This window comes from Syngnathoides biaculeatus, chromosome 15 (assembly GCF_019802595.1).
Source record: "Syngnathoides biaculeatus isolate LvHL_M chromosome 15, ASM1980259v1, whole genome shotgun sequence".
Classification (NCBI taxonomy): domain Eukaryota; kingdom Metazoa; phylum Chordata; class Actinopteri; order Syngnathiformes; family Syngnathidae; genus Syngnathoides; species Syngnathoides biaculeatus.
The window spans coordinates 4,337,919-4,448,331 of NC_084654.1; the positions used below are offsets into that span (position 1 = coordinate 4,337,919).

Here is a 110,413-nt window from a genome sequence, read left to right on the forward strand (position 1 = left end):
TGTTGTCGGAGATACCGAAATTCACATAAAAATCTAACTCAGATTAGAAAATACGAAACAAGAATGTACAATATTTCAAATGGAATCGCACTGAAGACATTCAAGATCGCCAGACCTAATGTACAAGAGTTTTTTTTTAACTGTACTTTTTAACTTGACTAATTCATGATAGAAACCAAAAATATTTGGAAAAAATTTCCCAAATCTTTTTGTTGAATGGATCGGCCAGAGCCGTGCCACTGACCAGTGTGGCAAATTCCGTGGCGTCCTCGAACGCCTCACCGCAGCAGTTGATTCGAAGGGATGCAACTGCGACGCTGGTGTTGTTTTTCTTCCTTGCCACATATTCGCAAGAGCCGAGACAGCAGCAGCACCCAAGCCGGACCTTGTTCTCGGGAAAGTTCTTTGGACGAAATCACTCATGACTGACATCGATTTTGTCACTGCCCTCACCTTTGCCTTTTATTGCTGCGTTAAGGATTTCGCCTGCGAATAAAAAGCAAGTGTGGAGCTAAATACCAAAGGAATTCAACTCCGGTAAGACGCGTACTTAATAGTGGTTTGATCATTTGAAACTACGAAGTCCCCATTGCAGGGTAATAGGTCTTAGCATTAAAAGTTTTACTGAAGTTTATCTTGAGACTCACAAACGAACACAATTCGCCTGGTCTAGCAACAAATAATGTATAATTCAAAAACAGTAATCCCCCATCCATCGAAGGTGTTACGTTCCAGACCACTCCGCAATAAGTGAAATCCGCGATATCGAAATAACCCGACTATAGGCACATTTGAATTCCCTTTTTTTAAAGGTCTTTGAAAAACACAAGATAGTACGATCACATTTTAACATAATATATATTGGGAAATGGCAATAGTAACACAAATATTGTATAAACTATGACAAAATAAATCCCGATATAGGGATTACTGTGGTACAGTTCATCTGATGTGTCTCACTAGATTTTCTCTCAAGAGTTACAAACAAACTATAAATCTAAAAATTGCTGTCAAATTGACAGGAGAATGCAATTGAGTGCACTAAAATGTGTCCCCTTCTGAATGAACCTGTTATAGCTTTGCTGATGAATAGCCTCTCGTGTAAATCAGGTCAATCAATGACTCCCGTGACATGATACACTGAGTGGTTTAGCGTATTAAGAAGGGTGACAAAAGCCACTCCACTCATGACATCTCTCCATCATCAATTCATTATTGTGCAAAGGAATCTTGGCTTTTTACATTGTAATTGGAAAGCTGACTTTATTATTTCTTGTAAGGATTAGTTTAATAGTTATTTCTTCTGGTTTGGTAAACCAGGGGTTGTGGGTTCGTATCCCACTGGGGCCTCCACTCCCTGAGAAGGGTTGCATCAGGAAGGGCATCTGGCGTAAAAATTGTGCCAAACATATATGTGCGTTCATCTGAGATGACACGCTCTGGCGACCCCTAAAGGGACAAGCCGAAAGAAACTTTACTGTCTATTATTGTAATTACTGTAGTGTTGGTGAACCCCATTTGCTAATTTTGATCCCAAAGTAGTGGCATTCCTTAAAATATGACATGTTGCACTTCAACCAATAGAACGCATTTCCTCAATCCACACAAAGATGTTTCCTCTTGTTTTTTTTTAGTCACATCTTTCAGCACAAGGCACTGTCTCCAGAAACCTTCCACAGCATAAGGTGGGTCTCATTCATAAAAAAAAAAAAAAAAAAAAATGGAAAAGACAGATGAAAACTGGTCAAGGAGGACTCCATAATTAATTAAAGATGCAGAAATGCCTGACAAGGAGAGGCATGACAAACAATCTCCCATCTTCTTTAAATGTCTGGTCTATAGGGACGAGGGTGGTAGATCAAAGTCTTCGTTTACAAAAATCAGATCCTGAAACTGAAGTCATCATTAGCAAAAATACTGCTGCTTCACAATATCAAAGTTTTCTAATCATCCATCCATCCATTGTCTTAGCTGCTTATCCTCACAAGGGTCATGGGAGTGCTGGAGCCTCTCCCAGCTGTTAACAGCCGCACTCACACTCACACCTAGTGGCAATTTAGTGTCCAATTAATGTTGCATGTTTTTGGGATGTGGGAGGGAGTTGGCTTCCTGTACCCGTACTGGTAACATCAAATCGAGGAGGCTCTGACCTGCACAACCGTACAATAAATAAAGCCTGGTGAATACTCGGCGTGGGACGCCCCTGGTGACAACTTCAATGGACTAAAATCATCATCTGTGTAATCTTGGTACCCAAATTGGAGCCGTATTTGTTCGTGTTGAAACTTCCCAGCCTAGCCTAGCCAAGACAAACCCCTTAAGATCAAGTCGCATACTTAATCAAATATTTGCCGAGGAGGTATACATCAAACGCTAGAACTCACACGACCTACAAAATCTACGTATCATAGACAACGAGGACCGTGAGTACTTATTAGGAAGTTGGGCGAGTGAAAATGTAAACTTAAACTCGCTCATAAGCCAAAACTACAATAGGTTAGCAGGCTATCTACGAGACAAATTTGTGATCAATCCGTGCTGTGGAAGAAACATTGAACATGAATGAGTAACTTCATATCTTGTACAATGAGGGCCGTGAGGACTTATAGGAAATTTAACAAGTCTTATCTTAGTACATCTTAATAACCAAATCGCCATATCGTTCGCGTTGAAACTGCTTGACCCAAGTTAGCCTAGCTTAGCGCGCCAAAAACATTACCTTCGTTACGTATACAACGAGGACCAAACATCGAACTTGGACTCAACCCAACCTTCAACTACTAGAGTGAGGGCCATTGTGGTATGAATCCCTTCCATCCACATAGCCTTTAAATTGACATATCTTTTATATCTTCACAGAGGTAGTATGTGATTTGTGTACCTTATGTGCTGACTGTGTTTATGTGATTGCTTTAATTTGACCTTAACTTTAACATAGATTAGGCAGTATGTGATTTGTGTATTTTATGTGCTGACTTTGGTTATTTGATTGCTTCTTCTTTTTTCTTTTCTTTTTTTTTTGACTATCTGCAGTCCGTTGGGCAGCACAATATTGTGCAAGCTGTCAGCCGGTCCCAAGCCCGAATAAATTCAGAGGATTGCATTAGGAAGGGCATCCGGCGTAAAACTGTGCCAAAGATATATGAGCGTTCAGATTCCATAATGGTTAGGTTGTGGCCCAGGCTTCCTACTGGCCTGAATTGTTAATCCGCAAGGCGTAGGTAGAAATTCAGACAATGTCAGTCAAAGACAAAAAAGAGGAGGAGTGTGGCTTAGTCAGAAGAAGAAGAGGAATGCACAAACCCTACAGCTGTGTGTAGGGACTTTGAATGTTGGGACTATGACAAGAAAAACTCAGGAGTTAGTTGACATGATGATTAGGAGAAAGGTTGATGTATTGTGCATCCAAGAGAGCAAGTGGAAAGGGAGTAAGGCTAGAAGCTTAGTAGAGTTTAAATTATTGTAACATGGAGCAGAATGGAAGAGAAATGGAGTAGGGGTTATTTTAAAGGAAAAGCTGGCGAAGAATGTCTTGGAGGTGAAAAGAGTATAAGATCGAGTGATGAAGATGAAATCTGAAATTGAGGGGATTATGTATAATATGATTAGCGGTTATGCCCCAAGGTAGGATGTAACATCAAGTTGACAGAGAAATTCTGGAAGGAACTAGATGACATAGTTCTGAGCATCCCAGACAGTGAGAGAGTTGTGATTGGTATTGGTGAAGGAAACGGGCGATGAAGAAGTGAGGGTTAAGTACGGCATCCAGGAAAGGAACTTTGAGGGACAGATGGTGGTGGACTTTGCAAAAAGGATGGAATTGGCAGTGGTGAACACTTATTTCCAGAAGAGACAGGAATATTGAGTGACCTACAAGAGCAGAGGTAGAAACACGCAGGTGGAGTATATCTTGTGCAGATGGTGATCTGAAGGAGGTTACCAACTGTAAGGTAGTGGTGGGGGAGAGTGTATCTTGACAGCATAGGATGGTGGTGTGTAGGATGACTCTGGTAGACTCAGAAGACAAAGGTAGATGAGAGAATCAGGTGGTGGAAGTTGAGAAAGGAAGAATGTTGTGTGGCCTTTCGGAAAGAGGTAAAACAGGCTCTAGATGGACAGGAAGAGCTCCCAGAAGACTGGAATACCACTGCCAAGGTATTCAGAGAGGCAGGCAGGAGAGTACTTGGGGTGTCTTCTGGTAGGAAAGAAGAGAAGGAGACTTGGTGGTGGAACCCCAAAATACAGGAAGTCATCCAAGGAAAGAGATTAGCGAAGTGAGACACGGAGAGGACTGAGGAGAGGCGAAAGGAATACATTGAGATGCGTCGTAGGGCAAAGGTAGAGGTGGCGAAGGCTAAACGGGAGGCATATGACGACATGTACACAAGGTTAGATACGAAAGAAGGAGAAAAGGACCTCTACAGGTTGGCCAGATAGAGGGACAGAGATGGGAAGGATATGCAGAAAGTAAAGGTGATTAAGGATAGCCATGGAAATATGTTGACTGGTGCCAGTAATGTGCTAAGTAGATGGAAAAAGTACTTTGAGAAGTTAAATGAAGAAAATGGGAGAGAAGGTAGAGTAGAAGAGGCAAGTGTGAATGACTGGGAAGTGGTAATGATTAGTAAGGGGGAAGTTAGAAAGGCACTGAACAGAATGAAAAATGGAAAGACAGTTGGTCCCGATGACATACCAGTGAAGGTATGGAAGCAATTTGGAGAGGTGGCTGTGTAGTTTTTGACTAATTTATTTAATAGAATACTAGTGGGAGAGAAGATGCCAGAAGAATGGAGGAAAAGTGTGCTCGTCCCCATTTTTAAGAACAAAGGCGATGTTCAGAAATGTGGAAACTGCAGAGGAATAAAGATAATGAGCCACACAATGAAGTTATCGGAAAGAGTAATGGAGGCTAGATTCAGGACAGAAGTAACCATCTGCGAGCACCAGTATAGTTTAACGCCGAGAAAGAGTACCACAGATGCATTATTTGCCTTGAGGATGCTCGTGGAAAAGTACAGAGAAGGACAGAAGGAGCTACATTGTGTTTTTGTAGACCTCAAGAAAGCCTGTGACAGAGTACCAAGAGAGGAACTGTGGTTCTGCATGCGCAAGTCTGGTGTGGCGGAAAAATATGTTAGAATAGTACAGGACATGTATGAGGGCAGCAGAACAGCGATGAGATGTGCCGTTGGTGTTGTGTGAGAATTTAATCTGGAGGTCGGACTGCATTAGGGATCTGCGCTTAGCCCCTTCCTGTTTTCGGCAATAATGGATAGGCTGACGGACGAGGTTAGACTGGAATCCCCTTGGACCATGATGTTCTGAGATGATATTGTGATCTGCAGTGAAAGCAGGGAGCAGGCGGTGGAACAATTAGAAAGATGGAGGTACGCACTGGGAAGGAAAGGAATGAAGATTAGCCGAAGTAAAACAAAATATATGTGCGTGAATGAGAGGGGCTGAGGGGGAATAGTGAGGCTACAGGGAGAAGAGATAGCGAGGGTGGACGACTTCAAATACTTGGGGTCAACAATACTGAGCAATGGAGAGTGTGGTAAGGAAGTGAAGAAACGGGTCCAAGTGGGATGGAAAAGTTGGCGGAAGGTGTCTGGTGTGTTATGTGACAGAAGAGTCTCTGCTAGGATGAAGGGCAAAGTTTACAAAACCATGATGTAGCGATTAGAGACGGTGGCACTGAAGAAACAACAGGAACCAGAACTGGAGGTAGCAGAAATGGAGATGTTGAGGTTCTCACTCAGAGTGAGCTTGTTGGATAGGATTAGAAATGAGCTCTTTAGAGGGAGAGCCAAAGTTGAATGTTTTGGAGACAAGGTTAGAGAGAGCAGACTTTGATGGTTTGGACATGTTCAGAGGTGAGAGAGTGAGTATATTGGTTGAAGGCTGCTAAGGATGGAGCTGCCAGGCAAAAGAGCAAGAGGAAGACCAAAGAAAAGGTTGTTGGATGTTGTGAGGGAGGACATCAGGACAGTGGATGTTAGAGAGGAGGATGCACGAGATAGGCTTGGATGGAAAAAGATGACACACTGTGGCGACCCCTCAAGGGACAAGCCGAAAAGAAAAAAAAAGAAGTTTTTGGGATGTGGGAGAACATGCAAACTCCACACAAGTGGGTCTGGGATTGATTGAGAACTCTGAGGCCAACACTTTCCAGCTGAGCCACCGCGCCGCGATTTTCATATTCCAGCTCAAAAACATATTTAGGGAATAAATAAGTGGTCATGTAGGCATGACCCAGTTCACTGTTCTAAATAGTCATGTTAGTGGTGTGTTTTTCGGGGAGTCATCTGTACAGCCATCCCGTTGTTGGTGCGAGCAGTCAGTGAGCCCAATGAATTTTCCCTTTGGAGAAAAGATCTTTTGAGAATTTTTCAGTTTGGAACATGAAGGATTTGGAAAATGTGATAATACAATACACGCGATACTTGCTATTTTTTTAACATGAAATTGAATCTTAAAGGTCCGCTTCCATCCAAATTTCATTTTTTATATTCTTTGATGGGAATCACAGTGGATGATTGGTTAGAATCTGCATCACAGTTCTGAGGACCCAGGTTCAAATACGGCCTCACCTCTGTGGAGTTTGCATATTGTGCCCCATGCCTTTGTGGGTTTTCTCTGGGTACTCCGGCCTCCTCCCATATCCCAAAAAACATGCATGGCAGGTTAATTGGAGACTGAATGGCTCGGAAATGGGAATTTGTGTGTAAATCGTTGTTTGTCTATAGTTCGGCAGAAATATTTAACACCACTATTTTTCTCCCTAAAAATACCGTCTTCTAAAGATATTATCAACGTGAAGATTTCACTAGATGTTGGGAACAACCAATGTAATTTATACATACAAAGAAAGAAGAAAAAAGATCAGATATTAAGTTGTGTAATAATGTGAAATGGGCGGCACGGTGGTGCAGCTGTAGAGCATTGGGCTCACAGTTTTGAGTTAAAATGCCTGTGTGAAGTTTGCATGTTGTGCCCGTGCCTGCGTGGCTTCTCTCCTGTCACTTTGGTTTTCTCCCACATTCCAAAATGATTCATTCATTAGAGACTCTAAATTGCCTCCAGGTGTGATTGTAAGTGTGACTGTTGACTGTCTCTATGTGCCCCGTGTTTAGCTGGCAAACAGTTCAGGGTGTACCCTGCCTCTTGCCTGATGGCACCTTGGAATAGGCCCCAGCACTCCCGCGACCCTTGTGAGGATAAGCGTCTCAGAAAATGGATGCCGAATGTGAAATGACGGAGAAAGCAGTGAACACATGAAGAAAGTGAGGTGCAAAGAGACATTGAAAGCCAAGGCAACACCTAAAGTCTATCAACTATCAAACAGCAATCCAGATCCATGTTAGTGCAAATGCATATCACCTGCTTCAGTCCTAACAGCCACGAAAAAGGTCTCATTGCCAAGGTGTGAATCAAGACACATCTCATGATGGGTAAGAACAGAGAGCTGTCTCAAGAGCATTATACTTAGCCAATTAAGCTGATTCTGATTACAAACGAATTGTGGCAGCTGACCCACCATGCAGGGTGATAGATGAGCAAAAAAAAAAAAAAGGTGAACGAATACATTTTCACGGCACTGTATTGTTTGGGGCGGCACGGTGGATCAGCTGGAAAAGTGTTGGCCTTACAGTTCTGAGGTCCCTGTGTGGGGTTTGCATGTTTTCCCCATGCCTGTGTCGGTTTTCTCCAGGCACTCTTGTTTCCTCCCACATCCCAAAAACATGCAACATTAATTGGACACTCTAAATTGACCCCTCCGTACAGGGCACATAACCACGCCTCCTGAAGTCACGTCACCCCACTGTTGCTAACCTCAGACAAACATTAGACAAAATGGCGTCGCAGGAAGAAAAGTCAAGAGCGAAATTGTCCGATTTACCAGCTGATTTTTCACTCGCATTCTTACCGAATAGTGAAATATCGTTGAAGAGCAGACAGTAGGGCTTCAAGTATTTCAGCGAGGGGTATTTCAATGGTATTTCCATGCATATCGACGGAGAAACTACATTGATATTAGCGCGAGATCTTTCCAGAGTCAGAGAAAGACCGAGAAGCCACATAATATAATATATTATAACCCAATAGATAATATAATATAACCCAAAGACAAATTCGTCATTGACAGTTTCCTATTTTCGTGTTACATATCACACTTGTGTGCAGAATCTGTATGTTAGCATACAGGTATGTGCTCCTCCTTCGTGATTTCTGTCTAACATAGAGTAAAAGATTAAGGGCACAATACTGTGCCTTTGTGACGCAGTCCTGAGTCCCATGATGTGTGTATGCCAGGTAGCATAGTAGTCAGTCTGGCCTTGATGTGCTGTCAGTCGCGTCTTCAATAAATGCAGTCAGAAACATAATGTCGTCCACCTTGCGTATGTATGAGTAACGGAGGTCAGGGATCGAAAATGGCCATCGTTTGAGGCAGCACAATGGGTGAAGTCACGTGAAAACAACCTATTGGACACTCTAAATTGCCCCTAGGTGTGATTGTGAGTGCTGCTATTTGTCTCGATGTGCCCTGCGGTTGGCTGGCAACCAGTTCAGGGTGTACCCCGCTTCCTGTCTGTTGACAGCTGAGCTCCAGCACGCCCCGCAACCCTTGTGCGGATAAGCGGCAAAGAAAATGGATGGATGGATGGATGGTGATGAACCCCCTCCCTGAGGTGAGGACCTTATCATTGTGGATGGGTTTGTGTGTCCTAATGATCCTAGGACCTAAGTTGTCTGGGGTGTTACGTCCATGGTAGGGTCACACATGGCAAACAGATCCATGGTGAGGGATCAGAAAAAGCACAGCTCAAATGACCCTCTACGATGAATTACTTAAACTTCATTTTCAATTGCCCCGAAGCGGGTCACTGGGGTTCCCCACTGGAGACACTCCTGGAGATGGGACTCAAAGGTGGCCGGGGCTCCACCCACGGGGGCCGACTCGACACACCCTGAAGAGATGATGTGGATCCTCCTTTTCATGGGCTCACAACATGGGGCAGGGGGGTTGCAGGGGAGCAATGGACCAGGCGCATAGAGAGCTGGGTAGCGGCCAAATGCGGGGACCATGGTGGTTTGATCTGAAACTTCAGAAACTGGCTCTAGGGACATGAATTGTCACCTCCCTGGCAGGTAAGGCACCCGAGCTGGCATGCAGGTTGAGAAGTTGCAGCTATAGTCAAGCGCACCTCCTCAACACATTTTTAGCTCCGGTACCAGTCCCATTCAGAGGTCTTGAACCCTTTTGAACTCTGGAGTTGCTCACGGTCAAAGGCACCAAACAGGTGTGGCCATACTTTTTGTTCCCCAACTCAAGTGCCTATTAATTGGGTTTTACACCGGTGGATGAGTCAGTCGCCTCCCTCTGCCTCTGGCTGGGGGGATAGGTCCTGATTGTAGCTTATGCCCAACTCAAACTATCACTGCCTGTTAGTGGGTTGGTTCCGATGGTGGTGGAAAATGCAGGTCCAAACTGGCAGAACCAACGTACTGTGAGGGTTTGGTGGGAATGTCTGGCAGAATCCCCTGTCAGAAGGAGTTGCAACTCTCACCTGTGGCAAAACCGGGCGCATTGAGTCCGACTGGATCATGTTATGCACTACTATCGTTCAGGAGCCTGACTGAAAATGTTGTCGTAAGGTGGTCAGTGCCTGTCATGGCAGCAAGCCCTGAACCTGTTTCTGAACAGCAGCAGTAAGGAATGCCCTCGAGCTGAAGAAGGAGTCCTATCAGGCATGTTTTGGTAGTGCGACACAAGAAGCAGATGATAGATACTGGCAGGCCAAGTGGAACGTGGTTTTGGTGTTTACTGAAGTAACAATATTGGCATGGGAGGAGTTTGACTAGGAAGATGAATGACTTCCGGATGGCTTCTGTGAATTGTTAGTGATAATTTCATTATGAATTGAAATCTTAATACTGTTGAAATAAAAAGAAGAAAATAATGGCTCTACATGAAAGTTGTGTTGCTATTTATTTTGCTGATTAGTTTGGTTTGGTGGAATCTATCATTGCTCTGATAATCATCAACTATTCACCCACTTGTAAAGATGCATAACTCCTGAAAATGTTAATCGGAGTTGCCACACTATTTTGACAGTAAGTTTGTTTTGCTTGCTTGTAATATTATTTTGTTTAATATCGAGGCAAACTCCATTTATTCCATTTTTTTTTTTCAAAAAGTAAAACCTGTATATTAGTTTACCACAAGCAAAGCGGAATGTTTATTATTTGTTTAAAATTTTATAACAATGGCAGAAAGACAAAAGAATAAACAAATTCAGTATTTCACAAAATTCTCGAATCATGCAAGTGACGAACAAAAAACCATCTTAGCTGTAATGTTGACCTTCTGAAAAGAGTATTGATTAAGCTTGTTAGCTCAGCGACACATGAGCATGATGGAGGTTGACACCAGGCAGAGTGATAGCAGCGTCGGGCAATCGTCCACAAAGCCAAGTCTCCGTGAAACACAGAGCCGGAGAATGTCCAAAGCCTTTTGTTGGACGCGTTTGACAATGTCCCCACTTACGCAGCTGGACTTGTGTACCGGATCGCGAGGCTTTCAAGAGCTAGCGACTAGCAACTCTGGAAAAGCTTCAGCGAATTGGCAGGTGTTGTCGAAAAAAAGTCAGAAGAAAATTCATAAGAAGACTCTCTGACGGTTGGCAAGTCCTCTCTTGTCTACTTGAGAGTCCCGAGACGCCGGTGGAACGCAAAAACACAAACAGTAACGAAGAGCATTCCGGAGTCAACAACACTGGTACGCAGTCACTCACATTTGAAAAATGTACGGGTGTGGTCAGTCATGCTCGCAGATAAAGTTGCAGGTGTGATTAGGGATGGAATCTCAAGACCTTAAAATAATTTACAGGATTAATATAATATAACTGTAAATTAAAAATAAAATAAACAAATACATAACTAAAATAGAAAAGTAAAACTTCAAACTCAGAAAGGATAATTTCCAATTTCAACTGACATCAGTAGTACATGATATAAAACAGTATTTAAAATTTTTCATCTGTAAAAATTCTTGATCTGACAAACTTCATCTGAAGAAAAGTTAAATGCACTGGCCTGTCAAGGAATTACGGTCTATACCGGCAATGTTTTGAAGATAATGAAAGTTTAGTTCAACATAATCGTTGTTAGTGGCAGCAAGGTAGCGACACATTAGAACAAACATTCCTGTCGGCAACCGTGATGTATTGTTGTGAGGTGGGGGGCACGCAACGCGGGACTGCCGTAGATCGGAGGCTGGCTTGGTAGACCGCACTTTTATGTGCATCCGCTCTGAGTATAGACCACACCTGAATCAAGCGACAAGGTGGATGGTTTTTTGGGAGGGGGTAATTCAGCAAAACATGTGACGTCAGTGAAAACAACCCATTAATATTGCATGTTTTTGAGATCTGGGAGGAAACCAAGGCAGACACGGAGAGAACATGCAAACTTCACACAAGCGGGTCCGGGATCAAACCCGGGACCTCAGAACTGTGAGGCCAACGCTTTCCAGCTGACCCACCATGCAGCCCAGGGTCATCATCTCATACAAATTAAACATTTGATGAATAATGGTTTACTGTGGATGAATGTCACTTTCTTAATGTAATAAAAGCAAAGCTGTACTGCAGTGCAGTATATGATCTTATTCCATGCAGTCTGTAGTCTGCATGGAATAAGCACAGAAATAATTGTGGATATGTCGAAAAGGTATGGGCTATGTCCTTATCTGTCATGGGCATGACTTGGCCACTGCTGTGGGCAGTGCTTCCTGTGAGGGGTGTGGCCAGGCCACTGCCCTGGGCAGTGCCACCTCTGACACCTGTCTAAGTTGTGTTGCATTCGGGACTCTAATTGACCAAGCACTCAACTGGTGACTGTGTCACTGGCATTTGCTAGTTCGTTGCAGATGCTTCACTGCATCCTGGGCTACTCTACTACTGTGCGTAAGTTGCAAGTTTAGTGTAGAGCAACCCTTTGTCACAGCGAGCCTGTGCCACCATAGTCAAGTCACGTTTTTGTTCATGTTTCCAAGTTTTGCCTCATAGCCATTGGACCTTGTTTCATGTTTTTGGACCTTGCCTCTAGCCGAGGGTTTTTGTGTCTCTGCCTTCTTGGACTCCTTAAACTGTGTATGACCTTAGTTGGGAATAAAACCACTCCGAACATTATGCCTTTGCCAGGGAGTCCTGCATTTGGGTCCGCCTCCTTGCCGCTGGCCCATGACACTTATCTGATGGAAAAAAAAAAACGTTGGGACTTCCTGATTATAATCAAATACATAACATGGAAGGATAACCATTTTAAATTAAGTTCACAAAGCGGAGAAGGTTCTAACGAAAGGAAGTGCCCTGCCTTGACAGCATGGTGTCTTATAGGCAATAAGCTGTCAAAGGGCAGTGCCAGGATTCTTGATTTTGCTGCTTGGTAGAGCCCACCGCCTCTCCATCTTTATCACAAGCTCTTGCTGTGTTTCCCTCCCTCTCGTTCACTTGTGACGCTATCAATCATATCTTGCTCTCAGCAGATTCTTCTCCCCATTAAGGAAGTTAACCTGTAGGTAGCTAGCAGAACCCCGAGCCATTCATCTCTCTCAGCAGGACATTGAGACTCACATCTGCAGCAGAATTTCAAAACATGCCCCTTAGCAGACATGCATTGCATGCTGAAAGTCGATGTATATTTAAACGACGGCCTTTCATCAGACATTGGGCCAAGAATGACATTAACACTACTTGGGCTGTACCAATCTAAACCCTTGGTTGATTTAGACTTGCCTCAAAAACAGTAAAAGTAAGTGGAATGCTGTACTGTATTCTACAGTACAAATCATCAATTGTCAAACATGAACGAGAAGCCCATGTACTCAATGTTTCCTACTGTACTATATCTTTTCATATGAACGTACTGGAGGGAATCAACCATCCCCATCATGAATATGTATTTGTGGTCCACAATGGCACAAATAGGTTTGGCTGGTAGTGAAACTTTTGCTTTGTGAAATTCTCCACAGATCCTTCTATTAAAGATGATATGTGTATATGTATGCGTGTGCGTGCGTGTGTGTGTGTGTGTGCGTGCGTGTGCGTGCTTTCCCATACCCATACTATTTAAAACGGTTCACGTGTCTTTATAAAAACTGATTGAAATTCTTCTCAATCAAAATATACAAATGATAAAGAATTCCACACTTAGCATCCACCTTTACCATGTTAGTTGAAAGCACTTCTTTTTGGGAAGATGGTTCGAATCACCAATAGTGAGTAGTTACCACATTCACACCTCAGACTTCTGGGGTGTTTTTTCCCCTTTGAACAGGAATGCATCTTTCGTGCTACGGTTGGCGGGAGGTTTACTGCCTTACTGCACCTTGACAGCAGTTAGGCAGTAGACTAGCATCTCTCCAACAGTTAGTATCCATTGTCTTTGTTTGGTGCAGTTTGCAGCAGTTTTCCAGTTTGGAATGTGACACTCCTATTCAAAAGCCATGTCCTTATTTAAAAGCTACTGTCCCCGATTTCATTATTTAATAATTGTTAATTATGAAGCAGTTATTTCTGAGGTCACTGCCCAACAGGTCATATACCGACATAGTGTTTGTCATTCAATGTGGGTCGTCGTGGTAGATGCCATCAAAATAAGACTCCTCGTTGGAGATTTTAGAGTGTCTGGTGTGAGATCACAGAGCTCTGATGCTTTCTATCAGGTCCCTGTCTGTGAAACCGCAGGTACCTCTAACAGGTTATGCCCACTTATTTTTTCACAGCAGAGATGTGTCACTTAGATTCACGTAGGTCCAACATGCACACAGATCCACACACACATGCAGAGATACATACACATTCTGGTTTACACGTGAGGAAGAGCATTGGAGATACTCTTTGACACATTTATGTGTGTATAATGCTGCACTTGTTTATCCCCTTCTCTCTCCTTGCAGTGATCCACTGCTAGATATGGTCGTTCTGTTCACCTGAAACACACGGTGATAAAATATGAGTATTAGTCAATAAGGTTACATTGAGAACATGTATTGACAGTTTCACACTATAAAGATGGGATTTTCCTCTTCCTGTCCATAATGCAGTTGTAAACATAGAATGTCACACATTTTCTGTCCTGGACTTTGTTTTTGCGAGTTGACACTTCTCACAGTCATGCTTTGCGAGAACAATGAAAGAGGTGATGAAATGACACCTACTTTTCCACTGTCTGCAATTCTCTGTGACTCCACTGTTTTTTTTTTTATTCCTGTATGTGGTGGTGGAGATGGCAATGCCTTGCCAGCTGGGCCAGCTGGATGACTTCATCAACAAATTTCACTCTGACAGTAAGGGCTCTGAACTCAGACTCCGTATCTATTGCTTATTATCACAGCCAATATTTTTTTTGTGTGAAAGCAATTCAATGAACAGTTTATGTAAGTCTAATGGGGAAAACAACAAATATGTTGTAAATATGTATGTAATATTACATATTTATGTAATGAACCACGATCTGAATATGTTTCACTTTGATCCAAGTTCTAGCGTTGGAAACTTGCCTCCTCACCTTTGTTCAAGTTCCATCGACACACCATCCCATGAGGAAGCAGAGTCTGGGATCTCTGAGGTGGTTAAAAAGCTCCTTGGTGGCAAGGCCCCGGGAGTGATTGAGATTTGCCCCAAGGTTCCTAAAGGCTCACCTCTGCAACATCGCATGGGCATCGGGGGACAGTGCCTCTGGATTGGCAGATTGGGGTGGTGGCCCCACATTTTAAGAAGGGGGCCCAGAGGGTGTGTTCCAACTACAAGGGGATCACACTCCTCAGCTTCCCTGGTAAGGTCTCTTCAGGGGTGCTGGAGAGGAGGGTCTGTTGAATCTCAGACTCTGGAGAAGCAATGTGGTTTTTGTCCTGGCCACTGAACAATGGACCAGCTCATCACACTCGCTAGGGTTATCAAGGGTGCATTGGTGTTCGCCCAACGGTCTACATGAACTGTCTTGTGTCAACCCTCAAGATCGTTAAGTTCTTGGGACTTATGGTCTTACAGGATCTGAAGTGGGAGACCATCAACTCTGTCCTCAAAAGAGCTTCTGAGGAAGCATGGCCTGTCACAAGAGCTCCTGAGACAGTTCTACACAGCGTCATTGAATCGGTACGATGCACCTTCATGAGAGTCTGGTTTGGGGCAGCCACAAAAAGGACAAACTCCGACTGCAACGGACAATCAAAAACCGCTGAACGGTTAGCGACATCACCCTACCCACCCTTGAAGACTTGCAAGTCACTCGAACTAGGACCAAGGCGGACAGGATCCTTTTGGACCCTCCACCTCCTGGCCACCAGCTCTTCCAGCTCTTTCCATTGGGTAGGCGCGACCGATTAATGCAAGCAAATCTAGCAGGCATTTAAACAGTTTTTTCCCTCTTGCAATTAAATCATTAAATTCTTGATCAGCGAACCTACTATTTTCTGCCTTGCGTCGTTGTTGGGACACACACTCGCACACTGCTAGTCCAATCAGTATTAGTAATATATACTGTAGACTCCTTCTTTTCTTTTCGGCTTGTCCCGTTAGGGGTCGCCACAGCGTGTCATCTCAGATGAATGCACATTTGTTTGGCCCAGTTTTACGCCAGATGCCCTTCCTGACGCAACCCCTCTGCATTTTAGCCAGGGGGAGAATCTTAAAGCACCTGGTATTCCCAGACGGTCTCCCATCCAAGTACTAACCAGGGCCAAACCGGCTGAGCTTCCGAGATCTGACGAGATCGGGCGTTGTCAGGGAAGCATGGCCGTAAGCAGTAATATATACTGTAGACTATTACAGGATTTGAAGCTTTAAACTGCACCCAGCACAAGGCGTTCAAAGGACTTGATGACCACAGATGTCAAGGCAACAGGCGTGTAGTTATTACAACCGGAGACTGCTGCTTTTCTTGGGACCGGTATGATTGTGGCGCATTTGAAGCAGGTTGGTACTTCATACAGTTCTAGATACCTGTTGAAGACCTTTGTGAAGACAGGAGCCAGTTGGTCTGCGCAGACTTTGAGGTAGGATGGGGACACAAAGTCTGGGTCCGGCGCTTTGTTGATCTTTTGTTGTTTGAAGATCTGCCTCATGTCCCTTTTATAGATGTTCTACTGTTGAGTTTGAGATGTTGAAGTGGGTGGTGCTGCGACTTGGTGGGTGTGTGTGTGAAGTGAATGTGTCCTTTTTAAAACTGTGTTAAAAGCTGTAAAGGTCATTGGCTAGCCCACTATTGTTGTCTGTCATGATCCTGCCGGTCCTAGCCCTGGGTGTGCAGTTCCCCCGACACACCACCAGTCATCTGGAGGCGCACACCTGCGCCTCATCCCCAGTAATTACCTGCAGTACTTATAGTACCGAGCGGATGGTACGGCTTTGCCAGATCGTTGCCATTGATGCCTCGTTCCCGCACTTCCTGGACTCTGATCTCGACTCCCGGCGTACTCCCTGCCTGTCTCCCGACTGCGCCATTGAGTTATTACCCGGCACCTCACCCCCATGCGGGAGGCTTTTTTCTTTAACAGGCTCGGAGCACCAAGCCATGAGGACATATGTGGAGAAGTCGCTGGTGGCGGATCTCATTCGACCGTCCTCTTTGCCTGCAGTGGCTGGCTTCTTCTTTGTCAATAAAAAAGATGCCACCTCACATCCCTGTATCGACTACCGAGGAATGAACGACATTACCGTCAACCGGTGCCAGTAAGCTAGCTCCCAGGCTTTTGGGGCCATTCCCCATCACCAAAGTAATTAAACCAGTCACTGTCTCAAGAAAGCTCCCCAGGTCTATGAGAGTCCATCCCACGTTCCACGTGAGCCTGCTCAGGCCAGCTCACCCTTCCCTCCGGCCAAATCTGGCTGTAAACTGCAGGTTGTTGTTATAGAATGTCCGAAAAACTGTTTTGCTGGTACACACACGTCCTCACAGAAACTGATATATGCATTAACACTATCCCTTAAGTCATCTAGGCTGCTCGCTGAATATTCAAAGACACTCCCGAATGTGCAGTCAAAGCAGCTTTAAAGTACTAATTTTGCCTCATTAGTCCATTTTTTTAACTGATTTTTCTGAAGGCTTTGCGCACTTAAGTACTTGCATGTATGTAGTTATTAAGAAGATTAAGAAATGATCAGAGGAGACTCGGGGAGCACGGGGAATTGCACGATATGCGTGTTGAATTGTGGTATAACAGTGGTCTAAAGTGTTATTTTCCCTTGTCAGGCATTTTAGGTGCTGCTTATATTTCGTGAGTACGTGGTGAAGTTTAACTGTGTTAAAATCTCCTAGGATACTGAGGGTTGACTCTGGGTGTTTTTTTTTCTCAATCTTGTTTCCCTACCTTGCGAGTGTTAGCAGTGCTGTGTTCATGCTAACTTGGGGCAGAATGTAAACTCCGAAGAGAATGAAAGAGGTGAACTCAGAGAGCAAGTAAAATGGCTTACAGTTCAAGAACTACTCTAAAAGCGCACTGCAGTGTGTGCTGAGTTGTGTAACATCCATGCACTATTTCTCATTAAGAGAGATTCATATCCCACCACATTTCCGTGCTAGCTCCACGATACGGTCTGCCCGATTAAGATGAAAGCCTGGTAGTGTAATGGCCGTCTTCACCGCGACACTCCGAAGAGAGCACCGACACGTTACTCCGGGAAAAGATTCAACGAATCGACAAGAGTTGTCCAAATAACGTCTGGAGAAGACACTCTGATGGTTAGCAAGTCATTTCTTACGTACTTGGGTCCCGAGTCGACCGAAAAACACACGAACCTAAACAATACCAGGGAGCACGTATTGAAGGCAGCCATACTGGTAGGCAATATCTTGAATGATGAATTAATCTAGCACAACTTTCTTCCATTGACTCTGCCGCGATCGCAGTCTTGAATTCTCAGGCAGCTCTTGGGCATGACCATGGGACACCTTCCTCTACAGAAATTATCATCTCAAGGACGATAGCTATGTGCATTTGTAATACATGATAAATGAATTGATTTGGAAGCTACTTTAAAACTGCGCATGGACGCATGCCCATTCAGTCAAGATGTTGACCGTAAAACAAAGTAAATACAGTACAGCGGGGCACCATATTGTTGCAGCATGTTACTTTATTATTAGTGTTCATTCAAATGTGAAAATCCAGATTTTTTTTCCACATGATCCTGAAATTAGCACTGATTTTTTTTCATTATTCATAGTTTCCATGAGATGTTCTTGGACATCACCATTTCACAGATATATGATACTGATACTTGCAAGCCAATCGCAGGGTACAAATAGTGGCTGGAATAAGTATTTAACATGTCAGTATTTTTATCACAAAATATATTTCCCAAAATTACTGTTGACATTGTTGGGTACAACCCAATTAATCCATGCATACAAAGAAAGCAGAACAGATGGGATCAGAAATTAAGTTGTGTGTAATAATGTCAAATGACACAGGGAAAAAAGTATTGTGAAGGTCCAAAAAGTCGTGAAAATACAACGCCTGAAATACATCAATAGTCAAATCAAATCCAGCACCTTGTGAGTGCAAATGAATATAAGCTGGTTCAGTCCTAACTGATTGACTACAAAAAGTTCTCATTGCCAAGAGACATTGTTAAGACAAATCTCATGATGGGTAAAAGCAAAGAGCTGTCTCAATACCATCGCAAAGTAATTGTTGCAAAACCTAACAATGGGATTGGTTACAGGCGCACATCTAAATTTATAAATGTTCCAGTTAGCACAGCTGGGACCATAATGCATAAGTTGAAAGTCAACCATCTTGCCATAGATTTGCCTCAATCAGATACTCCTTGCAAGATTTCTGACAGAGGAGTGCAAATAAAAATCAAAAGAGTTGTCCAAGAGCCAAAGACCACCTTTGGAAAGTGTCAAAAAAACCTGGAATTAGCAAATGCTATTGTCACAAAGAAACAGTGAGTAATGTACTCCGTTGCCATATAGTGTACGCAATCGCACCACGCAAGACCTCATTGCTGAAAAATAAAGTATGTCAAAGCTCATTTAACATTTGCTGAACATTTGTACAAGCCAGTAAAATATTGGCAGAATATAGTCTAGTCTAATGAGGGCAAATTTTCTGGATGCCATAAAGCAAACCCATGATTGGAGGAGAAATATCACTGCACGGCACCCTAAAAACACCATTTGAACCAAAAACACAATTATTTGAAGCAAAGAAAAGCAAAGCAAATTTATTTGTATAGTGCATTTTATACATGAGGTAACTCAATGTGCTTTGCATGATTAAAGGCATCTAAAAACAAAGAGATAAAACTTATAAAATGGAAAAAAAACAAAATTACAAACACAATATTAAAAAAAAAGACAATTAAAACTGCATACAGTGCAAGTAATATGATCAAAAAGTGATTATATTCTCAACAGCATGAGAAAAAAGACTTTTAACCTGGATTCAAAAACATTCACACTTGGTGCTGACCTCACCTCTCTTGGCAACTTATTCCATTTGTGTGCAGCATAATAGTGATTTATAGACCAGTAGCAGAACTTTAAAATCTATTCTAAAGCTGACTAGAAGCCTGTCCAAGGACTTTAGGATTCCAGTTATATGCTCTGACCGCTTTGTTTTTGTCAGAACACGAGCTGCAGCATTCTGAATGAGCTGCAGCTGTTTAATACTCTTTTTGGGGAGTCCAGTCAGAAGACCAACAGTAGTCAAGTCTACTTGAGATTAAAGCGTGGATGAGCTGTTCCTTGTCAGAGATATGTTAGGTTCTCGATATCTTTTTTCAGATGGCAGAAGGAAGTTTTTATGATTGATTTGATATGATTATTGAAAGTCCGGTCAGAATCAATCAGAACACCAAGGTTTTCGGACTTGGTCTTTGGTTTTTAAAGGTAGAGAGTCCAGGTGTTTACTAACAGCAATTTTCTTTTCTTTATTGTCAATAACAATTGTCTCAGTTTTGTTGTGATTTAGTTGAAGAAAATATTTGGCTCATCCAGTTATCTGATTTCCACAGTGGCACAATATCTAACGGCCATGCTACCCTGTGATCGTTCGGTCTCGTCAGATCTCGGAAGCTAAGCGGGTTTGGCCTTGGTTAATACTTGGATGGAAGACCGCCTGCGAATACCTTCTCTACCAAGCTAGATGCAGAGGGGTTGTGTCAGGAAGGGCATCTGGCGTAAAACTGTGGCAAACAAATATGCGTTCATCTAAGACGACACGCTGTGGCGACCCCTGATCGGACAAGCTCAAAGGAAAAGAAGAAGAAGAAGACCGTGGCACAATACCTCAATTGAACTAGAGACAGTAAATATAACTGTGCATCATCTGCATAGCTATGGTAGTCAAAATTGAAGTTTTGAAGAATTTGACCCAAGGGTAGCATATACAGGCTGAACAGCAGAGGTCCAAGAACTGACCCTTGAGGGATCCCATAGATCATTGCCATTCACTGAGACCGAGCACCTCCAATGGTCACAAAGTAGCTCCCTTTCCTCTTTAATTTAAAAACACCAGTGACATTCAGAGATGAGAACATGATGATCTGGGGCTGCATTTCAGTAAATGGTACTGGAAAACTTCATAATGTTGAAGGAAGGATGAATGCACAAATGTACTGAGACATTCTTGAAAAAAATCTGCTGTCATCTATTGGGATGATGAAAACAAAACAATGAAAATGGACAGCAAGATAATGATCCAAAATCACAATTAGTTTAAAAAAAAAAAAAAGAAACATTGCCAGAATGGCACAGCCAATCATCTGACTTGAATCCAATCTAAAATTTATGGAAAGAACAGAAACTCAAGGTCCATAAAAGAAGCCCACGGAACCTTTAAGATTTGAATACTGCTTGTGTGGAGGAATGGGTCAAAATCACAGCAGAGCAATCAATGCATGTGAGTTTCTCCATACAGGAGTCTTGAAGCTTTGTTTGCAAACAAAGGCTTTTGTACAATCCCAGTTGCCATGTTCAATTTATTTTTCTCTTTGTCTTGAAACATTCTTACACAAATTAATTTTTCCTCTTGTATTTTCTTTATATTTTTTGGCTACTTGGATTGTTTCTAACGTCCAGTGAAATTTTCACGTCAATAGGACCTTTGCACACCCAAGGATTAAAAAAAATGCTGATGTGTTAAATCATTATTTATTATGACTGAATACCAAGTCATTACAAAAAGTTAAACAGTGACAACATAATCCATGCAGGTATTTTTGTTTCATGTATAAAGCTGATTGTGGTTGGACATGCATTTGTTTTTATGTTTTTTATTTCTGATAGTGCTTGTGTAGTTTAGCACTCAATAATGCCAAATTACATACAAATACATACATATTACAAATTTCAATATCATACTTATGTCCTCTGCAGTCCCTCTTCACAACTATGTTTATGCAACCGACTAATAAGTCGTGACACATTGCATGCATGCGTGAATGCAGGCATTTGTTTGTGCCTGTGTTTCTGCGCTACGACCCTCTTCGGCACACTTGGAACTATTTTGATGTAAAAAACACCTAAAAACTGTTCTTACTGCTATCTGTTCCTCCAAGGCCTGGAAATAGAAAAAAAGAACAGAACAACAAGTAAACACTGAGCACATACACTGGTTCTTCACACACACGCCCACACATGCTGAACCCTTTAGCATCTGTGAAACTGCTGAGAAAATACTTGACAGCTCTCAAAGTTTATAAGAGGAATTTTTAAAACTCCCTCAAATCTTCTAACAAACGACATGGTGACCAGTGTTTGACTAATACAGTACAGTACATCAGTTTTTCTCTGGATGTTTTCAATTAAATATGAGGCAAGGGCCAATTTTTAGAAGAGAAAAATATCCAATAAACCAATAACTGAGAAAATGAACATAATGAGCTGCTAGACTGCACAAAAAAAAAATCTCCCAAAAATGTAGGATGGTCATCATAAATCAGTAAACAAGACAGAATTCCAAGAGTAAAACAGTTGTGTTAAACCGACCCCCTTAAAAAAAACTAACCATAAAAACATTTTCTAATTCCTTAGTCATTTACAGAATGAAAGAATATGTAAAAAAATTACCAGTCAGCATTTTTCTTTACAAACATTTACTGTCCATCCATCCAACCATCCATCCGTCCATCCATCCATTTATCCATTTTCTGAACTACTCAAACTCACTATTAACTGGACATTTGCTGTTCTGTGAATCACTAAACTATCTTTACGGACTTACTTACACACCATTTTTCATCCATACTGCTTCACATTTATGTTGCATAGCTTCAACCAACTTTTGGGACCTGTAAAATGGTATTCAAGCCCAGGATGATTGCACTTCATTCCACAATTCCCCTACATTTCCTAAAGATGAGTTTGTCAGCGCCTAGCTTTTGGAAAGAAAATGGCTTTTTGGAAAGAAAATAGCTTTTTGGAAAATTTTGTTCCTGAACAGGTTATAATTTGCCAAACAAAACACTCGCTGGCTTAAAGACAAAAAAAAATAACATTGTGTGGCCAGATGAAAACAAGATGAGTGTCCAGGGTCAAGACACTTTGCCAAGTAGCCCCAGACATTTCTTGGCCAGTATATGATAGAGCAGGGACCAGATTAGGGCACTTGAAGAGGTGATGTTGGCGTATGATATACAGTAAAGAGTTCCCTCCAAATGCATTGGAACGACAAGATCAATTCCTTTGTTTTTATTGTATACTGCCGACATTTGTGTTTCAAGTCAAAAGATGAATATGAAACATAAATTCAGAATTCCAGATATCATTTCATGGTATTTTCAGCTAAATGTCTTAAACAAGGCGGCACATTGGATCAGCTGGTAAAGTGTTGGCCTCACAGTTCTGAGGTCCCAGGTTCAATCCTGGACCTGCGTGTGTGGAGTTTGCATGTTCTCTCCATGCCTGCGTGGGTTTTCTATGGGCACTCCGGTTTCCTCCCACATCCCAAAGACATGCAACATTAATTGGACACTCTAAATTGCCCCTAGGTGAGATTGTGAGTGTGGCTGTTTGTCTCAATGTGCCCTGCGATTGGCTGGCAACCAGTTCAGGGTGTACTCCGCCTCCTGCACGTTGACAGCTGGGATATGCTCCAGCACCCCCACAACCCTTGTGAGGATTAGCAGCAAAGAAAATGGATGGATGTCTTAAACAGCTCCGGATAGAGCACATTTGTTTAATGCCACTCATTTTTAGTTAAGATTAAATGAAAATATTTGATGGCATAACTCTTACTTTCAATAACTGCATCAAGTTTTGGACCCAGAATGTTACAATATTCATGTGAAAAGGTTTTCCAGGCCTTTACTGCAGCCTCTTTTAGTTCTTGTTTGTTTCTGGGGTTTCTTCCCTTTAGTCTCCTCTTCAGGGTGTAAATGGATGGTTTATTAGGTTTAGGTCTGATGGTTTACTTGGCAGTATAAGATCTTCCAATTTTCCCCCCGATAAAGTCCTTTGTTGTGTTGGCAATTTTGTTTTGAGTCATTGTCTTGTTACATAATGAAACTTCTCCTAATTAGTTTTTATGCAATTTTCTTTTAATTGCCAGACAAAATCGTTTGCCAACCTCTGCCAAATTGTTGGAAAGTCCAAAGTGTGGAGAAAGAAAGAACACACTAGCTCATCTGTGAAGCATGCTGGAGGTAATGTCAGGGCTTGGGCTTACATGTGTACTTCTGGAACGTGCTCACTGCTCACTAATATTTATTGATGATGTAACTCACAAGGGTAGCAGCAGGATGAATTTTGAACTTTATAAAACCATTTTGTCTGTCAATTTCCAGAAAAATCCATCAAGCCAATCAGAAGAAGCATCATCATGCAACAAGACAATGGCCCAAAACACACTGCTAACACAAGAAAGGACTTTATCGGACAAAAACTGGAAAGTCTTAGACTAGGCAAGTCCGTCACTGGACCTTAACCAAATAGAGAATGAATTTTAAATCCTGAGGAGAAGACTGAAGGGAGAAACCCTCAAAAACAAAGAAGAACTGAAAAGGGTGCAGGAAAGGCCTGGAGAAGCATTTCAAATGAAGAATGCAACAGTCCAATGAAGTCAATGGTTCACAGGCTTGATGCCATAATTGCAAATAAGGGTTATGCAAATATTCTATTAACTTCAATTATTCACTTTGTTAATTTAATAATGTGTATTCCAATACTTTTGCTCACTTGAAAAATAGGTAGCTTCAGACAAAAGGCGCTCTGTCCTGAGTTGTTTAACATCTAGATGTTAATAACTTGAAATGAAAGCTGGAATTCTTGTGTTTCTTATTTATCTTTTGCTCTTAAACCCAAATGTTTTCATTACAACAAAAACAAAAATTGACCTTCCCGTTTCAAAACCTTTGGAGGGCACGGTATCCTTGTTGTTTGTGTCAACCCATCAGCTTCCTCCCACTACTTGTGTGTTATCCAGGTGTGCCTCGCTGTCTCATCAATTTGCTTGTATTTAGTTCCTTTTTTTTCTTTCAGGCCAAGTCCACACGAAAATTATGCTGATGTAAACATGGAAGCGCTTCAAAAAATGCTAGTCCACACAAAAATGCTAAAACACTCTGGTATACACTCATGGTCAAACTTCTTGGTACACCTCTTTTGATGAAAGAAAATGGTGATTACAAAATTAACTTCAATCTGACACTAATAAATAAAAAAGTAATGCCTGGGTGGCCGAGGAACGTCTTGGGATCCCCCTGAAAAAGCTGGTTGTAGTGGCTGAGGAGAGGGAAGTCTGGGCGTCCATGCTAAGCTTACTGCCCCGCGACTCAACCTCAGATCGGCGGAAGAAAATTTATATTTCGATGGAAAATGTAATTAAAATGAGCCAATCAAAATCAAACATTTCTTCTGAATTGTGGTTCAACAGAATTATGAAAAAAAAAAACTCATGAAAGATTGAAAATAATATGACAATAGGGACATATTCAATCATTTTGTTTCCTCTCATTGGTATCACCGGTTTCAATCTTGCAATCATTCAGTCGGCCTATTTATAGGGTGACAAGTAATCGCTGTGCTGTTTAGTGATGTGTGTACCACACTAAACATGGACCAGAGGAAGTGAAGGAGAAAGCTGTCTCAGGCGATTCGAAAGACAATTACAGAAAAGCACTTTAAAAATAAATGCTATAAGACCATTGCTAATCAGCTTGATCTTCCTGCGACTATAATTACACATATTATTAAAAAATGCAAGATCCACAGCACTGTGGCCAACCTCCAAGAGAAAAATTGATGACAAATTGAAGCACCGGGTACGAGCCCAGAATAACCTCCCCAAAAATATAAGGTGAACTCCAAGGTCAAGGTCAGTGTTAGATTGCACAATCCATCGGCGTGGAGTCCGCTGTTTAAAATAAATAATAAAAAGGTGAGAGTGGAATTTGAAAAAGTCTATTTTGACAAGCCACAAAGCTTCTGGGAAAACGTCATCCTGACAGCCGAACTACGACTGGAACATTTTGGGTAGGCATGTCAGCTATATGTTCATGGATGCGTGAATTGAATCATACGAAGAAAAGAACACTGTCCCTGCTGTGAAAGATGGAGGACCCTCTGTTATGCTCTCGGGGTGCTTTGCTACATCCAGTAGAGGGTGTACTGAATCTGTGTAGGTTATAACGAAATCTTGAGGTTTACAAGGTATTCTAGAGCAAAATATCCTGCCCACTGTCAGAAAGAATGGTATCAGTCACAGATATGAGTCTTGGAACAGGATAATGACCAAAAAAACACAGCTAGAAACACACAAGAATGGCTAAGAACAAATCATTCGAACACTCTGAAGTGTGTTTCTATGAGCCCTGATCTAAATCCTGTTGAACATCTGTTTGAGACAACTGGAGCGTTTTCCTCATGAAAATTGGGACATAATACCTACTGAGAGGTGCAGACGTCGCATTGAAAGTTACAAAAATAATTTGATTGCCACGATTGCCTGAAAAGGTTGTGCAACAAAATATCAAGAACCATCATTTTTGTCCAGGCCTGTTTCATGAGTATATTTTAATAATCCTGTTCAACGATAGTTCAAAATTTCTATCAAAATCATACAATTTTCATTGTTTGATTTCAATTTAATTTTAATTTCATTAATAATTTTGTAGCTGAAATAGTGTATGCCTGGTTAGCACGTCTCCCTTACAGTTCTAGGGTTCAAATCCCTGCCCCGACTTTGTGAAGTTTGCATGTTCTCCCCAAGTCTATGTGGGTTTTCTCTAGGCACTCCGGTTTCCTTCCATATTACAAAAACATGCATAGTAGGTTAATTGAAGACTCTGAATTGCTTGTAGGTTTAAATGGGAGTGTCAGTGGTTATTTCTTTTCTGTTTTCAGCTGGCTGGCAACTAGTTCAGGGTGCACCCCGCCTCCTGCTCAAAGTTAGCTGGGATAGGCTCGAAGCACCCCCCAGACGCTTTTGTAGATAAGATGCTCAAAAGATGACTGGGTATTACTTTTATCATATTCAATTTATTTCAGTCACCATTTGTTGCTTTGCTTTCATCAACAAGGTGGTACCAACAATTTTGTCTACGTGCTTATGGCAAAGCTTTGTGGAGGAATAATGTGGCCACAAGAAGTCACTAAAAACAGAGCTAATATAATATTGACACATGAAGCTGTGCAATGAAAACAAACTCACAGCAATGGTGGTGAATGCCAAGTAATTTTCGTGGAGATTTTGCTGGAAAAGTCATATCGTGCTCAGGAGTTTCTGCTGCTTAAATGCAACACATGTAATCCTCCACTGTTGTTTTTAATGTTGGCAGTGTTCAGACATGTTCACGTGATAACTGGCAAAACCGTGTCATCATTGCAGGAAAGACGTGTATCTGTTGTAAACATGGAAACCCTAGGGCAGTGTTTTGAGATTTATCCATTCTGGGACCTGGTTTGAAAAAAAAAAAAAAAAAGATCAGATTCAGGCTTCTAAAATACTGGCTCCGTGTGGGTGGAATGCAGAAACTATAAATAACCTTTGCAGATACACTGAAAAATGTGTCTATGATCGGGGTCTCAGTCTTTGTCAGATCACAGATCATTCATCACGTTTCCTTAGTCCCCTCATGTTTCCCGCTGCAAATATGACTGCACAACTGCAAAAACACCAGTCAAAAAGGAGCATTTTAGTTCTTGATACAAGATTCATGAGGTGTGGTAACCCATTCACCCGACTTCAATCAGAAAGAGAACCCGTGGAGCAATTAAGAAAGAATGTAGTCGTGATGTCTTGTGCTGGAATACCAGATGCCAGAAGTAGTCTCCTTTACACAGATGTAATGCAGTTCTCAGTAAAAGTGGTTATACAACCACAAATTGGTTCAGTGGTATTTTTTACCTTTTACAGTAATGACGTACTGCATTATTTCTACATTTCCTGATAAAATTTCTTCACTTTCTATAAATGATAATGATGATTGATTACTTTTCCTTTGTTTTGATTTGGATTTTACTCTTAAGTGTTCTGGGTGGCACGGTGGGGCAGCTGGAGAGCATTGGCCCAACAGTTCTGAGGACCAAGGTTCAAATCCCGGCCCCGCCTGTGTGGGGTTTGCATGTTCTCCCCATGCCTGTGTGGGTTTTCTCCACTTCAGTCCTCTTCACTCAAAAATATGCATTAATTGGACACTCTAAATTGCCCCTGGGTGTGATTGTGACTGCGGCTCCTTGTCTGTCTTCATGTGCCCTGCGATTGGGTGGAAACCACTTCAGGGTGTACCCCACCTACTGCCCATTGATAGCTGGGCCAGGGTCCAAAAGTCCCGTGACCCTTGTGAGGATAAGCGACTCATAAAATTGATGCCACAATAAAGTTCAATTTATTTATAACACACAGTCACCTTTATTCCCATAAATGTTCAAAAGGATTTGATCAAAAAATATTTGATCAAAGGGGGCGAATTTCTGTTTTTGTTGCAGCCTTACATGTACATTGAATGCCAAAAAATGAATACAAGACAGAAGATCACAATTTTACCTTTCATGTCCAGGTATTTACATCTGAACTGCATACACAACTAGGAAGACCATTTGTAACAAAACAACATATATATATAGGTGTCAAATTTTTGTTGCAAAACCTTTGTTTGCAATGACTCCATAACATCACTAGATTTTGTGTTCTTTCCATGCTTTTTCACTTAGTTTCAATTGTTTGTTTTGAGAGTCTATTCTATTCTGACTTTCTCATTTCTTTTTAGAGGATGGAATATGTAGTTTAAATCTACAAATTGTTTTTTCCAGTTACCTCTCGACATTGATTATTTTGTTGTTTTGGCACCATGTTTCTGTTGTAAACTGCTGTTACTTTACTTGATCTAGATATGGTAACAGTGGTGTAGTAAATCAGATTTTTTTTCAGTACATTACTGGTGTCTTTCTTTTTTTACAAATGTTTTGCCAACGGCTCTGGTTGATTTTCTCTCAGCTGCACAACTGCTTGTTTTCTTAGCCATAGACAGCTCCCTGAGAATTCCAAACCGATAGTTGACCTTAGACAAAGAAACAAAATGGATGGGTTCAAACAAAAGGGGCTATCTTCTTAGTTGGGTGTACAATCCAGATGTGAATACCAGGAAATAAAAGCAGAACCGTTGATCTCTTGTCGTATATTCATATGTAAAACCCAAATATTTTGAGTCAACAGCAAAAAATGTAATATAAAAGTAATTGGCCTCACTCTTCCAATAGGATTTAGAGTGAACTGTATATGTATTCCAAGGTATTAGGTACTTGTGAAGGCTGGTGATACTAGCCACTGATACTTGAGGGGAAAAAAATTGGATTTTGAGTCAGCCCTATTAGTTGGTGCTACATTGTGGTGGTTTTACACATCCATGAATCATTGTGTGCGTCGGGGAGAAAGAAAGAGCTTTGTTCACCATTATCTACACTCTAGAATGGAATGGAATGGCATAACTCTAGATTCTAGAGTATCATTGTGTTCACTGAAATTGTATGTATGAAAAGTACTAGTGGTATAAGGATTGGTGACAACTCAAGAGTGAATACAGTATTCCTACTGATATCACTGAAAAAAATAACGTGGTAATGAACATTGGTTATTTTATCCTGACCATATCTAACATGTTGTATTGTGTTCTATGTTGGTTTTTGCTTGGCTGCCCTGATGAATTTAAAACAGCTGAAATACAGCTCTAATTTTTGAAGTGCTAATTGAAAGAAATACTAGTTATAGATAAATTAACCATACCCAGATACGGATAATTAAAAAAAAAAGAATCGGACTTTCTGTGTGACTGGGCATCTCAGATGACCTTGGTTGACTCCCTATCAAAATATTTCCCTACACTACAATCTGTGCATGAGTGTGTCTTCTTTGTCTCAGTGCTGGAGGGAGGGAGTCAATCACAACGGCAGAAATCATCACTGCGGGTGACTTGTCTCCACTCATGACAAGGCTCCCTAAGGCCCTTATCTTTCCCTTCCTGACTCATTCTATCCATCCATCCCCACCCAAGCCCTCAATTCATTTTCTTCCTTTCTGTCTTAATCTCTGTCATTCTCAATCAGACTTTGTCCCACAGTTTGTGTAGTGCCCTGGCACTGCAATTAACTTCTCATCATCAAAGAGTGTCATGAAAGAATGCAATGTAAAGTCTGACAGAGGTAGAGGAGCTATGAGAGGAGTGATAGGAGGGATGAAGCCAGCAGGGGCGCTGGATGAACATAGGTGAAGCAATGTCTCTTACACTCAGACATAACATATGCTTTCACTCTTCTTTTCCCCTTCAGATACACACTGTGAAACACAAGCTCACACATCTACACATATGCAGCCTGGACTTTCAGTCATATCACATTCCTGTGAGATGCAGACAGAAACCGAGACAGAGAGTCATGCTCCTGGCCTCTACTACTGGCCTTCTGTTCGTTCCGCAATTTTCCCAGTCAACCTTCCATTTCTTTTTTTCTCTGGCACACAACTATGAACAATTATTCACACCGTCTCTGTCGCAACCCTCCGCGTGTTCCTTGACTAACACATACTGCTGTACATGCAAGGGAGCTGTTCAATCTGTATTCTTTTTGTTTTTTTTATTCCAACATTGTACAGTAAGATGTCTGTTGTGACCACTTTTGAAGGGATATAAAGACAGATGGAGTAAAAAGGAAAAAAAGAGGCGAGGGGGATAAAAGTGATGATAATGGAGGGAGGGGGTGTCAAGATGGAGGTCCCAATGGAGGGCAGCGGGAGTGATGGCATGTTTGTTTCTTTGTGCCCAACCAAATGCAGCAACAGCAGCAGTGAGGGGAGGTGATGGAGAACAAAATAGCTGCGGGGAAAGAAGCAGCTCTGGAGGGAAACACACAGGGCAAAGGATGCTAATTCACCGTGGCTGCAGCAGTCAATGGCATTGACATAATTGGCCCTTATGGAAGACCTCTGTAATTTATCCTCTTCCTTACTGATGTTTTTCCTTTTTCCTTTCTTTTTTAACTGTCCTATTAAGCTGTGCTTTGTCATGCATTATGGTGTCTCTGTAAGTCTTGTATATCAGAACAATTTTGGTGTATAACATGAGAGTCTAAACCAGAGATAGGCAACCTAAATGATGGAAGGTACCACAGTTTTTCATCAGCATGACCAGGAGGCCACAGGATCACATACTTTCTATTGAGACAAAGGGCTTGAAACAATCCAAAAATACCCATATACTGGGATTCCCCACTCTCCCCCAGTGCAAGAGACTTTTTAACAAAAAAATTCTGTCATGGCCCTGCCGGTCCAGCCCTGATTAGGAGGCGCACACCTGTGCCTCATCGGCAGTGATTAACCCCTGTATATTTACGACCTAGTGGACGGTCTGGTTTTGCCAGATCGTCGCCACCCATGCCTCAATCCCGCACTCCCTCATTCCTGATCGTGAACCCTGGTGTACCGACCTCTGCCTGTCCTCCAACCGACCCCGTAAGCTTGATGTCTTTGATACTCCTGCTATCTTTGATTTATCTCCTGTGTACCGACCCCGGCTTGCCCGCGGACCTGCTCTCTATGCCTGACGTCTTAGTTACTGCTGCTCTACTTGACTGTCTGCCTGATTCCCAACCTTGGAACGAATAAACACTTTTCCCTAACTGCCTCTGCGTCTCCGGAGTCCTGTATTTGGGTCCCTCTCTGTACTGATGGGTCGTGACAATTTCGTTCAAGGATGGCACAAAACTGCTGAGCAGCAAAATATATTGCTGGATGTATCTTTTTTGGAACTTATTGTTTTTGTTAGAAAAAGATGTCCTGGTTACAGTGTTTATTTATTTATTTTTTATATTTAGTGAATGCACGATTCATTTCCTGCACAGGCTTACTTAGTGGCGCACTGAAAATGACCTAGTGAAAATTATGACACAGAAATAAAGATTTTTTTTTCCTAGCAATGGGCTTTTGTAAAAAGCAAAGTCATTATTATTTTTTAAAATTTTCTGTAGCAGAAAATATGTCCATGTCCAATTTCCAAACCACTTATCCTCACTAGGGTCACCACAGTGCCAGAGCCTATCCCAGCTAACATTGGTCTAAAAACAGACTAATCCCCTGAACTGGTTGCCAGTTAGTCACAGGGCACACAGCAACACTGTCACTGAGCAGGAATCGATCCCACACTTCCCGTACCAAAAGTCAAGTGTGTGTACCACTACACCAGGAGTGACCTAGAAATTATTCATACAATAATCACTATGTTAACAAAAACAGTAATACTAATTGGTGGAAATGAACAAAGCCTCTTTTTCGAAAATTGATCGGTAGCACCTACCCGACGGAAGGAGCTGGAAGAGCTGGTGGCCAGGAAGTGGAGCGTCCGAAAGGATCCTGCCTGCTCTCGACCTTGCTTGAGTGGCCTGCAATTCTTCAAGGGTGGGTAGGGTGGTGCCGACAATCCATTCAGGGTTTTTGATTGTCTGTTGCAGTCAGAGTTTGACTTTTTTGTGGCAGCCCCAAACCAGATGATGGTGGTACACAGTACTGATCTGATGACAGCTGTGTAGAACTGTCTCAACAGCTCTTGTAACAGGCTGTGCTTCCACAGAAGCCACAAGAAGTACATACTTTGCTGGACTTTTTTCTGTTTCACCGCTTCCTGTCAATACACAGACTCGTTCCCCTCTTTGATGAGGCCGATGACTGTGATGTCATATGCAAACTTCAGGATTTAGACAGCCAGGTGCCTCGAGGTGCAGTCATTTGTGTAGAGTGAGAAGACCAGAGGAGAGAGGACAAAAGCTTGGGATGCCCCAGTGCCGATAGTGTGTATGGATTAGGTGGTGTCCCCCAGCCTCACCTGCTGTGTCCTGGCCGTCAGGAAGTTGTAGCTCCAGTGGGAGATGGGAGGTGAGATGCTGAGCTGGAGGAGCTTGGAGGAGAGGAGTTCACGGATGGGGGTGTTAACCACAGAGTTGAAGTCCATGAACAGGATCCTCGCATAGATCTTCTCGCGGTCGAGATGTTCAAGGATGAAGTGCAGTCCCATGTTAATGGCGTCATCCGCAGACCTGTTTGCTCGATAGGCAAACTGCACTGGGTCCAAACGGTGACCTGTGATGATCTTGAAGTGGTCCAGCACAAGGTATTCAAAGGACTTCACGACCACAAATGTCAAAGCAACATCCCTGTCATTAAGACCTAAGAATGATGCTTGTTTTTTGGGACCGGTATGATTTGGAGCCTTTGATGCACGTTGCTAATTCACACAGATCGAGAGACCTGTTGAAGATCTTTGTGAAGACAGGAGCAAGTTGGTCTGCGGAGACTTTGAGGCAGGAAGGGTAAACAAGGTCGGTTATTAAAATCTTGATCAGCGAACCTACTATTTTCTGCCTTGCACCGTTGTTGGGACACACCCTCACTATTAGTATTAGTAATATATATTGTAGACTATGGCATGATTCATCACTTTTAACTGCTGCCTTTGCACATTTGTCATTGGACTGGTCTATAACGGTGAACTGCGAATGGGTAAGGTATAAGCTTAAAGAGCTACCGACATGTAAAGCATGATTTTTAGTTTTGTTTTTAAGGGAAAAAATGGACATCTGTTTTTTCACCACACATCATGATGTTGTTGAATATGAATTTTTGCATCTCCTGCCATGAAAATCCTCTTGCGACATTTGTGTTGGAGAAGAGCCAGGAAGTGAGGTTTTTTTTTTTTACAGTCGTGGGGTGAAGTGTTTGTATCGGTTTATACCTATTGTACCGGAGAAAAATTACTTGTTCTTTTCATCGTGTTAGCTAAAATGCTGGCTCGTTGTATTGCTGGGTTTTACTCGAACACTCGGGAGTATGGATTCACTCTTCACACTTTTCCAAAACACCTGGTTCATTGTGAAAAATGGATTGCACAGGTGCTAAGGACAAGAGCGTTGTGGGTTCTAAATGACAGGTAGGTGTGTATAGACCTATTAAAAAATTAATAGTTGTGGGAGACTAATTTGTCTCACAGTTTATAGTATATGTTACATAATTTAATTGAATTGAATTTAGAATAAATCCCCATGGTCAAACCGGCAACGTATAACAAAGCACTTGTATTGGCTTCAAGACAATTTAATCACACACACAATACAATAAAACATTAAAATAATAAAACAGAAGTACAAAGACAGTTTAGTAGCGTATAATATGAGTTAACTAGCTAACTAGACGTATAGTCATCAAACTCAATCAACTTCTCCGAAAGCAGCAATTATAAAAAGTTCTGTTCATGTTCAACGATGTAATCCTTCATCTCCGAACATAACAAAAGAACCGTATCATAATAATTTCAAAAAGTACGTACATCAGGGGTAATAAATGTGTCAATGTGTGCGGCCGCGCCATTGTTGTCGCTCTCCGGCATTGTTGTTGTCTCCAATGTGGAAGTGGATCGGATGGGGAGGAGAAAGGAGCTCTGGCCACCGATGTCTGGGCACCCCTGACGTACTTACTTCGCCCGGCATGATTCCTGAGTACGCTACATACACACGACTTGTAAAAGAGTTAAGAAATCGAACAATTATAGGCCTGTCATTTGGAGTAATTTCATCAGGTTACTCGTCCGTCTGTCGGGGAGTCGGTTGTTAGTTATAAGTGATTCGCATATCATCTAAATGTGGCTCGAAACAATAGGTTAATATGGCCCCGGTCAATTCATTCGATTGTGAGATGCTGTCTTCTTCGAAAAGAGCTTCCGTGTCAGAAGGGGCGTTGAAAAAATCCGGAAATCCCTTTTGTTCATCTCCCATAGCAGGTGGCACAGCGTCTTTTCAATAGCGACTGTCCCAGTGTGACATCTGAAAATGTCGTTGAAGGCAATATGGCTGCCACTGGGATGTCGAGTGAGACTTCCGCAAGTTTTCGCATGAATAAAGCTGTCCGCTCATTTTTTTGTTGTATAGACATTGAGGTGAATAATATTTTTTTTTGTAGTTTTCATAACAATATCTATTTTAAAATGTACCAGATACAAAATTGTACAACTCTACACGGCTGGAAAGGGCTACGGAGAAATTGCCAAGTAGCTTGGTGAAAAAAGTCCACTGTTGGAGCAATCATTAGAAAATGGAAGAAGCTAAACATGATGGTCAATCTCAATCGGAGTGGAGCCCCATGCAAGATATCACCTCGTGGGGTCTCAATGATCCTTAGAAAGGTGAGGAATCACCCCAGGACTACACGACAGGACTTGGTCAATGACCAGAAAAGAGCTGGGACCACAGTTTCCAAGGTGACTTTGGGTAATACACTAAGACGTCATGGTTTGAAATCAGAGAAGGGACTTCTCCTGAGTCTTGATACTGGGAATGGTCACATGAAACAGAATATAGTTGATGAAGACGCATGCCGACTCAACCAAAGTAAAAGATTATAATTAAAAGCAAACTTGTCGAACCCAGTAATTTATTGTTCAGAAAAAAGCGAGAGGTATTGAAAGTAAATAAATTGTACCAGCATTGCCCGATTACTAGCAACTTTTTATTGCACAGTGTTTTTCTCAATGTGTTTATATCTCAAATCTGTCATTTGACTGTCATCGTAATAGAGAGGCTCAAACTACTGTTAGTTGTGTGTTGTTGACATACTTAGCAAAAAAAGGTGATACAGATTTTGATTTTTGAGGACAACACAGTTTTGCAAGACCTCTGGGAACATTTGAGAATATTTGGGAAACAGTTGCGCATAGATAGATGTGTTTCTTTGACTTTAGTTTTGTACGAGAATTTGTGATCGCACACATCTTTATGTTTTGTGTTGATATTATGGGAGCACACCACACGCAAGATGAGCAAAAGTGTTATAGTGGGGAAAATGAGTATTTGAACACCCTGCGACTTTGCAAATTCTCTCATTCTGAAATCACGGAAATTTTCATTTTAGGTATATCTCCACTGTAAGAAAAATGATCTTGAAAAAAACCTGGAAATGAGAATGTATGATTTTTAAAAATATATATTTATTTGTAGCTTACTGGTGCAAACAAATATTTGAACACCTGCCAATCAGCAAAAATTATGGCCCTCAAACTCCCGTTATTCCACCTCTAGAAAAGTCAACCTGCACTCCACTAATTATTCTAAATCTGAAGAACCCGTTTGAGATTGTTAGTTTTATAAATACACGGGTACACTCCATACAATCACTAAAACTCCACCTACTACCATGGCCAAGACCAAAAACCGGTCCAAAGACACCAGAGACCAAAATTGTAGACCTCCACAAAGCTGGAATTGGCTGCTGGGAAATTGCCAAGCTTTTTGGTGAAAAACTATCAATTGTTGGAGCAATGATGAGAAAATGGAAGAAGCTAAACATGTCAATTTCCCTCAGACAGGGACTCCAAGCAAGATCTCACCTTGTGGTGTATCAATAATCCTAAAAAAGGTTTGGAATCATCCCAGAACTACACACGATGAGCTGGTCAATGACCTGAAGAGAGCTGACACCACTGTTTCCAAGGTTAGTGTGGGTAATACACTAAGATGTCATCGTTTAAAATTATGCATGGCTCGGAAGGATCCCCTGCTTTAATCAGCACATATCCAGGCCCGCCTTAAATTTGCCCATTACCTTTTTGATTATTCAGAGGAGTCATTGGAGACAGTTATGTGTGTCAGATGATACCAAAACAGAACCTATTGGTCTTAATTCCAATTTCCCTGTTTGGAGGAGGAAGAATGAGGAATACCATCCCAAAAACACCATCCCAACTGTTAAGCATGGGGGTGGAAGCAACATGCTTTGGGATGTTTTTATCCACATGAGACAGGACGACTGAAATGTATTAGGAAGAGGGTGTCTGAGGCCATGGATTGCAAGATTTTGAGGAACTATCTCTTTCCCTCAGTTAGCCGATTGAAGATGGGTCAGGGCTAGGTCTTCCAAAATGACAATGTCTTAAAGCAGACAGCCAAGATAACTAACGAGTGGCTCAGTTAGAAGCATATCAAGATTCTGGATTGGCTTAGTCAGTCTCCTGACCTAAACCCTAAAGAAAAATTTGGGAGGGAGCTCAAACTCCGTATTTCTCAGTGACAACTCAGAAACCTGGCTGATCTAGAGAAGATTTATGCGGAGGAAAGGGCCAAAATTCCTACTGCAGTGTGTGAAAACCTGGTGAAAAACTACAGGAAAAAGTTTACGTCAGTAATTACCAACATAGGCTACTGTACCAAATATTAGCATTGATTCTCACAGGTGTTCAAATACTTATTTGCAGCAGTAACATACAAATAAATTATTGAAAAAATCATACATTGTGATTTATGTCATCATACGACTGTAACAATGAAATTGGAGAGTCTCTTCTGCGTCAGTGCATACATAAAAGCAATGTAAAAATAAGAATGAATATAAACACGAATAAATAAAAATACATGTGTAAAGCAGAGTGTGTTAAAAGTATTATTCAAGGTATTGAAATCAGTGTGCCTTTTGACTATATGGGGTCAGGACGGGCAATACGGTGGAACAGCTGTAAAGCGTTGGCCTCGGAGTTCTGAGGATCCAGGTTCAATCCCGTCCAGCCTGTGTGAGGTTTGCATGTTCTCCCCCGTGCCTCCATGGTTTTCTCCAAGCACTCCGGTTTCCTCCCACATCCCCAAAACATGCAATCTTAATTGGACACTCTAAATTGCCTCTAGGTGCCATTGTGATTACAACTGTTGTCTGTCTTCACGTGCCTTTGACTGGGACAACATACCTTGGCTCGGGCAACAACTCAAAAGGACCCTGCACATACTTTAAACACATTTAAACTTCTTCAACAGACACTTTTTAAACAGAATGAACACATTTTTTGCAAGCATGTTGGCTTGCTCCACCAGGCGAGTGTGAGCATTTAAAACAGTTGACTGCCGTCACCACCCTCGCCCTGCTTGCTTGTGGTGTGGCTGGTTGTAACGCGCATGGATGCCACTGGGCCCTAACCCTCCATTAAGTTTGCTTTGAAAAGTGAAATGTAAAACAAAAGTGAAAGTACCTCGCCTTTCGCCTGAAGATAGCTAGCATAGGCTCCAGCATGCCTGTGATCCTTGTGAGGATAAGCGGAACTGAAGATGAATGTTATACAGTACGTATATTTAAACACCAAAAATGCTCATTTATATGCATAGGATATCTAAACTAAAGTTGTGGCCTCCCATTTTGTTGTCTGAAATACAGCATGTCATTCGAGCCTGGTGACTGACTATCTAGCATGTGAATATTTCTGCTCCAAAATGAGAGAATGAAAGATTTAAATCCACTTCATTGTCAATTTCTTTATTCAGGAAACACTTGTGCAATCCAGCATCCAAAATGTGCTTCAAAACTTACTGAATAGCCTTTTTGCAATTAAAATTAACCGTTATCTTAAACATTCCCTCCATAATGCCTGTTTCTGTTGTGCATATCAATTTGCTCATAAAATGTCACATTAAATGCAGCATGCAAATAGTTTACATAGATGTTTTATCTGCTCTTGGTACACCTCACAAGGGTATTTAAGAACAAACACTTGTGAGCCATGTACACACTTCACGCTGTTCAGTCATGCCAATTGAGGAATTTATTGAAGCGGACACTTAAATCTGCTGCCCCAGCAGGACTGCGGATGGTGTCAGCTCATCTTGGTTGAGTCATGGAGGATTGTAGTTGAGAGTATCTGGAGAGGGAATCAAAGTAAAGGAGCTGTGAGGAGGAAAGGTAGTGACAAGAAAGTCCAGCTGCAAATGTTTGGAACCGATGCCTCTGCATTGTACATGAAGGGGAGGACTCGGCGTAAATCAAATGATTTTTTGACAGACATCACAGAGATCAAAAGGACATACTGTCACCAACTTCACATTCTTTTCTTTCTTCAACTTCCCAAAATAAAAGGAATTAATACAAGTGTCTCTTTTTCAAACAGTGTAATAACTCTTTCTCGCAGTAGGATTTTGTTGTAATATTCAAAATTTTGTCACTTCATATGACTTTTAGAAGCAACAAAAACTGTTTCTCAGAAAACTTTAGCAAGTTTGGGTTAACACACCATCATGTTAACGACTTGTAGTTATGCTTTTTATCGAAGCATGAATAGGGAGTCCTGTTTTTTGGGTTTGGTCATGTGACATTTGCAACACAACTGCAAGACGTGACTTTAATTTCTGTTGACAGTAGAAGGCTGTCATTCTAAAAATGGCAGCACCTTAAAGTGGATGAAAATAAATAAAATAATTACTTGAATTATTATTCTACCACCACAATATTTATCAAAATACCATGTTTACACTGGTATGGGCACATAGAGGACATTCTTACATAAAATAAAAGATAAGGGTGTCCACATTTGCACTTGGTACCAGGACACCCTAGACCGGGGCTTGCCAACCTTTTTTAGGCTGAGGGCTACTTCATGAGCACTGATTGTATGAAGGGCAAAATGACCTCTTTGCGGCAAACGTCAGATTAAGAGTTCATTATATTGAAAATATTTTCGTTATAATTTTTTACATTATACAACATTCTTTTAGAAAAAAATCATTAATGTAAGCAACTATGATTTAAAATTTCCAGCACAAATAATAATAATTTGTGACCTGTGCTATTTTTAGAACATGCTTCATGGGCGCCTTAAGTGGTCCTCTTTTCAACCATACACCTGCGGGCACCGCATTGGTGACCCCTGCCCTAGACACTAGTTCAATGATTGTGTTTGTGTTTGTGTCATCGGACTTACAGCCACATCTTGGACACATGGGTGAAAAGAGGCGTGGAGCGGTCAACTGAACACCATCTGATGGTGAGTTGGCTGTGATGGTGGGGAAAGATGCTGGTCTGACCTGGCAGACCCAAACGTACTGTCAGGGTCTGTTGGGAACCTCTGGCAGAGTTCCCTATCAAAAGGTGCTTCAACTCACACCTCCAACAGAACTTCACCCAAATTCCAGGGGAGATGGGGGACAATGAGTTCAAGTGAACCATCTTCCATGCCTCCAATTCTTGAGGCGAGCAACCAGAGCCGTGGCTGTTGGTGCATGTTGTGGTGGAAATCTACGAACCCATTGGAGGACACCAGGTGTAATGAATTACAAATTCAAGTTGAAGATATAGTCCTATCGGGCCTTTTTGGTCTCTGGAGACAGCTGATGGGTACTGGTTGACAAAGCACAATGCAGCTTTGGTGGTCACTGTGGGAAAACCCGGGCATGGGATGAGTTGGGTGATCCATGGAGAATGACTTATGGACAGCTTCCAAGAAATTGTGATCCTTCATCCGGTGTCTCAAGAGGTAAAGCAGTACACTATCAACACCATGTATGATAGGGCTGGAGAACCTCAAACCTCAACTTGGGGCGATGTGAATCTGTGGGCTGAATACTTTGAAAACCTCCCCATTTCAACAACCACACCTTCCCATGAGGTCTTTTCTAGCTTTAGTTTTGAGGTCACCAAGGTGGTTACAAAGCTCCTCAGTGGTAGACCCCCTGGGGTGGATGAGAGCAGCCCTGAGATCCTAAAAGCTCTGGATGTTGTGGGGCTGTCCTGGTTGACATGTTTCAAGGAATATGTCTCCGGCAGTCGGTGCCGCTCTAGTACGACATTCATGTTGAGTACGGAGAAGGAAGAACCAACAAACTAACAAGAACGAAGAACAATAAACATTCAATTAATAGGGAACTATTCCTTAAAAGAGTCACACTTGTGCAAAGATCCAATCTTCTAGGATTTAGAGCAATTGAAGTGCGTCAATCCCCACATGATGTTAAACTTATACAGAGTGCCCTACCCGTTCGCGGTTCACCATTATAGACCAGTGGAATGACAATTGTGGAAAGGGTGCAGTTTAAAGTTACGAATCGTGTGATAGTATACAGTATATATTACTGATACTAATACTGTGTCCCAACAACGCCAAAAGGCAGAAAATAATGGGTTCACTGATCAATAATTTAATGATTTAATTGCAAAAGGGAAAAAATTGTTTGAATGCATGTTGGTTTTGATTTTCATTGATCACTAATGCCTACTTGATGGAAGGAGCTGGAAGAGCTGATGGCCAGGATGTCCGTTGCAGTCGTAGTTTGTCTTTATTTTGTGGAAGCCTCAAACCAGATTGTGATGGAGGTACACAGTACTGATTTGATGACTGCTGTGTAGAACTGTCTCAGCAGCTCCTGTGACATGCCATGCTTCCGAAGAAGCTGCAAGAAGTACATCCTTTGTTGGGCTTTGTTGAAAATAAAGTTGATCTTCGCCTGCTACTTCAGGTCCTCTGAAACTGTAATTCCCAAGAACTTGAAGGTCTCAACAGTTGACACAAGACAGTTGGACAGCGTGAGGCCAGCTGTGGTGAATGATGCCTCCTAAAGTGCACAATAATTTCTACAGGCTTTAAAGTGTTCAACGCCAGGTTGTGTTGGCGACACCAAAGCTCTAGTCTCGCTACTTCCTGTTGATAAACAGACTCATCGCCGTCTTTGATGAGGTGAGTGTGTGTGAGAGTTAGACTTCACCAATTCTTCTCTTTGTCAGTGAATATTTTCATTACATTTATGAATAGAATGTTTAGCCACAGCCGGGCTGTTGAGGGGGTCTAGTTTGATGATGACAGAATCATTTCGCTGCTCTTTGCAGATATCAGATTCAGATTCAGATTTGTTTGTCATTGCAACAAGTACATGAAAAATAAGGTGGAGACTATTCAGCGTAAAGACAAAGATAAAAGACAATAAAACTTTAAAACTATAGTTTAAAAAATACATTAAAAACAAAAATAATAAATAAAAAACAACAAAGATAAAAAATTAAAAGTAAAATAAATGTGTGGGTGTGGGGTAGAATGACCAATGGTGAAATAGAATGACTAAGTCACAAAGATCTACCCACTACAAAGATGCAAAACATATTTATTTTAAAGTACATTGAGGATTCTTTATGTGTAAATGTATATTTGTGTGCCTTGCATTACCGCATGAGCCAATATTACACAACTAACTTAAAACATTTTTTGTAACTATCTTGAGTTCACGTTGATGATCACTAAACGCCATACGGATGAAAATACACACCGGGGCTTTGTCACACGTCACTGGATTCATACAACTGGAGTAAGAAACACTCACAATCTCCGATGTCCTTCCGCACATCAGCCATGGCTTCACAGTGCCTTTACAGCTGCAGGGATTTCATTGAAGATAATATTCCTGCCTTATTTTTAAAAGATCGCCTTGGAAGGACTTCTTGTTATTAAGGATGATGTGACGAACCCGGAAATGATGTTTCAGTGGTGGCTTTTGCTGTTGAACTATATTGTGTGAAAACTGACAGTTGGAATTTTAGTTCATTCACTTTTCTCATTCTCAGCTTGCTTTTCGACAGAATGTTGGTGTTGTATTTTCCATAAACAGTTCGAAAATGACGCCCCACATTTCACTACACTGGCAGATGAGGCAAACGCACTTTGAAAATGACATTGTGAAAATAATGTCCGCCTCCCATTCCGTATGAAAGTTATCTTCTTTACTGCCGCATCCATACTCATGTTTGTTAATATTTCCCAAGCGAGAGCTTAAAATAGGGGGGAACTCACTGGCAGCGTGATTTCCTGGATTGTCGTTGCGTGCACATGTGCGGTGAGCTAAAGTAAAAAAAAAAAAATATGGCTGATGTCTTTTTTTTCTCTCAGTATGCCGTTGCGATCAACCGAAATTGCCTCCAGTAAGTGATCAACACATTGAGCACCCCTGTCCTATACGCTCTGCCCGATGGCAGTAGCACAAACACAGAGTAGCCCAGCTGGTAGGAGTCCTTCAGGATTTCACTGATTCTCTTGAGCCAGTAACAGCTGTGAAGGTTCTCCAATATGGGCATAGGACACCCAATGATCTTCTCAGTCATTTCAGTGACCCTCTGGAGTTCCTTCCTGTTTTGACACCGTGCAGCTGTCAAACCACTTATACAGGCAGTAGGTGAGGATTCTTTCCATGGTGGAGCAGTAAAAAGACACAAGCAGTCTTTGGCTGATGTTGTTCTTCCTGAGGACTCTCGGAAAGTGGATCTCTTCGATGTGGACTACCGGGAAGCAGGAGTCACTGACACTTTCCACACAGCTGTGAAACGGGTTTTGTTTTTTCTGAATTCTATGATGAGCTCCTTTGTTTCAGTTGTGTTCACAAGCAGGTTATTTCTACACTACACAGTCAGATGCTGCAACTCATTGCCTGTGATGCGACCTACCATTAACGTGTCATACATAATGAAGGTGTTGCTGGTGTGGATGGGGGAGCAGTCTGAAATGTAGGGGGTGAAAAGCAGGCGGCTCAATACACAGCCTTGAGAGGAGCCAGTGCTGAGAGTGAGGGGCGGGGGTCTAATCCTCACCATTTGTGAGCTTTCTGTTAAAAGGTCCTTAATCAAGAGGCATGTAGAGTGAGGTATATCGAGGTTTATGATCTTCGTTCCTAGACCGTGTGGTAGGATTGTGTTAAATGCTGAATTGTAATCCACAAAGAGAAGGTGGCCGTAATTACCTTGTTTCTGCAGGTGGGACAGGTCTGTGTGCAGTGCTGTGATCACGGTGTCCTCTGTTGATCTGTTTGCCTTGTGGGCAACCTGCAGTGGATCTGAGCTGAGGGTTATGAAGGTCATGCTACGACTCCTGAGAAGTTTTTCAAACCACTTAATCACTACAAGCGTGACTGCTACTGGCCAGCAGTCATCAAGGCTGGTTGTGGTCTGTTTCTTGGCTACGAGGATGACGTGGAGGTCATCAGGCAGGATGGGAATGCAGACCTTGTCACTGACAGGTTTAAAATCCTGGTAAAGATTCCAGCAACCCGGAATCAAGCTGGAATACCCAGCCTTGGATGATGTTGTGGCTTGTTGCCTTCTGTGGATTGACCCTCGTGAGTGTGTGCCTCACCGCATGCACCCTCACTATGATGGCAGGTCTCCTTGGGGTCGCTGGTGGCAATGTAGTGTGGCTCCTGGTGTTTCAGTCTAGAAGCGAACAAAGCAGAAGTCAAGTTTCCCTTCCAGCTCAGGGTTGCTCTCATCAGCTCTTGTGACTGATTTGTTGTTGTTGAGGTGTTGGACTGCCATCCATGCTTGCCTGCTGTTGTTCTTCTTTAAGTCACTAGAGGCATCTGAGGATGATCCTCAGAAGCGCAAGACTTGCATGTGGGAGGCTTCGTAGTTCTCCGAAGGAGAATCCCAGTTGGTGGTGGCCTTGGGCAGACTGGAGTGCAGGGCACGAAAACCATAGGTGCTCGGACGATTCTTCTTCCTCACCGCAGAACCGGCATTGGTCATCATCACACTTCCCCGTCAAATGTTGCCATCTTCACAGGGAGGATTTGCGCCCAGACCGGAACCAGATAAGATCGATGAGGTCTTTCTTGGACAACTAGGACTCTTCCTCCAGATTGGGTCAGGGGGAGGTGAGGGAAAGGATATGGGGCGTGGGTAGATGGAGAGGGTTTGCAACTCCTGCGGATGATCGCTAAGCATGTTGGGGCGTCAAGTGGAGTGATTGTTTGGGGAAGGGAGGAACCGAGTTTGGCCTGCTCGTCTGCAAGGTCATTGCCTGGGAGTTTGCAATGGGCTGGGCCCATATTTTTTGGGTCTAGTCTAGATCCACAAGGTTGGAGTTGCTGGAGAGGGTGGAGGGGTCTAAGGCAGTGAGGTTGTCGGGGGATGGAAGGAGGGACTTGCAGTCTGTGATGATGGAGGCTGAGGACCAGGTGTCATTCTGTCTGACCCAAATGATGACTGCATTCACTGCAGCCTTTTCGGCCTGAAAACATCTCCAGTTCCCACATTTAAGGTGTTTTGGTAGGTGCGTCTGGTATACCCTTCTGTCATTGTCGTGTGGAAGGTGAGACCAATCATCCACCTTTTTAAGACAGGGTTATGGTTAGTTAATTGGGTGGAGATTGGTGGCAATCAAGGCTTCATGCAGGACAACGTTGATAAGAGTTGCTTGAAGTTGGCCCTTTATGGTGCAAGCCACGTCTGACTGTGCCCTCTCCAGTTTCTGGATGTTGGAGGAGGAAGCCCAGGGTGCACAGGCAGGAACTGCGTAATCTGGAAGCGATCTGATGGTTGCAATGTAGATCGTCCGCATATCCTGGTGGCCACCACCCCCAAGCCGTACCAGTCAGTTGTCGCAGGAGGTTGGAACACTGCCTCATGACTTGGCTCAAGTACCAGAAACATTCATTGAACGTGAGCTGGCGATCGTGTCGAAACCCCAGAAAGATGGGAGTGGGATTCGTCATGGGTCTGTAACCCCCAACGGTGATGTTTGGGCACCATGAGGATTTGGAAACGTTCATCGTGAAGAAGGCAACTTCCGGCTGTTAAAATGGTTATCAATCCTCCACTTAAATTCGGCCTTAGCTTTCCTGATGCCTCTTTTCAGGTTAGCGCTGACTATGCTGTAGCTGTCACCCTGTCACCAGTTCTGAAGGCGATTTTTCTGTCCTTCAGAAGCTGCTTCACCTCTTTTGTCATCCAGGGTTTCTGATTGGGCTAGACCCAGATGTGTTTTTTTTCACTCTGACCATTTCCATACAGTTCTTTATGTAATACATTACAGTGTCTGTAAACACGTCCAGGTAATCCTCCTCAAAGATGTCCCAATCAGTGCTGTTGAAACAGTCCTGCAACTGCTGGGAAGCACCATCCGGCCATGTCCTGATGGTCTTAGTGATGGTGGGGAGGATTTTTAGAGAGGTCTAAACGCAGGATTTAATTGTACGGGTATATGGTCCGAAGTGTCTAAGAGTGGTGCCGGTCTGGCCCTGCAGTTACTGTAAACCTTGTCCATTGTGTTGGCTCCTTTATTTGCATACTGTACATGCTGGTGGAGTTTAGGAAGCACTGATTTTAACTCTACTTGATTGGAAGCACCAGCAATGATGTGCACAGTGTCTTGATATTGTGTTTGCTGCAGGCTAACATTGTTCTTTAACAGTCCAAGGGCTGAGCTAGGGTTAGCATCCGGTGAAATGTAAACAATGTTTAGCATGACACATGTAAACTCCCAAGGAAGATCAAACGGTCAGCATTTCACATTCAGATATTCCAGCTCTGGGGAACAGTGGCAGGCTACAGTCTCTGTGTTTCTACACCAATCTTTGTTGATGTACTAAATACACAACTCTCCTCATTTGGTTTTACAAGTGTCTCTGGTCCTGTCAAAGTGTCGTGTTTTAAAGCATGCTAACTCAATAGCTCAGTCCGGGATGGATGAATGTAACCAGGTTTCAGTGATGAATAGGATGAAGCAGTCTCTGATGAAGAAGTCTGAGGCCACCTGGAGTCTCAGCTCATCTATCTTGTTGGTGAGGGAAAGCAAAGCAAATGTACTTATGTAGCATATTTCATATACAGTACAACATAATTTAATGAGCTTTACATAATTTAAAGTATTTGAATAAAAAGTAATAAAACATTTAAAATGGGGGAAAATTAGAAAAAATAAAGATAACAATATCTCTCTCTCTCTCCTCTCTCTCTCTCTCTCTCTCTCTCTATATATATATATATATAAGTACAACTAAAAACTGAACACTGCAACAAATGTAAAAAAGTGGAACTCTAAAAAGCATAAGAAAAAATAAACATTTTCAACCTGGATTTAACAGCATTCACACTTGGGGCTGATGTCACCTCTTTTAGCAACTTATTTAATTTGTGTGCAGCATAATAGCAAAATGTTTCACCATGTTTGTCTTGGCCTCTGTGCGTCACTATTTGACCTGAGTCAATCAATCTCAGAGGCCTACTGGGTTTGTATTCCATAAGCGTTTCTTTCATGTATTCAGAACCTATGCAATTTAGTGATTTAAAGATAAGTAGCAAAAACTTTAAAATCTTTTCTAAAGCTGACTGGAATCCAGTGTAATAAGTTTAAAGTTATATGTTCTGACCTCTATGTTATGTAAGATTATTTCTCTCACAGTGGGCATGCACCTACGATGAAAATTTCAGACCCCTTCATGATTTCGAAGTGGGAGAACTTGCAATATAGCAGGGTGTTCAAGTAATTATTTTCTTCACTGTACATTTCAAGATGTTGGATTTTGGTTCTGGTTTCAAATCTGCATTTCATCGTTTATTGCACCCAAGTATTCAATTTCCGCAGACTTCCTGGAGCCAGACGGGGGAAAGGGGTGTGACATAGGTGAAGTTGAGAAGGGAGGGACCTTGTAGGAATGATGAGAGTTGGACCTCCTGTCCACACCTATGGGGGTAGGAGGATTTTTTTAATGAGAGCACAAATGTAGATGGGGACTTGATTTTCCTGGGCGGGCTTGGGAACGCAACAGACGATCAGACTTGTAGCTTGCAGCTGTGACAACTCTTAATAAACAATTCACCCAAACCTCTGTCTCTGAGAGAACTTCTTCCATATGCTTCCCGGATTCAAGGGGAAAAATGCATTTCACGGTTCAGCTGCTTCTTCACCATGACAGACCAATAGAGTCCAGATCACTGCAGACTCGGCACCGATCTGCCTGTCCCTTTTCCTCCACTATTTACATTTTCACCTTTTAATTTTAACTGTGTTTTTCTTTTTGACTATTTTGAATTATTGAGAGGGGAGTACTTTTGTTTTTGGGGGTCCCTGAACACACCTCGTGTTTTCATGCGCGGCAACAAGCCTGCCTACGCTGAATCGATTGCTAAATATAGTGTTTATCTTCTGACATATGAACAATGCAGCCCTATGGGGGCACAAACCAGTGCAATCTGTAGGCCGGTCCCAAGCCCGGATAAATGCAGAGGGTTGCGTCAGGAAGGGCATCCGGCGTAAAAACTGTGCCAAACAAATATGAGCGTTCATCTAAAGAATCCCATACCGGATCGGTCGTGGCCCGGGTTAACAACGCCCGCCCCCGGCACTGCTAACCTGCAGGGCGTCGGTGGAAATTCAGCTACTGTGGGTCGAAGACAAAGAAGAGGAGGAAACCGGATCCAGCGTCAGAAGAAAAAGAGGAATGCACAGAGCCTACAACTGAGTGTAGGGACTTTGAATGTTGGGACTATGACAGGAAAAGCACAGGAGTTGGTTGACATGATGATTAGGAGAAAGGTTGATATTCTGTGCATCCAAGAGAGCAGGTGGAAAGGTAGTAAGGCTAGAAGTTTGGAAGCAGGGTTTAAATTATTCTACCACGGAGTAGATGGGAAGAGAAATGGAGTAGGGGTTATTTTAAAGGAAGAGCTGGCTAAGAATGTCTTGGAGGTGAAAAGAGTATAAGATCGAGTGATGAGACTAAAATTTGAAATTGAGGGTGTTATGTATAATGTGGTTAGCGGCTATGCACCACAGGTAGGATGTGACCTAGAGTTGAAAGAGAAATTCTGGAAGGAACTAGATGAAGTAGTTCTGAGCATCCCAGACAGCGAGAGAGTTGTGATTGGTGCAGATTGTAATGGACATATTGGTAAAGGAAACAGGGGCGATGAAGAAGTGATGGGTAAGTACGGCATCCAGGAAAGGAACTTTGAAGGGCAGATGGTGGTGGACTTTGCAAAAAGGATGGAGATGGCTGTAGTGAACACTTATTTCCAGAAGAGGGAGGAACATATAGTGACCTACAAGAGCGGAGGTAGAACCACGCAGGTAGATTATATTTTGTGCAGACGATGTAATCTGAAGGAGGTTACTGATTGTAAAGTAGTGGTAGGGGAGAGTGTAGCTCGACAGCATAGGATGGTAGTATGTAGGATGATTCTGGTGGTGGGTAGGAAGATTAAGAAGACAAAGGTAGAGCAGAGAACCATGTGGTGGAAGCTGAAAAAGGAAGAATGTTGTGCAGCCTTCCGGAAAGAGGTGAGACAGGCTCTCGATGGACAGCAGAAGCTCCCGGAAGACTGGACGACGACAGCCAAGGTGATCAGAGAGACAGGCAGGAGAGTACTTGGTGTGTCATCTGGTAGGAAAGGGGAGAAGGAGACTTGGTGGTGGAACCCCAAAATACAGGGAGTCATACAAGGAAAGAGATTAGCGAAGAAGAAGTGGGATACTGAGAGGACTGAGGAGAGGCGAAAGGAGTACATCGAGATGCGACGTAGGGCAAAGGTAGAGGTGGCAAAGGCTAAACAAGAGGCATATGAAGACATGTACACCAGGTTGGACACGAAAGAAGGAGAAAAGGATCTCTACAGGTTGGCCAGACAGAGTGATAGAGATGGGAAGGATGTGCAGCAGGTCAGGGTGATTAAGGATAGAGATGGAAATGTGTTGACTGGTGCCGGTAGTGTACTAAATAGATGGAAAGAATACTTTGAGAAGTTGATGAATGAAGAAAATGAGAGAGAAGGAAGAGTTGAAGAGGCAAGAGTGAAGGACCAGGAGTGGAAATGATTACTAAGGGGGAAGTCAGAAAGGCACTACAAAGGATGAAAACTGGAAAGGCAGTTGGTCCTGATGACATACCGGTAGAGGTATGGAAGCAATTTGGAGAGATGGCTGTGGAGTTTTTGACCAACTTATTCAACAGAATACTAGCGGGCGAAAAGATGCCTGAAGAATGGAGGAAAAGTGTTCTAGTTCCCATTTTTAAGAACAAAGGGGATGTTCAGAGCTGTGGGAACTATAGAGGAATAAAGTTGATGAGCCACACAATGAAGTTATGGGAAAGAGTAGTGGAGGCTAGACTCAGGACAGAAGTAAGTATCTGCGAGCAACAGTATGGTTTCATGCCTAGAAGGAGTACCACAGATGCATTATTTGCCTTGAGGATGCTCGTGGAAAAGTACAGAGAAGGTCAGAAGGAGCTACATTGCGTCTTTGTGGATCTAGAGAAAGCCTATGACAGAGTACCAAGAGAGGAACTGTGGTACTGCATGCGTAAGTCTGGTGTGGCAGAGAAGTATGTTAAAATAGTACAGGACATGTATGATGGCAGCAGAACAATGGTGAGGTGGGCCTTAGGTGTGACAGAGGAATTTAAGGTGGAGGTGGGACTGCATCAGGGATCAGCTCTGAGCCCCTTCCTGTTTGCAGTGGTAATGGATAGGCTGACAGATGAGGTTAGACTGGAATCCCCTTGGACCATGATGTTCGCAGATGATATTGTCATATGCAGTGAAAGCAGGGAGCATGCAGAGGAACAATTGGAAAGATGGAGACATGCACTGGAAAGGAGAGGAATGAAGATTAGCCGAAGTAAAACAGAATATATGTGCGTGAATGAGAAAAGTGGAGGGGGAAGAGTGAGGCTACAGGGAGAAGAGATAGCGAGGGTCGACGACTTCAAATACTTGGGGTCAACAATACAGAGCAATGGAGAGTGTGGTCAGGAAGTGAAGAAACGGGTCCAAGCAGGTTGGAACAGCTGGCGAAAGGTGTCTGGTGTGTTATGTGACAGAAGAGTGTCTGCTAGGATGAAGGGCAAAGTTTACAAAACAGTGGTGAGGCCGGCCATGATGTACGGATTAGAGACAGTGGCACTGAAGAAACAACAGGAATCTGAACTGGAGGTGGCAGAAATGAAGATGTTGAGGTTCTCGCTCGGAGTGACCAGGTTGGATAGGATTAGAAATGAGCTCATTAGAGGGACAGCCAAAGTTGGATGTTTTGGAGACAAGATTCGAGAGAGCAGACTTCGATGGTTTGGACATGTTCAGAGGCGAGAGAGTGAGTATATTGGTAGAAGGATGCTGAGGATGGCGCTCCCAGGCAAAAGAGCGAGAGGAAGACCAAAGAGAAGGTTTATGGATGTGGTGAGGGAAGACATGAGGGCAGTTGGGGTTAGAGAGGAAGATGCAGGAGATAGGCTAAGATGGCAAAAGATGACACGCTGTGGCGACCCCTAACGGGATAAGCCGAAAGGAAAAGAAGAAGAAGAAGATCTTCTGACACATGAACGTGTATATTTTAACACTTTTTGGACTGTTTCTTATGCTAGTTCAACTTCACATCGCTCTTTCGGAATGTACGACGGGCGGCAGGATCTGGCAGGTTTCGATGAGCTCACTGGACCATATCCCAGTTTCGTCAAGCTAGTGCTAAATTGATCAGTAAATATGGCGCTTATCCACCGACATAGGAATGTTTGTGAATCTTCAAGCCCTTTTTGGACTGTTTCTTGTGCTTGTTCAATTGAACAATGATTATTGGGATTGTGCAACGAGACTCTAGACACACTCGCATCCGAGTAAACTAACTAACGAGAGTTGTTGACATATTCCAATATATTCTGATACCCTCTCACCATTATGTGAGAGCAGCATGCTAATTATCACAACTCTAGTGTTGGCAACAAGATGAGCCATCCAGATTCTTACCTTTACCATTGAGAGGTATTGGATTACTGTAGAGGGTGTCAATTCTACAAACAAAAATCCACCATCTTGAAGTGTATGTGAATGTAAATGGACTGTCAGGAAATGAAACCACTTTACCAATGTCTCAAAATGGTGATCTGAAACATGTTAACAAACAGCCACTTAGCTCAACAACGAGGACACATGAACTGTGCAATGAATAACGGATCATCCAAAAGTTCTCCTTGAAATTTATTGGGAGCAAAGCCCAAAGATATGGGACATCTGAAAGGGAGGAGACAACACCAACAGATTACCAAGGAATCCGGATGGCCCGTGCTGCAGCTTGTTTCATCCCCGAGTGAGCGGCCATAGACGTCGATACAGTAAACAGTGAGAAAAAAAGAAGGTGAGTCAATGTGAAACATTGACATGAAATTTGCAAATAGATTTAAACCACTTTCACAAGACCCTAGGCAGGAATGCTCATCTCGCACCACCACTGAAAGGTATGAAATTAAACCACGCAAGAAAAATTTGGGACCCCAAACGTGAATAGTTGGTGATGGTGATGTCCAGGATTTGAAACGTTTTTGCAGTGAGAAGTACACCAAAGTACTGTGTTTTCCCAATGGCACTGTTTTTGATATCTCAAGACACCATTAAATGGGAGAGGATTAACATCACATTGTCAAGGTACAGTACATATGACATGACCTATTGGATACATTGTTAATCAAAACCACCGGAATTTCCCTTTAATTCTCCTCACTCAGGTTTTATCTAATATAATCCCAAAATACGCTACAACTGAAAGGCGAAGCCTCGATTTACCAGTCGATCTACACTCCTACCCTCACCTATGGTCAGTTGTGGGTCATTACGGAAACAACAAAGCTGTGGATGCAAGCATTCTAAATGAGTTTCCTCTTCCGGGTGTCCTGGTTCTTCCCGAGAAATACAGTGAGAAGGACTGTCATCTGGAAAGGCCTCAGAGTCGAACCACTGATCCTCTGCACAGAGGGGATCCAGAATAGGTTGGTCAGGCATCAAATTCGGATGCCTCCCTCTTAAGGTCATATTTCACCGTGAGGATGCCCCATGGACGACCCAGGACTCGCTGGAGAGACTGTCTCTCGCTGGCCTGGGAATGCCTGAGGATCCCTCCAGAGGAGTTGGACAAATTGGCTGGGAAGAGGGAAGTCTGGGCTTTTCTGCTTCACCTGCTCCCCCCACGACCCGTCCCTTAAATAAGCTGAGGAAAATGGATTGATGGGTGTACATGTCAGAGTTCATTGATATTGATAGCACCTATTGATATACAGTATGACGACAACACTCAAATATTTCAAAAACATATTTTTGGGTTTTATTTACACATCTTACAACTTTCCTTTACAGTTCCAAAGTGACATCTTTTTTACTATTGCTCTCAAATTGTTAAACATTTTGATGATTCTCCAACCAATTAATGACAGTTGTATTGGCGGTGTGAGTGTGGTGATATATTCATTGGTGCTTCACCAGCGCTCCACTAGTTACACTCTACCTTGGGTGCTTTGGAGTTGATTGTTAACTTTTTATCCTCATGAATCTCAGATGCAGTAGAAACAGATACATTCAACATCTCTGTGTTGTGTATCATTGGTCATCTTTCAACAACGTGTAAAACATCTAATAATCCAAACTTGTTCTAAAATATTATCACACTGAAGAATGCACTAATCGTTTTTATGCAATAACTGAGTCGGTATCAGCTTGATAATTGACTAAATGTTGCTGTTTTTCTAGACCCAAATCAGTAAAAGAGATGACCCTCGTCTTGTCCATGAATGCTTTCTTGGAATCAGAGGGAGAAACTCCCATCCCAACATACCAACCAATATGGAAAACTGAGCGCTACAGTAAGACGTGCCTGTCAAACACCACCTCGCCAGGCCACACAGAACACCGTTTGAAACAGGGTAAATGTGTCAACTGATGTTTGTTCAGATTGTCCTTTCTTTTCTTACCAGTTGCCATGCCTAACTGTACCTATGAAAAGGGTTTGCGTTACAGTGCTTTTTGTCAATGAAATTATCTGAATTTGAGTTGTCTTTTTTAAATCACTCATTGTTTTACTCACTTCTGTCCTGAGTCTAGCCTACACTACTCTTTTGCATAGCTTCATTGTGTGGCTCATCGACTTTTCCTCTTTAGTTCCCTCAGCTCTGCATATCGCTTTTGTTCAAAAAATAAAAATAACATAAGCTGGTATTGTTTTGAACAAAATGCAGCCCTATGGGGGGCACAAACCAGTGCAATCTGTAGGCCGGTCCCAAGCCCGGATAAATGCAGAGGGTTGCGTCAGGAAGGGCATCCGGCGTAAAAACTGTGCCAAACAAATATGAGCGTTCATCTAAAGAATCCCATACCGGATCGGTCGTGGCCCGGGTTAACAACGCCCGCCCCCGGCACTGCTCACCTGCAGGGCGTCGGTGGAAATTCAGCTACTGTGGGTCGAAGACAAAGAAGAGGAGGAAACCGGATCAAGCGTCAGAAGAAAAAGAGGAATGCACAGAGCCTACAACTGAGTGTAGGGACTTTGAATGTTGGGACTATGACAGGAAAAGCACAGGAGTTGGTTGACATGATGATTAGGAGAAAGGTTGATATTCTGTGCATCCAAGAGAGCAGGCGGAAAGGTAGTAAGGCTAGAAGTTTGGGAGCAGGTTTTAAATTATTCTACCACGGAGTAGATGGGAAGAGAAATGGAGTAGGGGTTATTTTAAAGGAAGAGCTGGCTAAGAATGTCTTGGAGGTGAAAAGAGTATCAGATCGAGTGATGAGACTAAAATTTGAAATTGAGGGTGTTATATATAATGTGGTTAGCGGCTATGCACCACAGGTAGGATGTGACCTAGACTTGAAAGAGAAATTCTGGAAGGAACTAGATGAAGTAGTTCTGAGCATCCCAGACAGCGAGAGAGTTGTGATTGGTGCAGATTGTAATGGACATATTGGTAAAGGAAACAGGGGAGATGAAGAAGTGATGGGTAAGTACGGCATCCAGGAAAGGAACTTTGAAGGGCAGATGGTGGTGGACTTTGCAAAAAGGATGGAGATGGCTGTAGTGAACACTTATTTCCAGAAGAGGGAGGAACATATAGTGACCTACAAGAGCGGAGGTAGAACCACGCAGGTAGATTATATTTTGTGCAGACAATGTAATCTGAAGGAGGTTACTGACTGTAAAGTAGTGGTAGGGGAGAGTGTAGCTCGACAGCATAGGATGGTAGTATGTAGGATGATTCTGGTGGTGGGTAGGAAGATTAAGAAGACAAAGGTAGAGCAGAGAACCATGTGGTGGAAGCTGAGAAAGGAAGAATGTTGTGCGGCCTTCCGGAAAGAGGTGAGACAGGCTCTCGATGGACAACCGAAGCTCCCGGAAGACTGGACGACGACAGCCAAGGTGATCAGAGAGACAGGCAGGAGAGTACTTGGTGTGTCATCTGGTAGGAAAGGGGAGAAGGAGACTTGGTGGTGGAACCCCAAAATACAGGGAGTCATACAAGGAAAGAGATTAGCGAAGAAGAAGTGGGATACTGAGAGGACTGAGGAGAGGCGAAAGGAGTACATCGAGATGCGACGTAGGGCAAAGGTAGAGGTGGCAAAGGCTAAACAAGAGGCATATGAAGACATGTACACACAGGTTGGACACGAAAAAAGGAGAAAAGGATCTCTACAGGTTGGCCAGACAGAGGGATAGAGATGGGAAGGATGTGCAGAAGGTTAGGGTGATTAAGGATAGAGATGGAAATGTGTTGACTGGTGCCGGTAGTGTGCTAAATAGATGGAAAGAATACTTTGAGAAGTTGATGAATGAAGAAAATGAGAGAGAAGGAAGAGTTGAAGAGGCAAGAGTGAAGGACCAGGAAGTGGAAATGATTACTAAGGGGGAAGTCAGAAAGGCACTACAAAGGATGAAAAATGGAAAGGCAGTTGGTCCTGATGACATACCGGTAGAGGTATGGAAGGAATTTGGAGAGATGGCTGTGGAGTTTTTGACCAACTTATTCAACAGAATACTAGCGGGCGAAAAGATGCCTGAAGAATGGAGGAAAAGTGTTCTAGTTCCCATTTTTAAGAACAAAGGGGATGTTCAGAGCTGTGGGAACTATAGAGGAATAAAGTTGATGAGCCACACAATGAAGTTATGGGAAAGAGTAGTGGAGGCTAGACTCAGGACAGAAGTAAGTATCTGCGAGCAACAATATGGTTTCATGCCTAGAAAGAGTACCACAGATGCATTATTTGCCTTGAGGATGCTCGTGGAAAAGTACAGAGAAGGTCAGAAGGAGCTACATTGTGTCTTTGTGGATCTAGAGAAAGCCTATGACAGAGTACCAAGAGAGGAACTGTGGTACTGCATGCGTAAGTCTGGTGTGGCAGAGAAGTATGTTAAAATAGTACAGGACATGTATGATGGCAGCAGAACAATGGTGAGGTGTGCCTTAGGTGTGACAGAGGAATTTAAGGTGGAGGTGGGACTGCATCAGGGATCAGCTCTGAGCCCCTTCCTGTTTGCAGTGGTAATGGATAGGCTGACAGATGAGGTTAGACTGGAATCCCCTTGGACCATGATGTTCGCAGATGATATTGTGATATGCAGTGAAAGCAGGGAGCATGCAGAGGAACAATTGGAAAGATGGAGACATGCACTGGAAAGGAGAGGAATGAAGATTAGCCGAAGTAAAACAGAATATATGTGCGTGAATGAGAAAAGTAGAAGGGGAAGAGTGAGGCTACAGGGAGAAGAGATAGCGAGGGTGGACGACTTCAAATACTTGGAGTCAACAATACAGAGCAATGGAGAGTGTGGTCAGGAAGTGAAGAAACGGGTCCAAGCAGGTTGGAACAGCTGGCGAAAGGTGTCTGGTGTGTTATGTGACAGAAGAGTGTCTGCTAGGATGAAGGGCAAAGTTTACAAAACAGTGGTGAGGCCGGCCATGATGTACGGATTAGAGACGGTGGCACTGAAGAAACAACAGGAAGCTGAACTGGAGGTGGCAGAAATGAAGATGTTGAGGTTCTCGCTCGGAGTGACCAGGTTGGATAGGATTAGAAATGAGCTCATTAGAGGGACAGCCAAAGCTGGATGTTTTGGAGACAAGATTCGAGAGAGCAGACTTCGATGGTTTGGACATGTTCAGAGGCGAGAGAGTGAGTATATTGGTAGAAGGATGCTGAGGATGGAGGTCCCAGGCAAAAGAGCGAGAGGAAGACCAAAGAGAAGGTTTATGGATGTGGTGAGGGAAGACATGAGGGCAGTTGGGGTTAGAGAGGAAGATGCAGGAGATAGGCTAAGATGGCAAAAGATGACACGCTGTGGCGACCCCTAACGGGACAAGCCGAAAGGAAAAGAAGAAGAAGAAGTATTGTTTTGAACAAGTTGGTCAAAACCTCCACAGATACATTTCCAAATTCACTTCCAGACCTCCACTGGTACAGTGAAGAAAATAAGTATTTGAACACCCTGCTATATTGCAAGTTCTCTCACTTAGAAATCATGGAGGGTCTGAAATTTTCCTCGTAGATGCATGTCCACTGTGAGAGAGATAATCTAAAAAGGAAAATCAGAAATCACAATGTATGATTTTTTTATTGATTTGTGTGACTGCAAATAAGTATTTGAACACCTGTCTGTCATCTAGAATTCTGACCCTCCAATACCTGTTAGTCTGCCTTTAAAGGTCCACCTCCACTCTATGTATTATCCTGAATCAGATGCACCTGTCTGAGGTCGTTACCTGCATGAAGACACCTGTCCACCCCATACAATCAGTAAAACTCAAACTTGAAGTATGGCCAAGACCAAATAGCTGTCCAAAGACACCAGAGACAAAATTGGACAACGCCACATGACCTGAAAGGGCTACTGAGAAATTGCCAAGCATCTTGGTGAAACAAAGGTCCACTGTTGGAGCAATCATTACAAAATGGAAGAAGCTAAACATGACAGTCAATCTCAATCGGAGTGGAGCTCCATGCAAGATATCACCTCGTGGGATCTCAATGATCCTTAGAAAGGTGAGGAATCAACCCAGGACTACACGACAGGACAAGTCAATGACCTGAAAAGAGCTGGGACCACCGTTTCCAAGGTGACTGTTGGTAAAACTCCAAGACGTCATGGTTTGAAATCTTGCATGGCACGGAAGGCTCTCTTGCTAAAACCAGCATGTCAAGGCCGGTCTTAAATTTGCCAATGACCATTTGGATGATACAGAGGAGTCATGGGAAAAAGGTTTGTGGTCAGATGAGATCAAAATGGAACTTTTTGGTCATAATTCCATGAACCGTGTTTGGAGGAAGACGAATGATGAGTTCCATCCCAAGAACACCATCCCTACTCTGAACCATGGGGGTGGGAGCATCTTGCTTTAGAGGTGTTTTTCTGCACATGGGTCAGGACGACTGCACTGCATTATGGAGAGGATGACCCATGTATTGTGAGATTTTGGGGACAACCTCTTTCCCTCAGTCAGAGTATTGAAGATGGGTCGTGGCTGGGTCTTTCAACATGACAACGACCCAAAGCACATAGCCAGGAAAATGAAGGAGTGGCTCCGTAAGAAGTATATCAAAGTTCTGGCATGGCCTAGCCAGTCTCCAGCCCTAAACACAATAGAAAATCTTTGGAGGGAGCCGAAACTCCGTGTTTCTCAGTGACAGCCCAGAAACCTGTCTGATCTAGAGAAGATCTGTGTGGAGGACTGCGCCAAAATCCTTCCTGAAGTGTGTGCAAACCTGGTGAACAACTACAGGAAACGTTTGACCTCTGTAATTGCAAACAAAGGCTACTCTACAAAATATTAACATTGGTTTTCTCAGGTTTTTTTAAATACTTATTTGCAGCTGTATCACACAAATAAATCGTTAAAAAAATCATACATTGAGATTTCTGGATTTTTTTTTTTAGATTATCCCTCTCACAGTGGACATGCAGCTACAACGAAAATTTCAGACCCCTCCATGATTTCTAAGTAAGAGAACTTGCAATATAGCAGGGTGTTCAAATACTCATTTTGTTATTTTGTTGTTATCCTCTTTACTGCCTTTCTAACTTCCTCGTTACTAATCATTGCCACTTCCTGGTTCCTCATACTTGCCTCTTCTACTCTTCCTTCTCTCTCATTTTTATTCCATTCAACAACTCCTCAAAGTATTCTTTTCATCTATTTAGAACACTACTGATCAGTCAACACATCTCTATCCCTAATCACTCTAACCCTCTGAACATCATTTCAATTTTGGTCACTCTGTCTGGTCTGTCATCAAGGATCTCTTCCTGTCCACCGAGAGCCTGCCACACCGCTTTCCAAAAGGCCGCACAACATTCAAACTCTTTCAGCTTCCACCAGATTGTTCTCTGCTCTACCTTTGTATTTTTAATCTTCCTCCCCACCACCAGAATCATCTTACACACCACTATCCTATGCTGTTGAGCTACACTCTCCCCTACCACAAACTTACATTCCTCTACCACAACCTTACATTCAGTAACTTCCTTTAGATTACATCATCTACACAAAATATAATCCACCCGAGTGCTTCTTTAGCTCTTGTAAGTTTTCCTGCCTCTTCTGGAAAAAAAGTTTTCACTAGTGCTATTTAAATCCTTTTTACAAAGTTCATCCCCATCTGTCTCTCAAAGTTCCTTTTCTGGATGCTGTCCTTACCCATCACTTCTTCATCGCCCCTGTTTCCTTCACCAACATGTCCATTACAGTCTGCACCCATCACAGCTCTTTCTGTGTGTGGGATACTCAGAACTACTCGAGATCTTCTCTTTCAACTCTAGGTCACATCCTACCTGTAGAGCATAGCCGCAAATAACATTGGGCATGAATAGAATCAGAATCAGATTTAATGGCCAAGTTTGTAACACAGTGAATTTGTCTCTGGCAGTCGGTGCCGCCCTGGTACGACATTCATTTTGAATCCGGACAAAAAGAAAACAAACTAACTAACAAGAACGAAGAACAATAAACATGCAATTAATAGGAAACTATTCCTTGTAAGAGTCACAATTTTTCAACAATGGAGAGTCTTTTATCATCTTAACTGCTTCTATCAGCGCAGTTAGAATGCGTCAATGTCCCACATTATGTTAAACTCATACAGAGTGCCCTAACCTGTTCACGGTTTACCATTATAGACCAGTGCAATGTAACGAATCATGCAAAAGTCTACAGTATATATTACTCATACTTATATTGATTGGACCAGAAGGATGTGAAGGTGTGTCCCAACAATGGCGCAAGGCAGAACATAGTAGGTTCACTGATCAAGAATTTCAGTGAGTTTTAATTTTGATATTCAAGATCTGATTAGTTCGATTTAATAGACTTGTGTTTTGCTTACCAGGGTTGACAACACACTGGTGAATTAATCCATAGACTATTTTTGATGATGGTACATTGAAATCTCTTATACTGGTTCTTGGATTCCGGCTGCAACTAGATCCACCATTACAAGATTGATGCAATAAAAACATTAAAATGACAAATGTTAATGATATAATTTATTCACAGTTATGATTATACAGTAAGTGTCCCACGGTAACATTCTACACAAAATTTGAAAATATGAAAATTCAAACAAATTGTTCTGGAAGTGAATTTACCAGTTGTATCATTGGAGCCTACACACCACCATTTGGTGATCGATTCATAGGTCCACCCCTCTCTTTACTTGAGTGTCAAGACATGCGACCGCACGCATAATATGACCACAAAGCTGATCATCAATGGCAAAAAATTGAACACCGCTCAGATTTTTGTCAGGGGGGTGGGATTCTTTCCAATAACACCCTTCCAGGTCATGAGCATTAAAGTTCCCCAGCAGAATGAGGGAGCCTCTAGCAGGAGAGCTTTTCAGCACCCCCTTCGACAACTCCTAATAGTGTGGGTAATATGAACTGTTGTTTAGTGCATAGGGACAGACAACAAGCAGGACCCATCCAATCACTATCTGGTCTAACACCGAGCCCACACCTGTTTCGTACCCACCTATATCTAGTTGAAACTTTCTCAACCTTGCGCACCAACTCATGTTCTTTCCCTGCCAGAGATGTAACATTCCACATCCCTTGCCAGTTTCAGTAGGCAGGGATCGGACTGCCAATATACACACCTTCAGGTACCACTTAACTCAATACACACACTACCCCTTTGGACCCTCCCACATGTGCTGTGCCCAGCCAAATCCCATGGGGCCACCAGGAGCTCGTTCTCACAGCCCGCATCCAGGCCTGGATCCAGAAGGGGTGACCCCTTTCCAGGCAAGGTAAATTTAGGTCCATTAATGTTTATCATTATAAGGGCTCTTATGAGCCATACTTCCACTGGTCCCTCACCTAGGATTTGTTTTCTTTAAGTGACACTACCAGGCTCATAAAAACCCAGATAACTTAGCTCCTGGGATCATCGGGACACAAAAACCCCTCCACCATCATAAGGTGACAGCTCAGAGAGAGGCTTCTAAAGTAAAAAGAAAAATAATCACTTTGTGTTATAGGCTTTTCATTGGACAGCAGCATTATTGCACTGAAGCTATACATGTCTTAACAATAATTTCTTAAGATTGTTTTATTTCAGTACAATTGTACCTTAACTCCCAAGACATAACCAGTGTAATGCAAGCTTACTGATGAACTGTTGATGAAACATTTAATCTTAATGAAAGATGGATACTAACCATCGAAGTGTGGATTGCCTACATTATTATGAAATGTCTCTTTAAACAATTGTGTTTTTCTATAGAACCTTTTCGACGACTTCCTGACCATGTGTCAATGTCCAGAACTGCATACTTCAAGAGGAAATTTGTTGATGATGATGAAGCTTCATTCAATCTCAGGACATACTGCCAGACTGTAAGTATTTAATTAGACATTTCATTCTTTAATTTGTGGTCCAGTAATCAAAACAACAAACTATATAATCATGGTAATATGGAGGAGGATGCATATTGGGAGTATATCAGTGTTATTCCAGTAAATGTCACAGGGAGGTTAAGTAGAGGGAAATTATTAAAGGTCAGATGACAAAGATGACTCCCAAGGGCGGGACATTCGCCGAGCTTATTGCTTACTTGCGACATTAGATGAGAGATCGGGACACAGTCAAGATCAGTACGTCCAGTGCCTCTCCGCCTTCACTCGCTCGCGCGCTCAGTACATCCAATACCTCACTGCCTTAAGTTGGTCATGTGCTCAGTATGTCCAAGGCCTCACCACATTCGCTCGCTTGCTCAGTACGTGAAATGCCTCACCGCCTCCACACGCTCGTTCACTTGTTCATTCCTCCAATCAACTGGGCGGAGGGGGAACCGTGAAGCCGCTGACTCTTATAATAACGATCTCGACTATCCGTGTGGACGCTTGCGAATATTGAAACTGAAATTTGAACGCAACACTGACTCCAAATTGAATTTTTACACAGCCCAAACATATCTTTTTCAAAGCCCGCAGTAAAGAGAAAGATACGTGATGAGCCAAGACAATGTCAGGAAAAGTGTGGAGTGCAATATTTCTGTTGAGCACAGGGGAAAGTTGAAAAAGTTGCGGTGCACAAGGAATACAATTTGAAATGTCATTACACAACTAGGCATGCTGAGTAGTATGAAAAGTACCAGGGAGATGAGAGAGCCAACCGGGTTGCCAATCTTAAAACAGGTCAACTGAGGCAACAAGATTTCTTTAAGAAAGCAACCAAAGAGAATAATGCAGCAGTTGAAGCTCGCTACGTGGTCAGTGAGATGATTGCTAAAGAAGGAAAGCCATCCACAGAAGGTGAATTCATCAAAAAGTGCATTTTAAAGGCTGCACATACTGTCTGTCCAGAAAAGAGAGCAACATCAGCCTTTCTGCCAACATTGTGGCATAGCGCATTTCTGACATGTCAAGTGACATTTATGATCAATTGTGTGGGAAAGCAAAATGTTTCAGTGTATATTCAGTCGCTCTTGATGAAACCACAGACATCACACACACTGCCCGTGATATATGTCCATGGTGTTGGTGACAATTTTAAAGCAATGGAGGAGTTGCTCACAGTAATTCCAATGCATGGTCAGACCACCGCACAGGAAATAATTCACCAGCTGTGTGATGCCATTGAGAATGCCGGTTTGCCATGGAAGAGGTTTGATAGAACAACCACTGATAGAGCTCCATTAATGACAGGGAGGAAAAATAGACTGGTGGCACTTGTTCAAAAGAAACTGGAAGAGGAGGGTGTGGAAGCTCTGCATTGCATTATCTATCAACAGGCACTTTGCAGCAGGTACCTGAAGTTTGACAATGTGATGTCTGTCGTTGTGAAATGCATCAACCAAATCAGATCTAAGGGTTTAAAGCACAGAAGCTTCCGTGCTTTTTTTTTTTTTTTTTTTTTTTTTTTTTTAGAGGAAATTCAATCAGAATATGGGGATGTGCTCTACTTCACCGAGATGCATAGGCTCAGCAGGGGAAACATACTGAAGAGATTTTTTTTAGTTGAGAGTGAAAGCCTTCATGTAGAAGGATGGGGTGGCTGTTCCTGTGCTAAGTGATCCCAAATGGCACATGGACTTAGCTTTCTTAGTTGATATAACACATGATCCTAATGTACTGAAGAAGAAGTTACAAAGCCAGGGGAAACTTGTCAGTGCTGCCTATGACAATGTGACGGCATTTTGCACAAAACCTGTGTTATGGAAAGCCCAGCTTGCTCAGACAAGCTTTTGCCATTTCACAGCATGCAAGGCACTCGTGGATGGAGGCACACCGTTCGTTGCTGAGAAGTATGTTGAGGCTATTTTGAAGCCGCAGGAAGAATTTGATTACAGATGTGCAGATTTCAAGATGCATAGAGCCACATTAAAATTTTTTGTAGACCCCTTCTCCTTGGATGTGCAAGATGCCCCACCTCTGTGCTTCAAATGGAGCTCATTAACCTGCAGTGCAACTTTGAACTCAAAGCCAAGTTCAGGGATGTGAGTGGAGAACTAAACAAGCTTGGGCAATTTTTGAGAGAATTGACCCCTTGCTACCCTGAACTTTCCAGAATGTTCAACCCTTTTTGGAGCACATACTTGTGCAAAAATCTCTTCTCCACTTTGAACTTCAATAAGTCCAAGTACAGATCCAGACTTACTGATGAGCATCTTCAAGCCCTACTGAGGGTCTCAACTGCTTCCTTCCTCAAGCCAAATGTGGCTCGGCTATGTGAGAAGCGCTGACAGGTTTCTAGCAGTAAGAAGTAGGCAAGAGAAGCCATGTTCAGAACAGTTCACGTTCAATGTTCCATTCATGTTCAGAAAGTTAAAGGTTTAAGAACAGTTTATTTGAACTTATATATTTATTTTAATCTTATTTTATGTTAAAAAATAAAGATATTTGAGAACATTCGAATTTTTTTATCAGAGCTTTTCTTGTAGAAATCCTGATGCGGCCCAGCCTCACCTAGACTCTGCCTCCAGTTTGAGGCCCCTGACGTAAAACCTGCCCTCTGAGCACTCTTTGTGGCAATGAGTATTTTTTAATGAATCCTTGACCAAAATTTCAATTTCCCAAACAAACATGGAAACAGAACTTTAGCAGTATGGTTTTGGCCTTGGGTGCAGTCTTCTCCCCGCTTTGGATACGTGCGAGAGCATCTGATTTACCGTTTTTGGGACAGATATGAGCACATGAAGTTGAACCAGGAAATGAATCGCGCCCACCTAGCCTGCCTAGCAATAAGTCTTTTAGCTCTCTTGAGGTACTCCAGAATGTATGACCAGTCTAAACAAGAAACCGGACCTGGGTGCCCTCCAGCCAGAGCCTCCATTCCACCAATGCCACCTTGACAGCGAGTAGCTCCCAGTCCTCGATATCATTATTCTTTTCCACAGGGGTAAGCTTCTTGGAGAGATAGTTCCATGGGTATAACTTGATATTCTTCGGGCTCTTCTGGGATAGACCCGCTCCTATACATGTATCAGATGCATATACCTCCACGAAAAACTATAGTTTAGGGTCTGGCAAGGTGAGACTGGGGGCAGAGGTAAAGGCCATCTGGAGTTTTCTAAACACTGCCTGACATAACAGTTCCCATGCAAAAGGTCGGTGTGGCGAGGTGAGATCAGGAAACGCCACGCCTATAGTACTTAAGTTTAGCGAACCCTAGGAATCCTTGCGGGATTTAGGAGTAGGCCAATTGGCAATGGCCTCTATTTTACTGGAGTCGAAACGAATCTTGCCCTCGGCTAGAACAAAACCCAGAATGGACACGGACAATTGGTGGAATTCACAATTCTCAGCCTCAACATACAGGGCCTTCTGCAGCAGCCACTGCAGCACGGAATGGACGTGGACTACATACGTCTTTTCATCAGGCGAGAAAATCAAAATGTCATCCAAATACACAAAACATAAACATTGAGCATTTCATGCAGGACATCATTAACGAAGTTCTGAAAAACTGCAGGGGCATTGCTTAAGCCAAAAGACACAAGTTCTGTGGGTGTGTTGAATGCAATTTTCCATTCGCAAAGGGTTAAAGACGCTCTGTACAAGCTTAACACAATGTGGGACGTTAAAGCCCAAATGTCATCCCTATAAACATTCTAAAATAGATATTGTAATAAAAAATACATATAACATTATTCACTTCAATGTCTATACGAAAAAATAAATCATAGCGGAGAGCGCGTCATCCATGCGCAAAGTTGCAGAAGTGTCATCGCACCAGGTCTGAGTCTGCTGGTTCCCAAATGCACTTGAGAACAAGATGCAGTTTGAATAGAGGGTTTGATGGCTAGCAAAGGTTGGTACACGGGCAAGTCGTCCAGAAGGCAAGGTCAGCCTACAATTGATCAAAAATGTGGAAAAAAGGAATGAGAACCTGACAATGAGGTACAACAAACTAGCAAAGAACAACATGAGGCACGAGGTATATATGCCTAGCATATATGAACGAGAGGGTATATATTCATCTAGGAGTCACTAATTGTGTAGTGGTACACACACCTGCCTTTGGTGCAGGTAGCGTGGGATCGATTCCCGCTCAGTGATGGTGTCAATATCTGCCCTGCGACTGACGACCACTTAAGGGTGTAATCTGCCTTTTGCCCGAAGCTAGCTAGCCAGCTTTTCCACAATCCTTGTGAGGATAACTGGCTTGGATAATGAGATAACATAGATTCATCTATTTAACCACTGTATAGAGCTTGTCCACCTACGTCATAAAATCACGTGACTTTTGTTTACCTCGCCACATTGCCGGTCAAGCTAAACATTGCTCAATGCTTTGTCTGTTGGAGACGAGACGGAAATACGTCGAGTAGTACGATGCCCAGAGTCTTGTCCGATACCGTCAGACATTTAGAAGGTGAAAATAAACGACGGTACATGGAAAAATTAGAAAAAACTCGGGATAGAGGACCCATATTTAATGCCGAAGTCAATGTTTTCGCCCATAAGAAATTGGACTGTTTATTCGCTTCCGCTTGTCTTGGACAACTGGGTATGTACATGGATCTGGTGAGTAAGTCGTCGAGATTTCCATGGAAAAGTTTGAAAGCGTACAAAAGTCCGGACGCATATGAATAGTTTGTTGCTGGATCTGTTCTCATCAGGAATACATCCCACATAGTGACGGTTTTGACGGCTTGTGAGCGTGGAAGTGTGTTCGGCGACACGTTAACCTTTGCCGGAATCCATCGATCTTTTCAGCTAGTTTTTAATACAAATGCCAATATTTAAATAAATGACCCCTGGTTTTACACGAACTCATTCATTAACTATGAGTGAGAAAGAAAAAAGAGGACAGAGTCGTCTCCAAGGAACGTACATGGAAGCATTTGCGGCCACACTTATCTCCATAAACCTCTGTGACGGAGTTTTTTTTTTTTTTTTTAACACGCATAGTTCTCAAATGAGCCAACTTGGCATTATAAATACTTTTTGATAATTTGAGATAGAGAAGAATAATTCCTACCTGAAATGAAGTGATTTTGGTTGGGCACCATCCATCGTGTTTAATTGCCGAAATCCTTTGATATTTTCTGGTCTTTTCAGCTAGTATTCCATAGAATGATCTCTTTGAATATCTGTCTTGTCTGTTGTGACAACCAACAGCACAACAGGTCTTGGGTATTATAAATAATCTCCTCCAGTTCAATGTCTCCCACAATATCGAGCAGCTCTGTTTGACCGGCAATATCTTTTCTTTTCCTTTCGGCTTGTCCCTATCTATTGTCAATCCATTGATGAAAGCTAGCATTAGATTATCTATATCTTCCTAAAGCATGTAGAGGGGAAAAGTTTTCAACTTCAAGATAACGCGGTACCACGAGAGAAAAAGACCGTTCGCATTTAGGTATATGGACAGACAAGACTAACATTAGAACTTAGATCAAGTCAAAGTAAATTACAATCTCATACTTATAATAGTTAGATACTGAAACATTACCTTTGTTATATCCCAGAAATGTTTTCAATGTAACTCAGGGGTCCACAGATTTTTTTTTTCCCCAAGATCCAGCGTAAAACAATTATGAATGCTTCATCTGAGATGTCATGGTGTGGCGACCCCTAACGGGACAAGCTGAAAGAGACTTACTCACTTACTATCTACTTTTCAAGGAGCCAGCGGCTCGCGATTGACTGGCGGGGCTTGCTGGCGGTGGGCGGGTGAACACGCCCATCGCTGTGACTGCTAAAATAAGAGGCCGGCTTGCTAGAATGCGCCTTTACGTGTGTGCGCTCAATGTATTGGCCACACCTGAATCAAGCGACGAGGTTGATGATAGTCCAATGTCTTTTTTTGGGGGGGGGCACACCGTCACACGATCAACCAAAACTGCCTCACGATCAACGCATTGAGCTCCCCTGGTGTAACTGAATTTCCTTTGACATGGCTCATTATATTGATAAATTTTGACGTAAATGCGCTTGAAGTACGTGAAGCAATTCGGAACATGGGCTTTTGGCTTCACTTCCGAACATGCTCAGTACGCTTAACTTGCATTTCATGTTTCCGGGTGAATACTGATTGATGAGGATCAGGCTTGTTTTGTTACCAAGGTTTGTGAAATAAACACACAATTTAATGTCATGACTACACAAAATAAGTGACATCTTTCAACATGTATTTTTTTCTACTCGTAACAAATTTTATGCGCATGATTTTACGTGCTCGACTGCGCAGATTTGCAAGTGCAATGGTGCACGAGCGTGATTGCCCCCGTCAAATGTGACTGATTTTTCTTCAGGAGCATATGATAAACATATATCCTTATAGATAATAGATAACTGTAAATTGAGCAACTGAAATCTTTAATTTTTGTTTGACTAAATCCAAATCTTTATATTTTTTTTTACTAATTACCTTCCACTGGTTCCTCTGATCTAATTGCCAATTTTCCAGCAGGTGGCACCCATTTTGGAGGAACAGGCCCATGTGCTGCGTCTCTCTCTGGAGAAGATGCGATTCATAGATGACCCAGAGGCGTTCCTGCGACGCTCTGTTCTTGTGAACAATCTCCTCCGTCGTATACGAGCTGACATCCTGCTTCAGAGCACTGAATGGTGCTTGTCCCCCAACCCAGTTTTTACCACTGTCTTACCTCCAAGCTCAAACCCCAGACAGCAGACACACAACAGATCCGTCCCCACAAGAATCTGCTCAGAACCCCAAGCCAGACCTCCCTATCGAAAGCGGTTCCGAATGGTCCGTCCAGGACAAGGGGACCTCCATAATGACTGTGCTCAGACATGTTGCTGTATTTATGCTGCAGCAGCAGCCACAGGACGCTACCTTCACCTACCATTGTCCATGTACGATCCAGAATTCTCTGCACCACACTCTTCCTCCTTCTTTCAAATGGGCAGCCATCATAAATTAGGACTGACCATCATAGATGGGCATGATGATGAGGATCCCGAAGAGGAGGATGAAATTGAGGAAGAGAATGAGGAGGAAGAAATTGGTGAGACAAGACTACCAGGACCTTCTACTGATTTGGTTAAAGATACATCAAGGCAGAAAAGTAGCATGAAGACCACGCGGTGTCATGCAGACACAAGGACAGAGACAGAGATTACTGGTAGCTTTGAAGTGCAGGAGGAGGATAACCTAGAAGAGGAGGCACACAGCATCCGACCTTGTCACTGGGACTCTGATGCAGAAGGTCTTGTCAAGGTTCACTGTTGGCAGCGTAAAGGTCAAAGACAATGAGAATTTGCTCACATAATGATTATGGATAATATAAGGGTCATTTTGTTATAATTTAATCAATAACAGTAAAGACACTAATTGAGAATCCCCCCACCCCCATTCTCTTTAGCTTTTCTTTTCTTATATTTAGCTTTAGCTTTTGGGTCATCGGGGCAGCAGTATAAGCAGGGAAGCCTAGACTACTCTCTCCAAAGCCACTCGGTTCAGCTATTCAGGGGAGATCACAAGGTATTCTCATTCCTGGTTGAAGACATCTGGATTTTCTCCAGCATGTTCTAAGGCCCCCTGGTGGGCCATACAAAAACCACCTCACCGTAAAGGTATATACTGTAGGAGGCATCCTAACCAGATGCCTGATTCACCTCATCTGGCTCATACAGAGGAGCAGTGGCTCGACACTGAGACCCCCCAAGATGAACCTATCTCTAAGCGAGAGCCCAGGTATCCTGAGGAGGAAACTCATTGTGATCGCTTGTATCTGCCATCTTGTTCTTTCCGTCTTGACCCACAGCTTGTGGCCATGGGTGAAAGTCGGAGTGTAGATTGACCAGTATATCGAGAGCTTAGCTCAGGGGTGGTGAATGAGTCGATCGCAGTTTCGGTCCATCGCGATGGCTTGCCGAGGAAAAAAAAGAAAAGAGAAGACATCAGCCGTATTTTTTTTTTAACTTTAGCTCACCATGCATGTGCAAACAACGACAGTACAGGAAAACACGCTGTCAGTGAGCCGCCCCATCCCCCCCCCCCTCCATTTTAAGCTCTCACTTGAGAAATCTTAACAAACATGATGAGTATGGATGCTGCAGACATTACGCCAAAAAGCAAGCTGAGAATGAGAAAAGTGAACAAACTAAAATCCCGATTGGTCGCACAGCAGACACCGAAGCATCGTTTCCAGGTTCGTCACATCACACATAAAGAGGCATAGCTAACTCGTTGCTCTGATCTTTTAAAAATAAGCCGGAAATATTATCTTCAATAAAATCTCCACAGCTGTAAATGTGTACAGTTACACGGCGCTGTGAAGCCATGGCTGATGTGTGGAAGGACATTGGAGATTGTGAGTGTTTCTCACTGCAGTTGGACGAATCCACTGACGTGACAGCCCAGGCGTGCATTTTCATTCGTATGGTGTCTAGTGATCATCAACGTGAACTCAGGTAGTTACAAAAAATGTTCAAAGTTAATTATGTTGTGTAATATTGGATCATGTGGTTATGCAAGGCACACAAACATACATTTACACATAAAGAATCCTCAATATACTTTAAAATAAATATGTTTTGCATTTTTGTAGTGGGTAGATCTTTGCGACTTGGTCATTCTATTTCATCATTAGTCAGAGTTCTAAAAAATAAATAAATAAATAAACCTCAATGGATACTTGAGAAGTAGATCTTGGGGTAAAAACGTCTGGGCACCTTTCAGCTTCCGACAGGAAGTCCACCCGCATCACTGCAGTTGCTACACTGGTCCACTTGTTAATCTCCTGCTCAATTCTTTCCTCACTCATGAACAAATTTTCGAGATAGGATTCTCATCCCAACAATTTCACACTCCAGAGAGAGTTGAAGATCGCAGCATGATGAAGCAATCAGAACCACATCATCTGCAAAAAGGTAACACAAAATAAAGAGCAGCAACCTGACACTGATATCATAAAACCAGACCCTCTCAACACTCCTGCTGTGCATACCAATTCTGTCCAGAAAAGTTAGGAAAAGAATTGGTTAAGAAATACAGCCTTGACAGAGTCCAACACTCAATGAAAATAAATCTGCTGCAGACCAAATTCTGACACCGGTCATACAGGGCCCGAACAGCCTGTAAAATGAGCTCTGATACCCCACCATCCTGGAGCACCCTCTGCGTGACTCTCAAAGCGAATGGTCAAATGTCTTTATCAAGTCTACAAAGCATATGTATTGTCGATTGGTTGACAAAACCCAGCCACGAGGATCCTGCCAAGGGTGTAAAGCTGGTCCTCTGTTCCTCCCCTAGGACAAAATCCACACTGTTCTCTCTGAATCAGTGAAGCGACTTCCAGACAGACTCTCCTCTGCAGCATCCCCAAATAGACCTTACTAGGGAGGCTGAGACACGTGATCCTCCTATCGTTGGTGGTAGTCTGTTCCTGGTATGTCCTTCCAGAAGCACTGTCCCCTGTGTACACATGCTGTTGCAGAAGATTGTCAAGCAAGACAGACCCACAACATCCAGAGCCTTTAGGAACTCCGAGTGGATCTCATCTTCCCCCGGGGCCTTCCCAACTAAGAGATTTTTAACTACCCAGACTTACTCATGTGAAGGTATGTCTGTGGAATTGAGGTTTTTGATGTATTTGACCCACCGAATCACAGCGTCCAGAGTTGAGCTCACCAGTACTACAATCCAACTATGAACAGTGTTGAAGGTGCACTGCTTCCCCTGCCTGAGACACAGGACGGTGGACCAGAATTTCCTTGAAGCCATCTTTAGCCATTCTCCAGTGCCTCATCAAACTCCACTCACACCCAACTTTTAGCCTCAGTGATCATACTCCGCTTTCTCTGTCTGTACCCATGAGCTGGTTCCGGATCCCACAGGGTAAAAAGCTCCACTAGAACTCTTGCATCTCTTACTACTGGTGTCCACTAACAGATTTGGGGATGTCTGCCATGACAGGCACTGACCACATTATGGCCACACCTCCCGTCGGCCACTTCAACAATGGAGGCCCAGATCACGGTCCATTCTGAACCAACGTCCCCTGCCTCCCCTGGGCAAAGTTGCTGCCGGAGGTTGGAGTCGAAACTTATTGTAGCAGAACACTCTGCTAGACGTTCCTAGCCAATCCTCACAATGTGTCTGGGCCTGCCTGTTCGGACCAAGGTAGTGATCGGTTGACAGTTCTGCCACGCTCTTCACCCGAGTGATATATGCAGATATGCAGCCACAAGTCCAATGACACAACAACAAAGTCAATCTTTAAACTGCAGCCTTGGGTGATTCTTCCCAATCACAACTTTGCAAGTCTCACTGTCATTCCCCAATTAAGCGCTGAAGTCCCCCAGAAGAATGAGTGTGTCCCGAGTGAGCGCGCATTATCAGCCCCCCCATTAGGGACTCCAAAAAGGGTGCATACTCTAGGCACCCAAGTAACCCGTAGCGACCTGTACCCACCTTGAAGGCAGAACAGACTACCCTCTAGTCATTCGGGGTGAACCCCAACATACAGACAACGACCTGTGGCCGGTAAGAATGCCCATGTCTCTGTGCCCAACTCTTTGCGCACCCAATTCCCTGAACCTCCTCCCACGGGTGGTGAGCACATGGGAAGGGGACCCATGTTGTTTCTTTGGGCTGTAACCAGTCAGGCACCGTGGATGCTTAGGGTGCTTGCCAATGAGCCCAACCTCCAGGCCTGGCTCCTAATGGGGCCCTGGTGACCTGCATCCAGGCAAGGGAAAACATTTTCCAATCTTTGTGAACATCATAGGGGATCTTTTAGTATTGCTTTGTACCTCACCTTGGACCTGTTTGCCATGGGTGAACCTACAAAGTGCATAAAACCCTAGAAAACATAGCTCCAAAGATCATCAGTACAGAGAAACCCCTCCATCATGATACCATGATGGCTCAGGCAGGGAGGTCTTAGTTTTATGTGCTAATGTGTCTCATGGTGAAACAGCTACACTTAAAGTTCCATTTTCAAAGTTATTGATGATTTAAATTTGTAGATGACCATTAACCCTTTTCGGGCAGGGGTTGCAAATTTGAAACAGGTTTAATATAATCAAAAATTTTAAGTCCAGACTATCATTTTCTGAAAGTATAAGATTTTTTTCTCTGCCAAATTTTATTTGGTCCAGTGAGGGTTAAGGCAAATAGTGGTCAACATTGAAATACGATAAAGAAAAAGTGAATAATGGCAATGAAAAACAGTTTCATAAAAATGTTGTGATTTTCACAACTATCATGTATTGCCTATCAAACTCTGCTGGTGCAAGTGCATAAATTATCATAACTACTCATTAAACCTATTACAGTCTTCATACAATCGTAATAACAATGAAGGTGTAATAGTTTACACACTCACAAATTCATCCATATTCATTCATATCTCAGTAACACCATTTATTTTGCTGTGTGCTATTGCGTGAATGGCTGCCTTGTCAAGCCACTTCTGCTGACAGATGCATCTAATTCATTGTCACAACATAATGATGCTGTTCCCAGTTGCATTAATATTCAGTCAGATTTAATGACAAGTAGGAATGGTTTGTGAAAGAACCGAAAGAAGGAAGATACCAAAATATGTGTGTGAGTGTGTGTTAGAAATTATGGAGAAGGAATATGAAGCAATCCGAAAAAAATTCTATATATTTGAAAATATAATTAGCATCTTCAGGAAACATGTTCTAAACCGTGAAACTTCATTTTGGACACCTAATGGAAAATAAATTTTGGCAATAAATGTCTGAAAAACAATACTTTGGCTTTTTTTTTAATGATAACTGCCCAATAAAATCAAATACAGTACTCACAAAACTAATTGATATCAGAAGACAATTGAGTGGGCTGTCCTTACTGTTTTTGATCAAATTATATGGAAGTGACCCTAAACTGCAGAAATAATAAACAGTTTTTATTTGAAATGTAGCTGTAATTCCTAGTCAATTTTATTTTACCAATAAAAGAAAGATCAAAGAAAAGGAAGAACAATAAAACATCTGGCCTCACCATTTCTCCATAAATTATATTTGTAGTTAAATATTGTAAGCGATCTTGCATTGAACTGTCTCCAAGCCCAGGACCCTAAACAAGAGTCTGTTTATGATTATTGTCAGAATAAAATGTAGCATTCCAAAGCTTGACTTCAAACATTTCTTAAATTAATTTTGATAAAATGATGTATTGTTCCTTTGACCTGCAAGGGAGACACCGTGTTGTGTCTGATGCCTGTTATAGAGAAAACAATCATCAACTTTGGCAACATTAAAACACAAATGTTAAGTGCCTTCGAGTTTTTAACGGTTCATGTATTTTGTGTGTTCATGTTATTGTTCCTAAAAGACTTGACACTGGCATTTTATTGAATGCTGTGACTTTATTTCAAATGTGGATAAAATGATTACTTAACTATACACTCAAACTGTATATTGTTTAAAAAATTTATATATATATATATATATATATATATAGAATTGAATGCATGTTGTGAATAACTCAGCACTGACCATGCACAAACATCAGCCAACTTTGAAGTAAACATTTGTTTTTAAAGATTGAAGACTGTATTTTTTCCTGGTCTTTTGGCCCCCAAAAATCAACCTAAAATACATAATTTCAATCTCATAATGAACAGAATCTGTTTGTATTAGTTTTGTGTTCCATTGTATTGCACATATGGTAAATAAAACATTATCAACATAATGAACTATTGTAATAACACATTTAAATCAATTGGCAAGGGTTTGTTCGGCATTAGAAAAAGTTAGTATACTTAGTGTATATTTACATCCACATATCATGATGTCCACTTTGATGTATGCCTCGATTAATCTTTTGTTTTTCTTTTTTTTTCCTCAGAAAAAAATATCTAGTAGCTCCATGAAGGAGGTGCAATAGTTTTACTACAGTGGCTCCACAAATAGAGTACCACTATAGAGTACTTAAATTTGACCTCGTCCTTATGCTGATTTGCTGAGTGCTTTGACCATGATTTTGAAGCCAGAATGCAAATGGCTGTATGAGCTCTATAAATAGTGGGAAATTATCGCAGCAGGACAATGTGTAACCTGCCAGTGGTGAGAGCATTTTTTTTAACAATGATGAGAATAATGAATTGATACAACATACAATAAATGACGGCATTATCTAACCGGTGTGGAGAAAGTAGAAACTTGAAGTTGAATATAAATTAAAACTGGTTTGACCACACTGTTTAAACAAGTGTGTGACATCATCATACATGATAATAAACTTAAGCAGGGAGGAATTAGCAATTAATAGGAAACGAAAAATATAAAGGATGCACAAACAGAAGCTGCACGTTGCATATTGCATTTCTATTGTACCACAGAAGTAACAATCCTCCCCTTGCCAATCAATGGCCAGAAGCAGGCACATGCACAGATAGACCCCTCACTCATGGAGCGCCTGCATAAGCACCTCTCCACCGGAATTAAAAAAAAAAACTATGCCCTATCTTCTGTTGGCTCCCCTTTCTCCCATTAGTAATCATTAAAAAAAATACGCTGTCATCAATTCTCCCTCAATTTTTGATACATGATGGGCATTTATTTGAGGCTCTCTGAGAATTGTGCCATTAACTGAACTAGAAACCACATATGGTGCCCTTCAACTCTTGTTAATAGTTTCACTATTGACTGTATTGCTTGTGGAAGTGGAAACAAATAAATATACTAAATATATATGCTTTCTTCTTAGTTCATGAATAGATTTGGCGACGGGAGAGTTTTGTTTTATTGCTTGTGCACCTGCCCGCTAAAATGTCTATGCACATGCCTGGACAAAACACACCGGGCCACTATTTTAGAAAATACAGTAGTTACAAATTCAAGGACATTCTCTCTGAATTACTCCCATGTGGCATTGAAATTTTACATACAAACGAATAGTGCGCACTACTGGCTCAGTATTCCAAAAATGTACTGGAACTGTAGCCCTTGGAAGTCAAAAACCATAAGGAAAGGAAGTTTAGTGGGAGTTGCCCCAACTGTGTTATGCTGCCTATGGCAAACAACACTGTCTAACAAAGCTGAATGAAATCAGGCTTGGAAACTATTTTGCATTGTGATATGAGCAGGCCGGAATGGCTTACCAAGCAGGCTATGTAATTTCCACGACTGAAAATCATGTAAAAATATAAGAAAAATTTGGGATTTTACATTGAAATAATAACTAGAAAGCAAACCCAGAGACCGATACCTGGAAAATAAATACGAGTATAAAAGTGTAAAGTTTGGATCCATACACAGTCCCGAATACAGTGTTGAGAAGTGATTGGCCGGACCTAGTACTACTGTCTTTGTGTGCAGCAGATTTACGTAGCTTGTGTGTGGTGTTCCCACACTTCACAGCAGTATAAATAAAAAATAAATAAATAGTATAAATTTTTTGCATCTCATTTGCAGTTTAGCAACAGGTAAATTCAGGACCTTAACATGATAAAGCCAACCAGCGAACAAAGACGACATGTCATTCAGACAAAGATACATGGAACTAATCAAGTTGCATGTGTTTCTCACATATTACTCAGTAGTCTAGCTAGAATGAATGATTCTGATATAATGATGTCAATAAAGAGAGCTATCGATTCTGATCCGAAAAAAAATATATAGCCACGGGCATAGTGAGAAGATACTAAATCCATATAGGCAGCGGTAGGATTTGAGCCCAAATCTTCAGAACTGTGAAAGAGATGAACTAAACGGTCGTCCACTGTAACTCAAACAAATCACAATTATTATTTTTTCCATAATCGCACAACCCTAGTGTAGCATCTCCTTTCACTGCGAAGGGGAGCAAGAGCTCTGAAGCAAATTCAAACAAAACCGTGGCGGCTCAGTGCAACACAGATTACATTTTGAATCACGTCAAAACCAGTGGTCGACCCATCGGCCAAGACACCTGATTGACAAGACAAGAATGTATGCAAGGTAGAGTCCTCGCTCGGTTTATTAAAAAAAATTGAATGGAGCAGCAGCTTCCTTCTTTTTCTTCCTCCTCTTCTTCATCATCTTTTTATGGTTTAAGAAATGTGATCAAGTACAGCATCAAATGCCTCAGTGGCACAGTGGGGCAGCTCTAGAGTGTTGGCCTCACACTTCTGAGGACTGGGGTTAAAATCCCAGCCTCACCTGTGTGAAGTTTGTATGTTCTCCCCGTGCCTGCATGGGTTTTCTCCCACTTCCCAAAAAGATGCATTAATTGGACACTCTGAATTGGCCCGAGGTGTGATTGTGAGTGTGACTGTTGTTCGTCTCTATGTGTCCTGCGATTGGCTGGCAACCAGATCAGGGTGTATCCTGCCTCCTGCTGGAAGATAGCTGGAATAGGCTCCAGCACTCCCGCGACACTCGTGAGGATGAGCGGCTCTGAAAATGGATGGATGGATGGATGGATGGATGGATGGATGGATGGATGGATCAAACCCCTTTACAGGCTTGCTGTTCAGATCGCCTGAAAATATTAATTCCAATTTCGGCCGGACGTTACGTTCCATCTGCTGAACCTACCCTTCCCATGATGCATGTAGATGGGCGAGTGGGTCTTGCCGAAAAAGGCCGTGGAGTTTCCAAGAATACCTGTAAAATGGGCTCCTCCCCTTTCCGGGTTCCTGCTATTGTAATTTTTTTTTTCGTCTTTTGTTTTTATATTTCCTGAAGTATTAAAATGTTTCACAATCTGTTATATTGTTTTGCACTTCCAGCCAAGGTGACAGGCAAACACCCGAACACTGGCGAGAGCCGGCCGGCGGGGGCCCCCCAAGGCGGGTCACGAGTGCCAATCGGTCAGTGAGAATGTGCGTGTGGTGCGGGTGTGGGTGCAGGTCCGGGCGTCTCGGTCGTGCCATGGGTGGGTTAGGGTCCTTTCTCTCAACCCCTCCCCGTGTCCGACATTGGGCGTTCATCGTCGGACACACCGTTGCGCGTCACCCGGCCTACCCCTCCAGAGGCCGGCGTAACCAGTCCCATGAAAAATTTAAAGTTCGACAACCATCATGTAATGTAATGTAATGTAATGTAACAAATGTACTAAGAAAGAACTCGTGGTCGAAGGCAGAAGACTGAACAAACAACCACAGAACCAAGCAAACATGACATGGCAAACGTAGAAGTTGGAGGTGATTCATTGCGAACTGTTGTGGAGTCTTTCATGAATGAATGTAAAAAAAACTGATGAGTCATCAATGAAGTGTTAAATACGTAGGTGGTTTTGGCTGACTGATGGGGGTGGGTGCGGCCGACCATGGGTAACAGACTGACAAATTCTTCAAAATTTATCTTCATAGTGAAGATGGCCTTAAGCACAACATCCATCCATTTTCCAAGCTGTTTATCCTACTAAGGGTCAAGGGAATGCTGGAGCCTATCCCAGCCAACTTTGGGCAAAGGTGGGCTACACCCTGAACTGGTCACCAGTCAATCACAGGACACATATCAACACCATCACTTAGTGGGAACTGAACTCACGTTGCCTGGACCAAAGTCAGGCAAGTGTACCATTACACCACCTGTGGCTTTTGCAAAATACAAATATTTTCAAAAGCCAAGAAATGTAATCATCAATGTCCAAGTCAGTTATCTGATCTCTACCCAACAAAGCATTATTACACTAACACAGCGAATGAGTGGACAGCAAATCTACCTCAAAGTTCTGAGGACCGAGGCTTGAATCTAGCCTCACCTATGTGGGGTTTGCATGTCCTCCTATGCCTACGTAGGTTTTTCTCCGGGTTTTCCAGTAACCCCCCCCCCCCCCACATTCGGAAAAACATGAATAGTAGGTTGATTGAAAACTGTCCACATGTGCACATATGAGTGTGAATGATTTGTTTATTTACACTATATGTGCCCTGTGATTGGCTGGCAACCAGTTCAGGATGTACACCGCCTCTGGCCCAAAGATAGCTGGTATAGGCTCCAGCACACCAGCGACCCGAGTGAGGATAAGAGGTATGGAAAATGGAAAGATGAATATTAAGCAAACACCCCTTATAACGACACTTTGCATGCTGGGAATTACATGACAGGACCCAAAGAACTGTAGAAGAGTAAACTTGCTCCTCCAAATGTGTGTTGTGTGCAAAAGAGCCACACAGCCACTCGGCAGTGTGGCAGGAATACTGGAAGCGCCTGAGGAAGAGTGGAAAATCATCAAGTCATATGTCCTCATTCTTAATTCGTTGATGACCGCAGACAACACTAAAATCATTGCTCATGCTGTCAAAGTGGCTGGATGCGAGATGTTTCGCATACACTGATAAACTCGCTGTACCGAGTGCTCAGCATGCAGGTATGCTGACTCCTTGCCAGAGTGACACAATGAGAGAAAAGTTTTTTATCCATCAATTTTCTTAGCTACTTATCCTCACAAGGGTCGCCAGAGTGCTGGAGCCTATCCCAGCTGTCAATGGGCAGGAGGCAGGGTACACCCTGAACTGGTTGCCAGCCAATCGCAGGGCACATTGAGACAGACAACAATTGCACTCACAAACACGTCGGGCCAATTTATACTGTAGTCTCCAATTTATACATATTTTCTGGTATGTGGGAGCAAACCAGAGTGCCCGGAGAAAACCAACGCAGGTATGGGGATAACATGGAAACTCCACACAGGGGGGACTGGAATATGAACGCCAGTCCTCAGAACTGAACTTTACAGCTGCTACACCGTGCTGCCAAAGGTTTTTTTTAGTTAATTTCTTTACCTCAATGTATACTTCGGTACAATATTGTGTCAAGGACAGCAAGTTTATTTCCTAAACTTACATCTACAGTGTATTTTAAGTACTTTTGTTTTTGGTAGCTCTTTTGTTGGAGAAGAGTTTGTTTGTTTTTACAAGTTTCTGGTTTACAGAACCAACCGGTGGTCTGGAACCAAATTTTTAAACCAAAATTTATGTAATTAAGTGTACTAAATAAATACTATAGTTTTTGCTATCATAATCTCTTTTTTTTAACCCTCCCCCCAAAAAAATCGTGTATAGAACAGTGGGTCATAAATCCTGATACATATTGAAATGTCACCTTGGTGTATTACTACAGCCCGAAAGGTTGAGTTAGTATTGATAATATGGTCTTAATTCATATTTTAGATAGTAAAGACTATATTTTTGTGAAACTAGTAAACTAAGAATTAGTAAGAGTAGCTTTGATGCTAGCAAAGTAGTAGTTTTATCAGAATACAACATTCGTTCAGTAGAAAAAGGCCAAAATATTTAACTGTCTATACAGCCGCACCAGGAGATAGTGGGATTGAACATGGGTCCTGAGCACTGTGAGGCCAAAACTTTCCAGTAGCTCGACCGTGCTCCATTTGTGTACAATTTTTATCATGTTATTCTAGTTGCGAATGGTCAAAGATGTGCGATAGTAAAATATTTTTCGTTAAAAACAACATGTTTATTTCATTCATCCATGTCAACAGTGTTCAAAGTTTTCAGGAAATTAAAGATTCTCAACATACCTCCGCAACTTGTCTTTTAACAAAAGCTCTTTGCAGTTTTGGTACTTTCTGGATGGGGTGGGGTGGGACTGAGCTTGTCGAACCGTGTACAGGTTCAGCGGTTTATCCAAGTTCACGTTTGTTCCTTTTACCAACACCGATAATTCGAATTGGTACAAATGTGAAACACACACGTGTTCACCATTTTTACGGATTGGTTTTAGCTTTCAATCACTGAGGAATTCTCAAAACGAATGGGTTTTTCTCCGGCGTAAACCAGTGAGGCTCCATGCTAATCCTGGCCCCACATCAGAATATTTACCTGAAGCGGCGTCAGAGGTCAACCACATTAAAGGAGGTGTTTTTCAGACACGGGAAACTAGGACAAAGTGTGTGGACTTTGATTCACAAACACTTATATTTTTCGGTAAAAAACATCGAACAAGATATGCATTTTATGGTACAGTTGAACATATATTTTCATCTATATAAGATAATTTCCGTTAGAAAATATATATTCCATACAGTTTAATTGATTTCCGAGAAGTTTTACTTCACCTGGCAGGGACGACTTATTGATTTGATTGTCCCATATTATTGTGCCACTTTGCATTTGCTGTTTTCCAGTTGTACTGACAAGGTTAACAAATTATTTCAAAATGGCTGCAAGACATGCAATCTTCCCACAGGTGTCAAACTCAAGGCCCTGGAGCCTTATCTGGCCCTCCATATAATTTCATGAAATCAAATCACGTGTCTCTACTTCATATTCTTTTGAACCTAAATTTAAATTTCACATGTAAGGTGAGAAATGTCACGCATTAAAGCAATAAACTTGGGAGTGACATAGGAAGGGGTATAATTTTGGACCATTTTGAACCGTATGAAAACTGGGAAAAAAATTCAGGAAAAAAATGTCCAAAAACAAAATATGAAACAAGGGCATACCGAAATCTGGGTTGCACTTACTATGCAGTGATTATGATGATGCAATTATACATTTATGTGGGTCCACATTTATAACGACCTGAGGGAAACCATAGCTACAGTGCTTAAAACACTGAAGAAGAAATCCTCGTCCTAGTCTGTGATAAACATACAACACATACATATCACAAAACATTCAATATGTAGTCATCATGAGTATACAAGTCACAGAACGACTATCTGCTTTCACTTACCTCTTTCAAACTGTTGTGTTTGACACTGACATCATAACAAGGATAGACATCTACAACAAGCGCACTATCTTTAGCATTCATGGCATGGTATTGGGGTAAGTGGTTTTTTTTCCCCGTTTTGTTTTTGTTAGTATGTTTGACAAACTCATTTATTATTCTTTTTAAAGAAGATGAATAATAGACACTAGGAACTGAGTTTGCTTTCCAAAAGAATTCAAGCGCCCAATTAATTTGACAGGGGTGGAATGTTTTTGGTATTGTGAGCTTTTCTTCCTTGCAAACTGCCTCTCATCTGCTGTTCAAACAATACCAGTCCAATGGTTATTTTGGCATTTGTGACTCCTACAGATTGATGAATGAAGTAGCATTCAATTTTACTTCTCTTTTCTACACCTTGAAAACAAATCCTGACTATATGTGGTATTTTTTTTATAAAAGACAGAATCTGACAAATTTGATTTTGAAGCAAAAAAAAGTGTTACACAGTTATCAAATATGAAAATCGTGAGTTCTCAATATTGTTGAGCTATTTGACGTTCATTATTATCATTCTTTGCCTTTACTCAAAAACGTCCAACAACAGCAGGGAATGTAGGCACCTTTACTTCGTCTTTACAATTTGCTTGAATTGATGTGTCAAAATCACATTGAAAATGTTGAAAGAAATCCTTGCCATTGATACATGAAACAAAGTTGCAATCACAAATAACTAAGAAACAGCACAGGCCTGGAGTGACTGACCTATCACTTGGTTTGAACAAAAGTTGAGAAGAATTACCCGGATGAACAGCGAAATGCGCAATTGTAATTTTATTCTAGGAGAGGTTGTTTCGTTCTTTCAAGAATCCTAGAAACTAGAATTCCTCAAATAAAATAAGATTTTAAGAGTACTTTTGAGAAAAAAAAATCAAGCGCTTTTGCTAAATTAAGGTTTGAGTACTTTTGTTTGTGTGGTATCGAGTACTTTTGAGAAAATAAAGAGGATCGAGCACTTTTGATAAAATATGGTCTAAACCAAAATGCAGGGAGAGTTTGATAGGGAAAGTGAATGGTTTGATTTGCGACAAATACCAAACCATTTTGAACAAGTGGTGCTAAGTGAACATGTGAGGAATGAGTATTTGTTTTCTTTTGTATGTAGTTGTGATGGCATACCTGGCATATTGTGGCATCAAGGCATCAAAGCATGCCTGAAAAAGAACGAGAGAATGACAAACAACAATTGAAAGAATGGATGAGGAAAAACTGTGAGAATGGATGGTTTCCTCCAATGTCTTCTACTGCGTGTTTTGTGGCATTAATGAAGAGAGTGTTGGTCTGGTATTGTCAACACCCAAAGTGCCCTCCGCGCCGCCTCCTTACTTGGAGAAGAAACATCTTTCGGCATTGTCTCCAAATAACCCATATGTACCGTCACCTTACCATGGAGTCAGGAAAGCTTTAGGTGAATTTCAGGTCCAGTGTTGAATGTAACTGCCGGTCGACTTGAAGTAGATGTAGATGACGTCTCTGACTTCTCCTCATCGGCCTGTGTCTCGTTTCCAAATCTTACAGGCTCTGGTAACTCTGCAATGTTTTATCATTCACTCCCACTGATGTGAGTGTGCTGATGCAGAAACTTCCACCAATGCAATCTGGTGGTATCAATTGGCTTCAAGCAGTGCAGAGAGCGGTTACAGGACAAATGTTAACAGCAGGTGATATCCGTGTCCTTCTTACACAATCATGTGCGCACAATTGAATATTCTGATACGAAATTCAGGTTTTTCTTCTTTCTCTCTGATCAGCCGCCTCTTACGCGGGAAAATTATTTGACCTTGTCTACAGTGTTAGATGCTTTGTTTCCCCTCCCTGAGTGTGTCATTTCAGATGTTTGCTTCCAAAGTAGTTGAGGAGGCCACGGCTTTTGTTGACCGAGCCCTCACTGATTATACTCTGAAAACAGGACACGCCTAAACGGCCTCCGCCTTGCATTCACAAGTGTTCCGAGCAGCCATTTTGAAGGGCGTTCCCAAATCTGTGGCCCAGGCCATGGAGGCCAATCCAGACCTTCCCGGTGCTGAGGTTGACCGGTGGTTGTCACATCTTAAACCTCATTTGAGGAGATATGCCAAAGAGAAACAATCTAAGGTAGACAAACACAAAAGTACAGAGACACAACTTGCTATGTTACAGTTGCAATATCTGAAAAATCAGGAAGAAGCCACTCATGCTGTGATCTCATCTCGCTCTGTGGTTCCAAGTGCATGATGTATCAAGCAGGTTCATTCATAGGTCGAGGTGCGCCCCCTGGTGGCCGTGACATGTCCTTCAATTTTGGACGGCCGGGTCATTGGGCCCGCGCTTGCAGACAGCAACCTCAAGTGTCCAGATGGAGAGGCAGAGGCCATGAACCTACACGTGGCTACAATCGAAAAGGTTACAACCAATCGAGAGAGAGAGGAGATCTTACACAGCACTGGCAGCTACCGCAGCAGCAACAAGGATATCCCTCAGTGCCAAACCAACAGTATCTACCGCCCTCTGGTGGACAGTTTCCACAATGATGGTGCCCTGAATTCACATGTTTAGGCCTGCAGGAGCCTTTGATGATCCTGACGGTAGGAGGATTCACTTTATCATTTATGATCAACACAGGAGCTCGGCATTCTACTATCACAGCCCTGCCACCTGATACCTCTCTTACCAGGAAAACCATTTCACTTGTTGGATTCAAGAGTGAAGAAACTGCCCTGCAATTGACAACTCCAGTGACCGTTCAATGTTTTTCCAGACTTTTTTGCGTTCTTTTGTGTTTCCACCCAACTGTCCAGTTAACCTTTTGGGCAGACATCTCCTCATCAATACGTGCCCTATCATCAGCTGCAGCCCTGATGGACTTATCCTGGAATTTCCGGATGGTAACACCTACTGCTGCTCTGCCTCCGGGGCCACCTCCCAGTTTCCATTTGTTGAACAACGCCCTGTGGCATGCGCCATTTCCGACATCTATTGGGCAAGAGTGGATATTGACTCCAGTGGTTGGCTCGAGGCTGAGCACTTTTGGACTCTCTAGTCACCCTGGGTCCGTAATCTCAGATCTTATGATATGGGAACTGATTGTATGCATTGCACTCTGTACTATGACAGATCAGGAGAAGAGATTGATAGCGAGGCATTTCAGGACATTGATAATAACATATGGGAATTGAACATGGGTGATGTGTTTCAGGGTAAACCAGGTGTTGCCTTTTCCGTTTTCTGGACTCCTGAACAACTCGAATGGTATAAGATGGCGGATCCTCCAGATCCTTCTATGCCTCCTTGTCACCCACAAGTCTCCTTGATGGTTTCGCATCAGCACATAGCGAAGGATCTTGGTCCTTTTGTCCTGACAAGCGCACAGGCCACAGATTGACAAAATTCATTTCACTCTCAATTGCTCTCTTCCTTATCACTTGATTCTTATTGGATTCAGTCTAACACATTTTTGCCAACTTCAGTTTTGGAGCACCAGCGTCTGGATAGGCACCATGGACGTGAAACACCCGACAGCGACTTTGCTTCCTGTGTCGCTGTGGTCCAGGAAACCCGCTGATGTTGGTGTCTGCAATGTCTCACCTGTTGCGTTTCTGATGAAACCAGGACGAATATATGTTCCCCAATACTCTGTAAAAGAGGCTGGGATTGTTGGCATTTCCGACACAATTGACGGCCTGCTCAAAGCAGGGGTGTTATGTGAAATTCCTGAATCTGATTATAACACACCAATTTTACCCGTTGAAAAGAAAGACACTGGAAAGTTTTGCATGGTCCATGACCTGCGAGCAATTAATGCGGCTGTTTTAACTCGCACTTTGCCAGTCCCGAACCCTCACTCGACACTGTCCCAAATTACATCAGCCCACACTCATTTCACTTGCATTGACTTGGCTAATGCTTTCTTTTGCATTCCTCTCCATCCCTCAATGAGGCACTTTTTTGCTTTCACTTGGAGTGGTGTTTGTTACCCCTACAATCGCCTGCCTCAAGGTTTTGTCCTTTCCCCCGGACTCTTCAACAACTGTCTTCGTCAGTTGCTGTCTCCACTTGAATTGCTTAATGGAGTTCTCCTGGTGCAGTATGTGGATGACCTCTTGCTGGCAGCTCCATCTGAAACTTCTTGTCTTGAAGCCACTAGGTCATTGCTCTCTCATTTGCCCTCTGTTGGCCTGTTAGTATTCCAAGTCCAAACTTCAGATTGCCCGACCACAGGTTTTCTCTCTCGGACGACTGATCTCACGCCACGGCACAGGAATGTCTCCATCTCACAAAGACGACATCCTTCATCACCCAAAACCAATGAATTTCAAAACCATGCTGGCCTTTCTTGGTCTTTGCAACTACTCCAGACATCATGTTCCAAACTTTGCTGAACTCACTCACCCGCTCCGACAGATGGTAAATGACCAGGGTACACGGAACCTTTCTAATATTCTTTGTTGGACCCGGGAAGCATATACTTCCTTCATTTCCTTGAAACAGCATCTTTCCACTGCTGCGGCTCTTGCGATTCCTGTTTACAACCGCATGTTTTATCTAGACGCATCTGAAAAGGTCAGCAGTTTGTCTTCTGCCCTTTATCAGAAGGGGGAAGGAGGAAATCGACAAGTCTGTCTGTATGCATCCACTCCATTGGAAAAATACGAGCAAAGACATCCAATCTGTGCTGCTTTCGCATCTGCTCTACCCAGAGTGATTCAGAAAACATCTCACATTGTTCTCCATCACCCACTGACTGTGCGAACATCACACAGTACAGTCCAGTACGTCACAAGTCAAGCTTTTACCATGACTGGAGGAAGACAGAGGAAAATTGAGTAAATTTTCATAACATATTCTCTTTACTCATTTTTTACTCATCTTTTGAAGAAGTCCAAACTATACGAATTTTAGGCTCACAGTCAGCACAAAGAGCAGAAATTTTGGCATTGACAGCAGTTCTCAGGTTAGCAGAACACCACTTAGTAAATATTTACACAGATTCAGCGTATGCACACATGACAGTTCATGTTGCATTAAAAGAATGGCAGCGAAACAATTTCCAAACTGCAACCGGTACACCCATTAAACATCATGACGAAATTCTCAAATTGCGAGATGCTTTACTGCTCCCAACAGCGGTAGCAGTAATAAAATGCAAAGGTCACTCTCGAACTAATGATTTTGTATCAGCAGGCAACGAATCGGCAGATCAAGCAGCAAAAAAGGCTGCAGGGTACCGACCAACACTCCAACTAAATGTGAGTCTGAATGTGAAAATCAACAGGAGGTGACAGTAGAAACAGTTAAGTTGTGGCAGGAAAAGGCAAATCTAGAAGAAAAGAGTGTGTGGAAGACAAAGGGGGGTGTCAAAGATGAGGATGGCATATGGCGAAAAGTAGGTAAATGCACTTCATCTCAGACACAATTGAAAAATCTCATTTCTGAAGCCCATGGAACATGCCATGTAGGTGTGGATGAAACATTGAGACGACTCCACTCCTGGTGGCATCCTTTTATGAGACAAATTGTTAAAGGTGAACTGCAGGACTGCAGCGTTTGCAGTAGGTATAACAGTATGCCTACAACGAAACCACCGCAGGGAGTACACGATCCGGACGTGGGCGCTCCTGGTCAGGTGATTTCAATGGATTTTACTGACATGATTAAAACAGTGTCAGGTTACTGGTATTTGCTAGTTATAGTAGATTCCTTTTCAGGATGCCCAGAAGCATATCCCTGCAAATCTGAAACAGCGAGCGTAGTGGTAAAACATTTGGTTAATCATTACATTCCAACGGGCGGGTTGCCTAGGAATATTAGCTCAGACAATGGAACAACATCTCCAGGCTGTTGAAAAAACGTTGGGTTTGAAACTCCATTTTGGTTCTGTGTGTCGTCCACGGTCACGGGGTCGGGTTGAGCACATGAACAGGAACATTGAGGAAAAGATAGCTGGGGCTTTGGCTTCATCCACATCCATAGCTCCACTGGTTGTGGGTGAAGCTGCAGGCCCAAGACAACTAACAATTCAATTTCTCCCATTTGACAAAGACTACCAGACGGTCCCCTCGATAGGAACATTTGCAAATCTGTGTGGTTAAAAGTGATTAAACGACAATGGTCTGAACCTAGGTGGACAGGTCCCTTCCAAGTTACTGAGCAGACAACCACAGCAGTACATCTTGAAAGAAAGGGGGACACGTGGTTCCACATCGTCTACATGACCCGCCAGGTCTGCCTCAGGCTCAGCGATCCCTCCACCTGACAACAACTGGAAAACGGCGTCTCCAGCACCAGCTGCCACCCTTTGATGACATGATTCCACAAGGGTTGATTTCACGGTACACGGGCACAATAATCCCGGTGAATCAACCTGGGACCAGGTAGTCTAACCCCATGGTCCTGAAGAAGCCGAATGCGCCCCAGGTCGACTCATACCAGAGGAAAAGGTCCCCTCTCTGTTATGTTCAACATGAGTCCCTCTTCGACACAGAGATTGGCAGGGATGGCCGCTGTGTAGAACTGTCTCAGCAGCTCTTGTGACAGGTGTGCTTCCTCAGAACCCGTTCTTTGCTGGGCTTTTTTGAGGATGGAGTTGGTGTTTGGCTTCCACTTCAGGTCCTCTGAGACTGTAATTCCTAAGAACTTGAAGGTCTCGACGGCTGACACAAAACATTTGGACAGCGTCAGGGTGAACGATGCCTCCGGAAGTCCACAATCATCTCTACAGTTTTTAAGAGTGTTCAATGCCAGGTCGTGTTGACTACACCAAAGCTCCAGTCTCAACACTTGTTGTTGATATGCAGACTTTGCCGCCTTTGATGCGACCGATGACCGTGATGTCACCTGTGAACTTCAGTAGTTTGACTGTCGGATGTCACAAGGTGCAGTTGTTTATGTAGAGTGAGAAGAGCAGAGCGGAGAGGACACAACCTTGAGTTGCCCCGGTGTTGGTAGTGCGCTTGGATGAGGTGATGTCCCTCAGCCTCACCTACTGTGTCCTGCCTGTCAGGAAGTTGTAAATCCACCGGGAGATGGCAGGCGAGACGCTGAGCTGGAGAAGTTTGGAGGAGAGGAGTTCAGGGATGATGTTGTTAAACGCAGAGCTGACTTCCACGAACAGGATCCTTGCATAGGTACCCTCACTGTCAAGATGTTCAAGGATGAAGTGCAGACCCATGTTGATGGCATCATCCGCAGACCTGTAAGCTTGATAGGCAAACTGCAGTGGGTCCAGCTGAGGATCTGTGACTCTCTTGAGGTGGTCCAGCAAAAGGTGTTCAAAGGACTTCATGACCACAGATGTCAAGGCAAAAAGCCTGTAGTCATTGAAACCTGAGACTGCTGCTTTTTGGGGGGGTCGGTATAATGGTGGAGCGTTTGAAGCAGGTTGGTACTTCACACAGTTGTAGAGACCTGTTGAAGATCTTTGATCACCAATTCTGTTGGCAAAGAAAGTTTGGTAGCTTTAGCTGTCTCACAAGATGACTCCTAGTATCATTGGGATCTCAAACAGGGAACCAATACTTGATTGTCATTCCTCCATGTGTATCGCAAATTTAGCGTGGTTGCAAAGACTGCAACACATATTTACGATTTTTTTTGCATCTAATTTCAATTCTGATGTCAATTTGGCCTTAGACGCTACTAATCTGACAGTCATACCTTTTTCCATTTCCATCCTGAGGTACATAACTCCTCGATAAAAGTTTTCACTTCCATCTGAAAACGTGATGTCCCAAGTTGTCCCTTTCCAGCGTGGTGGTGAAAGGCTTCTGTGAAACTTAATTTCTCTGAGGTGTACACGGTCTTCAAACTGTTAGATGGACTCCTTTCTGAGGCTTTAAGGGAGTAGCTTGCCCGAAGTGTGTTTAGTTAGTCATTTCAGGAATCTTGGAATAGAAATCATTCTGATAAGGATCCTACCTCTTTTTTTTTTGTGTAGGTGAGAGAGTCCTTTTATTGGTTTAGAAATGCTCTTCTGGTCAGACGGTTTTGGCACCTTGGATGTCACTTCTTCAAAAGGTTTTAGCCAGTTCGCATCTTCCCTCTACTTTTCAAAAAGTTTATAGAAATCATTATCAAGAGTTTGTCTTCCTCTGACATCTGTGGGCATGAAGTCCTTTGAACGCCTTATCCTGGACCACTTGAAGAGCCTTACATGTACCCAGCTGGACCCACTGCTGTTTGCCTACTGAGCAAACAGGTCTGCGGATGATGGAGTCAACATGGATCTATACTTCATCCTTGAACACCTCAACAGTGTGGGAACCTATACGAGGATCCTGTTCACAGAGCACAGCTCTGCATTCAACACCTTCATCCCTGAACTCCATACCTCTAAGCTTCTCCAGCTCAGCATCTTGCCAGCCATCTTCCAGTGGATCTCCAACTTCCTGAAGGGCAGGACACAGGAGGTGAGGATGGGGGACACAACCTCATCCACACGCAACACTAGCACCAGGGCACCCCAATGTTGTGTCCTCTCCCTGCTGCTCTTCTCGCTCTGCACAATCGACTGCACCTCAGCGCAGGTGGCTGTCAAACTTCTAACGTTCGCAGAAGACACCACAGTCATTGGGCTCCTCTAAAATGATGACAGGTTTGTGTATTAACAGGAAGTGGAGAGGCTGGATTTTTGGTGTGGGTAACACAACTTGGAGCTGAATGCACTAAAGACTCTCGAGATGATTGCTGACTTTCGGAGGCACCCTTCACCACAACTCCCCCTCATGCTTTCCAACTGTCTTGTGTCAAATGCGGAGACCTTCAAGTTCCTCGAAATTATTGTCTCACGGAACCTTAAGTGGGAGAAAAACATTAACTCCATCCCCCCAAAAAGCTAGGAAAAGATGTACCTCTTGCGGCTTCTGAGGAAGCACAGCCTGCCAGGAGACCTGCTGAGACAGTTCAACACAGCGGTCTTCGAATCAGTACTGTATACCACAATAACTTTCTGACTTGGAGCTGCCACAAATAAGGGCAAACTCAGATTGCAATTAACACTGTCAAACGGATTGTCGGCAACACCCTTCCCAGCCTTGAGGACTTGCACGTCATCAGAACCAGGGAAAGACTGGGCAAGATCAGATTGGACAGTCCATATCCTGGCCCCCAGCTTTCAAGAATTCAATCCAACACTAGTAGGCATTGCAACACCTTCTCCCCTCTTGCAATGACATCTTTGAACAGGTAACGTACAATTCAGATTGTCAGATTCTGCTGGGTCATTTCACATTATATTTTATAGATTATTAACGCACCCACTGTTGTAGTCTGGCCATTCTGCACCATCTGCACATCTGTTGACAAATGCTAGCCTCTCGTACCTGAGTAACATCTGCACTACTTGCACAGTCGACTGAGGAGTATCTGTAGCATTTGACCAATCGGCATTGTCCCAGACTATCACACGACTAGTTACTTTAAACTGCATAAACTCCTTGACGTCCAAGTTTTGACACCCTTTGCACAATGGTCGTCGCATTGGACTATTGCTCTAATAGGCGTTCTAATTGCTCTTAATCCAAGAAGACTGCTGTTTTGCTTTTGCTATACATGAGACTTTCTATAGCTCATTCTAAGAATAACAAGACAATACTTGCTCTTGACTTTCATGCATGGCTTTGTTTTTATTTCTTACTCCAGCAAAGTTGCATCAATCTCTTCCGATTACGGTGTTCATTTTTCAAGGAACTAAAGAGGACCTTCAAAATAAAAGTTCAACCAGTAACCAGAATAATACATTACGTCTCCCTTTACCAAAAAAAATAAGATGTACCTATGGAAACAATCAAATGGCTTGCGGAAGAACTGAAGGTCTTGAATCACTATTCAATGCCATTGAAAGTCATATGATAAATTCTTGTCAGTGCAATTAACTTTAGAGCATGATATGACATCCATACATTCAAAGTGGTATTATATTTAAGTGTGCAACTACCAAACAATTACACTCAATACATCGAGTCTCCTGTAGATGTAAATAACCTTGTGAGGAAGAGCTCACATTTTTGAATGTGTATGAACAGTGCAATGTTACAATTGTTACAATTCCATTTTTTTTTCAAGGGCAGTGATCTGCCTACAATTTGTACAATCAATTATAAGTTGGTGACTTGCCTTGGCTTAATGTTATGTCCAAACCTTGTGAGTTGGCATGGCTCAGCATCATCAGTTTCTCACTCAGACCCGGTGTCATGACGTTGTGCTTCTGGGTCCTCTTGCATAGGACTGGAATTGTCATTGTTGGTTTCTGGTTGCTGTGTGGTTCCTGTGTCTGAATGACTGGGCAATCACTAGTCGAGATGTGGTAGCTTCGCAATGTCTCAGCTGGTCGTGTGACTGTTACTGGTTTCCAGGTGCCATCTTCCTGCTGGAAATGGATGGGTGCACCAGCATGTAGTGTCGACATCGGCTTAGTGGATCTGTCGTAGTGTTGCTTCTGGCACTGCTGACAGCTCTCCCTCCTTGCATGGACAGAAGCTTCAGGAGCCACCTGAGGTCAGGGATGTTGCGTTCTTGCAGGCAGGATGGAACACAGTCTGCGGCTCATCAGGATCTGAGCTGGTAATCTGAAGCCGTCGACATGTGTGTTTCTATACTGTAGATAGCAGAGATATAGGTCTTTCTATCCTCTTTGGCCTTGGTGATAATTCGCTTTGCAGTTTGGACAGTTTTCTATGCCAACCTGTTGCTCTGTGGGTAGTGTGGGCTGGAAGTGATGAACTGGAAGCCCCATGACTCTGCAAACTGCTGGAATTCTCTGGAGTTGTAACATGGGCCATTGTCACTGAGAACCCACTGGGTGATTCCATTCCTCGAAAACACCGCTTTTATCTTTTGGATAATCCCAGCTGTGGTGATGTTTTGCAGAGGCTCTATTTCAAAGTACCTGTTGAAGTAATTACGGATGATTATTTAGTTTTCAGAGTTCCATGTGAATAGATCAGTTGCTAGTCTGATCTGAGTCTCCCATGAGGTGTTTGGGAGGCCATGTGGGAGCATAGGTTCCTGAGTATTGGAGCTGCAGTGTGATTGACATGTGTCACTTTTTCACAGTTTCTTCAATCTGTTGTCCCATGCCTGGCCAAAACATGTCTCTTGCCCTGTGTTTGCTTTTCTTGACACCAAGATGTCCTATGTGAATCCATTTTAGCATGTGTGGTCTGAGCTTGTGTGTAATTTTATTTTCTCACCCTTTGGCAGGATCCCATCAGCTTCTGTTATCTCATCACAGTAGTTTCAGTACTCACTGATGAGTGGGTGACATTGTTTTCGGGTCTCTAGCCAGCCTGACCAAATGACTTGCCTCTGAGTGGAGAGCTGCTCACCCTGAGGTGTCTGTGTCCTGATGTCATCCAGCCCAGGGGCGCTCAATGTGTCGACTGCGAGGCAGTCTTGGTCGAACGCGGGAGGTGTGCCAAAAAAAAAAAAAAAAACCTCAGCCAATGTTCCCTCTAAACTGCGTGCGTGTGCAATGGTGGACCGCTGATGCAGTCTCTCCGCAGATATTCTGAGTTGTGCTGATGACAGTGTGGACTTGTGTCTCCATAGCCTCGGATAATGACTCATCCTCTTCATCCATGGATTTTCTCAACAGTTTGTTGGCTACCAGAATCACTTTGCCTGATCTGTGGGTGAGAGTTATGCTGTTTTTTGCAATGCAAGCATCATGCACTGTAAGCGCAGTAGACCAAAAGCTAGGTGCTTTCGGAGAAAGGTCTCCAGTGGTTTGTGGTCAGATTCCACAATGATATTTCGCTCATAAGGATATTCGTGGAACCTCTTACACTCATACAGGACTGCATACACTTTCTTTTCAATTTGGGCGTAATTTTGTTCTGTGCTGTTGAGCAACTTAGAAGCATAAACTATTGGGATGCCTTCCTGGATGATGGTTTCACCTAGGCCATAGTTTGATGCATCCACTTGTACTGTTACTTCTTTTTCGGGATCAAAATAGGCTAACACTGACCCTGGCTCCGCTGTGATAATCTCTTTCATCTTCTGTAATGTATTTTCATGTGTCGTGTTCCACTTGAACATTATTTCCTGCCTAAGCAGTTGTCTGAGTGGTGCACACACGTCAGCTAAATTGGGTGTAAACCTTGCCAAGTAGTTAACCATTCCAAGCACAGTTTCGACCTCTGCCTCACTAGTTGGTGGTGGCATGTCTCTGATGGCTTTCACCTTGAGTGGGTCTGGTTTCAGACTGCCAGCTGTGAACTTGTGGCCAAACTAACTCACCTCAGAAACACTGATCCAGCACTTGTCTGGGTTCAGGCGTAAGGCTGTCTCTCTGGTGCAGTTGAGCAGAGCTCGGACGTTGGTGTCGTGCTCCTGCTTTGTTTTTCCAAACATCACGAGGTCGTCCATGATGCACGGAACTCCTCTCAGGTCTTCATACATCTCATCCTGCCTCCTCAGGAATTCGTCCTGGGCAGACACATGTCTAAATGGCAGACTGAATAAATGATACCTTCCATATAATGTCTTAAACGTTATGAGCATTGAGGACTCCTTAACTTGACACTTAACACTTAACTTGATGGCCCAATACCCAAATCTTGCATCCAGGGTGTTGAAATACTTTACCCCTGCTAACTTGGATGTCACACCCTCCATTGTGTTTAGGGGGTTGTGTGACCTCATAATTGCTTTATTTAAAGGTCTTGGGTCTAGGACCACCCAAAGTTTGTGTCTTTGTCTTTTCACACATTACCAGGGCATAAACTCACTTGGTTGGTTCCGTCACCAGCCATATTATTCCGTCCCTTTCCATGTTGTCTAACTCTGTCTTCAGACACTCTTTAAGGGCAAATGGTACCCTGTTGGTGGGCAAACAATCGGTGCTACATTAGGGTCAATTCTAAATCTGGACTCAGCTGGGAATGTGTCAGTGCCTTTGAAAATATCTGAATATTCATTGAGGATGTGGTCTTTTTCACTGTCAACTGCATACACCACTTTGATGAGACCTAGGGTTTTGCAAGCTTTGAAGCCAAGGATTGGTGGACCTTTGCAGTTCACTATGTGTTGTTGACTTGGTTTTGTAAGTGCATGTTTTTCATAGTAACCATTCACTACCAGCGCATTTCTGCCATAATACGTTAACTTGCGGCCAGCTGTCATTAATTGTGTTAGGCATCAACCAATTAAAGTCTTTTACTGGTATAATGCTTGCTTGTGCACCAGTATCTAACTTAAAAGTTTATTTTCTCTTCTTTTACTCCAACCAATGCTGCATATGCCATTCCCCATCATCCTTCTCTTAAGTGACAGCACCCACAAAGAGCTCCAGGTCATCTTCCTCATCATGTTTTTGAAGTATGTGAATTTACTTGGGGTGTGGGACTTGGTTTTGCATACTTTTACATAGTAAAGGAAATGTATAAAAGTTAATCAACAAGGCGATGTATTTGCAATACTGCCTAATGTGTGAAAGTCTGTGGATGAAAAGTTGCAGTGTGAGAATGTGGCAAGAAAGTGATTACAGCAGATAGCGTGCTAGAACGGAATGTTCTCGACGGTTGGTGGTGACCACAATCAGGTGTGGGACGACGCTTGACCCAGGGGGAGCCAGAAGCAACAAACGTCAACAACCGCAGGCGGGAGGAGTCGGCCCACTATCCTGCGGACAAAGAAAGACCAATGAGAGAGCGCTGAGGATAACTGCAGGGGACACATAACCAATACTGAATTAGTAGATCGTACTTTTAAATTGTCCTGGGCAACTCGGATGTGGTGTACGTCGGGTGGAGGGAACGGAGACGTACAGGGTTGTATTGAGAGGGACCCGAGACCCAGGTGTTTGTACTAGTTTTGAAGGAATAAATCCACTCGCGTGTGAAAAACCCCGGCTTCCTGGTCCTTTCTTTGCAGAACGAGCGCGCAAATTGTTGGATGAGTGGTGGTCGGGTAAGGTCACAATTTGGAGTCAGATGATTAACAGACTTTTGTATTGATCTAAAATAATATCCAACAATAGTGATTGAATTTTCGGACACTTCAGGCATTTATCTCTTACTGGGCATTCTGCTGATTTACTGTTGTGTCCTCCACACTTATTACATATCTTTTCGTGGGTCTTTGGGCTGTGGATATACCTATTAGCACCTGTAGTGAAACTTGGCTTTAAGAGGTTTGCGGTGGATAGCGTGAACCTCGTGACTGTCACTAGTCATAGTCTCTAGCTGCACTTTTGATAACTTGTGGGAGATAGCTATGTCGATTGCTTTTTCTAGAGTAACCTTGGGCCCCTGGTTGAGTAACTTTTCGTGCACTCTCGTTGAGTTAGTAGCAAAAACTATGTCGTCTCTGACCATCTCATTGCTGTTTGTGTAGTTACAGTCTTTGATCAACAGCTTCAGTTCTGTCACCAAGTACTCAAATGACTCAGTGTGACCTTGGATTTTGCATCTAACATTTAAAAAGTAAGCATTGCACATGTTAGCATAAAACCACTTGCATATAACAATGAGTCAAACTGAATCCGATCAGTGGTATCACTGGAGTTTGCTTTTTCCCACTTTGGTAACAAGTTAGTTCTTTGGGTTTTCTTGAATAAGGAACTATCACGGAATCTTGTCTCTCATTTCTTGTCCTAGTTTGCCACTACCTCTTCCTTTCATCTCCTCCTGGGCATGGGGTCAGGAACGTTTTAGGGTGAGAGAGCCATAAATGCCAAATATTTTAAAATGTAATTCCAAAAGAGCCATACAATATTTTAAAACCTAAATACAGGTGTATTTCCACATTTTTATATCAGACCAAGACTTTTGGAATACAATAAATCAGAATTCTTTGAAAAACCATTGTTATGCTGTTGCCCTGCGACTGACTGTAGACCACTTCAGGGTGTAGTCTATCTGTCACCTGAAGCTAGCTGGGATAGGCTCAAGATCTCCCATGACCCTTGTGAGGATAAGAAGCATGGATAATTGATGGATGTTATGGTGTTGCTAACCAATGATGACAAAAGTACTTTTTACCATTTACGTTGGTTTTGCTGATAGCTTTGTAGTCTATTTCATACATCATTAGATTAAGCTTTATGCGGGCGTTAAGGCTTCCATCCGTTAATCATGAACGTACTTCAGTTTGATTTGCCATCATGATGGTACGATCGTGAACAGTTTTTGCCGACAGAGGCATCTCTCTTATTAATTTGATTAGTTATCTTTATGCAAAAAGTTGTCAAAGAGTTCACTGGCAACATCAAGCATAGATGCTTGAACATACTCCCTATCTGTGAATGGCTTTCTGTTTCTAATGATTGTTAAAGTGCGGCTGTCATGAAAGGGATGATTTTTGGTACATTATTAATGAAAAACCCACAGCCAATATGGTCCCATGTGTTTTTTCACCACAAAACATGATTTTGACGTATACAACTCCCACCATGAAAATCCTCTCAGGGATTTGTTTTTGAGAAGAAGCAGGAAGAGATGTACAGGACAGAGGCGTCCCCTAGTAGACTTGTTTGTTTGCATTAGTTTTACTTCCGGGAAGGTAGCTCGTTGTTCCTTCGTGTTAGCCAAAATGCCGGCTCATTGCATTGCTGGACATTGTTTGAATACTCGGGAGAATGGATTTAGCCTTCATTAATTTGCAAGAGACCCGGTTCATTGTGAAAAATGGATTGCACGAGTGCAGAGGACGAGAGCTTCGTGGGTTCCAAATAACAGGTAGGCAGTAATGCGCCCCGCCTCGACAGTGTTCAACAAGTACTGCGGCGGCTTTGAACATACCCCTAAAAGCAGCACGGCTCGGCTCCATTATATTCCACCACGGCGCAGAAAATCTGCTTCTGCGACGGCTGCGCGTCGGGTTTGGGGACGGGGCGGCTCTGAAGAACCCAGCCGAGAATGCGTCACTCAGCCGTGTGCGCGCATAAAGCGCCCCGGCTCGACTGTGTTGCTCTATACTCCGGCATCTGTGAACACCTCCCAAAGTGGCTCGTCATAAGCCACACCGGCTGGCTGTGATGAGCCGCAATGGCTCATCTCCCCCACGGAAGTGGATCGGACGGGAATGCGGTTTGACCTTGATCGCATATCATCTGAATATGGCTGGAAACAATAGTGTAATATTGCCCAGAGGGCTGGAAACAATAGTGTAATATTGCCCCGGTAACTTGACTCGGTTGTGTGGTGTTCTCCTTTTCAAAAAGAGCTTCCGTGTCAGACGGGGCACGTTTGTCTCCCATAGTTAGGGTGCACCGCGTGTTTTCATTTGCGAATGTCCGGGTGACGTCACGGCCGGAGGGTGCAGCATATGGTGACCACTTGGATATCGTAGAATGATACTTCTGCAATTTGCGTATGGACGACGCGCTCTCCGCTCACATTTATTTTTTCGTTTAGACATTGAAGTGAATAATGTTATATGTATTATTCATTACAATATCTATTTTAGAATGTTTATTGGGATGACACCTGGGCTTTAAAGAGCCAGCAAAGCTATCTGAATTCCAATCTCATTGTTGGGTCACACAGAATGGCTGCTGACTACCTTGAACTCTGAACTCTCACTTGACATGCTTTCTTCCTGTTGTCCCCCGCAGAATATTATATTTGCAGTACAGCATGTGTCGAAGTGATGCTTTATATTTGAGCATTTCATTATTGCAATTTTATCATGACAAATTAAACACACAGCAGAACCTTCTCTCTCCACAAAGGCAAATTCCTTGTTCATTTTTCCTGAAAATTGCAGTACTCATCTTTTTTTTCTTTGAAAGATCTTTGTAGAAATCCTTTCCACAATTAGTTGTTCCATTCCGATCTGCGTTTGACCCTTCTGTGCCTGCGCACATCGACAACCATATTGGATAGCAAACAACGTCAACCCCACTTGAATAAACGGTCCCTGCCTCATTTGCGCTGGTTACATGACAGAAATGAAATGTAAAGTATGTCGTTATGAGTGCTCTGTGAGTTATTTGCACCATCAAAAGAGCCAGATATGGCTTGCGAGCCAGACGTTCCTGACCCTTCTCCTATGCGATCCATTTCCTGTCTTTTTAAAATAGCTCATACTGGTGTAGCAGGTCAGAGCTGCTAGGATTCAGGAGTACACATATCTTTAGGTGCTGATCTGTGTTATTTGAAAAATAACGTAAAAACTTTAGAAAAACAAATACACCTTTTTTTCTATTTCCTATCATAGCTTGTTAATCCTTGGGAAGTTTCCGGATACAGCACAATGAGTGCTGACACAGTCATGTCATTTCTCTGCAATATTTATATAAGCATGAGCCAAATATTCCTACGTGTCATGCAAATTAGAATCCAAAAAGGGTGCAATTCTGAAAGCTGCTCTCACTTGTTATTGTGACTTAAAAATACTCTTATCTATTGGTGCAATGAGGGCTCAGTGACATTGGACAGTGAAATGTTCCTTTGATCCAGTAATAGTGCTCAGCATGTGTGCCCTAATTACTGGATTATTGCTGAAACTGTGCAGGTCCTGGATGACATTAATGCAGATTGCTTGAAAGCCGGTAAGCCATTGTGAGACATTTTATACTGAGTAAGCACGTACGTGTGTGTGTGGAGGGAAAATCACGCCTCTTGTGTGAACATGTTGACGGCTGTGATGTAAGGTGAGGATGGTAGATCATCTATTCATCACACTTGTGCCGCAGAGGTTTTTGTATCCTGCCTCCCAGCCTCACTCCATCTTTTTTCTACCTCAGACCTCATATCAGCATTTGTCTCCCATGTTACTGCGATGATAAACTATTATTAGATTTGCAAAAAACACAGTGCACCAACCTCCAACAACCTCATAACTACCTCAGTGATCCATCCATCCATACATCCATCCATTTTCTCAGCCGCTTATCCTCACAAGGGTTACAGGAGTGCTGGAGCCTATCCCAGCTGTCAATGGGAAGGAGGTAGGGTATACCCTGAACTGTTTGCCAGCCACTCCCAGGGCACATAGCGACAGACAACAGTCGCACTCACAGTCACACCTAAGGGCGATTTAGAGTTCCCAATTAATGGATGTTTTTCGGATGGGGGAGGAAACTAGAGTGACCAGAGAAAACCCACGCAGACATGGGGAGAACAAGCAAACTCCACATTGGCGATACCGGGATTGAACCCTGGACCCCAGAACTGTGAGGCCAACACTTTAAAGCTGCTCCACCATACTGGCCTAAAGTGATCCAGTACAAGAAATTGTATTTAAAAAAAAAAAAAGTAGCCTTCAGTTATGATTGACACTGTTAGGTATTAATTTATCAGTGTTCACTGTTGTGGTAGTTCCAGTTGTGTGTATTGTATTAAACTGACAGATATTTCTATTCTTTTGATAGCCTCATTAATGCTGGAGCTTATCCCAGCTAACTGCAGCCCTGAATTGGTTGTCAGTCAATTGCAGGGCACCTATAGACAAGAAACCATTCACGGTCACATTTACACCTATGGACAATTTAAAGTCTTAACCTACCATACAGAAGTTCTCGGAACAGTAAACTAAGTTCAAAATTTTGAATTATGAACTGAATTGTAGTCAATTTTGGAAATGTGAACTGATTTTGACCCATTTTTTAATAAAAATGAACTTTCCCAACCCTGCAGGTTGGTCAACACAATCAAGAGACACTCAAGGGAAAGTTAACTGTTTGATAAATTCACTAACCCTATAAGCTAACAAGCTACCAAGTTAACAAGCGCGCTCACCAGCGGTGAGTCGTTCCATAGCTCAGTGCCTCAGTTTGTGTTGTTCTGTGTTGTCCCCAAGTAACAGAGACACTAATGGGAAAATTGACTGTTTCTTAAACACCGTGGGACACAGATTTTTAGCCTTAAGTTGACTAAACACACTTGCCGAAGTTGGGACGTTGTGTAAAATGGAAACAGAATGCAACGATTTCCACATCCCTTTAAACCTGTTATTGAACACAATACACATGATTTCTAATCTTCAAAATGGTAAACGTTACATATTTTTTTGTGTTGAACATATATTCTCTCTTGCCTGGAACATGGGCCAAAAAAACTGGACTGAGCCAAAATGAAAACCATTTAGAATATTCCACAGGCGAACAGGTTAATTAGAAACAAGGGCGGGTCATAATTGTGCAAGCAAGGCTGAGTAAGGTTCACCACATTGTCAAAAACTGGACAAGGAAATAGTCCAACAATTTAAAAACAATGTATCACAACTATTGTTTTCATCATCTACAGTCACATCTCATTATCAAAAGATTCAGAGAACCTGGAGAAATTTTGGGTGTTGGGCAGGTAGTCCAAAAACCAACATTGAATTCTTGTGACCTTTGATGCCTCAGGTAGCACTGCATAAAAAAACTGACATTGTTGGGTGAAGAAAACTGTTCAAAAAACCATTGTCGGTCAATAAACTTTGTTTCTCCATCTAAAATTTTAATTAAAACCCAACCATGTAAAGGGAATGTATACTGTATATCAACAACACCCACTAATACCCCCGATATGGGTAACTTGGACATATGTGAATACACCGTTAATGCTGAAAGGTGCATACAAGTTTTGGAACAACATGCTGCCAACCAAGTCTTTTTATTCCATCGACGCCCCTGATATTTCTGAAAGATAATGCCAAACAACATTATGCATGTTACAACAACGTGACTTTGTAGTAAAAGAGTTCAGGTATTAGAATGGCCTGTATGCAGTCCAGACTTGTCTCTCTTTGAAAATGTGTGATTGTTCAATTAAAATAGTAAACAAAATAAAAATGCCAAATATCTGATGAAACATTTTTCATATCAGTTTTCAATAATACTCTCAAAATATCCTTGGAAAATGAAATCAATAAAAATAATATGCCAGAGGACAAATTTCTTGTTTTTTTAATATGCATTATAACTTGTTGACAAAACAACAACAATGCCTACATTATCACAAGATGAGTCAATTATTGTTGTTTCCTTTTTCCAAAAAATGTTGCAATATTTAGCATTGTTGGGTGCACTTTAGTTACTTCTTCGAATATTTAGATGAGTTTTGATTGAGAGTTTCTAGGGCTGTGGACGAATCGATGGTGAATTGAAATGGGATTCTAGTGGCCCTGAGAAAGCAATCATCGAAACAGAATTTTCAGACTTGAATCAGAACAAATTTTAGCTGGTTAGGTAGAAAGGAGGCGGTTGGCAGGCGAAAAAACAACCCGGGTTCTACTTTTAACCCTAGATCCTCTTTAAAATAAGTCATTTTAAATTAAAATTAACTTTTTTTTCTGTGAGATAAATAAGAGTCAATGCTGTATTTGCAGTTCAATATAAATAAATAATCAAATTTGATTTTTGTTCTTTAATCAGAATCAGTTACAATGGCCAAGTATGTAACAACACATAAGAAATTGGTCTCCAGCAGTTGATGCCGCCCTAGAGCTTACCCTGAGAACGCCCGATCTCGTCAGATCTCGGAAGCAAAGCGGGTTTGGCCCTGGTTAGTACTTGGATGAGAGACCACCTGGGAATACCAGGTGCTGTTAGCTTCTCTCCCGGCTAAAATGCAGAGGGGTTGCGTCAGGAAGGGCATCTGGCGTAAAACAGTGCCAAACAAAGACACACTGTGGCGACCCCTAACGGGATGAGCTGAACGGAAAAGAAGAAGTTGATGCCACCCTAGTACGACACTCGTGTTCTTTGTGGGAGTAGAATGTCTTTATTTCGGAATAGTACAATGAGTAACAATTTGATTCTGATTTGGAAGTATATTTTGTCACAGGAAAAAAATTAATTGAAACTTGGAGGGCAAGTCTGAGCCCTAGTTAATTAGCACTTAATACAATATATTCTTTCAATAGTCAATATAGTAACGGGGCATGAGATGTTAAGATCACACCAATGCATGTGCAAATTGTACCGAGGCCGTTAGGGAAAAGTAGGACAAACCACGGCTGCGTGTGCGACAGCATGTGTGTGAGCATGATAAAACCACATGTGAATACCATATGGGGTCTTGCCAAATAAAACAGCCATACAGACATCGCCAAGTAACTGCTAAAGAAAGCAGAGCTGTCATTTATCAACAAAGAACTTTGGCAGATCTCTGTTGCCATGGGAACTGTCTGTTGCCGAGGACTGGTTTTGCATCACAAGGTCCTCAAATGGGCTCAAAAGGCTCAAAGATCCCCCCTCCTCCGTCTCACCTGTGGCTCGTACATGTTTTAACATACAGTGTTGACAGGACTCATATTTTTCAGCCCTTTTCTTTCGTCTTCATCTGGTTCCTACCAAAAATCATTCATACATTGTCCTTTTATTTGTAATGACCTAGACAAATTGTGCTGCTAATGATATGTCGAAGTTCAAATACAAACACATTTTCAAAAACAACAGGTTGATCCGAACGCGATCATTTGGATTTATCTTACATAACAAGGTAAATTCATCTTTAAGAAAGCACTCCTTTCCAATGAAATTCTCTCAAACACTTTTTAGAAAATCCCAGGGACAAACAGCCAAAGTGTTGAGGGACTATATTTGAACACTCAGGAGCCTGTTCCTTTACCCAACAAAAGATAGTGGAGGTGGCTGAAACAATTTAAATTTCACCACGTTTTCCTGTCTGACAAAGAACCCTGTTGTATAAATGTTTTGATGGATTTCTTTTAACAACTTCAGAGTAAAACTCTTGAGCCACTATTTGAGTAGCCGTTTTAGCAATTCTGTCACTGTCCAATTAAAAATAAATTATTTATACAGTATTTTGTTCTTCCTACATTTATTGTTAAAACTGTACAGCATTGATCACAAATTTAATGATTTAATTGCAAAAGGGAAAAAATTGTTTGAATGCCTGTTAGTTTTGATTTTCATTGATCACTAATGCCTACCAGATGGAAGGAGCTGTAAGAGCTGATGGCCAGGATGTCCGTTGCAGTCGTAGTTTGTCTTTATTTTGTGGAAGCCTCAAACCAGATTGTGATGGAGGTACACAGTACTGATTTGATGACTGCTGTATAGAACTGTCTCAGCAGCTCCTGAGACATGCCATGCTTCCGAAGAAGCTGCAAGAAGTACATCCTTTGCTGGGCTTTGGTGAAAATAAAGTTGATCTTCGCCTGCCACTTCAGGTCCTCTGAAACTGTAATTCCCAAGAACTTGAAGGTCTCGACAGTTGACACAAGACAGCTGGACAGCGTGAGGGCCAGCTGCAGTGAAGGATGCCTCCTAAAGTCCACAATAATTTCTACAGTCTTTAAAGTGTTCAACGCCAGGTTGTGTTGGCGACACCAAAGCTCTAGTCTCGCCACTTCCTGTCGATAAACAGACTCATCGCCGTCTTTGATGAGGTGAGTGTGTGAGAGTTAGACTACACCAATTCTTCTCTTTGTCAGTGAATATTTTCATTACATTTATGAATAGAATGTTTAGCCACAGCCGGGCTGTTGAGGGGGTCTAGTTTGATGATGACAGAATCATGTCGCTGCTCTTTGCAGATATCAGATTCAGATTGAGATTTATTTGTCATTGCGACAAGTACATGAAAAATAAGGTGGAGACCATTCAGCACAAAGACAAAGATAAAAGACAATAAAACTTTAAAACTAAACTTTAAAAAATACATTAAAAAATAAATAAAAGACAAAACTAAAATAAATAGGTGGTGGTGGGGGGGGGGTAGAATGACCATAAGTGAACTAGAATGACCAAGTCACAAAGATCTACCCACTACAAAAATACAGAACATATGTATTTTAAAGTATATTGAAGATTCTTTATGTGTAAATGTATGTTTGTGTGCTTTGCATAACCACATGTGTAAATAGTACACAACATAAATTTTTTGGAACTATCTGAGTTCACGTTGATGATCACTAAACACCATACGAATGAAAATGCACGCCTGGGCTGTGTCACTCACGTCAGTGGATTCGTCCAACTGCAGTGAGAAAGACTCACAATCTCTGATGTCCTTCCACACATCAGCCATGGCTTCACAGCGCCGTGTAACTGTATTCCTTTATAGCTGCAGAGATTTTATTGAAGATAATATTTCCGCCTTATTTTTAAAAGATCGGAACAATGAGTCAGCTATGCCTCTTTTCTGTGTGATGTGACAAGCCCTGAAACGATGTTTCGGTGACTGCTGTACATGTTATGCTCCTGGATTCCAGCCAGGGCTGGGCGTGGCCAGCTAATCTGAAGGTGCACACCTGCGCCTCATGACCTTTGATTAAGACCCAGTACATATAGGACCCGGAGGACGACAGAGACTCTGCTAGATCGTTGCCTCTCATGCCTCGTTCCCGCACTACCGTACTCCTGACGTCTACCTCCCGTGTACCGACCAACGCCTGTCTCCCGACCTACCCCGTAAGCCTGCCGTTACTGATCTTGCTGCTTGTTTGGACTGACTCCCTGGTAACCGACATTGGAACGAATAAAGGCTTATTCCGCACTGCTTACCTCTCACCTGAGTCGTGCATTTGGGTCCACCCCCGAGTTTCATCCGTGACAGAACGATCTAGCCAAGAACATGGACCCAGCCAACTCTGAAGCCATTCGCCGTGCGCTGCAAGTGCAGGGCAAACGCCTGGGTGAGCAAGAGGCTGCTCTCCAGGGTATGACTCACCAGATCCAGGAGCTCTGCACCCAGCTGCAACCGTGGCTAGCCTCCCAAGCTAGCGTGGCCGCTCTTGTGCCTCCCCGTGCCACCATCGCTCCGCTCTCTCGACCAGAGCGGTTCTCAGGCGACTCCGGTAACGTCAAGCCCTTCCTGGCGCAGTGCGATCTCCACTTTGAGCTGCAAGCTCCCGCTTTTCCCACGGACCGCTCCCGGATCGCCTTCGTCATTTCCCACATGACAGGGAGGGCGGAGGCATGGGCCACCGCCGAGTGGAGCCGTAACTCGGAGAGCTGCCGCTCATGGGCGAGCTTCGTCTGCGCGCTCACCCAGGTGTTCCAATATGCGGCTCCGGAACGCCAGGCGGCGTCGTCACTCATGACAATTCGCCAGGGGCGTCGCCACGTGTCCGACTACGCCATCGAGTTCCGGATTCGGGCTGCCGAGAGCCACTGGAATGAGGAAGCCCTCCATGACGCGTTTTACGAGGGACTGTCCCCACAGATCCGTGGTCACCTCGTGGCCATGGATCTTCCGCCTTCGCTTAACTCCCTCATCGCATTGGCCCTCAAGGTGGACCAGCCCCTCACCGTGCAGAGACAGATGGAGGGCCTGAGGGAGGAGGAGAGGGAGAGTCACAGTCCGGTTGTTTCCGCTTCCCGGCCACCCGTGTTGTCAGCTTCACCGGAAGCCATGCAAGTGGAGGGGCTCGGCAGCTCAGCGGAGGAGCGCTTACGTCGGCGACGAGAGGGACGCTGTTTTTACTGCGGGCGTTTGGGACACTTGATCGCCCGTTGCCCGACTCGACCAGGGCATTCTGACATCAGGATCGCTACTCCGGTGAGTGTGCGGTACACCGCGACGGGGTCAGGGAGGTCCCTTCTTTACCTCACCTTGGGAACGGACTCCCGTTCATGCTCTGTGACGGCTTTCATTGATTCTGGGTCGGAAGCAAATCTGATAAATCCCCGCGTGGTCGAGGAGCTGGGGGCAGCAACCTTTCCCACGCAACGTTTTCGTCACGCCTATGCCGCCAACGGCAAATTCCTTTGTCGGGTTACACATCGCACTCAGACGTTACGTATGAGCTTTCCGGATGCTCACTCGGAGCGTATTAGCTTTCATGTCTTCGACGCACGTAGTAGCGACATCATCTTGCGCAGCCCGTGGCTCAAAGAACATAATCCGCACATAGATTGGGCCACGGGTCAGATCAAGACTTGGGGAGAGGACTGTCTCAGTCGCTGTGTCGCTGTCCGGAGAGACAGGGTTTTTCAAGTTGCGCCGGTTTGGCTAACAGAACTTAGTACCGCCCTGGACCTGACCGCAGTGCCCTCCTGCTACCATGACCTACGGGAGGTCTTCTCTGAATCTAAAGCAAAGTCTCTGCCGCCACATCGGTCATACGACTGCGCGATTGAACTCCTGCCAGGCACCTCTCCTCCCAGAGGGAAACTGTTCTCTTTAACCGGACCAGAGCATCAAGCCATGAGGGACTACATCGAGGACTCGCTGGCAGCCGGACTCATTCGCCCCTCATCCTCACCAGCCGGTGCGGGGTTTTTTTTTGTCAAGAAGAAGGACTCCACGCTGCGACCCTGCATCGACTACCGAGGCCTGAACGACATCACAGTCAAGAACAGGTACCCTTTGCCGCTTATCTCTACAGCATTCGAACTCCTCCAGGGAGCCCGGATCTTCACCAACCTCGATCTGCGCAGCGCTTACCACCTGGTGCGGATTCGGGAAGGGGATGAGTGGAAGACGGCATTCAACACCCCCACAGGGCACTATGAGTATCTGGTGATGCCCTTCGGACTGACTAACGCTCCGGCCGTCTTTCAGAACTTCATCAACGATGTGCTTCGGGAGTTCCTGAACAGATCTGTCTTTGTTTATCTGGATGATATTCTCATCTTTTCAGCAGACCTAACCTCTCACATTCAACAAGTCAGAGAGGTGCTCCGGCGTCTGCAGCAGCACCAATTATACGTGAATATGGAGAAGTGTGAGTTCCATTGGGCATCCGTGTCCTTCCTGGGCTTCGTCCTGGCTGAGGGAGAGATACGGATGGATCCCGGGAAGGTCGACGCGGTGCTGCGGTGGCCTACCCCCACCAACAGGAGGGACGTACAGAGGTTTCTGGGATTTGCCAATTTCTATAGGAAATTCATAAGGAACTTCAGCTCCGTGGCCGCTCCTCTGCATTCGCTCACCTCGCCACATACCCTCTTCGACTGGTCCGGGACCTGCCAGGAGGCCTTCAGCAGGCTGAAGGCAAGTTTCACTACTGCGCCCGTTCTCATTATTCCGGACCCAGATAACCAGTTTGTGGTGGAGGTGGATGCGTCGAATTCAGGAATCGGAGCAGTCTTGTCGCAGAGGAGTCCCAGGGATGGAAGGATCCACCCGTGCGCGTTCCTGTCTAGAAAGTTGACCCCGGCAGAGAGGAACTACGACGTGGGAGATAGGGAACTGCTGGCGGTCAAGAGCGCGTTGGAGGAGTGGCGGCACTGGCTGGAGGGCTCGCAAGTACCGTTTGTTGTCTTCACGGACCATAAGAACCTTGAATACCTGAAGTCGGCAAAGAGGTTGAACGCCCGTCAGGCCAGGTGGGCCCTATTTTTCACCCGCTTCCACTTTAAGGTGTGTTTCCGCCCAGGCTCCAAAAACGGCAAGCCGGATGCACTCTCGCGGATCCACGAGGGAGGGCACACGGATTCAGACGCCGCTACTATCCTGCCAGCGGGGTGCTTCGTGGCCGGTTTCACCTGGGCGATCGAGTCGCGGGTGAAGGAGGCTCTGGGAGAGACACCGTCACCCGCGGATTGTCCGTCAGGCCGCCTGTTCGTCATCCCATCTCTGCGGGGAGACGTCATCAACTGGGCCCATACCAACAAGACGGTCTGCCACCCGGGTATGGCGAAGACGCGTTCAGTGGTCGAACAAAGGTTCTGGTGGCCTAACATCATCAAGGACGTAAGGGAGTTCGTCAACGCCTGCCCGGTGTGTGCTGCCAATAAGACTTCCCGCCTACGGCCTGTTGGTGAGTTGCAACCCCTGTCCATCCCCTTTCGTCCGTGGTCACACATCGCGCTGGACTTCGTCACCGGCCTGCCGCCTTCTCAAGGGAACACAGTGGTGCTGTCCATAGTGGACCGTTTTTCCAAAATGGTCCACTTCGTGCCGCTTCCGAAGATCCCGTCGGCCAAGCAGACAGCTCAGTTGGTATTAGACGAGGTCGTCCGTTACCACGGCCTACCCCAGGACATCGTTTCGGACAGGGGTCCGCAATTCAGCGCCCGTTTCTGGAAGGAGTTCTGCAACCTCATCGGCGCTTCAGCAAGTCGGACATCGGGTCATCACCCAGAGTCTAACGGCCAGACTGAGAGGATTAACCAGGAATTAGAGACCGGTCTTCGATGTCTGGCATCCAGGGACCACAGCACGTGGAGCCAGCACATCAATTGGGTGGAGTATGCCCACAATTCTCTACCCTCCGCTTCAACAGGTATGGCTCCACTCCATGTCGTGCATGGGTATCCTCCGTCCCTGTTTCCTCCACTGGTCACAGAATCCACAGTTCCGTCGGCCCTGGCCGTGGTGCGACGCTGCAAACGGACCTGGGAAGCAGCTCGGAGGACACTGCTGCGCATGAGCAGTGCCTACAAGCCCGCAGCAGACCGCAAGAGGAGGGCCACACCTGAGCTCAGAGTGGGACAGCGAGTGTGGCTCTCCACCAAAGATCTCCCACTGCGGACGGAATCCCGCAAACTTGCTCCCAGGTTCGTTGGCCCGTTCCCGGTTTCCAAAGTTATTAACCCGGTCGCCGTCTCATTGAAACTGCCCAGGTCGATGAGGGTGGACCCTACGTTCCACGTCAGCAGACTTCGCCCGAATCGCACATCGTCGCTGGCTCCTCCGCTCAAATCCCCCCCGCCCCCCCCCGCATGGTCGACGGTGGGTTGGTGTACACTGTGCGCCGGTTGCTGTCTTCCCGTCGCAGAGGAAGGGGGGTCCAGTACCTGGTGGACTGGGAGGGATATGGGCCGGAGGAGCGCTCTTGGATCCCCTCCCGCTTCGTCGTGGACCGCTCCCTCATCAGGGACTTTCACACGGCTCACCCTGATGCTCCTGGGCCGTCCAGAGCCGGCCGTTGGGGGGGGGTTCTGTCATGCTCCTGGATTCCAGCCAGGGCTGGGCGTGGCCAGCTAATCTGAAGGTGCACACCTGCGCCTCATGACCTTTGATTAAGACCCAGTACATATAGGACCCGGGGGACGACAGAGACTCTGCTAGATCGTTGCCTCTCATGCCTCGTTCCCGCACTACCGTACTCCTGACGTCTACCTCCCGTGTACCGACCAACGCCTGTCTCCCGACCTACCCCGTAAGCCTGCCGTTACTGATCTTGCTGCTTGTTTGGACTGACTCCCTGGTAACCGACATTGGAACGAATAAAGGCTTATTCCGCACTGCTTACCTCTCACCTGAGTCGTGCATTTGGGTCCACCCCCGAGTCTCGTCCGTGACAGTACAGCCAATTGGAATTTTAGTTCCTTGACTTTTCTCATTCTCAGCTTGCTTTTCAGGGGAATGTCGGTGTCGGATTTTCCATAAACAGTTTGAAAATGCTATTCCACATTTCACTACACTGGCAGATGAGGCAAACGCACTTCGAAAATGACATCGGGAAAAAAAGTGCAGTTGATGACTTTTCTTTTTTTTCTCGGCATGCCATTGCGATTGATGCATTGAGCACCCCTGCTGTACAATATGGCTAAAGCAACAATGAAAACATGTTGTATAAAAACTTTTGTTTCTACAAGATCTATTTACCACGCGCGCACTGCCCTGCCAAAACTCTGGGTGTCATGGTTTGGATATATTTTCGTTTTGTCTCAACGGAATCAACTTTCAACAATGCTTTGTTTGACCGGCAATATGGGGACGTAAACAAAATTCAAGTGATTTTATGACGTAGGTGCACGTTCTCTATACAGTGTGCCCTTACCCTAATTAAAAGATGTTTTAGTTCATAAATGTCAAATCAGTCACAGGCTCTGAACTGGAAAGGAATACATCACTGGAGACGTCATCTGACTACAGGGCCAGGTTTAATGTATATTATTACCAATAATAAGTACTTGTAATCTAAGATAAGATAACCTTTATTAGCTACGTAATGGGTAAAATTCCATAATTTCGGTACAACAGTGGACATCCATCTATCCATCTTCTCTACTGCTTATCCTTACGAGGGTCGCAAGTGCACTGGAGCCTATGCAAGCAATCTTTGGGAAAGAGGCAGGGTCGCCTGTTAATCGTAGGGTACATATAAACAAGCAACCATTCCAACTAACATTCACACCTACAGGCCATTTAGAGTCTTCAATCAACCTTCCATGCATGTTTTTAGGATGTGGGACGAAACCAGAGTCTTCTTCTTTTCCTTTTGACTTGTCCCGTTAGGGGTCACCACAGCATGTCATCTTTTACCATCTTACCCTATCTCCTGTGTCTTCCTCTCTAATCCCAATTGCCCTCATATCTCCCCTCGCAACATCCATCAAACCTCTCTTTGGTCTTCCTCTCGCTCTTTTGCCCGGGAGCTCCATCCTCACCATCCTTCAACCGATATATTCACTCTCTCATCTCTGGACATGTCCAAACCATCGAAGTCTGCTCTCTCGAACCTTGTCTCCAAAACATCCAATTTTAGCTGTTTTACTAATGATCTTATTTCTAATCCTATCCATCCTACTCACTCCAAGAGAAAACCTCAACATCTTCATTTCTGCTACCTCCAGTTCTGCTTCCTGTTGTCTCTTCAGTGCCACCGTCTCTAATCCGTACATCATGGCTGGCCTCACCACTGTTTTATAAACTTTGCCCCTCATCCTAGCAGAGACTCTTCTGTCACATAACACACCAGACACCTGGGAACTACCACACTTCCTCCATTCTTCAGGCATCTTATCATCCACTAGTATTCTGTTGAATAAATTGGTCAAAAATTCCACAGCCACCTCTCCAAATTGCTTCCATACCTCCACAGGTATGTCATATTGACCAACTGCCTTTCCATTCCGAGGCGCTAATCACCTTATACATACTGTAACACCCTCAATTTCAAATTTCAACCTCATCACGCGATTTAATGCTCTTTTCACCTCCAAGACATTCTTAGCCAATTTTTTTAAAATAACCCCTACTCAATTTCTCTTCCCATCTACTCCATGGTAAAATAATTTAAACCCTTCGAGCCTTGCTACCTTTCCACCTGCTCTCTTGGATGCACAATATATCAACCGTTCTTCTAATCATCATGTCAACCAACTCCTGAGCTTTTCCTGTTATAGTCCCAACATTCAAAGCCCCTCCACTCAGTTGTAAGCTCTGTGCAATCCTCTTTTTCTTCTGACGATGGATACTGTTTCCTCCTCTTCTTTATCTTCGACCTACAGTATC

General features: G+C 43.3%; 1 protein-coding gene and 1 pseudogene across 20 annotated transcripts; one reads left to right on the top strand and one right to left on the bottom strand.

Moving 5' to 3' along the window:
- Window positions 1–257: 257 nt before the first annotated feature.
- On the top strand, window positions 258–74,380 carry sertad4 (SERTA domain containing 4). Of its 20 annotated transcripts, none has more exons than XM_061843356.1 (8): window positions 258–537; window positions 1,635–1,685; window positions 14,293–14,353; window positions 35,846–35,974; window positions 40,868–40,964; window positions 52,553–52,725; window positions 60,568–60,680; window positions 67,201–74,380. In XM_061843356.1, exons 5-8 carry the CDS (start codon window positions 40,960–40,962, stop codon window positions 68,008–68,010), a joined length of 1,101 nt encoding a protein of 366 aa, XP_061699340.1. In that variant the 5' UTR covers window positions 258–537; window positions 1,635–1,685; window positions 14,293–14,353; window positions 35,846–35,974; window positions 40,868–40,959; the 3' UTR covers window positions 68,011–74,380. The 20 variants fall into 20 exon arrangements, with proteins under 20 accessions (XP_061699340.1, XP_061699346.1, XP_061699350.1 ...); XM_061843362.1 differs by having other exon boundaries at window positions 14,311–14,353; XM_061843366.1 differs by lacking the exons at window positions 35,846–35,974; window positions 40,868–40,964 and adding an exon at window positions 14,547–15,374.
- Window positions 15,691–15,809, bottom strand: LOC133513865 (5S ribosomal RNA; annotated as a pseudogene).
- Window positions 74,381–110,413: the final 36,033 nt, after the last annotated feature.

What these genes read in the sequence shown, in the direction of transcription:
- sertad4 (XM_061843354.1), top strand. Translation starts at nt 42,138, where the DNA reads ATGGCTGATGTCTTTTTTTTCTCTCAGTATGCCGTTGCGATCAACCGA. An exon ending in ATCAACCGAAATTGCCTCCA is followed by an intron (nt 42,197 to 52,552) that starts GTAAGTGATCAA and finishes CTGTTTTTCTAG; the next exon opens with ACCCAAATCAGTAAAAGAGA. An exon ending in AGAACACCGTTTGAAACAGG is followed by an intron (nt 52,726 to 60,567) that starts GTAAATGTGTCA and finishes GTTTTTCTATAG; the next exon opens with AACCTTTTCGACGACTTCCT.